This window comes from Odocoileus virginianus, chromosome 31, assembly GCF_023699985.2.
Source record: "Odocoileus virginianus isolate 20LAN1187 ecotype Illinois chromosome 31, Ovbor_1.2, whole genome shotgun sequence".
NCBI lineage: Eukaryota > Metazoa > Chordata > Mammalia > Artiodactyla > Cervidae > Odocoileus > Odocoileus virginianus.
Window position 1 is genome coordinate 40,888,411 of NC_069704.1, and position 137,964 is coordinate 41,026,374.

Here is a 137,964-nt window from a genome sequence, read left to right on the forward strand (position 1 = left end):
TTGATCACGAGCCCTCTATAAGTGTTTGTTTTAACAAGTTTTGACAAGACCCCAAGAGCAAGGTAAGAGATGCTTTTCAAAAGAGGTCTACCTCTTAGCATCATCAGGGAGACAACAAACCCCATCAAGGGACACCTCCCAGTGGAGGCTACCTTGATTTGTCTCCCAAACATTCTGATCAGAAAAATAATCAGGACTTCCCTGGTGGCCCAGTGGATAAGAATCCATCTGCCAACGCAGGGGACATGGGTTCCATCCCTGATCCGGGAAGATTCCACGTCCCGTGGAGCAACGACTGAAGCCTGCTCTCCTACAGCCTGCGCTCCTGTGCTCCCCAAGAGAAGCCACTGGAACGAGAAGCCTGTGCACCGAAACGAGAAGATCCCACCCACCACAACTGAAGAAAGTCAGAGCACAGCAACGAAGACCCAGCACAGCCAAAAATAAATAATTGTTTAAAAAAAAGAGAATCAATCAGAAAGATGTTTAGTTCAAAGGGATCGTAGGGTTATGGGGTCCCAAAGACACTAGCACCTCTCTAAATGCAGCAATCCCCCATCGGTATCATCCCTTCTGACATTTATGAGCATTCATAGAACATTCATGAAAAACACCAATGCCAGTTGGTCAGTCAGCAGCAGAAGCCACAAGGACAGTCGTTGAATTGACCCAAAGCCCTGCCCAAAAGGTTGGCCAGCTTCTGTCTTCTGCTTGGAAAAGTGAGGGCCATTCTTCCCTTGGGAGGAAGACTAGGAGACTTCAAAAGTCTTTTTTTCTAGACTTGCTCAGAAATGCAGTTGGGGTTTCCCAGGTGGCATAGTGGTAAATAATCAGCCTGCCAATGCAGGAGACACAGGAGTTGTGGGTTCGATCTCTGAGTGGGGAAGACTCCCTGGAGTAGGAAATGGCAACCCACTCCAGTATTCTTACCTGGGCAGTCTCATAGAGGAGCCTGGCAGGCTACAGTCCATGGGGTTGCAAAGAGTCGGACAAGACTGATCAACTAAACATGCACTCACACAGAAACGCAGCCATCAGTTCTTTAGCACACACAGCCTCCACACAGTAGTAGTCATTCCTTCACTCTTTCAACTAACATTTATTTGGTGTCTATTATGTGCAAAGGTCTATCTCAAGTTCTGGGGATACAATAATGAACAAAATAGTCTGTACTGTCCCATAGCTTATGTTCTACTGGGAATATCAGACTGAAAAAAAGGGAAATAGATAACAGGACAGGTGATCACTGTTACGGAGAAAAAGAGCAAGGAAAAGGGAAAAAAGGAGGGTCAGGAACGGAAGTTTCCTAACTTAGGCAGGGCGGTTAGGGAGAGGCTCAGAGACCGGGAAGGAAAGAAGAAACAAGACATGAAGTTCTCTGGGAAAACTGGGTTCTAGGCAGGAGGGAAATAATGCAAAACCCGGAGGCAGGAGTCTGCCTGCTCTGTTACACAAGAATCAGCTGGAGTGTCCAGGGGAGCCGGACCCGAGGTCACGGGGACCATAGGAGGATCCTATAAGGCCTTGCAGACTTGGCTCTTGGTCTGAATGAGACAGGAAGTGGCATAATATGGCACATTTTACCAGGGTATCTCTGACTGATGTGTTGAGAGCAGACTGGTGGTGGGGAGGCGGGGGCAGGATATGGGTATAGAAGCAGGCAGATCATTTAAGGGGTAACTGCTAAAAATCCCACAAGAGAGGATGTTATTTGGTCAAGAGGAATGATGCTGGGAGTAGTAAGAATCGATAACGTTCTCAATAGATTTTTTTAAAAAAAATTTCTTTTGGCCACACGTCTTGGCGGCTCTTAGTTCCCTGACCAGGGATCGAACCCATGCCCTCAACAGTGAAAGCTCAGACTCCTAACCACTGAACCACCAAGGAATTCCCTTAAAATTATTATTTTGAAAAATACAATCACAACACCATTATCACAGATAAAAACACTTTAACAACAATGATTTAATATTATCAAATATTTAGTCAATCATGATTGCCTCATGATTTTTAAAAAATTCTGTAAAAAATATCAAAGATAAACAAAGCCAGGTATTAGTTAAAATATTAGTGTAAACATTTTATTCAGTGACTATTGACAGTAGGCCAGAAAGCTGAGCTCCATCCTGATTCGCAAAAAGGCCCCATAAAGAGAGAAAGGGGCAAGGACTCACGTGAAAAATTACAAAGGGTCGGTCCCTGCACATGCTTTAGGTGAGCAGTGTCTGCTGGCTGCTGATTATGCACTTTAGGATTCTACCTTCCCAGAGACTGGGAGACAGAAGCCCTCTCTTTCCTGATAATTACATTTCAGGAATGGTTTTCTAGTCCTTGCGACATGACACTTCAAAGTTAGAGAAGATGTGGAAGGAGGAGCCAAGATGGCGGAGGAATAGGACGGGGAGACCGCTTTCTCTCCTACAAATTCATCGAAAGAACATTTGAACACTGAGCAAATTTCACAAAACAACTTCTGATCGCTAGCAGAGGACATCAGGGCCCAGAAAAGCAGCCCATTGTCTTCGAAGGGAGGTAGGACAAAATATAAAAGATAAAAAGGGAGTCAAAAGAGCTACGGACGGAGACCCGTCCCGGGAAGGGAGCCTTAACAGAGGAAGTTTCCAATCACCAGGAAACCCTCGCACTGGCGGGACTGGGGGAAGTTTTCGGCAATCTAACTGGGAGGAAAAATTAAACAAGGCCCACAGATTACGTGCCTAAAAGCAACTCCCAGCAGAAAAGTACCCCAGACGCCCGCACCCGCCAGCAACAAGCGGGGGCAGAACGGAGAGGAGCGGGCGGCATTGCTTAGGGTAAGGACCGGCCTGAAGACCCTGAGAGCAATCGGAGGGAGCTTTTTTTAAACGGTGGGACAAAATTAACCGGCCGGAACACACTGCCTGCGGTTCGCGAAACAAAGGGACTGAGAAAGTCCAGAAAAGAGCCGGCCCATCCCCGCTGGAGGTAGGAGGCAGGGGGGAGGGGAAAAGGGCAAACTCAGCCCCTGAGAAGCCACCCCCTCCCATACTGCAAACAGGCCCCCGGCTCCTATCTAAAGACTTCCTGAGACCCGACTGGCGGCGCGCGCTGGGGCCGCGGAGGGGAAAAGCGCGCCGTACCCGGAGAGAGGGCGCCCAAGCCTCTGGCTGCCTGAACCGCTCACGCCGGGGAAGGCACAAAACGCAGGCGCAACCGAATCCGCACTTTTGTGGAGTACCGAAAACTGGAACCGCACTCAACGCAGGGCCCGCTCCATATAGAGCAGCCGGGAGCCTGAGCAGTGTAGACGGCGAAAGCACTGACACCCGTGAGCGGGGCAAACCCAGTGTGGCTGGTGAGCGCTATCCACACAGAGCGGTATCTGTCTGCAGCGCCCCGCCCTCCCCGTAGCAGGACTGAACTGAACTAGCGAACCTAAATAAGAGATCACCTCCGCCCGCCTGTGTCAGGGCGGAAATTAGACACTGAAGAGACGGCAAACAGAAGCCAAATAAACAAAGGGAACCGCTTCAGAAAGGACCGGTGCAACAGATTAAATTCCCTGAAGGTAACACCGACGACACGGGAAGGGGCCTACAGATATCGAGAAGTGTAAGCTGGAAAGAGGAGCTATCTAAAATTGAACTGAACCTACGCTGACAGCAACAACTCCAGAGAAATTCCTAGATATATATGTGCATATATTTTTTTAATTTAAAAAAAAATTTTTTTTTCTTTCCTTTTTTTTAAAATTTTTTCTCATTTATTTTCTTTTAAAATTCCCTATTACTCCCCCATTACTCCTCAACTTTCATTTTCATATATTTTTACGATTTTTTTAATTAGGGGAAAAATTTTTTTTTCTTTTTTTTTCTTTTTCTTGTTTTTCTCTCCTATTTCCTTTTAAAGTCCTCTAATACTCCTCTACTATTCCTTAATTTTCATTTTGATTTCACTATAACCTTGCAAAAAAAAAAAAGGAGAGAGAGAAGCCCTATTTTTAAACCAAACTTCATATACAGTTCTAAACTTTTTTGTGTTTTTGTTTTTAAATATTGTATTTCAAAGAGTCTAACCTCTACACTAGATTTTCAATCTTTGTTTTTCAGTAGTATGTGATATAAATTTTGGTCATTTAAGAATCCAGTATTCAGTTCCCATTTCTATTCAGGAGTGTGGTGATACTCTCCCACTTTTGACTCTCTGTTTTCTACCTCAGAACACCTCTATTTCCTCCATTCCCCTTCTCTTCCTAATCCAACTCTGTGAATCTTTGTGGGTGTCTGGGCTACGGAGAACACTTTGGGAACAGATAACTGCGTAGATCTGTCTCTCTCCTCTTGAGTCCCCTTTTTCTCCTCCTGCTCACCTCTATCTCCTTCCTCCCTCTCCTATTCTTCATGTAACTCTGTGAACCTCTCTGTCTCTCACGGTGGAGAATCTTTTCACCATTAACCTAGAGGTTTTATTATCAGTACTGTATAGTTGGAGAAGTCTTGAGACTATTGGAAGAATAAAACTGAAATCCAGAGGCAGGAGACTTAAGCCCAAATCCTGAGAAAACCAGAAAACTCCTGACTACACGGAACATTAAGGAATAAGAGACCATCCAAAAACTTCCATACCTACACCAAAACCAACCACCACCCAAGAGCCAATAAGCTCCAGTACAAGACATACCATGCAAATTCTTTAGCAACGCAGGAACATAGACCTGAGTGTCAACATACAGGCTCTCCAAAGTCACACCTAACACAGAGACCCATCGCAAAACTCATTACTGGACACTCCATTGCACTCCAGAGAGAAGAAATCCAATTCCACGCACCAGAACGCTGACACAAGCTTCCCTAACCAGGAAACCTTGACAAACCAATCGTCCAACCCCACCCACTGGGTGAAACTTCCACAATAAAAAGGAACCTCAGACCACAAGAATACAGAAAGCCCACTCCAGACACAGCAATCTAAACAAGATGAAAAGGCAGAGAAATACCCAACAGCTAAAGGAACATGAAAAAAGCCCACCAAGTCAAACAAAAGAGGAGGAAATAGGGAATCTACCTGAAAAAGAATCTACCTGAAAAACTCTGGAGGGAACCATGAGTAGAATAACAGAGACAGAAGATAGGATAAGTGAGTTAGAAGATAAAATGGTGGAAATAAATGAAGCAGAGAGGAAAAAAGAAAAAAGAATCAAAATAAATGAGGACAACCTCAGGGACCTCTGGGACAATGTGAAACGCCCCAACATTCGAATCATAGGAGTCCCAGAAGAAGAAGACAAAAAGAAAGGCCATGAGAAGATACTCGAGGAGATAATAGCTGAAAACTTCCCTAAAATGGGGAAGGAAATAGCCACCCAAGTCCAAGAAACCCAGAGAGTCCCAAACAGGATAAACCCAAGGCGAAACACCCCAAGACACATATTAATCAAATTAACAAAGATCAAACACAAAGAACAAATATTAAAAGCAGCAAGGGAGAAACAACAAATAACACACAAAGGGATTCCCATAAGGATAACAGCTGATCTATCAATAGAAACCCTTCAGGCCAGAAGGGAATGGCAGGACATACTTAGAGTAATGGAAGAGAATAACCTACAACCTAGATTACTCTACCCAGCAAGGATCTCATTCAGATATGAAGGAGAACTCAAAAGCTTTAGAGACAAGCAAAAGCTGAGAGAATTCAGCACCACCAAACCAGCTCTTCAACAAATACTAAAGGATCTTCTCTAGACAGGAAACACAGAAAGGTGGTATAAACGTGAACCCCAAACAACAAAATAAATGGTAACGGGACCATACCTATCAATAATTACCTTAAATGTAAATGGGTTGAATGCCCCAACCAAAAGACAAAGGCTGGCTGAATGGATACAAAAGCAAGACCCCTATATATGCTGTCTACAAGAGACCCACCTCAAAGCAAGGGACACATACAGACTAAAAGTGAAGGGCTGGAAAAAAATATTCCACGCAAACGGAGACCAAAAGAAAGCAGGAGTCGCAATACTCATATCAGATAAAATAGACTTTCAAATAAAGGCTGTGAAAAGAGACAAAGATGGACACTACATAATGATCAAAGGATCAATCCAAGAAGAAGATATAACAATTATAAATATATATGCACCCAACATAGGAGCACCGCAATATGTAAAGCAAACACTAACGAGTATGAAAGAGGAAATTAATAGTAACACAATAATAGTAGGAGACTTTAATACCCCACTCACAACTATGGATAGATCAACTAAACAGAAAATGAACAAGGAAACACAAACTTTAACGGACACAATGGACCAGCTAGACCTAATTGACATCTATAGGACGTTTCACCCCAAAACAATCAACTTCACCTTTTTCTCAAGTGCACACGGAACCTTATCCAGAATAGATCACATCCTGGGCCATAAATCTAGTCTTGGTAAATTCAAAAAGATTGAAATCATTCCAGTCATCTTTTCTGACCACAGTGCATTGAGATTAGATCTCAATTACAGGAAAAAAATTATTAAAAATTCAAACATATGGAGGCTAAACAACACGCTTCTGAATAACCAACAAATCATAGAAGAAATCAAAAAAGAAAATATGCATAGAAATGAATGAAAATGAAAACACAACAACCCAAAACCTATGGGACACTGTAAAAGCAGTGCTAAGGGGAAGATTCATAGCATTACAGGCCTACCTCAAGAAACAAGAAAAAAGTCAAATAAATAACCTAACTCTACACCTAAAGCAACTAGAGAAGGAAGAAATGAAGAACCCCAGGGTTAGTAGAAGGAAAGAAATCTTAAAAATTAGGGCAGAAATAAATGCAAAAGAAACTAAAGAGATCATAGCAAAAATTAACAAAGCTAAAAGCTGGTTTTTTGAAAAAATAAACAAAATTGACAAACCATTAGCAAGACTCATTAAGAAACAAAGGGAGAAGAACCAAATTAACAAAATTAGAAATGAAAATGGAGAGATCACAACAGACAACACTGAAATACAAAGGATCATAAGAGACTACTACCAGCAGCTCTATGCCAATAAAATGGACAACTTGGAAGAAATGGACAAGTTCTTAGAGAAGTATAACTTTCCAAAACTGAACCAGGAGGAAATAGAAGATCTTAACAAAATGATCACAAGCAAGGAAATCGAAACTGTAATCAGAAATCTTCCAGCAAACAAAAGCCCAGGACCAGATGGCTTCACAGCTGAATTCTACCAAAAATTTAGAGAAGAGCTAACACCTATCTTACTCAAACTCTTCCAGAAAATTGCAGAAGAAGGTAAACTTCCAAACTCATTCTATGAGGCCACCATCACCCTAATTCCAAAACCAGACAAAGATGCCACAAAAAAAGAAAACTACAGGCCAATATCACTGATGAACATAGATGCAAAAATCCTTAACAAAATTCTAGCAAACAGAATCCAACAACATATTAAAAAAATCATACATCATGACCAAGTGGGCTTTATCCCAGGAATGCAAGGATTCTTTAATATCCGCAAATCAATCAATGTAATACACCACATTAACAAATTGAAAGATAAAAACCATATGATTATCTCAATAGATGCAGAAAAAGCCTTTGACAAAATTCAACATCCATTTATGATTAAAACTCTCCAGAAAGCAGGAATAGAAGGAACATACCTCAACATAATAAAAGCTATATATGACAAACCCACAGCAAGCATCACCCTCAATGGTGAAAAATTGAAAGCATTTCCCCTGAAATCAGGAACAAGACAAGGGTGCCCACTCTCACCACTACTATTCAACATAGTTTTGGAAGTTTTGGCCACAGCAATCAGGGCAGAAAAAGAAGTAAAAGGAATCCATATAGGAAAAGAAGAAGTGAAACTCTCGCTGTCTGCAGATGACATGATCCTCTACATAGAAAACCCTAAAGACTCTACTAGAAAATTATTAGAGCTAATCAACGAATACAGTAAAGTTGCAGGATATAAAATTAACACACAGAAATCTCTTGCATTCCTATACACTAACAATGAGAAAACAGAGAAATTAAGGAAACAATACCATTCACCATTGCAACAAAAAGAATAAAACACTTAGGAGTATATCTACCTAAAGAAACAAAAGACCTATACATAGAAAACTATAAAACACTGATGAAAGAAATCAAAGAGGACACAAACAGATGGAGAAATATACCGTGTTCATGGATTGGAAGAATCAATATTGTCAAAATGGCTATACTACCCAAAGCAATCTATAGATTCAATGCAATCCCTATCAAACTACCAACGGTATTTTTCACAGAACTAGAACAAATAATTTCACAATTTGTATGGAAATACAAAAAACCTCGAATAGCCAAAGTAATCCTGAGAAAGAAGAATGGAACTGGAGGAATCAATCTGCCTGACTTCAGACTCTACTACAAAGCCACAGTCATCAAGACAGTATGGTACTGGCACAAAGACAGAAATATAGATCAATGGAACAGAATAGAAAGCCCAGAGATAAATCCACGAACCTATGGTCACCTTATCTTTGACAAAGGAGGCAAGGATATACAATGGAAAAAAGACAACCTCTTTAACAAGTGGTGCTGGGAAAACTGGTCAACCACCTGTAAAAGAATGAAACTAGAACACTTTCTAACACCATACACAAAAATAAACTCAAAATGGATTAAAGATCTAAATGTAAGACCAGAAACTATAAAACTCCTAGAGGAGAACATAGGCAAAACACTCTCCGACATAAATCACAGCAGGATCCTCTATGACCCACATCCCAGAATTTTAGAAATAAAAGCAGAAATAAACAAATGGGACCTAATGAAACTTAAAAGCTTTTGCACAACAAAGGAAACTATAAGCAAGGTGAAAAGACAGCCCTCAGATTGGGAGAAAATAATAGCAAACGAAGCAACAGACAAAGGATTAATCTCAAAAATATACAAACAACACCTCCAGCTCAACTCCAGAAAAATAAATGACCCAATCCAAAAATGGGCCAAAGAACTAAACAGACATTTCTCCAAGGAAGACATACAGATGGCTAACAAACATATGAAAAGATGCTCAACATCACTCATTATCAGAGAAATGCAAATCAAAACCACAATGAGGTACCATTATACGCCAGTCAGGATGGCTGCTATCCAAAAGTCTACAAGCAATAAATGCTGGAGAGGGTGTGGAGAAAAGGGAACCCTCTTACACTGTTGGTGGGAATGCAAATTAGTACAGCCACTATGGAAAACAGTATGGAGATTTCTTAAAAAGCTGGAAATAGAACTGCCATATGACCCAGCAATCCCACTTCTGGGCATACACACCAAGGAAACCAGATCTGAAAGAGACACGTGCACCCCAATGTTCATCGCAGCACTGTTTATAATAGCCAGGTCATGGAAGCAACCTAGATGCCCATCAGCAGACGAATGGATGAGGAAGCTGTGGTACATATACACCATGGAATATTACTCAGCCATTAAAAAGAATTCATTTGAATCAGTTCTAATGAGATGGATGAAACTGGAGCCCATTATACAGAGCGAAGTAAGCCAGAAAGATAAAGACCATTACAGTATACTAACACATATATATGGAATTTAGAAAGATGGTAACGATAACCCTATATGCAAAACAGAAAAAGAGACTCAGATGTATAGAACAGACTTGTGGACTCTGGGAGAAGGCGAGGGTGGGATGTTTCAAGAGAACAGCATTGAAACATGTATATTATCTAGGGTGAAACACATCACCAGCCCAGGTTGGGTGCATGAGACGAGTGCTCGGGCCTGGTGCACTGGGAAGACCCAGAGGGATTGGGTGGAGAGGGAGGTGGGAGGGGGGACCGGGATGGGGAATACATGTAAGTCCATGGCTAATTCATTTCAATGTATGACAAAAACTACTGTAATGATGTAAAGTAATTAGCCTCCAACTAATAAAAATAAATGGAAAAAAAAAAAAATAAAAAATAGGCACTTATGAATTGAGTATTCCTAAAACTCAGTAATGCAGAAACTAACCAAAATGTTTTTCAAATTCACATGATCTGGAATAATCTTTGATAAATAATTCTAGTTTAAATTTGCTCTAATTAAAATAGGTATATCTTTAGAATTATCAGGATTAAATATAATTCGGATAAATAACTTTTGTCCTACCAGGGTTTACCATTCAAGCAAATTTATGTCAATGCTTACAAAATTCGTCAGCAAGAAATGTAGCTGGGTATAATGGCCATCTGTCTAATGAAAGTTCCTTAATAGTCTAAACATCATTGTTGGGAGAAAATAATTTAGATGTATGTAATTGAAATAAAAATGTAGGTCAACTTTTTAGCAATAAAAAAAAAGTTAGAGAAGATATGTATCATCTCAAAGTGATAGAGAATGGATTCATAACTATAAACCCTTTTTGAATAAATAATAAAGGGAGGTTGAGGGGGCTACGTCAGGTGTCACCTAAAACAAACAGCAATTATTTTTTGATGAACAATGGATATTTTTTGACAGCTCTAAGCTTTTCCAAACAGGAACTCAAAAGAAGCTGGGTAGTCCCAGACACATGACCTTAAGCTGATAGAAGAAGCCATGTTCAGGTTTGGTCAAGACTCTCAGTGCAAGATTTTTTTTTTTTTTTCTCAGTACAAGATTTGAATGGAGTCTTCATGCTGAGAGTTCATTGCAGTGCTCAGAATCGCTATCCAAATAAGCTTAATACAAATAATGCTATTTGCAGCAACATGATGGATCAATAAATTATCATACAAAGTGAAGTACATCAGAAAAAGACAAATACCATATGATATTGCTTATATGTAGAATCTAAAATATAACACAAATGAACACATACATGAAACAGATACAGACTCATAGACATAGAGAACAGATTTATGCTTGCCAAGTAGGAAGGGTTGAGGGGGATGGATTGAGAGTTTGGGATTAGCAGATGTAAACTATTAGATAGAGGGTGGATAAACAACAAGGTCCTACTGTATGGCACAGGGGACTATTAATATATTTGATATTCAGTAGTAAACCATAATGGGAAAGAATATGAAATAGAATATATAACTAATGTATAACTAAATCACTTTGCTATACATCAGAAACACATTGTAAATCAACTATGCTTCAATAAAATATATAAAATATATTTTATATATTTAATAGATTCATTATTATATCTATGAATAAATTTAATAAATTATTAAATAAGTATACTTAATAAAACCTATAAATAAAATAAAATTTAAAAATAATACAAAAAAGGTTTATGTATTACAACCAGTTAACATTACCTCTCCAATCTCTTTTTAATCTATAGTTTCTTCATTTTTCCCTTATAATTTGTGGAAAAATCTGAGTCATTTGTTCCATAGACTCAAGGCTTTGCTGATGGGACCCTCATGGGTTATCATACTATGCTTCTTGGTGTCTGTATTTCCCAAAATTGGTAGTCAGGGGTGAGTTGCCTACTAGACATGCATGAAGAGATGAAGGAGTGGCAGCTGAGTGTAAGGTTGGGAGGTAGGAGAGAGGTCCTGGCTGCAATAATACATTGAGAATCATAGGCATGCAGAGTTTAAGGCCATGATTCTGGGGAGATGGTGAGGGAATAAGAGCAGACAGCCAAGAGAAATGCTCGAAGGCCTAATATGGAGGGGAAAGGATATGAGGAGCAGATCAGCTGAATATAGGTCAGCATCTCTGGGGGCTTCCCCGGTGCCTTAGTGGTAAAGCATCTGCTTGCAATATGGGAGACCCAAGTTCAATCTTTGGGTCGGGAAGATTCCTTGGAGAAGGGAATGGCTACCCATTCCAGTATTCTTGCCCGGGAAATCCCAGAGAGAGGAGCCTGGTCGGCTACGGTTCCTGGGGTGGCAAAGACTCGGACACAACTGAGCGCGAGCACAGCGTCTGTCCGTTTACATAGTTCAAAAGCAGGCTCTTGGTGACACCTTTAACTTCACAGTTGCACAAGCAGCTCTTACACACTGTTGATGGGCACGTGGACAGGTGCAAGCATTCTGGAGGATGGGCTCTGCCAAAGCCTTAAAGATGTCATAGAATTTGACACTTTTAAAGTCAAAAAGCCATTTTTTTCCTACCACGCTTCGCAGCATGTGGGATCCTAGTTCCCCAACCAGGGATCAAACCTATGCCCTTTGCATTAACAGCTCAGGGTCTTAACCACTGGACCACCAGGGAAGTCCTGTTCCCCTTTCCTGCTCCTCCCCCCGCCCCCGCCACAAAGCCATTTTTAATTTAAAAAAGACCCTAAGGAAATAAGTAGGATATCAGAAACAATTCAACTATAAAATTATCACATTAAGATAGTGAAAAATTGGAGACACTAAAATTGTTCAGAAATCAGGGACTATTTGGGTGAAAAAGATGGAGTCTAATGTAGCCATTAATGTTATGTTATATAGTGGAAGAGCTGTTTCTAAAATAATTCCTGTATTATCCTGCCCTGGGGAGAGGTGTGAGTCACGCTCAGTATGGTCAGTCTTAGGTATTGTGTCTTCATCTGGAATATCCTGTTTTGAGGGAATGGATCAGAGAGAACTTTGTATTGGCAGCATGACATGGTCACAGAAAGCTTTACCTTCAAATCTTGGGTCCTTAAGTCAACTTCTGTGAGTACGGTTGATCAGCACACATCAACTACCACTTCATAAAATGTCAACCTGGATTACTGGGGTTAGAAGGGTGATGGCTACATTTCCAAGAATCTCTTGTGCTAGGATTCTGGGTATAAATTAGGTTTTACTGTTTTGGATTGAAAAGTGGAGGTACAGGCCACCTTCCTACTGCTCCGGCTGTTTGATTCTTCCCTTTCTTTCATTCGCCACATCTCCTCTATCAGCAGATCGAGATGAGTCTACCTTTGAAATAAGTGTCTATGATAGAATCCAACTCATTCCCAATACCTCCACCAGTAACCTTGGTCCAAGCCACTGCCATCAGCTGCCTGGGTCAGGGTAATACCCTCCAAGCTGGTGCCTCTGTTTCTACCCTTGCCTCAACCCCACAGCTAATGTGAGCCTTTTGAAACCCAAGAGACACTTGTGACAGCTAACCATTTCCCTTAGAGCATGTGTGCTCAATCACTTCAGCCGTGTCCGACTCTTTCACCCCATGGATGGAAGATTATCCCGGCGAGAATACTGGAGTGAGTTGCTATTTTCTCCTCCAGGGGATCTTCCCAACCCCCTCTCCTGTGGCTCCCGCACTGGCTGCTGTATCCTTTACCACTAGCGCCACACGGGAAGCCCCATTTCCCTCAGGATAAAGCCGACGTCCTTACGACGGCCTCAATGTCCTGCAGGACCTGGGCCACCCACCCCACCTCTGATAGTGTCCCCTCATGGTGTCAGCTCCAGCCCGCCTCCATGCTGATCCTGATTCTAGCTGCCCCCTACTGATCTGCTAGTTCACGTCTTCAGATACCTTTTCATCAAAGCCTACTCTATTTGTGACACTACCAGTCAAGAGACTTACAGTTAAAAAAAAAATTCCAAAGCATCCATCACCATCTAAATGCTATGTAACTTATTTACTATCTCCCTCCTTCCGGGTAGAATGTAAATTCCACCAGGACAGAGATTTCTCTGTCTTGTCACTGACCAGTCCTAAAACTGGCGCTGTACCGAGCACACAGACAGCACTCAGTACGTATGTGGGGATTTTTCTTCAGCTTTTCCAGGGTGCAACCTTTAGCTCTGTGGTTCTCCAGGCAGTTGAGACTGTGGGCGTTTCCTGATCCCTGGATTGCAGTCACACAGGGTGTTCTGGAACCCATAGCTCCATCCTGGCCCTCCGCCTTCCTGGTTTCAGCCATGGCTATAGCTCCCCTGGTGGAGCAGTTCTCCAGGGTTCTGACTCCTGGAGATTCAACCTAGGGCTCGTTCCTCCAACTTTCCAATAGGTCTAAAAATATGCATTTTCCTGTCTTAAACTTCTCTACTTAGGGTACCTAGAATGGTTTCTATTTCTCTACTGAATCCTGAAACGTATGCAAGATAAAACTATTAGGCCAATGATGATTAAAACTGCATTTTTTCCTGACCATTTGTGTCTTAAATGTGAATTAGCTAAATAGAAGGAAGTTCAACCTCTGTCTCAGCTTTCAGGGTGTTGGACCAGTGAGCGCTCCAATGACAGAGGATAGAAGTGCTTCAGAAGAACCAAGTCAGCAGTTAGTCACACAGTGGGGCTCCTAGAGTTGGTAACCTGTCTCCATGTTTTCAGATGATGTCCTCAAGACCTAACCCCACCCCAGTCTCCACCCTCCATCAGTAGAACTGTGGCAGCTGAACCACAGTCCCAGAGCAGCTGTTAACATTGCATCTGTCACCACAGCTGTAGCCCTCTTAAGAGGGGAAAGCCCCAAATGCGATGTATCCTGCATGGGGCAAGGCGATGGATGTCACTTTTTTTCACTGTGACTAAGGCTTCTCAGGTGGCGCAGCGGTAAAGAATTTGCCTGCCAGTGCAGATGCAGGGAGCACGGGTTCAATCCCGGGTCAGGAAGAGCCCCTGAAGGAAATGGCAATTTGCCCCAGCATTCTTGCCTGGAAAATTCCATGGACAGAGGAGCCTGCTGGGCTACAGTCCATGGTGTCACAGAGCCGGACATGACTGAGCATACACAGCACATACCTAAGAAATAAGCCTCTTTTCCTTTAAAGAGTAAAGTGTGAATCAATTAGACCATATGTGTAGGTCTGGGAGAATTAAAGGGCATTGTCTCTGATATTTTCAGCTAGATCAGAAGTATCTGAAGTACAAGATACTTATTAACCAGGAAGGACTGTATTTGAGATGAAATCTGTAATAAAACAGCATGTTTATATATGTAACACACGATTTTGTAGTCTGAAAGAATATGCACTGTTAAAACTGGTTTATTTAGAGTAAAAGATAACTGAACATTAAAAAAAAAAATTCTACCTAGATAGACTTTTATGATTTAACAAGAGACAGCATCTTTTGATGATGGTGTCACCTCTCATGGACCGTCTATACCTACCTTTCCTGTTTCCTCCCTCCTAACAAAACCCTACCTCACAGGCAACAAGGTTGTCAGTGCTAAGGGACAGGCGGGCCGCCCATCCTCTTTCGCCAGAGCCCAGCCCAGGAGGGGCTGGGGTCGGCTCTATCAGGGACACAGGGCCAAAGCCTCCGGGCTCTGAGGCGCATTTCTCCCCGATAGAGCAGGGCGAGGGAGTACCTGTACTGCCATGTACTTTGCATCCCGCTTTGGCTCTGAACACTCTCATCGTAAGAAACAATGCCGAGTGGTTACAGCCACTTTAGGATGTCAGAGATGGTGAACAAACGCATCCTAGAAAATCTTGATGCTTTGGCTGACCCTGGAACCATCTTATCTCCAGACTACTAGTTACATGAGATAATAAAACATCCCATCGCTTACATCCCTGTCAGTCTAGTTTTCTACTTGCGCTGATCACATACTGACAGCAGCACTCTTTTGTCTTGCATAAAAGAAAAACTGTCCACTGTAACTTAAAAGCAACTTTATTTTAAAAACTACTATTACCTCATTTTTTAGAAAATGAGTAAAACCGAGTTTAGGGAAGTTAAGTAATTTTCCTCCAAAGTTATACTGGTGGAGTTATATTCAAACTCAATCCGGACTCTGAAGCCCACATTCTGTCTACTTACGTAGTTAAGAAATGAACAAGCCTATAGTTTACTGTCCATGTCTTAACAAAACACATACACACAGATGCAGGTAGTAATAAACTTTCATCCATTTTCACTCATACATGAATCTGGCTTTGGGCTTTCTACCCGTTACTTGTATTTATTTGTCAGTACAAATGCAGGCTTTGGAGGCTTGTCCACAAAAGCAGATGTGTCCTGTCTTCTCCCCACACTCCTACTGTCCAGCCTGTATATCAGGAATGTAAAACAGGCTGTGGGGACTCTGATTCAGGGTTGTAATGTTCAATCTCCAATACACTTGAAATGGCAAAACAGTGAGCTACAAAGTGATATATGCTCTTCCTCAAGTTTTTGTGAAAGAATCAGAGAATTAAAGACTGTGAAACATCAAATGTCTACTGAGGCAGGGACTTTGAGTTAGCCCAGAAAAGCAGAAGTTTTTGAACCAAACAAACCCAGAGAGGGACCACCTCCTTGGTGGTCCCGCAGTTAACACTTCATGCTTCCACTGAAGGGGGTCTAGGTTGGATCTCTGCACAGACCTAAGAGTCCCACATGCCACAGCATGCCCCCCGCCCCCCATGAAACCAAGAAAAAGGATTACAATGGAGACTTACTGGCATTAGCTGTAGAAAAGGAGCAAACATTAAAGCTCAGAGAACAAAAAAAGCTGTTGGTTCATCAAAACTGTCTCAGACCAAATACGACTTCCATGGCACACGTCTTCAAGACCCTTTTTGCTCAGCTGCCCTCTACAGTGAGGAGAGAAACCACAAGAGCTCCATCTAGCAGAACTCAATGAGCTCTTACCTAAGAAGGGGCAATGTGGGGACTACATAGTCAATCCCGCCGCCTAGCTACTGATTATGCGGCTTGAAGGGCTTAGTGAAAAGCCCAGCGGTGATGAATTTAAAAACAGGCTCAAGGAACAACAACAAAAAAAAAACCCAACAAAAAAATAAAAACGGGCTCAAGGAACAGAAGGGCTTCCCTGGTAGCTCAGACAGAAAATGAATCTGTCTGCAATGCTGACAGACCTGGGTTCAATCCCTGGATTGAGAAGATCCCTTGGAGAAGGGAATGGCAACCCACTCCAGCATGCCTGCCAGGAGAATTCCATGGACAGAGGAGCCTGGGCTTTAGTCCATGGTGTCGCAGAGAGTCAGACACGACGGAGCAACTAACACAAGGAACAGAAGGGAGACTAAAGACAGGAGTATCCTTCCCAAACCTCTAGGGCCAGCTAAGTCAGAAGGGAGCATTTCTCACAGAGCCTGTGTGGTTCCCAACCGTTCCAGGGGCGCTTTGCTAAGCTCGAAGCAAAGGGAGCCGTGATGCCGTGTCTAATGACCACAGACACTGCCACAGGCGGCCTGCCCCAACCTCCAGGGTGTCTCCGTGGCCCTGCTCTGCAGACCAGGACTAAGGAGAGACGCTGGTCCTCAGGGACCACACACGGGATGGGTCAAGAGTGTGCGGAGCTGCTGAAAGGAACAAGACCACAATGAACTACAAGGCCAGTGCGGCCAGGGAGAGCGGGGTCCAAGCCAATGCCGGGACAGGAGACAGAGTCGGGCCTCTCAAACTTAAAGCTTCTCAAGTGAGAGTTCATCTGTCAAGTGTTGATGAGGTCACTATCCAATCATCTCCACTTTCTTTTTCACCTGGGGTTGTTTTTCAGTATTTGAGCTGGTGGGGTGATAATTAGCAACGAGCAGTCACAGGTTTCTTCTGAGAAAGTTCAAGTGGAGCTGGAAGAGGTGAGGGTGGGAGCAGTGAGTCCTAGGACCACCGTGACCCCGAAGGCACCTGTAGGACTGGGAGGAGTCAAGTCTTCACTTCCCTCTCTTCTGATGACACCTATGGCTAGGGGCTCTCAGCAATGAACAGGAAGTGCTTGCCTAAGATACCCAGGAGAAAAAAGGGCACAGAGAGGCCCAGGCCCAAACCTTCAGAGCATCAGTCCAGAGGGATGGGACATGGAGTGAGAATGTGCGGAGAAGCAGTTCCATTCACCTTTTCTGAGAGATCCTTGGAATCTCTCTTTTGTTTGAAAACACTCAGGCGAAGGAAAACTAAACTAACATTTATTGAGCTCCTACAGTGTATGTCCAGCCTTGTGCAAGGACATTTCATCGACAGTATTCCACAGCATCCTCACGCCAACCCTGTGAGGTAGGTATTGTCCTCGATTTGTCAGATGAGGACTCTGAGGCTCAGAAAGGTTAGGTAGTTTGTTCAGTCACACTATTAGTAATGGACAGAGCTGAGGGTGAGTCTCAGACTCCAGACATCTCTGATCTCTCTCAAGCGCTGCCTCTTGGGAGGAAGGAGGGAGCAACAGCGTCTCCTACCCTGAGAACCAAGACGTCCCCAGAGAAGGAGCCTGTCCTCGCCCAGACCGTCCCTTCTCTGCCTGGGGAGGGTGCAGTCCGCTGAAGAGCTAAGACATAAATATAAAAATAAATAGCAGGGACCAACCCCCCAGCAGTGAGGGTGTGCACTTTCCTCACTGTGGGAAGGTCATCATGCCGTTCACAGCCACCGTGGAAGGGAGCCACGTGTGGGCCCTGTGGGGAAAACTGGGACAATGGCTGGAGTGGGTGGGCTAAACAGGCCCCTTCTGGGTCGAACAGATTTGAGAACAAAACGTCTGGAGCAGGCAGCAGTCGTGGGCACAGTCACCACCGTCCTCCATCTGCTCACTTTACCGGTGTTTGTGATCCAGCAGGGATTCGAAGTTGGGAGAACAGACAAGTTTGTGCTTTATGTGTCCCAGGACTGTCATGTCGCCTGTCCTGCTGTCTCCAAGGCCCACGGACACCAGCTCCTGCCAATCAACAGAGATGGAGATGAAAGGCAAGACCACACATCCCACTGCTCAGTCCTGTGACTTTAATGTGATGATCCCAAGAGCCCTTCCCCCATACTCAGCACCAAGTTGTCAACATCTTGAACGGCCTCCACCCCGACCGGGCTCACTCTCACCTGCAGGAAAGAGCAAGTGGTCCCCATCGTCACGTCCAGAGTCACCTTGCCAAGGAGGAGCTGCACCTTCCCTGACTTGCGGATGAGCAGCTTGCCGACCTGTCCCTCTGTCAGGTCAGCCAGGGTACAAGTGTTCTCTGCCAGCCTGGCTTCCTGTGAAGACAAGCAGGGGATGGAAACTGGGTGAGGAACTGTCTCCTCCATCCTTCAAGAACAAACCCTTTCCCAAAGGGAGGCATCAGCAAAGGTTAGAATGAGCTCCCCAGACTTCCCTGGTGATCCAGTAGCTAAGACTCTGAACTCCCAATGCAGGGAACCGGGTTCAATTCCTGGTCAGGGAACTAGACCCCACATGCCACAACTAAGAGTTCACATGCCACAACTAACACCCCAACCCAGCGATTGAACCCGGGTCTCCTGCGTTGCAGACAGATGCTTTACCATCGGAGCCACCAAGGAAGCCCTTTAAAAAAACAACAATATTTAAAAAAAAGAAACAAAGAATGAGCTTCCCAGAGAGGGCCTTTTCCTGGGAATGCCTGCCACTGGTCAATAAACAAAACAAAAAAACCCAAACCACAGATAAATGGACAAAGTATCAGTAACTGCTGAAACTAGGTGATGGTACATGAGAACTTATATTCTCTCATTTGTATATGTTCAAACAGCTCACTGTGAAAAATAAACACACACACAATTTGGGCTGAAGCACAAAGCCCCATGCCCCTTGCAGGCAGCAAGAACGCATATTATTCTCAAATTTCACCACGGGCGACATCCCTCTGCTTCCCCCTCCAGGTGGCTATTTCCCCTCCAGGTGCCACGCATCTTCACAGCCCTCACTGGTGAGCATACCCGGTCTTTCTCTTGCTTTATAACCACCATCTGCCCATCCTCGCTCTGCACCTCCGTCTTGATGGGCTTGATGTCCTGAGTGGGTGGCTGGCCGGGGAGTGAGTCCGGCAGCTGAAGGAACAGCAGCTCTTCCTCCTGCGTGAGGCTCAGCTCCCTGAGCAGCTCCGCCACAGACACATCCTTCGGGAGGCCTGGGATCTTCCTGGCTGCTCTGAGAGGAGCCTTCATCTTGGCCTCCTCATCCTCATCTCGGGGCTCCTCTTTCACTACCCAAGACAACAGAACGTGAAGGCGATCAGAGGCCACCTCCTGCCACCTCACCACACCATCCCGTCCGCCGGGTCTGCTCCCGTCCCTCAGCCAGGAAGCTGGAGGGAAACTGTGCTTAGAAAGAGGGGCCCAATACTTCTGTGACTTATTTAAACAGGGCGGCCCAGTGATTACGAATCCACCTGCCAATGGCAGGGGACACAGGTTTGAACCCTGGTCTGGGGAGGATCCTACATGCTGCAGAACAACAAGCCCATGTGCCACAACTACTGAGCCTGTGCTCTAGAGCCCAGGAACCACAACTGCTGAAGCCCGCACGCCCTAGAGCCTGTGCTTGGCAATAAGAAAAGTCATTGCAATGAGAAGTCCGCACACCACAACAAAGAGTAGCCCCCACTTGCTGCAACCAGAGAAAGCTGGTGTGGAGCAATGAAGACCCAGCACAGCCAAAAATAAATAAACCTTAAAAAAAAGGAACTAACTCATTCTTTAAAAAAAAATTAAATAAATGAAAACAGGTAGCTGGGGCTGGGCCCACCAATTCCCATCAGGGGCTGGGAAGTGCTAAGAAAAGACTTAGCAGCAGCAGTCAGGCAGGCTCGCTCCTGCAGGAACGGCTAGAGGAAAGGAGACGAGACCGGAACTGACCGAGTACCTTTCACAGCAGGCACATCCACCTCCATATCCTCTTCCTTGGGGCCGGCCAGCCGTGGTTTAACATCTGCTTCCTCATTCTCTTCCTTAAAAAGCCAGCCCGAGTGAGCCAGCGGCAGTTGCACAGGCATATTTCGAGTGTCATTCCTAAGCCCAGGGTCATCGATGAACTGCCAAAGAAAAGTCGGGTGGTCACACAGCAGGGCCAGCATACGCACGTACCTGGAGGGCAGTCCACCTTGCCCGGTCACTCGGTCGTGTCCGACTATAGCCCTCCAGAGTCCTCTGTCCATGGGATTTTCCAGGCAACAATACTGGAGTGGGTTGCCGTTTCCTTCTCCAGGGGATCTTCATGACCCAGGGATCGAACCTGTGTCTCCTGCATCTTCTGCACTGTAGGTGGATTCTTTACACCTCTGAGCCACCTGGGAAGCCCACAGTCCACCTTAGCTCTTTTCCAATCAAAGATTCCTGCCGCTCACCAGACTTTCAGGACATTAGAGAGCTTCCCCCATCCTGGTTCCCTGGAAGTGCTTTTCATCACAAAAGCAGCCCCTTTCCCTTGTCTGCTGGTACCTACATCATCCTTCTCCAGCATGCGCAGGATCTGTTTTGTTTCTTCATCTGTTTCCCTCTTCTCCTTTTTGATGTTGATGATGTGAGAGGGCCCCACGTCTGACATATCCACGGTCTTATCCCAGTTCCCTGTGGAAAACCACCCACAGTTCACCAGGAGTGAATGAGGAGCCAACAGCAAGGAAGGCTAAACTGGGAGCAAGCGGGGGACACCACCACCCTGGTCCTTCTCTTGGGCAGTCTGGACTGAAATCCACTGATTCCTTCCTCCCAGAGTCCTGGCAGCTTTGTACCCTTTTTCTTCATCATTTCGGCGGGGCCCTGCTCGAAGATGGAGTGGGACTGGATCACTTCTGGGCGCCCCCGGCCCCGTCCATGGCCCTCTCGCTGTCGGTCTCTGTCCCTTTCACGCTTCTCTTTCTTGACAGTTACTTCTTCCTTGGGCCTGGAAAAGCAAATGGGTCAAAGGAAACTACTGACCTCACCTGCATCCGAGAACTGGTCTCACTCTCCCACACCACTCTGCTCCACCGGAGGGGAGTTTATGAGCCAACAACTATATCGTGAGAAGAACAGCACCCACCTGTGTGGGTGGTCTAGCACCTTTTTCACTTCCTTGATGAGGTTGAGTCCTTCAGTTTACTGTACTTTACCTTTTTGGAGAGTGTATACTAGAATTATAACACAAAAGGTGAATTACAGAGATTGCCCCCAAATGTGGATTTTTTTTTTTTCTGGTATTGACTGAAAGCAGGAAGGTTGCAACGCAAAAGAATATAAGGGAAAATTCCTGACCCATCGTTGCCCAAACTATTGGCTCTCAACTCTGGCTATAAAACATAATCTCTCTCTGAAGTTAGACAGAGAAGAAGAAATATTGTATGACATCCCTTATATGTGGAATCTAAAAAGGAATTATACATACGAATTTACTTCAAAACAGAAAGAGACTCACAGACTTAGAAATCGAACTTGTAGCTGCTTGTACACACTGCTATATTTAAAATGTATAACCAACAAGGACCTGCTGTATAGCACATAGAACTCTGCTCAATGTTATGTGGAGGCCTGGTTGGGAGGGGGAGAATGGATACATGTATAGGTATGGCTGAGTCCCTTCACTGTTAAACTAAAACTATCATAACATTGTTAAATGGCTATACTCTAATAAAAAAAATTAAAAGTTAAAAAAAAGATAATCACTGTTTCATTGCAAATAAGTTAAAAAAATTTTAAGGATGAATTCCCAGGCATAAGTATTTTTTTAAAGCTTGCACATTAGAATCACCTGGGAGTCAGGGTTGGCAATCACTACCAAAAAGAACTAAATCTACAAATTTAAACTTCTGAGCCACCTACTTAGTTATTTCCCCAAAGGTCCAAATTCAGAGCAAGTAAACAAAGGGGCAAGGCTTCCCAGGTGGCACTAGTGGTAAAGAATACAGGAGACACAAGAGATGCAGGTTCGATCCCTGGGCTGGGAAGATCCCCTGGAGTAGGGAATGGCGACCCACTCCAGTATTCTTGCCTGGAGAATCCCATGGACAGAGGAGCCTGGCGGGCTACAGTCCATGGGGTGGCAAAGAGTCGGACTCAAGTGAGCGACTGAGCACACACGCACAAACAAGGCGCGAGTATTCAGGAGGCCTAGCTACTTACTCTTCCTTGATCTTCCGACTGATGATATTTGGGGTGAAGGTTTTCTGAAAGTAAAATACAGGAGTCACTGATTCGGTAAATTCTGGTCCCAAAGTACAGAGGAAAAGAAAAACTTCCAAAGGGCATCTTCTATGGATGAAGACCAATATGGCTCTCTTCGGCACATTCCACACTGTTGTCAAATATCTACTGAAATGGACAGGTGCTTGAAAAGGAGGAATGTCATGCCAAGGGGATGGTGAAGCTATATATAGAAGCGGGCATCAAAAAACATTTAAATGGCAGCCTCAGTCTCTGCCTCTTGAAAGGACAGCCCTCATGACTCTAAAAGCAGAGGAATTTACCTACTCTCACACTTCATCTTCAAATTGCTATGAAGACCAGACAGTATTATAGAGACTTAGCTCTACCAGCAAGGTTCAAATGGGAAAGACAGATCTGCCAGCACTCACAAACTGATGATTGGGTTAGACTGCCACCAGAATTTACAAAGGGAAACAGGTCTTCAAAAACTGGCTGTTTTATGCTCTGTCATCCTCCCCACTCTTTACAGTCTACCCTTCATATCTACAGTCACAAACATAATAGAAGACACAGAGGCTCTAATATCACATCTAAGACTCAATACTTTGGACCAGAAGTCTGCATACTGGGATCCAGGGCAAATTCAGAACGCTCTTAAACTGCAGGCAAAGTTTATGTCTGCGTGGCTATCATGGGTTTCTGAATGGTAGCCAAGACACACCAAAAGGAAATAAACCCTGCTCAAGTTGCTTCTGAGCTAACTAGGATTCTGTTCTTCAGCCATCTCTGAGAGCCATGTCAACATCTCAGACCCAGTATCTTGACTTGAATGCAGGGCAAGCTACCCAGAAATTGCAAGCGGAAGTCTGAAGACCAGATTCTCAAGGCCCAACACCACGCCTGGCGCACGGTAGGCCCTACAGTCAAATACCCCGGTGCCTGGAATTCAGCGTAGTTGGGTTTCTGTAGAAAGGTGCCGTCGGGTACCTTCTTGACTCCCCCGAGGGTGAGGTCCCTGGAGCGGATGGAGGGAAGGCGGCCCGGGGTGAGGGGAGGTGCCGGCCTTCGCCCAATAAGCCCCCGCGCCCCAGAAAGTAGGGGTCGGGGCCCTCCCGGAGCGCTGGGCTCGCCCGCGGCGTTTCCTTCCGACATGATGCCTGGGAAAGAAGGCGAAAAGGGGTAACGAAGTCACTCGAGGAGGAAGGACTCGCGGACCCTGAGCGGAACCCCACCCACGTGGCCTCCCGCCCCCCAGTCGGCGCGTCCCTCCCGCAGCGACTCAGCTCCTCCCCCTCCCACGTGGCGGGGCTCCCCCGACCACCCCGGCCAGGGCCCTTGGCTTGCCTTCTCCCAGGCCCCCGGCCAGGCAAGAGGCAAAGACGCACTCCTCCGCACCCAGGCCGTAGTTCCACACCACGCGGGTCCCGATTTCACCTCCGACGCGACGCGCAGCGTGTTCCGAGTCTCGGCGCCGGGCGGAAGTCTGCGTGGCAGGGCCCGGGCGCCGCCATCTTGTCGCGGGGCGGAAGTGAGGTCGGTGGGCGGGGCCGGGCCACAGTATTTATCCCGCGGCGTCTCGCTCCCCTCCGCCTTCTCTTCCCGGTTCTTCCCGGAGTCGGGAAAAGCTGGGTTGAGAGGGCGAAAAAAGAAGAGGGGAAGGGTCTAGGGGAAGGGTACGTTGGCGGAGTCTTGGCCCCGGGCATAAGGTGGGGGCGCCCAGCTCAGGTCTGGGGCCGGGAGGCCGTCTGGACGCAACGTGGGACTGGGGAGCTTCGGGGTCGAGACTCGGGATGGGGCGGAGATGCGGGGCAGAGAGCGAGACCCCGACTCCGAGCCCTGGAGCTCTAGGCTGGGTCCGGCCGAGCCTCGATCGCCGGTTTGGTGATGACCTTGGAGTGGTCACTGCACCTCCGGGCTGGGTCCTCGCCCTCGTTTGGGGATCTCCATCGGACTCCTGGTGGGGTCCTGGGGTGGGACTGAGGACGTGGGGCCGTGAGCACAGCGCTGGAGCAGCTGAAGCGGTTGAAGCGGGTGCCTAATCGCACCTGCCCTAGGCTTGTGACTGGGGGTCCTTGTATACACGCTTGTTCCAGTCCTGGAACCTGAAAAACGAAGTTCGTTCTACTGGGAGGGACAGATTTAACGAACTTTCGTCGTGACTCTGATGTTTGTAATTAAACATAAAAAATGCCTTTACTGTCGTTCACTTCCAAAACCATGTAACTTTAGAGATAGCTTGAGGGAAGGGAAACATTTGTTAGAATTTCACACAGAGTAACTATTAAAACTTTTGCAATATATTCCAGCCCCATCACAGAGATTTCATATTGTACCACAATTTTGAAACCTCCCTTTTCAAATAACATTTCTTTGTGGCTACATCAAACAACTGCGTAATTCTTGGGTGGCTGTGTCATGATTTGTGTGTCGCTGTTTGGACACAAAATGGTTCCTTTATCCTGTTGAAAATACCGCTGTTTTGAGCATCTGGTGCCTTTAAAGTACTTGAGTCTTTTGGGTTCTATTCCTAGGATGAATTTCCAGGCTTATGATAACTGGTCAAAAGAAGATGGACTTTATTTTTTTTTTTTTTTTTTTTTGCTTGGAAGTAACAGTAGATACATGAGTAGTTGTAAGAAATAGTGCAGAGGGACTACCTTGGTGACTCAGTAGCTACTAAGACTTGGGGCTCCCAAGACCGGAGGTCTGGGTTTGATCCCTGGTCAGGGAATGGTGTTTTACATGCCTCAACAAAGATGGAAGATTCCAAGTGTGGCAACTAACCCTTGGCACAGCCAAATAAATAAATAGGTTAGAAAAAAGCGTGTGGAGATACCAAGTATGCTTTACTTAGTTTCCCCAATGGTACCATATTGTAAACTAGTATAGTATCACAACTGAAATATCAACATTGACCGTCACATACAAGACAGTCCTTCACCCCAAGGATTCCCTCAAATGCCCTTTTACAGCCGCACTTCCTCCTTCTCACCCCTCCCTGGTAGTTACTAATCTTTTCTCTATCTTTATACTTTTGTTATTTCCAGAGTGGAGATCCTTCAAAGATGGAAAACAGTGTGTGACTTCTTGGGATTTCCTTGTTCACTCATAATTCCCTGGAGATGATCCAAGCTGTTGCATGTATCATGCATGTATATAACTACTTCATTCCTTTATATTGCTGAATTTCCATGGTTTGTCTATCTCCATCCTTCGAAGAACATCTGGGTTGTTTTCAGTTAGGGGCCATCATGAATAAAGCTGCTATGCACATACATGTACAGGCTTTTAAATGTTTTTCTTTCTCTTGGGATAAATGCCCATGAGTGCAATTGTTAGGTTGAATGATAGTTGTATGCTTCATTTTATCGGAAACGGCCAAACTGTTTTACAGTGGCTATTCCCTTTTGAACATGCACTTTTATGGTTGTTCATACATATTGCTAAATTACTTTCAAAAAGGATTGTGCTGATATGCATCACCAATAAAAATGTATACATGAATATATGTCGTATATGAGAATATACATAATGTTTTACCGCATTGTTTTGAGTATTGGCTTTCAAAAATTTAACCTTTCTGTCAATTTAATAATATATTAATATTATAGTAAACTTTTGTTGTGTTGGTTTCTAAACCAGACTTTTTTCAACTTTTCTCCATATTGGTTTTATGGTAACTAAACCTAACCGAAGGAAAACACTTCCTGTCCCCTATAGAGTTACACACAATAGCTGTTAGCTGCTCACTGAGGCACTAGAACTGCTTTGATTTCATTCTCTGGGCTTTGAGGTCCACCAGCTTTCTCGCAGCTCCTAGGTTTTTGTTTTGTTCTGTTTTGTTTTGTTGTTTTACAGAGATACTTATTCACTATACAAAGTTTGGAACATTTTAAGAAGCACCCAAATATATATAGATATGAATATAAGTGTATGGGCTTCCCTTGTGGCTCAGTGATAAAGAATCTGCCCACATTGGAGGAGAGGCAGGAGACTCAGGTTCAGCCCGTGGGTTCAGAAGATCCCCTGGAGGAGGGCATGGCAACCCACTCCATTATTATTGCCTGGAAGATCCCATGGTCAGAGGAGCCTGGCGGGCTACAGTCCATGGGGTTGTAAAGAGTCAGGCACAACTGAAGCGACTGGGCACAGCACATGGGTATATATGCATATGTACACATAGACACGCACAATGAATACTGCTCAGCCATACAAAAGAACAAGAACTTGCCATTTGCCTACCATTTACCTGGATGGACTTGGAGGGTATTATGCTAAGTGAAGTAAGTAAGACAGAGAAAGATACTGCATGCTATCACTTATATATGTAATCTAAACAATACAAAAAACTTGTGAATGTAACAAAAAAGCAGACTCACAAAAAAAAGTGGTTACCAGTGGGAAGAGAGAAGTGAGAAGGGGCAATATAGGAGGAGGGGATTAAGAGGTACAAATTGTTATGTATAAATGTATAAAATGAGCTACAAGGATATATTATACAACATGGAGAATATAGCCAATATTTTGTAAATGTAAACGGAGTATAATAACAACTCTATATCAAAAAAACAACTTGATTTAAAAACGGGCAGAACTAAACATTTTTCGAAAGAAGAAATGCACATGATGAGTATGAAAAGATGCTCACTACTACTAATTATGAGAGAAAAACAAAACCGCGATGAGGCATCACCTCACACCTGTCAGAACGGCGATCATCCAAAGGTCTATAAATAACAAATGTTGGTGAGGATGTGGAGGAAAGGAAATCCTTGTACACTGTTGGTGGGAATGTAAATTGGTGCAGCCACTGTGGAAAATAGTATGGAGGTTTCTCAAAAAACTAAAAATAGAACTACCATATGACCCAGCAATTCCACTCCTGAGTATGTCTGAAGAGAATGAGAACACTGATTTGAAAAGATACATGCACCCCAGTGTTCACAGCAGCATTATTTATAAATGCCAAGACATAGAACCTAAATGTCGTGAGAAACAACCTAAGATGGAAGGATAAAGAAGATGTGGTACATATATATATATATATATATATATATATATACACATATACAATGGAATACTCAGTTCAGTTCAGCTTAGTAGTCGCTTAGTCATGTCCGGCTCTTTGGGACCCCATGGACTGCAGCATGCCAGGCTTCCCTGTCCATCACAAACTCCCGGAGTTTACTCAAACTCATGTCCATCGAGTTGGTGATGCCATCCAACCATCTCGTCCTCTGTCGTCCCCTTCTCCTCTTGCCTTCAATCTTTCCCAGCATCAGGGGCTTTTCAAATGAGTCAGCTCTTCACATCAGGTGGCCAAAGTATTGGAGTTTCAGCTTCAGCATCAGTCCTTCCAGTGAATATTCAGGATTGATTTCCTTTAGGATGGACTGGTTGGATCTCCTTGCAGTCCAAGGAACTCTCAAGAGTCTTCTCCATTGTCTTCCTTGGAGAAATGTCTGTTGAGTTCTTTGGCCCATTTTTTGATTGGGTCATTTATTTTTCTGGAGTTGAATCTGAGGGCTGGCTAACAAACACATGAAAAGATGCTCAACATCACTCATTATCAGAGAAATGCAAATCAAAACCACAATGAGGTACCATTATACGCCAGTCAGGATGGCTGCTATCCAAAAGTCTACAAGCAATAAATGCTGGAGAGGGTGTGGAGAAAAGGGAACCCTCTTACACTGTTGGTGGGAATGCAAATTAGTACAGCCACTATGGAAAACTGTGGAGATTTCTTAAAAAGCTGGAAATAGAACTGCCATATGACCCAGCAATCCCACTTCTGGGCATACACACCAAGGAAACCAGATCTGAAAGAGACACGTGCACCCCAATGTTCATCGCAGCACTGTTTATAATAGCCAGGACATGGAAGCAACCCAGATACCCATCAGCAGACGAATGGATGAGGAAGCTGTGATACATATACACCATGGAGTATTACTCAGCCATTAAAAAGAATTCATTTGAATCAGTTCTAATGAGATGGATGAAACTGGAGCCCATTATACAGAGCGAAGTAAGCCAGAAAGATAAAGACCATTACAGTATACTAACACATATATATGGAATTTAGAAAGATGGTAACGATAACCCTATATGCAAAACAGAAAAAGAGACTCAGATGTATAGAACAGACTTGTGGACTCTGGGAGAAGGCGAGGGTGGGATGTTTCAAGAGAACAGCATCGAAACATGTATATTATCTAGGGTGAAACAGATCACCAGCCCAGGTTGGGTGCATGAGACGAGTGCTTGGGCCTGGTGCACTGGGAAGACCCAGAGGGATCGGGTGGAGAGGGAGGTGGGAGGGGGGACTGGGATGGGGAATACATGTAAATCCATGGCTAATTCATTTCAATGTATAACAAAAACTACTGTAATGATGTAAAGTAATTAGCCTCCAACTAATAAAAAAAAAATTAAAAAAAAAAAAAAGAGTCTTCTCCAACACCACAGTTCAAAAGCATCAATTCTTCAGCACTCAACTTTCTTTATGGTCCAACTTTCACATCCATACATGACTACTGGAATAACCATAGCCTTGACTAGATGAACCTTTGTTGGCAAAGTAATGTCTCTGCTTTTTAATATGCTGTCTATTTTGGTCATAACTTTCCTTCCAAGGAGTAAGCGTCTTTTAATTTCATGGCTGCAGTCACCATCTGCAGTGATTTTGGGGCCCCCCAAAATAAAGTCTGCTACTGTTTCCACTGTTTCTCCATCTATTTGCCACGAAGTGATGGGACTGGATGCCATGATCTTTGTTTTCTGAATGTTGAGCTTTAAGCCAACCTTTTCACTCTCCTCCTTCACCCTCACCAAGAAGCTCTTTAGTTCTTCTTCCCTTTCTGCCATAAGGGTGGTGTCATCTGCATATCTGAGGTTACTGATATTTCTCCCAGCAATCTTGATTCCAGCTTGTGCTTCATCCAGCCCAGCGTTTCTCATGATGTACTCTGCATATAAGTTAAGTAAGCAGGGTGACAATATACAGCCTTGATGTACTCCTTTTCCTATTTGGAACCAGTCTGTTTTTCCATGTCCAGTTCTAACTGTTTCTTCCTGACCTGCATACAGATTTCTCAAGAGGCAGGTCAGGTGTTCTAGTATTCCCTTCTCTTTCAAAATTTTCCACAATTTATTGTGATCCACACAGTCAAAGTCTTTGGCATAGTCAAAAAACATCAGAAATAGATGTTTTTCTAGAACTCTCTTGCTTTTTCGATGATTCAGCAGATGTTGGCAATTTAATCTGTTCCTTTTCCTTTTCTAAAACCAGCTTGAACATCTGGAAGTTCACGGTTCACATATTGTTGAAGCCTGGCTTGGAGAATTTTGAGTATTACTTTACTAGCGTGTGAGATGAGTGCAATTATGCAGTAGTTTGAGCATTCTTTGGCATTGCCTTTCTTAGGGGTTGGAATGAAAACTGACCTTTTTCCAGTCCTGTGGCCACTGCTGAGTTTTTCAAATTTGCTGGCATATTGAGTGCAACACCTTCCCAGCATCATCTTTTAGGGTTTGAAATAGCTCAACTGGAATTCCATCACCTCTACTAGCTTTGTTTGTAGTGATGCTTCGTAAGGCCCACTTGACTTCGCATTCCAGGATGTCTGGCTCTATGTGAGTGATCACACCATTGTGATTATCTGAATCATGAAGATCTTTTTTATACAGTTTTTCTGTGTATTCTTGCCACCTCTTCATAATGATCTTTTGCTTCTGTTAGGTCCATATCATTTCTGTTCTTTATTGAGCCCATCTTTGCATGAAATGTTCCCTTGGTATCTCTAATTGTCTTGGAGAGCTCTAGTCTTTTCCCATTCTATTGTTTTCGTCTATTTCTTTGCACTGATCACTGAGAAAGGCTTTCTTATCTCTCCTTGCTATTCTTTGGGACTCTGCATTAAGATGGGTGTATCTTTCCTTTTATCCTTTGCTTTTGGCTGCTCTTCTTTTCACAGCTATTTGTAAGGCCTCCTCCGACAGCCATTTTGCTTTTTTGCATTTCTTTTTCTTGGGGATGGTCTTGCTCCCTGCCTCCAGTACAATGTCACGAACCTCCATCCATAGTTCATCAGGCACTCTGTCTATCAGATCTAGTCCCTTAAATCTATTTCTCACTTCCACTGTGTAATCATAAGGGATTTGATTTATGTCATACCTGAATGGTCTAGTGGTTTTCCTTACTTTCTTCAATTTCAGTCTGAATTTGGCAATAAGGAGTTCATGATCTGAGCCACAGTCAGCTCCCAGTCTTGTTTTTGCTGACTGTATAGAGCTTCTCCATCTTTGACTGCAAAGAATATAATCAATCTGATTTTGGTGTTGACCATCTGGTGATGTCCATGTGTAGAGTCTTCTCTTGTGTTGTTGGAAGAGGATGTTTGCTATGACCAGTGTGTTCTCTTGGCAAAATTCTATTAGTCTTCGCCCTGCTTCATTCTGTACTCCAAGGCCAAATTTGCTTGTTACTCCAGGTGTTTCTTGACTTCCTACTTTTGCATTCCAGTCCCCTACAATGAAAAGGACATCTTTTTTGGGTGTTAGTTCTAAAAGATCTTGTAGGTCTTCATAGAACCATTCAACTTCAGCTTCTTCAGCTTCACTGGTCACGGCATAGACTTGGTTTACTGTGACATTGAATGGTTTGCCTTGGAAACCATTCATTTTTGAGACTGCATCCAAGTACTGACTATGATGGCTACTCCATTTCTTGTAAGGGATTGTTGCCCACAGTAGTAGATATAATTGTTATCTGAATTAAATTCACCCATTCCAGTCCATTTTAGTTCGCTGATTCCTAAAACATTGACGACATTCACTTTTGCCATCTCATGTTTGATCACTTCCAATTCGCCTTGATTCATGGACCTAACATTCCAGGTTCCTATGCCATATTGCTCTTTACAGCATCGGACTTTACTTCTATCACCAGTCACATCCACAACTGGGTGTTATTTTTGCTTTGGCTCCATCTCTTCATTCTTTCTGGAGTTATTTCTCCACTAATCTCCAGTAGCATATTGAATGGAATACTGTTCAACCATAAATAAGAATGAAAAAAATGAATTTTTGCCATTTGCAGCAACATGGAGAGACTTGGAGGGCTTTATGCTAAAGTGAAGTAAGTCAGACAGAGAAAGACAAATACTGTATGATATTGCTTATTTGTGGAATCTAAAAAACACAACCAACTAGTAAATATGATAGAAAAAGAAGCAGACTCACAGATATAGACAACAAGGTAGTGATTACCAGTGGGGGTGGGGTAGGAAGTTCAAACTATCAGGTATAAGATAGGCTCAAGGATGTATTGTACAACAGAGGGAATGTAGCCAATATTTTGTAATAATTCTAAGTGGAAAGTAACCCTTAAAAACCATATAAAAATAAAAAATTGAAACATTTTATATGTGGTTCTATAATCTGCTTTTTTCTCATCATGTACTATAGACATTCTTCTGAGTTATTAAATATTCTTCTAAGCTGTTGTTTTTAACGGCTAAATAGTACTCCTCATTGTTCTTGTACACCATACTTTACTTAACCAGCTTTCTTACTGCAATGCTTGTTGGATTTACACAGCATTTTTCATGCCTAAAGGACAAGAGGAGAGAATGCTTAAATCAAGCCTTTTATTAATACCTTTTACATTTTTGGGCTTATTTCCTAACAACAATTACTATAATTCCCCATTAAGAATACGCTTCAGTTTTCCCTCTGATCTGATCAGGCTGATATACTTTTGGCCCCATTCTGCTGTCTTTCTTAATTTGCTCCACACCTCCCTCATTTTCTCTGGAGGAGGGTTCATTCTCTTATCTAGCCTCAAATGAAAGTTGTAAATTATTATTAGCCAAACTACAGGTAATCGTATCTGCGATTCTAGCAGACGGTAATTTGTTACTAATAACATTTTATTATACTTTATCTTTACATATTTCATAGTAAATAAGAAAAATTTACATATTTCATTCTCATTTTGGTCTGAAATTAATAATCACAACTCATGGACACAGTGAAGGAAGGAGAGTGTGGGTTGAATTGAGAGAGTAGCATTGAAACCTGTACATTGTGTTGTTTAGTCACTAAGTCATGTCTGACTCTTAGTGACCCCATGGACTGTAGCATGCCAGGCTCCACTGTCCATGGAATTTTCCAGGCAAGAATAATGGAGTGGGTTGCCATTTCTTTTTCCAGGGGATCTTCCCAGCCCAGGTATCAAACCTGCATCTCCTGCATTGGCAGGTGGATTCTTCACCACGGTGCTACTTGGGCTTCTGAGAAGGGCATGGCAACCCACTCCAGTATTGTTGCCTGGAGAATCCCATGGACAGAGGAGCCTGGCGGGCTACAGTCCATGGGGTCACAGAGTCGGACACGACTTAGAGAGTAAACCACCACCACTTGCGCTTCAACATACACACCACCGTGTGTGAACTAGATGCCTGGTGGGAAGCTGTTGTATAATACAAGGAGCTCAGCCTGGTGCTCTCTGACAACCTAGAGGGCTGGGATGGGGTAGCAGGTGAGAGGGAGACTCAAGAGAGAGAGAACGTCTGTGTCACTACGGCTGATTCACAGTGTTACATGCCACAAACCAAAAAACACTGTAAAGCGATTAACCTACAATCAAAAATAAAACTTCTTCAAGAAGGGTTTTTTGGAGTCTAAATACAGATTTCAGAAGGTTTAACAGATTCTGTCAATGCCCTATGAATTTCAATGGGCAATGGAAATGCTAAATGAATAAAGAACACTTTTGAATACATATCAGTAGAATAAAAGAAATATGTGGTCTGGAAATGTTATCCGAGTTCAAGTTATTACATATTTTCTATGAATAATTTATCCTAATTTGTTTCCATCATTTTGAAGCCATATATTTTCTGGTTCCTCCTCATCTCCTTGACCTCAAAACACTAGAGAGCTGTAAGATTCAGTTCTCAGAACTTCCCTTTTCTCTTACACTTTCTCCCTCGGCAATGGTCCAGTTTCTCTGCTTTGAACTGTGTGCTGTATGTGACAACTCCTCAGGGCTTATCGTCTGGACCTCTCTGCCTTCCAGCTACATCTCTCCGCCTATCCCACACCTCCACGGGGATGTCTGCCGGGCATCTCAAACCTACATCCACAGCCAAACCCTTGATATTCCTCCTCAAACTACTCTGGAGTGCTCACCATCTCAGCACCCAGCAACTCCTCCCTCATAGGAGTTCAAGTCCAAAATCTTACAGTTATTTTTGCCTCTTTTTCTCATGTGGAACATCTAACATGTCAGTTCTCCTGGATACAGCCAGAGTCCTACTGCTTCTCACCAGCTTCACTAACACCCCACCTAGGTCCAGGCCACCTCTAGGGAGGAGGCTGTGACTATTATAGGGGCCTTCTAACAGCCTTCGTGCTTCCAGCTGAGCCCCCTCCGCCAAGCCTCGGGAGAGCACGATTAACATATTGCACACCAGGTCAGTCTCTGCTCTAAGCTTCCCCATGGCTTCCCATTTCAGAGCGCAAACCAGAGGTTTGAGAACGGCCTACACACCCCTGCATCATCTGTCCCTCCACCCACCATCTCTCTGTCGCCAGCTCCTGCCACTCCCCCCTCGCCCCCTCTGCTTCTGCTGCAGTGGTCCCCTTGCTGTATCTGGAACAATTGGGTACCTGCCGCTTCAGGCCTCTATGTCCATCCGCTAATGGGAATGCTCTTCCCCCACATACTGACAATTCTGCATGCCTCCCTCCCTTTGGATTTTTTTTTTTTCCCCAAAGTCATCTTCCCCAGGCCTTCTCTTATGGCCTTGTTTAAAACTGTAACCTCCCACTCTCCCTGCCTGGGCGGCTTTCCAGGTGGCTCAGTGGTAGAGAATCCACCTGCCAATGCAGGAAATGTGCGTTGATCTCTGGTCCAGGAAGACCCCCTGGAGAAGGAAGAGGCAACTGGCTCCAGTATTGCTGCCTGGGAAATCCCATGGACAGAGGAGGAGCCTGGCGGGCTATATTCCACGGGGTTGCAAAGAGTCGGACACAGCTGAGCACGCGTGCACTCCCCCACGACATTCCCTATCCCTACATCTGACTTATCTTTCTCCATAGCCCTTTTTTGAAATACTGAATGTTTTCTTCATATTTTTAATATTTGCTTAGCTATTTTTGACTGTGTCAGGTCTTAGTTGTTGTACTTGGGATCTTTCATTGCGACGGGGCATGCTTCTCTCTAGTTGCCGAGTATGAACTCAGTAGTTGTGGTACATGGGCTTAGTCACCCCACGGCATGTGGGATCTTAGTTCCCCAACCAGGGGTCAAACCCACGTCCCTTGCGTTGGAGGGCATGTTCTTAACCACTGGACCACCAGGGAAGTCCCTCCATAACACTGAGCATCACCTAATATAGAGTTTATTTACTGTCTGTCTTCCCCTTGCCAGAAAGTAAGCTCCCAAGAGCAGGGATTCTTCTCTCTCCTCCCACAACAATATCCTCATGGCCTAAAACAATGCCTGATACATACTGAAGAATCCAATAAATTTTTCTTGAATGAATGAATGGATTTCAGTTTGTGGTGAGGCCAAGTAGCCCTAGGTGCATTAGAAAAATAAGGGTGGTTTGTTTCCAGATGCATTGTATCAATAATTTGGCTTTGACACCATTGGTGCAAAAGCCATCTTTGTGTTGCTTTTTCCTGTGTCTTCTCTGTAGGTTCTCCTCTACGCAGTTCTCTAAATAGAATTATTGTGGAGGAAAGCCTTAGAAGCATGGTAGGAGTTTGAGTATTCAATGTGCCTAAGTGTTACCCCAGTATCTTGCCATGCAGTGCCCAGAGGTATTCCATAGTTCCAACCTTATGCTGGTCCACGTAGGCATAGTTTAGTGACTATTCCAGCACCATGATTCTATCTAATTTGTTCTTCCCCTTCTCGTTTCACTTGAGATTCTTTCTTTATTGTTTTTGATCATCTTCCTTGAAATTTAACTCCTGCAACATTTCATTAATGTCTCTTCTAATAACTTTTCAGATTCCTTAAATATAATTTGGTATTTTTCCATGCCTTGAAATTGTTACATATTTAAGTTTTCAAAAAGCTTTAAAGTGTATTATATTCTTTAGTTGAGTCCATACTCAGCAATGTGTCCAGTTTTTAGAATTAATATTCTTTATAAGTTTGAAATAGGTGGGGGTTGTAGGAGGCCTAAACAATTTCAGACAGGTAAAGTAAATAAGCACTGAGAAATCCACACAGTTCTCATAAACAGCCACTGTCCACTCCTGTCATTGTCAACGCTTGTGAATGAACAAGGTGGTTTTTATGGGCTCTCTGGGTGTGTCTGCCTTCATTGGCCTCTGAAATCTCCATACTTCAACCGTGGGGAAACACACACAAACATTTTGAGTCTAAAAGGTGCATGAGGGACTTCCCTGGTGGTCCAGTGGTTAAGAATTCACCTGCCAAGGCAGGAGACACTGGTTTGATCCCTGGTCTGGGAAGACCCCACAAGCCAAGAAGCAGCTAAGCCCGTGTGCCATAAGTACTGAGGCCAGGGTCTAGAGCCTGTGCGCCACAAGAGCAGCCCCGGCATCACAGCCAGAGAGCGGCCCTGTCACTGCAGCTGGAGAATGCCGCGGGCAGCAACAAAGACCCAGCACGACCAAAAGTAAGTACATAATAAAATAACTTTTAAAAAATAAACAAAAAGTGCACAAGCAATGTTAAGGCTGTAGTTTTTTTCAGGTACAGCCTCATTCTCTGTCGCCTAAGACTTTATAATTGCTATATGCCCTTCTACCATGAAGAACCCAGTCTTTGTACTCAAACCTGAATTTGACCCTACCTTGACTTCTTACGGACCAAGTCTCATTTTTCCACCATCTACTTTTCGAAAAAAGGGTTGCTAGATCTACCCCTCACGGCTGTTATGAGAATCACCTGCCTAGCACTGTGTCTTGGTGCTTAATAAATGCTTTTGCTATGACTGTATTGAAATCATAACTGAGATATAATGTTTAACAGGGAAACTTCCAAGCATGCATAAAAGTGGAGAAAGTAGCTTATTGAATCTCAAAGTGCCCAGCTTCAACAATTATCCACCCATGATGATCTTTCATATACACATCCCACTGAGTCCCCCCTGAGATTATTCTGAAACAAATCACAGATATGTCCTTCATCCACAAATATGTATCTCTGAAGGATATTCTTTTAAAAGAATAACCTTGAAAGATGATTGGAACTAATAATTCCTTATTATTGTTTAGTTGCTAAGTTATGTCTGACTCTTGTGACCCCCATGGACTGTAGCATGCTGGGGTCCTCTGTCCATGGGATTTCGCAGATAAGAATACTGGAGTGGGTTGCCAATTCCTAAATATTATCAAAATCCAGTTAGTATTCAATTTTTCCAGTTGTTACAAAGTTTTTTTTAACAGTTTGTTTAATCAGTATCCAGTTAAGATCCTTTTATATTTATTATACCACTTAATATTTTACTGGAAAAATAATTAAGGTGTGGGAAGGGATTTTGCTGTAAGAATGTTCATCGCAGTGTTGTTTAGAATGCAGAAAAAGTAAAATAAGGTAATTATAGAAAAGATAAGCTTCAAAGAAATAGAACATATTTAAATTTAAAATAGTAATGTAGGGAATTCCCTGGCTACCCAGTGGTTAGCACTTTGCACTTTGACTGCCATGGGCCTGGGTTCCCTGGTCAGGGAACTAAGAGCAGTGCAACCAAAGGGAAAAAAAATGCTGTAGAAAGACTATGTGATAAGCAGAAAAGCTATTGGTAAGTGGAAGAAGCAGGTATAAAACAGTACTTATACTTTCTATTTTTGCTAATAAAATATGTATCTTATATACCTATTTCTGAATGGTGAGGAAACAAGCAGTTATAACACTCTCAAATTTTAGAATTAATTTTTCTTTTTCATGTATGAGTTGTGTGATAAAAAGTTATTAAAAATAAAAATGCAGCAGAAGTGCATCTTAGCGGTCGTTTTGGTTTCATCCGGAGTTAGTTATATTTGGCATGTTATGCTTTCTTCTCACCGTGCATCTCCTCGTGTGATCTGCAGAGAAGTTCTCCGAGGCGAGAAGAGGCAGGAGCTCTGAGGGATTGTGCCTTCACCTGAGGCCAGCACCAAGCCCCACAAAAGCGCATTCAGATGGCTATTGTTCTCTGTTTGGGACGCATGATCTCATGCGGTCTCGGCGTGCCATCCTGCAAAGGTGGGAGGCAGGGATGTGCTTAGACTAGTCTTCCTTTACCAAAGGGGAAACCAAGTTGCTGTCCGTAGGTTGGCACTAGAGCCAGGTTTTGGTCCAGATGTCAGCTGCTGGCCGTACTCGTGAGACAACACGTTGCATGGCATCGGAGTTTCAACATCTTTGTGTAGGTGTGTGAGGGGCAGGACCTCCTCTTGTTTGGCCAAGGGAGTGCTTAATCCTGCCTCCGTGTAACACCGCACATCGCATTGTGAGGTTCGGTATCTGACCCAACTTGCCCTGGTTCTCCACACCCCTTTAGGGTAGGATTGGCTTCTGCTTGTCTTCACTTTCAGTAAACTGTTCACTTTCTAACTGCTGTCAGCTCCTTTAGCCTTTGTGGCCGATGCCTGCAGCCTCTGGTCCCTCTCAGAGCGTGTCCCTATGCTCAGCTCAGGCCCCTGCGGCTCTCTGAGCCCCTCACCCAGGGCCTGTCTGGTCAGGCTGCTGGCCCTGCACCATGCCCTCCCCACCCCCACCACACTGCTGCTTCCAGTCTGGGCTGTGCTCCACCAGTTCTCTGGAGCTAATTGGGTCTCTAGATGTCCATCTTTTCTCACCTGCAAGACTGTGGGCTCCTTGCAGGCAGGCGCTGTCAACAATGATGCTGACGATAACAGCTCTGATGTGACCCAGCATTACTGTGACTCTGGGTGACTGGGCACATCTCCTGGACCAGCCAGAGCTTCATGATTTATGAAATTTCTCATCAGTGATGACAACAAGCTTGTGTCATTATTCCTCTTGACAGATGCAGAAACTGAAGCCTTGAGAGGGTGAGGAACTTGTCCAAGGTCACCCAGCTAGAAAGTGACAGAGCAAGAATTTTTGACCATATATATCTGTCTGATTGCAAAGTCTGTGCTTTTCCACACCATGCATACTCTTTGTCACTGTTGGTTGCTTGATTCAGGTTTCCCTGAGTGTTATTCACTGTGACATCCTTGGGGTCCTCCTTTCTCAGTGGTAGAAAACCCTCCTGTTAATCAGAGAGCAGAGGATAATCTCTCTGGCCAAGGTATTCAGGGCTGGGCTCTTCTGAGCCCAGGGAGTTGGCTGACATGGGAACACGCCAAGTTCTGTGCGTTCCTCCTACCCCTGTTTCCTCGTCTCTGCTATCCCTTCACTGCCCCACAACTTCCTTCTCTTGTTTTTTCCCTGGAGAACATTCTCTCTAGATAATCAGGGGGCCCTGGAGCTGCAGGTCTGATAGCTCTTGATAGAGTTGGTAAGAAAATGGAGCCACAGATCAGCAAGAGTCCGGACTGTAGACAGACCCCCTATGCCTGCCCCCTGCAGCTCGCACACTCCCGGTGGATTCTTCCTGTACTCTTCCTCTTCCCCATCCCCCAATCAGAATTCAGGCTCCGGAGCTCCTGAGCCCTTAGGCTAAGCCCCACCCCTCTCCCAGCATCTTGAAGTTTAGGGGCTGCTTCAAGTGAGAGATTCCCGAGCAGGGGTGTGTTGGAGAGACTTCTGGGGGCAGCCGGTCCTGGGAGCATGGGGGAAAGGTGATCACTGCCACTGTCTCCAAGGACACTGATTGAGCTTCCTAGGAGACCCTCTGCCCTTTCCCCCCTCCCAGCAGCCCAGGCGAGCAGGGACCAAGCTTGCTTATTGTCACCTGACGCTGGGCAGCCACTGATCCCATTGGTGGAGCCAGATTCGGTCTGGCTCTTTCGTTCTTTCTCGCCTTCTCTGCCTCTCTCTCCTCCACGCCGCTTTGATTTCGCTCTCGCTTCTCTCCCGGCTAGGAGCATTGCCTCTCCAGGGGCAGAAGCGTTGCGCTGCATAGTCAAGCGGGAGCTGCCAGCGGGGCATGGAAGAAGCCTCCTTGGCAGCCACGAGAGGAGCTAGGGGAGCAAGAGAGTGCTGCTGCCTGTGACCTAGACGCCCGGCTGCTGACCCTCTGCCGGAGGAGCACGTCCACACAGAGGTCCTCCGTTCCCTCCCGTCCAGATCTCCCTCTGCAGAGCCCGGTGGAGCCACGTGAGTGTTCTTCCTCCCCAGAACATCCTGCTGTCAATCCGGAGACGTGGCCAGGGGCTAGGAGCTGGGGGCACCAGGGTCCCGCCACTGCCCGCGGTGCCCACCTGGAGTGCCGGGGATGACGACCTTGTCCCCTTTTCCCTGGGCCCTCAGTAAAGGGGTTCACAGCTGGACCCAGTCCCCGGGGCAGCACTGTCACCCGTGACCATTCTGCTGCAGTCAACGATGCCACCGGGAACGGGGTGGGGGGGGACGCGTTCCCTCTGGCATGCGGTGGCTGCTCTGAACAGGCACGGGCGGCCTGGGGTCACCAGTGTGTATAGCGTGAGTGCTTGCTTGTCAGGGGACTAGAGGCTTGCTTGCGTACATAGTTCTGTCTGCCTGCACTTATGTTCATGCTTGGTGTGTCTGGAAACATACGTTTCTTTTGCATGTGAGGTCCATGTGTGGGGGACCAGTTATCTGAGTAGCTTGGGGGCTGTGTGGGCTGGGGGTGATGTGAGGCAGTATATTTCTGGGATGGACATATCACTTGTCACGTGTGTGGGAGTGCTTATTGTTGGGGGAGGGGAATGCATGCAACCAGAGGGTTTCTAGGTGGGGAGGCACAACTCCGGAGCAGGAGGAGGGATGGAGGTGGAGAGAGTGGGCAGAAACCTCTGTCCATGGGCAGGTCCACCTGCGTAGGTGCGCAAACCTGTTGGCATGAGAAGGATGGGGCTGGCAGAGCCTGGCAGAGATAAACACATTCTTCAAGTCTGTGGCTTTGAGCCCGGAGGAGCCGTGAGCGAGAAAACCAGAAGATGGGCAGAGGTTGATGTGTGTGCGAATACACACGTGTGTGCAAGCAGGCGGAGGTGGCACGCATGCATGTTAGTGCCTGTGGCCTCCTTTCTTCCCCAAATATGGCTTGTGGGAAGGCGTGTGTGTGCATACGTGTGTGTGAGAGCCTGCGGATGTGAACATGCGTGGGTTTGTGTGGAGGTGACAGCTTGTGGAGAACCAGCTGTAGGACATTCTTAGAATGCAGAAGGTGGTGGAGGGGACCCGAGTGCATAGGTGAGTGAGGAGGACAAGGATGTCTGAGGAGGTGTGTGTAGCCATGTGTGGCAGGCGTGGGTGGGCAGACCCAGTGCGTGTGCCTCCGCGTGTGGGTGTGTGTAAATGCTTGTCTTGGGGTGGATTACATGGGACCATGGGTGCTGTCTCAGCCTGTCCATCAAACCCTGCCTTTCCCCATCATCTGGGCTTAGAGACCTGGGTACACGCCCACCCTTGGTCCTCTCGGCTTTGTTGTTCTCCCACTGTCACTCACAGTCACCCCCCAAAGCTAGTACGGGCTCCCCAAAGCTAGATCTGAGCTCTCCTAGAACTGGAGAGAGGAAAGGAAGAGCCAGGTGCTGGAGACCCCACCACCAAACACGGCTGCCCCTGACTCTGGGAAGAGTATGAGAACAGGAGGAGGGGGGCAGGGGTGGGTGTCCGCCCTCGGGGTCAGTGTAGACTGCATCCCATGTGGGTGGAAGACAGCCCCTCGGGCCCTCTGGGGGATGTGTTTGTGTCTGCGTTGGTGTGTGTGGGTGCATGTGCGTGGGTGCATTTGAGGGGGCACATGTGTGTCTCCCAGGGAGCTCCTCACTGGAAGCCCGAGGGATGGCAACTTCCCCCCGCTCCACACCTGTCCCCATGAATTACCAACTGGTTTATTATCACACAGTTGTTTCTAGACACTCATCCCATTCTGTTTGATTCGGGGGTGGACCTGATATCAACACCGTGCTTATTTACTGTGGGATTCCCATACACAAGCCACTGGCATTTGGCTGTATTTCATCGCAGGCAGGCACACACTTTAGGGTAGAAAGCTAAGATGAAACAAGGACTCAGGTGACATCCTAGGGCTGGTAGGAGCCATCATCCATATTCTTCACCCTGTGCCTGCCACCCAGGCAGCCCACGGGTTAATTTAGAGGTGCCGGGCTCTGGAGCAGGCCTAATTGACAGGAGAGTGTGGGTTGGATCTTATGAGAGCTATAATTAGAAGTACCTGCTTTCGAAGGCACAAGGTACCCTCACCATTAGCGCCTGGGTGAGGGAGAGAGATGGGGAGAAAAGGAGATGACACCCCGGAAATCTGAGTGTGCTGACACTGGGCTTGAGGAAGGCAGGAGCTCCGCGGGGGACAGAGAACGCACCCTGGGGCAGAGTCTGATCACGTGCTCTTGGCCCAGAGACAGCGCCCCCAACCTCCTCCCTCTCAGTTCCCCACCCTGTTCCCCAGAGGTCCCCTGAGCCAGGCCAAAGCCAAGGCCAGAGCCAGCTCGTCCCAGTTACAGTACAGATGACAATGATGATGTGGTCCTTTCAGACCCGGAACAGCAGCCGGGGCAGAAAGACTGAGGAGGGAGGTGAGAGAGAAGGCAGTTCCTTGAAAGGGAAGGATGGAAAGAGGAAAAATAAATAGCAGTAGAACCATGAGCACCTGGGCATAACAAGCACATACCATGTGTATCACGCATCACACGCGCGCGCGCGCACACCACACACACACACACACACACGGACATAACCTTAGTTTAAAGATAAAGAGCTTAGACTCTGGAATCAGACCTGCATTCCAATCACTTTCCAGCTGAGTGGCCTTTGGTATCTTAGTACTACCCTCCACCCCTGACCTCAGCTACTTAATCAGTAAAATAGGGATAATAATAATAATAATTGTGAGGCTTGCATGAGATGATGTCTGTGAAATTATTAGCACGTAGTTGGCCTGCAAAAGATGTAAAGGTTAAAAACTAGTCATTGAAGAGTCAAGTAACCACAGGATCTGCTGCAAGAAAAAGAAAAAAAAAATGGAGTTGAAAAGTTACAGGTGCAAGAGAGCTATGGCCTGCCGCCCCTCCTACCACCAGTGGATCCATTCATCTCCATGGCGCTGTGCTCCCAGCCCCTGCGTGGTGATCCTTGCTGAGTCACCCCCAGGGTGGAGGGGGCCTGGGCTCGAGCGCCCTGGCACCCAGGCCTCTGGGCTGCCAGTGCCCCCTGCCCACTGAGCCCTCACCCCGTCTCCGATGGGTGCTTCCCACCGCTCCTACGCCTCCTTGCACTGTTCTCTCCAGCACCCCCCTTCTCTTTTCACGCCTGCTGGCTGAGGGCCCCCCTCCTCGGCTCCATCTGCTGCAAATCTGTCCCGCCCTGCGTCTGCAGCATTCCCACTGCCTCCGCCACCTGTCAGGTGCCGTCTGCTCTGCAGACCCTCTGCATAGGGCCAAGAGCCCCCCCAGGGGGCCCCCAGCCCACCTTTGGCCGCACCCCTCCAGCCCTCCCCAGGGCATCTTCCCATCAGATCCGGCAAGGCAGGTACAAGTGAAGGCTCCTCAAGGTTCCACCTGGCAAGGGATGGTGGGAGCAAGACATTCTAGAAGGTTCCGTGGGGGGGAGGGAGGTACTGAATCTTCTCTTCCCGCAGTCCTCACAGAAGCCAACCCAGTGGGGAGCATGGAGCTGCTGTCCACGCCCCACAGCATCGAGGTCAACAATATCACCTGCGACTCATTCCGCATCTCCTGGGCCATGGAGAACAGCGACCTGGAGAGGGTCACCCACTACTTCATCGATCTGAACAAGAAGGAGAATAAGAACTCGAACAAGTTTAAACACAGGGTGAGCGCAGGTTGCCCAGCGTGCCTCCTCCCAGAGTCTGCTCTCCGAGGAGGCAGGCTGACAGGACGCCCAGAGGGGAGTGTTGGGCACTGGAGAGGCCTGACCCCAGCCCGGCTCCTACTGGGTAATCTTGGGAAAGTTTAACTTCTCTCTTCCCCCGGTAAAAAGGGAATAATAATAATAATGCCAGCTTGTGAGAGGCTTCATGGAGGTAATTGTCTGTGTGCTGTTCCACTTGAGCCCAGCCCACCATGAACAGCACTACCAGCATCTGATTGGACCTTCCCATGGGGCGGGAAGACCCAGGGTGCAGCCACAGACGTCACACCTGGGGATGTCTCAGGGGTCCGACGAAGCCCCTAACTCAGGAAGCAGCCTTGTTGTTGATGGGGTGGGCCTTGGGCAGGGGTGGGCCCATTGCTTGGTCCTCAAGCCTCTGAGGGGCGGTTTTCCAGGTGGCGCTAGTGGTAAAAAACCTGCCTGCCAATGCAGGAGACATAAGAGACGCGGGTTCAATCCCTGGGTGGGGAAGATCCCCTGGAGGAGTGCATGGCAACCCACTCCCGTATTCTTGCCTGGAGAATCCCCATGGACAGAGGAGCCTGGCAGGCTGCAGTCAATGGGTCGCAAGGAGTCAGGCATGACTTAGTGACCAAGCACACACACGCACGCGGGTTCTCGTGATCCTCTCTGCCTTCACCCTCTGGCCTATCCTTCACTGGGTTTAGAAAAGAGATGGCGTGGTGAGTCCTCTGGTGGCTGGGGTGTCCTTTCCCTGGGTTAGAGCTAGTGTGGGGGCAGGCAGGAGGAAGGCTCCCATCTTCTCGAGCTGGTGAGCTGGCAGCGAGGCAGGGGGAAGAGTGAGGTGGGAAGGAGCTGGTTCCCACGACGACCGCATCGTGTGGGTTACTCACCCTCTCTTTCTTTGGAACTGGCTCTCCGATCTGGGTGTCTTTTGGCAGGCCAGTTGCCACGGTGACGTGAATGTTCAACACCACCCCCTTAACCCTCCTCCCCCCAAAGAAGAAGGCATATTTTCCCTTCCTCCCTGGCTTCTCAGCATTTGCCGTTGCCGTGGAGACGGCGCTGCAGTGTGCAGCGCTCTCGAAGTGTCCCTCGAAAATGAAGGTCTCGCCGCCCTCAACTTTGCGGGCCCCCACCCCAGTGGCCTTTCTCCTCCGTTCCCAAGAGAACGGGCATCGGGGTTAAGGGGGCGGAGGCCGGGGAGGGTCTGTACGGCCTTCCCAATGGCCACTGCTTGCTTCTGCAGGAAAATGGTGGCCAGGGCACTGAGCCATTGCGTCCTGGAGACTCCGGCTATCTTCAACAGGAAGGTGGCCATCGGGGGAGCGGGAGGCCTGGGGGAGGGCCAAGGGTGGACGTGACCTCCAGTGTGACGCTTGGCTCTCTGTCTGCACCTCACTTCTCAGGATGTCCCCACCAAGCTTGTTGCCAAGGCTGTACCACTGCCCATGACAGTGAGGGGCCACTGGTTCCTGAGTCCCCGCACCGAGTACAGTGTGGCGGTGCAGACTGCCGTGAAGCAGAGCGACGGCGAGTACCTGGTGTCTGGATGGAGCGAGACGGTCGAGTTCTGCACTGGGGGTGAGGTTCTGCCGTCCGGCTGCTTTGGCTGGCTTAGCGATGGTCAGGAGCGGGCTTCCTCTTAACCCAGCATGCACTTAGCAACTCCTGCTGGATGTAGGCACCATACTCTGGCTGACACCGTGGATGAGACCCACTCCTGCCAACCCAAAGCCTGCAGTCTGATGCAGGAGGCAGATGCAAGCAGTGCTAATTGCATTGACAATACCACTTCTGGAAAGGGATGAAGTTACTTCTCTGGCCTGGGGCAAGCATAAGTGTGGGAAATCACACATAACATAAATTTACCACCTTAACCATTTTTCAATGTACAGTCCAGCAGGATTAAGTATGTTCATGTTGGCATGCAATCCATGTCTAGAAAGTTTTCATCTTCCCAAACTGAAACATTATGCCCCCTTAAACAACAACTTCCTTTCCCCCTCATTAAATGCCCCAGAAACCACCCTCACTCTTTTTGTAAATTTGACAGCTCTCAGTATCTCATATGGGATTTCCCTGGTGGCTTAGACAGTAAAGAATCTGCCTCCCAGTGCAGGAGACTTGGGTTCAATATCTAGGTCCGGAAGATGCCCTGGAGGAGGGAATGGCAACCCACTCCAGTATTCTTGCCTGGAGAATCCCATGGACAGAGGAGCCTGGCTGGCTAGTATCTCATATGAGGGGAATCACACAGTATTTGCACTTCTGTGACTGGCTTATTCATTTGGCAAAATGTCTTCAAGGTTCATCTGTGTTGTAGCATGTGTCAGAATTTCTTTCCTTTTTAAGGCTCAATAACATCCCATTGTATGGATGGACCACATTTTGTTTATTGATCATTGGTGATGGACACTTGGTGGGACCATCACGTTTTGTTTGTCTTGAGCTTCCACTCAGCCTTGGAAAACAGTCCCGCAAACTCGCCTATTAGCTTGCAAACTCCAGCATGAACAGACACGGGGGCTTCTGCGTATTGGGTCATTGGTGACCCAGGATCTGCCCCACAATCTTCCATTCTTTTGTAGTCCACGTGAGAATTGCTCCAGATCTTCCCCCGTCACAAGGAAGGGGCAGGAACATCCTTAGCCTCAGGCCTCAGAGGCTGCTGACTCCATCCTCTGCCAAGGCTTGTGCCCCAGCTCTCCTTGACCTGCCTTTCTCTTTTGAGTGGTGTTTTTTCCCATAACTTGGCTGCAAAACCCCACTCTGGAGGTGCTCCTCCAGACCTTGCACGGAAAGTCTCTTGGTGTACCCCAGAACTCTACATGCAGTGGGAGTCCATTCAAACTGGGGAGCTGGGGATGGCTGCAGTCCAGTTCCTCCTTCTCTTGTCAATGCAGCACCCTGGCCAGGGCTGCATTAGCAAGGAGGAAAGGGCAGCTTTTGCTGCTTCATTCAAAGGTGCTGTCTAGATGAGCAGCAGCCCTGCCTGGACCCCACGGCCCTAGCCTCTGGCTCTGGCCCAGCCGTCCAGTTTTACCATCCTGTTTCCAGGCTTCCTCCTTTCTCCTGGGATGCTTAGGCAGAGTCACTGCCCCTGACCCTGGGCTAAGCCTTCCCCTCAGTTGTCTGCAGTTTACCCCTCAGTTATTCTTCAGTTGCTAAGTTGTGTCCGATTCTTTGCAACCCCAAGAACAGCAGCATGCCAGTCTTTGCTGTCCTTAATGATCTCCCTGAGTTTTCTCAAACTCATGTCCATTGAGTCGGTGATGCCATCCAATCATGTCATTCTTTGTCACCCCTTTCTCCTCCTGCCTCCGATCTTTCCCAGCATCAGGATCTTTTCCAGTGAGTTGTCTCTTCACATCAGGTGGCCAAAGTATTGGAGCTTCAGCATCAGTCCTTCCAACAAATATTCAGGGTTGATTTCCTTTAGGATTAACTGGTTTGATCTCCTTGCCATCCTGAAATTACACCTGACTTCCATATAATGGTGTGGACAGGTTCATACCTGCTGGATTTGAGGGGCTCTCCCCAAAGGACCTCAGATTCTTTCCTCTCAATCTTTTGCCTCTTGCTTCTCTTTTCACATGAGAATGGTCTGGGATTACAGACTCTGGGTCCCTTGACATGACTGTATAACTGGGCAGCCCTCTGCCCTTTTCTAATGCAGAGCCCTGAGCCCCTGGTCACAGGGCCCTGAGGCGACAGGACAGACAGCCCCAGCTACCCACGTCCCAGCCAGGCCAGGCGGTCCTTTCTGGCCCACGGCGCTGTGGACTGCCTGGTCTCCCCCGCACCCTGAGGACAGAGGTGGCTGATGTTCCCGGTGGGCAGTGAGTGATCTGAGGGGGAGGCTGTGATGCCCTGCCTGGCCCTCAGCTCACCCTCCTGGGCTCTTGCAGATTATGCCAAGGAGCACCTGGCCCAGCTACAGGAGAAGGCTGAGCAGATCGCAGGCCGCATGCTCCGCTTCTCTGTCTTCTACCGCAACCATCACAAGGAGTACTTCCAGCATGCCAGGTACGGCCAGCTCTGGACTTCCTGCCCCGGCTCTGCCCGCTACCCTGGCCCTCTGATGTCACCCCCACCCTGTTAGTTGCCAGACCCTCCTCTGGTGTCCTCACCAACCTCCCCCCACCATATCCCAGGCTGGTTCTGGGGGGATGTTGGGCTCCAGAGAAGGAAAGGGGCTTCAGAATGGGGCTGCCTGGAGGCACTGCACTGACAGGCCTGAGTGAATGAGGTCCTGGGTTTAATCCTACTTTCAGAGAGTCCCTTTTGCTGAGTTCTAAGGCTGCAGGTGGCACAGTGGTAAAGAATTCACTTGCCAATGCAGGAGACACAGGAGACGTGGGTTTGATCCCCGGGTCAGGAAGGTCCCCTGGAGGAGGAAATGGCAACCCACTCCAGTATCTCTGCCTGGGAAATCCCATGGACAGAGGAGCCTGGCAGGCTACAGTCCATGGGGTCACAAAGAGCTGGATGTGACTGAGCGCGCATGCACACAAGGCTACAGGTCAGCTGTCCCTCCAGTTCAGGCCCTGGTCTCAAGGGAGGTGGTGAGGGGAACACAGAGTGAGAGGATTCTGAGCAAGAAGGGTCATGATCTTCAAACTGTGTGCTGGGAAGCCTGGAGGCTCCGGGGAAGGATCTCGGGGCATCCTAGGGTGGTGCTGAAGGATTAGTGAGGAACTCAGAGGATGAGGCCGGGTGAGCCCTGCCCCCATCATCCAGCCAGGGCAGCTTCAGGTTTGTTGCCTCTGCCTGCCTGTGTATAATTTCCTTGGGGGATACAAGAGGGGTTCTGTTTGAATGTTTGAGGTATTTTTAAAATGTCTGAAAATTGGTGACCTGGTCCAACACCCTCAGCCTACAAATGGGGAGACTGAGGTCCAGAGGGCCAGCAGGTCCAGGGGCTGCCCACACACTCTTCGCTGCCTGATACCGCTCCAAGTCCTTGTCCTTCTAAGGCTGGGCCAGTGCAAGCTGCCACTGTTACTGTTTTTATCACTGCAGTCAGCTGGGGTGGGGCGTTCTGACCTGACCCCAGGGGGTTCTACTGTGTTTGTTCTAAAGAAGGGAGGCAGTAGGTGAGTGGGGAGGACACTGGCCCAGTTTGGGCTCATCTATCAGCAAGCAAGGGAGAGACACAGAGCATCCATGTACGCTGGGATATAAAGATGAATAGGGACTTCTCTGGTGGGCCAGTGGTTAAGACTCCATGATAGCATTGCAGGGTTCAGTCCTTGGTCAGGTAACTAAGATCCCTGCATGCTGTAGAGTGTAGCCAAAACGAAAAAAAGAATAAACGCATAGCCCCCACTCCTGCAAACCGGAGTCTATCAAGGGGACAGTACAGCCAGAGGGAATGTAGTAAGTGTGTGTGATTGCTGAGTAAAGTTCAGTGCCCTGCACATAGTAAGCAGTCAAAGTTTTGTTGAATACAAGTGTTTGCTGTTCCTGGAAGGTTTTTTTTTTTTTTTAATATTTATTTGGCTGCCTCTTAGTTGCCTCACGTGGGATATTTTCTTGCAGTGTGCAGACTCTCTAGTTGTAGTGCACAGGTTTAGTTGCCCTGAGGCCCATGGGATTTTAGTTCCCCAACTAGGGATTGAGCCCACACCCCCTGCATTGGAAGGCGGATTCTTAACCACTGGACCACCAGGAAAGTCCCTGGAAGGTTTTTTTTTTTTTTTTCCCCCCTGGAAGGTTTTAGAAGAGAAGGGAGGGGACACCTGTTTTGGACTTTGAAGGATGGTTAGATGGTTAGAAGTTTGCCGGATCAGGTGGGAGAAGGTGGAAAAGGCAATTCAGGCAGAGGGAAGAGGCAGGAGAGACCTGGGGTGGGGCTCTTGCATGGCTGGATGGTGTTACCTGTGCGTGTGGGGGTGGTGGGAGGTGGGGCCAGAAAGACCAGATCTTCCCGATCTTCCTTTTTGTGCAAGCCCCATCAAAAGGGTTTTAATCTGGGGAGTGGCAGGTTCAAATCTCTCCTTCTTGAAGGAGTGGGCTGGATCAGCCCCATCTCCAGGGCCCTCCCTTCTCTTGCCTTCTGGAATGTTCTATTTGTGACTGGTGGAGGCGGTAGCTGGTGGGAGAACTGGGAGCTGGGCTGACTTCCTTCTTGGTCACACCACAGCCGCCAAGCCTCAGTCCAGCTAACCAAAAGCGTTTTCTCTTCCTCTTGGCATTTATTTTTCCCCTGCGGTGGGCAGGACCCACTGCGGGAACATGCTGCAACCCTACCTGAAGGACAACAGCGGCAGCCACGGCTCCCCGACCAGCGGCATGCTCCACGGCGTCTTCTTCAGCTGCAACACAGAATTCAACACCGGCCAGCCCCCGCAGGACTCCCCCTACGGCCGCTGGCGCTTCCAGATCCCCGCCCAGCGCCTCTTCAACCCCAGCACCAACCTCTACTTTGCGGACTTCTACTGTATGTACACGGCCTACCACTACGCCATCCTGGTGTTGGCCCCCAAGGGTTCCCTGGGGGACCGCTTCTGCCGCGACCGTCTGCCTCTCCTGGACATTGCCTGCAACAAGTTCCTGACCTGCAGCGTGGAGGACGGGGAGCTGGTCTTCCGCCATGCCCAGGACCTCATCCTGGAGATCATCTACACCGAGCCGGTCGACCTGTCCCTGGGTACCCTGGGGGAGATCAGCGGGCACCAGCTGATGAGCCTGTCTACCGCCGACGCCAAGAAGGACCCCAGCTGCAAGACCTGCAACATCAGCGTGGGCCGCTAGGGACTCCTGGGGAGCCAGGGAGTTAGGGAGAGATGGCAGGCAGGGTGGTGATGGGTGGCATAAGCGCAGGGAGCTGGCTTTCTCTCCCTTGCCCCCTGCCCCCTCCAGGCCACCCATCTCCCTCTTCCCTTCCCTTCCCCAGGGCACTAAAAGCAACAGAGGGTGGTCCCTTGGCAGGCATGGCCTACCCATGCCTGGCCGAATTGGGAAGGCTTCTTAGTCTCAGCAGGTTGGCGGGGAGGGCGGGTGGATTTCTGGAGATTTCCCCTTTCCCTTGGTTTCCCTGCCCTATTTCTTGCCTCATCCCAGGCCTCCATCTTAGGAGACCTGCCCCCCTAGGGTTCTCCCACGGAAGCCTTCCCTCGAAAGACCCACCTGTAGCTTGCCTGCCTCCAGAGGAGCTGAGAGCTGTGGGCGTGTTCTTCCTTAGCCCCACCCACCCCATTGAGGGCCAATCATAGAATGCCCCTCCCCCACGAGCCAGGCCTTGGGGGGCGTCCTACTGCAGGCCCCACCCTCTCCCTCTATAAATAGTCTCCTGCACCGCTGTGACCCCACCCCCACCCCCACTCCACACCGTTATTCCTTGCCCCGGAGCACCCTCTTCCTGCATGGGGAGAGCCGTCCCTCTCCTTCTCCACCTGCCCTCTAGAAAAGGGCCCTCTTTCTCTTGGCTTTGGGGGCCCCTGGCTGCTGGGGGGGGGTTCCCCTTCTTCTGCCTGGAGGTGGTATAAATCCCAGCGGACTTTCTCCCTTGCTCAGAGTGCTGGGGTGTGCAGTGGCAGCCACTGGGGTCGAGGAGGGGGGCCAGAGACCCCTGAGACCCAGAGGGACCCCTCCCTCAGCTGGGAGTGGATGGCCTCATGCCGAGGGGACCCGGCGTGGACCTGGAAGCGAGGGCGTTCCCACAGGGCCCTGGTACCCCGCCTGGCTGCGCGCTTGCTCGCTCACGCTGCCGGGGCACCGCTGCTGCGCCATGCCTGTGTGTCATCTGGACTGTGGCTTCCCCGCGCCACCCCCACCTCGCGCCCCCTCCCCCTGGCACTGTTGGCTCCTCACCTTGCAGCGAAGCCAGCCTCCTGGCGGAGAGCCCCTTCCCTGGGGAGCGCTTGGTGAAGTCTTTCCTGGGCCACTCAGTGTTTTCACCTCTTTCCTACTTTTGTGCGGGTCATGGGAGTGCTGAGGGTGGACCGTGGAGGCGAGCAGACCTGGTGGGTGATGAGGAGAGGGGTCAACTAACGCAGCCAGCTGTTTGAGGGGTGGCAGAAGGATGTCAGGTGAAGGAGAGCAGCCCCCACAGTGAGAGCGGACTTCTGTGATGAAAGACAGAAGGGGGCAGCAGGCCAACAAGGCCATGTCTCAGTGAGCGGGCGAATGGGACAGCTGGTGGCCTGTTCTGTAGCCACAGGGAATGGTGTGGTCATCTGTCCTTTGGCCTGGATCAGGGCTGGGGGCCGTGGGAGGTGCATGGAGAAGAGGACGTGGGCCCCAGGCCCTTTCCCCTCTGCTGAGGGGGTGGCCCGCTGCCCTCCCCTGGCCCCGTGTCTGCCCTGGGCTGGGGGCACACCCACCTGTGCTGTGCTTGCATCAATAAACCACCATGGCCTGAGAGCCCTGCCTTTCCTTGGGCTCTGGGAAGGGAGGGGTGGACAAGCTGTAAAGTCACAGAGGAGCTCGGACAGGCCACCTGGAATCCTCTCCAAGGGTGTTCTGGACTCACTGTGGGAGGCAGGCCTCTGAAAGCAGAGCCACATCTCCAGCTTGGGAAGGACGTTGGAGGTCAATGTGGTGCTACTCTGCACTTTACAGATGGGAAAGCTGAGGCCTCTTTGGGGAGAACCTGCAGCAATCTGGAAGCGTGACCCAGGTCCACAGGCCCCCTGTTTGCAGCCCCTCCCCCTGCAGCCACCTGCACTGCATCAGCCCCACATGCTACTGAGCTCCCCTCCCCCAGAGCCCAAGTGTCCCCTCCCCAGCAGGGCTTCTTGTCTGTGGATCTGAGTCACCTCTGCGTCTGCTATTATGGACTTATTAAAATGATTCTCTGCTGGAGTGGAAAAGTTCCAGAAAAATTAGAGTCACCTCCCTGACACTGCTTAGCTCGGGGCCGAATGAACATGTGTCATCCAAAGCTTGGGGCCTGGACTCCTTGCACCAGGAAGGAAAGCTGAAGGGCAAATGCCACTTCCCAAGGGCCTACTATGTTCCCAGGCATCCGGCCAGGTGCTTTCACACACAACTCCTTTAGTCCTCCACCCTCTATGATTCCCGTTTAACAGATGAAGAAACTGAGGCACAAGGAGGTTAAAAGGCTTGCCCGTGTCTAACAGCCATTAGGTAGCAATGCCCGGGATTTGATTTAGAAGCTAGAATCTTCCTATTTCACTGCTGTCTCCCCAGTGTATGCCAGGAATCCCCTGGGACTGTAAGACACGGGTGGGGCAGATCTCCATCACAGCCACCTTCAGGAGGGTCTCCACAGAGCTTTTGGTCTATCAAGTCCATGCCTAGCTCCGGAATAACACCAGGGGGCGCTGTGGAGTCAAAAGTGCCAAGGAAACTTATTTTAAAGGCATAGTGAGAAATATTTGGAGCCCAGGATTCTAGGGTGGCTTCCCAGGTGGGACTAGTGGTAAAGAACCCTCCTGCCAATGCAGCAGACATAAGAGACATGGGTTTGATCCCTGGGTCGGGAAGATTCCCTTTAGGAGGGCATGGTAACCCACTCCAGTATTCTTGCCTGGAGAATCCCACGGACAGAGGAGCCTGGCAGGCTATAGTCCATGGGGTCACAAAGAGTCAGACACAACCGAAGTGACTTGGCATGCACAGGGTTCTAAGGATGGGGGCGGTGACCTCCAGGGTCCATCCTTCCGCCACTGGGCAGGACCTGAGGGGTTTTCAGTGTCCCCGAGAGGGAAAGGCTTCAATCTTCCTTTTGCAAATCCTTCGTGGGTTTCTTAGGAGAAGAGATTGGCTTCCAGGCCCTCTTAGCAGAAGGTGAAGAAGTCAGGTGAAGCAGGGGTGGTGGTGGGGTTGCATGTAGGTTTCCTCTGGAGAGCCTCTTCTTGCTTCTCCCCAGACGGCCACCCTCCGGCACTCCGGCGTTGCTCCAGGCGCCTGTCCAGTAGAGCTTGGTCAGGTCATCTGCTGGCGTCTGCCCTGGGGTCCCTTTTGATCAGTGTCCCCCTAATCTGACCTGGTAGAAGGAGAAAGGTCTAGATGTGCACACACACGCACACACACTGCTTCCCTGGGCTGGATATGGAAGACAGCCTTGGTGACTACAGAGAGCTGCAAGGTGAAGGGCAACCTTAGACTGCGTCAGCCACGGTCCAGCAAAGGGGCTCCAAGCTAGCCCTGCTCCAGTGCGGGCAGGGAGGGACAGTGAGGGGCTAGCCACCAAAGGGCACTTCCTGGTTACAGGTGGGGTATTTTGCTGTGCAGGTACAAACACAGACACACCCAGCACATGGACATGGGCTCACACACTCCTAACCCTCCACCACACACAAGTGCACACACACACACACAGACACACACGCAGTCTCCTCTGCCCGGACATATACCCATACTTCCCTATCTGTTCCTTTCCCCCCTGGAGTAGCATCTTTCTTTTAATCCTGGATGGATGACAGGCCCCCTCCAAGGAAGTGGGAGAGAAGGCGCCAGTTCCGAGGACCCTCACAGTTTTGTCTGGCTTTGACATGCGTCTCTTCTCCATGTTAGGAAAGGAGGTGGTAGGGGTTCCAAGGAAGAGAACGAGGAGGGACCATTCCCCGAAATGGAGGGAGGCCTTCAGGAAGCTGAGCCGAGGTGACTGGCCATAAAACAGCTTGGCCGCAGCATCTGGAGGAGATTGGAACCAGATGTTCCTGGGATGGGGGAGGGGAGGGCTGGGCGGCTGGGAGGGAGCTGGAGCAGGAGAAGCAGACTGTCAGCAGGGTCAGGGGGTCTGGGTTGGGGGCCTCCTGACTCTGGGAGAGACATCTAGCCGCTCCCCAAGTCAGGCACTACTATTTTTGCAAACTGGGACAGCAGATCTCTTCACAGATTCTAGAATCAGCCTTGTGTGTGGGGACAGTCAAGCACAGGGTGTGACTTGGGAGGTGCCCAGAAAGTCTACCAGCTTAGAAAGAAATACGTCGCCTGCCGCCCTGTGAGCCCCACCCTGGTGTGCCATAAGCATTGCCCTTTCGGGCAGACAGATGGCGGTTCTGCGCTCAACTCCTAACGCGAGACTGGAGGCTGGTGAACCCAGACGCTTCCTTTTAGCGCAGGAAGCACGTCATCTGGGAACTGGAGAACTGTTCGGCAGATGACAGGAAAAGAAGATCCATTTACAGAGTGCCTATTTGCTAGGCGCTTTGACAGGTTCCCTTCAATGTGTATCTCTTCCTTTCTCTCTGTGTTATCATCCTTTGGGTCAAGATGAAGAAATCAAAGTTCAGAGCAGTTAAATGACTCACCCAGGGACACGCAGTCACCAAATGGGAAAGCTTGTATTCAAAAGCGGCTATGTTCTTATTTTATCATATTTTATTTATTTTTAAACTTTATTGGCCATGCCTCTCAGCACGTGGGATCCTAGTTCCCTGATGAGGGACTGAACCTGCACACCCTGCATTGAAAGCGCAGAGTCTTAGCCACTGGACCCCCCAGGAAGTCCAGAAACTGGCTGTGTTACAGTCAGGCTTATAACTTCACAACCGACCGAGAAGCACGTGGCGTTAGAGCGCAGGGAAGGGAAAGAGAGGGGCAAGGAGTTAGGGGGCAGTGTGGGATAGCCAACCTTCCTACTTCTGCACTTGAGCCAACGGTTGGCCCTGGAAGCCCCCAGCTGCCTCAGGAGCCTGACTGTTGGAGACTGCACCCTGACAGGAAGGGTTGCTGGGAAAAGGTTACTGAATGGGGAGCAGAGGCCCAGAGAGGGGACAAACTGGCCAACATCACCGGGCGAAGCAAGGCAGAGCTAGGTCTCCTGACCGCCAGGCCAGGGCTGGCTGTGTCCTCCAGGGTTAGAGAAGTGCAGCCAGAGGGGAGAGTCTGGGGCTCCAGGGTTTGGGGTTATCTCCACCTGGGTTTCCAGGCTGGGAGCGTCATCTGGGTCAGGATCATTCTAATTATTTGGCTGCTGGCCACACGCTCAGGACCAGGGGACCTCAGGGGGATCTCAGGGGCTTGGGGACAGTTGGAGTTGGAAGGGTTCCGTCCTCTGACGTGGAATCACCTGAGGGGCTGGGCAGCTGCACTGAGGTTCATCTAGTCTCGAAACCTGCGAGCAGCCAGATGGTGAGGGTGGGCTGGGTCTGGAGAATCATTCATCAAGTTCTGGAATGTGTATCAGTGGCCTGCTGCCAGCTCCCAATCAGCCTTCACTACCCAGAGGTAGCCTCCGGGAAGAGGGGCCCAGGGAAGATGAAGGGCCCAATCAGCACAGGCCCCTGGCTCATTAGAGGGGCCCGAGTCTATGGCAGTGATGGAGCCTAGGGATGGGTCCCCTGGGCAGCTGCGTGGGTTGGTCCTGACCTGCATCTGGCTGTGCTGACCTGCAGGGAGGACGGGGTACTCTCTGCCCTGCAGCCTGGGCCTGGGCTAGGATACTGGCTCCCTTCACACATGTGGCTTGTGTACCAAGAGTGTGGTCCTCAGCTTCAGAGCAACCCGGGGGGCTGGCAAGGAGAGCTGGGACCACTGACAATGAACTCTGCTGCAGAACTGGGCAGGTTGGTTGGCAAAGTGTCCAGATGAGACGCCCGGGGGGGCTCCAAATGGTTTGGGGGCCTTTCTGTTCTGTTCATGGTCCTCTGGGCTGTGCTGAACATTCTGGTCAGAGGAGGTGGAGGGGTGTCAATGACATCACAGCCGGGGACCTAGCTGGCCCTCCCGCCATCACCCATTCCCTCATCTGCAGTCAGGACTAGAAGAGAGGGCTGCAGCCTGACCACGAGGTCACATCAGCCTACTTGCACATCGGACACTAGCCGTGTGTATGGTTTCCATTGTTTAAAGGACCAGTATGGGATGCAACACGCCATACTGTTCCCTGGGGGTGGGTCCCCCCACAGAGTCCAGATTTAGTATCTGGCACATCTGGCTCTGCTATAGGGAGAAGTCTAGGGCCAGGAAAAGACCCACAGTCCCACTGGAGGCCCTCAGGGAGCCCCAGGGCTTGGAGCAGACTGCTGGCTTGCTCTGGAATCTGGGAGTGGCCAGTCTAGGCAGGGAAGCTGGGTCCTCTATGGGTTTTCTTTCCCTGTGAGATCCATGGAAAGTAGGGAGAGAGGGTCCTTTGAAAGGAAGGAGCAGGGATGTGGTTTCTCTCCTGCTGGCCTCCGGGAAGACAGGTCTGAGGTCTGTACCTCGCTGTTGGCTGGGGAGGGAGAAGGCAGAGGCAGGAAGGAGAGGCCAGACATGACACCGTCATGGGTCGCCTAGGGAGAGGGGGCCAGAGCTGGAATGTTTGTTCTGTGGCTGCCTAGCGTCTGGCTCTTGTCTCCCCGAAGAGAGATGGTCCTGAGGGGCCAGCACTCGGGGGTCTGACCTTCAGGAAGGAAGGCACTGGGAGCTGACTGATGGATCTGCTCTGGCTGATGGTACTCTGGGTCCGGATGGGCTCTTCTAGCCCACCACCCAGATCCAGAGATGGAAGATTCCACTGGACACCGGCTGGACAGACACACGCCATCATCCCCGTGACATACTTCCTCCCTTCCCATTGCACAGCCACTTTACAGAATGTTCCGTTCTGCCCATTGGGTTGTGTGGGAGGCTTATGAGGCTCGGGGGCGCCTGCAGGCTCAAGTGTGCAAGGCATCCGTATCTCTGTGTCCGACTGTGAAATCACACTCTCAGGGGCCCTGGAATCGAAGGCAGGAAGGGCAGCTGGCGAGGCCAGGTGTCCCGGCTATGCGCCGGCCCCAGACTCACATCTGGAAGATGTGCGCCCAGCACCACCCACCTCCACCGCCACCCCCACATCCCAGACAGCCTCTGGCACAAGACACTGGCTGTAACACTTTCGGTTTATTGGCTGGGGTGCCCTGGTGTGGCTGACCAGCCGCTGGGCCTGAGAGAAGCCCTGTCTTGATGCCCCCACCCCCTCCCCTTCATCCTCCTGCTGCGCATGTGGCTCCTGTGGGATATGCACGGAAATTCGCGCCCCAGGAAACAGGGGGAGGTGGGGGCTTCAAACAAAACCAAATCAGGGGAGGGGGAGGGGTGGGAAACGTACATTACAATGAAGATATGCCACTGGCTATACACAATAGGGTGCATGGAGATGGGCGGGAAACTTGGGTGGGTCCTCACACACTGGGCTGGGCCCCCAGAGAGGAATGGCCACTTCAAGTGTCTCAGGGCAAGCTCTGGCTCCCTGGCCCTGGCCCCTCACTCCCAGGGTTGGGGGCGAGGGAGGAAGGGATCATGGGGCAGCAGCTCATGTGGGAGTCCAGTGCCCCACCTCCCGAGGACAGCTTCACCGGGACCATCAGCCCGCAGGTCCTGGCACCCGGGGGACAGGGACGGGGTGCCCACTTTCTGCCCGCCCCCCGCTGTCCGGCTCAGGTGACCGAGGGCAGCAGGCCTCCCATCCCTGCCGTATGAGGGCAGCGGTCACTTTCTGCTGTGTAGAGTGTCCTGGAACTTCGTGCTGGTGTACCGCAGGTGGAAGCCTTTTTTGGTGATGGTGTCATCCGAGTGGAATTTCACCAGAACAGAGTCGCCCGCCGAGTACACTTCCTCAGGAGGCTGTTGGAGGAAAGGCGTGGGCATGAGGCTGAGGACCGGGGGCCGCGGCTGCTGCTTCCCTCCCCGAATTCTCCTGCTATAAGGGAGGTGGGTGGCTCCAGACTCCCGCCAGGTCCCCCAGTGCCTTGAAGCAGGAGGACTCTTGCAAGCTGGAGTTTAACGGGGCACTTGGAGGAGGGGGAGGGCTCCCCAGGTTGCTCTGGTGGTAAAGAATCCACATGCCGACGCAGGAGACACGGGTGTGATCTCTGGGTTGGGAGGATCCCCGGAGGAGGGCATGGCAACCCACTGCAGCATTCTTGCCTGGAGACTCCCTTGGACAGAGGAGCCTGGCAGGCTACAGTCCATGGCATTACAAAGAGTCGGACACAACTGAAGCGACTTAGCCTGCGCACTGGAGTAGGCGAGGTACCGGGGGCTACCGGTTCAGAGTCACACTTCCTTTCCATACCCAGTGCCTAAATAGTTAGTTGTGACGTCTCAGGCAATGCACTGCCCCTCTCTGGGCCTCACTCCCCTCAAAAGCAAACGGGAAGGAACAAATGCTCTCTGCTTTCCAAGTCTAGAAAGGTGGGTGGAGGTGGCGGGGGCAGGGGAGACAAGAGGATGGCTGTGACAGGGTTTTGCAAAGGCAGTAATTTATCAGCTGCCTTCTTGCAATCCGGCTGTCTCTTGGAGAAGGCAGGACAGCCGGGTCCCCAGACCTGGACTCGGCCTCTCTCCTCCTGCCCATCTCAGACGCGGGCCATGGTGGGCTCCAGGTGATGCCCCTTCTGAGGCTCCTGCAAGCCCCTCCTCGCCTCTGCGCGCAGTGACCCGCCCATGGAGCATCAGCACACGGAGGCCCTGGCCCTCAAGGCCTGGAAAGGATCATTTCCGAGAACCTTGGGGATATTTCCAGCAACCATGCCAGGAAGCCTTGACGGAACTGGGTTCCCTCTCCAGTCCCCTCCCGCTGGCTCCAGCCTGATGGCAGTCTCCGCAAGAAGCCACCTGGGGACACCCGCTTTGGTGTGTGACTCACCCTAAGGTGTCAGGTCAAGGGAGATACAAAGGGCAAAGTGGGAGGGGGTGCGCCTGACGGCCCAGGGACCCGGAGCAGCTGGGCCCGGCCAGCAGGGGGGGCTGGTGCTCCGTGTCCCCATTGGTGGCCCACGGACCTGGAGCAGTTGGGCCCAGCCGGCAGGAGGCTGCATGCTCCGTATCCCCACTGGCGGCCCAGGGACCCGGAGTAGCTGAGCCCGGCTGGCAGTGGGGCTGGTGCTCTGTGTCCCCATCCCCTCAACTCTGTCCCAGTCCTGTCCAGCCTTTGCCAGTCAACAAAGGCTGAAGCTCTGCTCCTAAGGGGAGATTGCACCAGCCAATGCTGGGTCCAGCAGCTGCTGCAGCTCCTGGAAAGATTAACCCTTTCTGGGGGCACCCAAGCTGTCCTAGAGCACGGCCATGAGAGGCAGGGAAGCAGGAAGTGATGGGCAGGAGGGCATGTCTGAGTGTACATATGAGTGTGAGTACATGTGCCAAAGTGTGTGTGTGTATGTAGAATGGGGAGGGGAAAATGGCATTCTCTGAAGGAAGAGAGGATTAAAAAAGAAAAGAAAAAAAAACACCAAAGAATTCACAGGTTCTGCCTGGAGGAAAATAAATCCACCTCTGTGGTTTTCCTGTGACCTTAGTTAAAACCTCATCAAGCAAATTCTTGCCCACTGCCTCTGAAAGTGCCATTTTATGGTCCAAGAAATGATGCTCAGTGTCTGCTTGGACAGCAGCACCAATATGCTTTGGGACCAGCTGGCCTGTCACCAAGAAGAGAAACTGGCAGTGGAAGAGATGAGGGTATTGTTATGGCTCGGCCAGGATGACTGCCTAGTGCGGCTCGGCTCAGCCCTGGGCCCTGGCTCTTGCCCCAACCTCTGCCCTCATTCAGGGCCTGCTCTGGACCAGGGCAAGGGAATGAGGGGGTAGAGGGAACTCCAACCTCCTCCCCCAATGCAAACTGCCTTGGAGACCCAACTGAAGTGGTGCTGAGCAGGCTTGGGTCAGGGTGGGTGGGGTCTATCCCAGAGGCTGCAGGAACCTCAGTGTCAGCCAGAAAGGACCTTGTTTCCTGGGTGGGGATGGCCCAAGGCCAGGTGGGCCTTTGTGAGCTGGGAGACCCACCAGGCTGGACCTCCGGCTCCTGCAAAGTGCCAGGCGGGGGCTGCTGCCCACATCTGCAGAGGCACTGGGTCCCTGCACTGGGGTGAGAGGGGTGGGGAGTGTGGGGGCCTCACCCCTGAGCCACAGTAGCGTCCCAGCCTGGGGGCAGTGCTGTCATAGCCGTCGAAGAGCTCCATGTAGTCATAGCCGCAGTCGGTCTCCTCTTCCACCTCGAAGGTCTGGAACACCAGCTCCACGCCGTAGCCTTCCTCAGCTACGATGACCCACTCACAGTCCACTCCCCCTGGGTAGTTATTGTCACCAAACTGGGCATGGGAGTAAAGGTCCTTGGTCTTCACCTCTGCCCGAACCTGGCCACCACACTCTAGAGGGAGGAGGGGGACACAAGGTCGGCTGCTGCCCTGGAGCACAGTCATGGCCCAGGCACTGTCCCTCCCCACGTGCAGCCCTCCTGGCCGGATGGAGGCCCTGGGCCAGCGCCACATGGCTAGAGACAGGTGGGTTTGGACCCAGCCCAGGACTTGGCCTGGGACTAGTGCTCTGCTGCTCTCTCTCTGGAGGGATGCCCACAGAGGCCCGGGGACGCAGCGGGTGAAAGGCCGCTCTCTGTGGAAGCCCCAGGGAGGATGCACTTGCTGAAAGAGAACGTTGCTAATTTGCTCCAGCTGATAGCTGTCATGGAAGAATGCGGACTCTGTGACGCCAGAGCTTCCGTTCTTAAGTGAGAAGATGTCCATCTGGGTTTTATGTGAAAACTCCTAATTTTTAAATGTTGGCTTGGGTTTTTAAAAAACACAGTGTGGGCCAAACATAGCAGCTCTGAGAACCATATGGAGTTCCAGGCCTCCAGTGTGTGACCCTGTGCTGGGAGGGGCCAACGAGGGCAAGGCCATCCGTGTACACCTTCTCTGGATGTCCTCTGGCCTCCTGGACACCTGGGCTCACGGTGGGGGTTGGGGGGAGGGAGGGAAGTAGATGGGCATGGCCTGAGCTGAAAGGAAGGAGGGGAGGCTATGGATCCATCAGTTCTGGGACCTCCCCAACAGGTACCTTAAGACTCCAAGAAGCCTGCCAAGCCCCCAGAGGCCACAGCTGGCCTGACATCCCAGGCCTCGCAGGACCAGGCCTTGCCTTTCTCTGTAGCCACCCCATGCCCACTTCACTGCTGTCATCATGTGCCCATTGCTCTAGCCACACTACATGACCTGCATTTACTTGTGCACACCCAGAGCTGTCTGGAGCTGGGGCTGTGCTTGGGCTCCTCCCCCGCCTGCAATGACCCATCATCTCACACCCAGAGCGAGGCCCTGAGCATGTTTTGTCTTCTGTTGGAATTATCTGTCTGGGTCCCATCTCACCCCAGGCTGTGGGTTTCCAGGTGGGCAAGGTGAAGGGCTCATGGCTGATTCATTTCCCCATGCCCCTCTGAGTCCCCTGCAGGGGGCCAGGGCTCCATAAAAAGTTGTTGGATAGATGAACGTGTAGATGCAGAGTAAATCCCTCAAGGACTGAGATTTGTCTGCTTCGTTCATTTTGTGACCCACGCTCAGGATGCTGTCACACACATGCCGCATGTTAATGAATGTCTGTAGGATGAATGAACCAGTGGATTTGGGGGGTGGGATGTGGGTGGGCAGCTGCACAGTCAAGTGTCCTGCCACTAGAGACTCCGGAGATTCCCTCTCCATCTCTGGGTTCTCTACCCCTTGTTACTGGCCTGTTTTCTGACCTTCATACCCCAAATCAGGATGTCCCCTCCTTTGCTCAGAAGGCTTACTTTGCTTTCAGTAATATTTCAAAAAATATTCAGTATATATTTTCTGAGCACCTACTGGGGCCAATAACTAGTCTAGTTGCTACAAAAACAGCAGAGCCAGGACAGAAAGATCCTGCTCTGTGAAGATTTACTTCTAGGGGGGCAAGGAGAGTAGATAATAAGCAAGTAGACAAATATATAAGATAATTCCAATTGGTGAAAATAAGCACATTGGTGAAAATAAAGCTGAATGATATAAAAAAAGGAAGAGGGCATTGCTTTATATTAGATGGGCAGGGAAGGTCTCCATACTGAGGAGGAATTTGAGCTGAGTCTCAAATAATGAGATAGAGCAATGATTCTAGGGAAGATGATTTTAGGTGTTTCAAGCCAGAGAACTGCTGGTGCAAACGTCCTGAGGCAGAAATTGGCTTAGTAGCCTTCAGGACATGCTGTTTTCCCTCCTGGTCAGGGGCTGGGCCTGTCTGTGTCTTTAGGAGCTATTGGTAAACCCCCTATCCAAACCCCCAGTCTGCATTTGAGACCAAAATCAGCAGATGCCTCTAGGACAAATGATTGCATGAGGGCACCTGGCCTGCACCATGCTCACCTGTGGAGTGGGACGCCTGGAAACCCTTCCTCTGCACGGAGTTGTCAGAGTAGAAGCGCAGGAACATGCGGTTGCCCGTGGCCAGGACGGGCTCAGGCTTCTTGCTCCCGCAGAAGCGGCCCAGGACGGGGGCCTTGGAGTCACGCCCGTCATACACCTCCAGGTGATCATAGGCACACTCAGGCTGGGACTCGATGTCCATCTCCATGAAGGTCTGGAGGGTGTGAGGGAGAACAGAGAATCAGGAATATGGCTAAGGGCAGGTGATGTGGGCAACAAACCAAGACCTCTGGGCCCCAGTTCATGGACACCAGGACAGTGGCCGCTACTGGTGGATGGAGAGAGGGAGGACCTAGGGATGGGGCATTGGCAGGTATACCCCACATGATGCTGGGGAAAGGGCCTCTGTCCAGGCCAGACTTTCAGTTCCCATAGGGATGCTTGTCCTATGGGCTCAGCCAGTCACCAGCCTAAGGTGCTCTGAGTGTCGTGAGGCTTTGGAGCTGATGGCAAATAGGTGATGGGTAGATGGCATGGAGGAGCAGGCCTGGGAGTGGCACCTTACCAGCTTGACCCGGTGCCCAGGGGTGCTAGAGATGGCCCAGGTACACTCCTTCTTGCTGGGGTACTTGTCAGGCCAATTGGGACTGGTGATGGTGCCGCTGCTGGATGTCACCTTGTGGTCACAGCCCGCTGTGGGGAGGTGAGGCGGGGAAGGGGATCAGTGGGGACCCCTGGGTTCTAATGGCTCCTATGAAGAAAGGAAGGAAGCCCTTTCCTCCCTCTCACCCCCTCCCTTCTTGCTTCTCTTGTCTTCCACTTAGAAATGACCTGAAGGCTCACACAACTTGTTTTCTATTCAGCCATCCAGCCTGGGGAAATCTGGATGCTTGGTTCCAAGCTGGACCTCGCCTGGCAGCATCTACAGAAGCAGCCCTCCCAGGTACCCCGTGGACTTTTGAGGCCATCTGGCCACACCTCTTCTGCCCCCTGCGAAGCTAGCATCCTCTGATCTCCTGCCATGCTTCCATATTCACAGAAGACTTTGGCTCCTGACTCAGCTCTCTCCACTCCACTGCCACCATCCTAGGTGACATCAGCAAACACATGGACGATCCACCCGCATAGACCTTCTCAGTTCTATGAGTTCTCACTTCCTTCCCCACAAGGCTCTGCCATCACCCACAAATTCTCGGTACTGGTGGCCACCTCTCATTCTTCCAGGGCACTCAGCGCCAGCGCACCCCCTCCCCCATTTCCCCTAACACCTTGTCAACTTTAGAGAGACCTTTACTTTTACTTACCTTGCTTCTCTATCAGCTGGACCACATGGCCCATCACCCCGATTGCTCACCAATGGCCATACTTGAACTGAACCATCTTGGAAAACCCCATTCGTGGTCTCTAAGTGTGGCTGGGCCCCAACTGCTTGGTATTCTTTGGACGCACCTTCACCAGCTCTATCTCTCATCTCCTTAGCTACACCTCCAAACCTTTGGCCCTCTCCTCAACTCCCAGCCCTCCCTCCCAGCAGACCACCTCACCTCTTGCCTCCTGGGTGGAAAGGCAGAGTCTGCAAATATGAACGACTTCAACTTCCTGACCCCTACCTGCAGACTCACCTTTCCACTCACCTTCCCTCCTGCCTCATCTCAGAGAAGGTGCCCTTTCTCCTGGGCAGGAGTAGATTTTCCTTCATGAGCTGGAGCTCACTGCTGCCCACCATCTGGGGGCCTCTGCATCACACATTACCCACACTCGCTCTCTCTGCCAGCTTGTCCAGCCCACGAACCTTCCTACACTTTGCCCATCCTAAAACAACACTCCCCTCTGACTACCATCCCTCCTATCTCCCTTTTCTTCAAGAAAACGTGCATGTCACATTTTCACTACTCATGACTCCTTGATCCGTGGCAATCTGCTTTCTCCCTCGGAAAAGCACAGCCTCACAAACTCCAACTGAAATGCTGATGCTCTTTATTCGTTATCATCCAGTCTGACAGGTCCCTCTAAGGAAAAGCCAGTGCACTGCTGGGATGAGAAGGAAAAAGGGGCGGGTGGCGTGTAGGCCACACAGCTGTGCCTATCGTCAGAGGCTGCAGGATGAATGCAAGGCCACCAGGGTCCAGAGAGGAGCAGGGCCCTCACGGGCTATGTGGAGTCGCTGGTCTCCACACTTGAGCTATGAGCTGCTTCTACTCTCATCTTCAGCTTTCCCTGTCCACACTGTCTCCCCACTTTCACTGGTATTCCCCGCCCTCTAATTTATTTCCACACCTGCTTCTCTTCCCAGCTAGACAGCAGTCTCCTTGAGAGCAGAGGGGTCCCCATCTTTAATCCCCCACAGGACTTTGCACAGAGCTGCACCCTCTGCAGAGGGTCAGGAAATGCTGATTTATTACTAGCCCATCACTTGAGTAAGGGACCCTGTGTGCTTCTCAAGTGACTCAGAGCCACACACAGACCACCCTCCTGGGAATTTTACACCTGCTCCTGCTCTCTTGTTGACGCTGGTGCGGAAACTTCCTTAGCAAAAGCTTCATTTTTATAGAGAGCACAGAGATGGCATGCAGTTTAGAAACAGCATCAGAAGAAGGTCCTCCCACTAGCTTGGGGGGCTCCGTGAGTCAGTGGAGCTCCGTATGTGGGAGACTGAGGTGATGGGGTGAGAAGCCCTGGAGAGTCCACTCGGTGCTTCGACTATGTTTATTCTAGTTGGCAGTTTATTTGCTGGCACCGTGGTTGTCTACACAGCGACAGTGAGAAGAGGCATCTGCCAGGCCCTGTGCTAAGTGCTCAAAGCAAGGGCTCGAAAGCTTAGGGCCATCTCCTGGGTGAGACAGTTGAACTCAGAGGGGTGAAGGGACTGGCCCAAGGCCATACAGACACTCAAGGTCAAAGGTGAGTCTGCGTTGTATAGCCGGGGACAGTGCATCGCCAGTTGGCATGGGCCACAGTGGTATTGCCCACAGGGAGCAGACCAGGGTTGTACTGTGTACAAAGAGGAGGTATCACGTGATATGGGAGAGGACACGATAACTGTTTTTGAGGTTCTGCAGAGCCTCAATGTCGGGGAGGCAGCAGCCCTGTCCCAGGTGTCCCTGGGGGTCAGAGTATGTGACCGACAATGGTGACAACACGTGATTGTGCTTGCTACGAGTCGGGCACTTGTCGGAGCACATCACAGCGTCGCCGCCCAACCAGGCAGCACCCATCAGCAAATCCAGGTGTGGAGGGAGGGAGTCAGCGGCTCAGGGCCCACAGCTGGCTAAGAGGTGGGGCTGGGCCAGGCAGCCTGGCTCCAGAGCCCAGCTCTTCACCACTGTCCCAGCTCCCCTCCCTGACAGAGGGAGGCTGGAACAAAGAGACACACCTGAACATGGATTTGAAGGTGCGCTAGTTACCAGATCAGCTTGACAACAGGGCCTGGGGGGTAACCACAAGCCCCTCCCCTCCATAAGTGTGTGTGGCTTGGATGTTGCTGGTGGAAGGCGAAACGAGGTGACCTCAGAGGTCACTCAGCCTCTTGAGTCCAGACAGAGGCCGAGGGAGATGGCACCTCTGAGCCCTCTGCGCAGTCTCGGTTCTCAGGCTGCCAGTTGGCCTCGGGCGCTCGGGCCACTTACCTTCCTTGCAGTCATGCTTGTTGTCGTGGAGGACAAAGCCGCTGCGACACTGGCACTCGTAGCTGCCGAAGGTGTTGACGCAGTCCTGCTGGCAGCCGCCGTTGTCCTTGGAGCACTCGTCCTTGTCTGCAGGGGAGCAAGAAGGGAGGGCCTGTCTGTGCATGGGCCAAGGGCAGTGGCACCCCAAGGGAAGTGGGGGGCCTGGCCGGGCATCCTCCCCACCCTGGGGGAGGCAGGGCAGGGAGTGGAGGTCAAGGCGATGGTGGGGGTCCGGGGCACTGCCTCATGCAGAGCCAGCTGAGGGGGCCCAGCTGTGCGGAGAGAAAGTTGAAATGGACGGAGGGAGGGTTGGGGTCTGGAGCTGACCGGCATGGGCACCCTCTACCATTACCTGCTTACTGGACAGACGGACAAGTGGAAAAACAGACACACGGACAAGCAGACTGCAAGAGAAAGGAGCAGGACGCAGGGGTCCCTCTTTTACTTCACAACAGGAAATGTCACAGACACCATCAAAATGGGAGGGGGCGGGGGGCGAGGAGGGGCCCCTGTCCATGTGAGGGGGGTGGGGGCGAGGAGAGCACCAGTTCTGTCGGCCAGAGGGAGGTGGGCCGGCAAGGCCGAGCGGAGGTGGGGGTGGGCGGCCGCAAAGCCCCCAGCCCATTCCGTCCAAGGTGAGGTTCCTGAGTAACAAAGAGTCCGGGAGGCCAGGCCGGCCTCACTGGGGGGTCCGGTTTCTTTTCTGCACTCGGAATTTGAGCTGGTGGGGGCGTCCCCGGGGGGGTTGCAGAGCTGGCCTCTTTTCTGAAACGAGAGAGAGAAGGAGAAAAGGGGCCAGGGGGTGGAGGGCGGGGGCCAGGGAGGGAGAGCGGTGAAAACCAGGCCTGGCTCCGAGGGGGGCCACGGGCAGGGCGGGGCGGGGGCCAGCGGGACACGCATGCAGGACGGCCATGTCCGGCGCAGCCAGGTCACGGAGGGGCAGCGGGGCGCAGGAGGCACAGCGACAGGGGGCGGGCGGGACGAAGCCTGCGGCAGGGACAGGGCCCGGGCGTGAGGAGAGGCCGCACACTGCGGAAAGAGACTGAAGTCGGGCAGAGGGGAGCGATGCACGGGAAGGGGCCTCATCCAGAGCTTGGTTCTGTCCTCCTGGTGCTGTAGCTACAGAGTGTGTTACAGACAGACAGACACACACTCACATCACAGCAACAGACACAGGACCCCTCACGCCGCACTGTCCTCCCGACGCCCACCCACAGGGACACACACACACACGTGTGCACAGGTTTCACACCAGCCCCTCTCACACTGATACCGCATGCACACGCATCGGCCATCAGCCACCCGTGCACATGTGCACACGCAGACAGACGCTGGTGGCTCACTCCTCACATGTGAGGAAGCACACGCACGTGCAAACAGGGGCACAGCTGCCCTCAGGGCCCTGCACGTGGGTACAAACAGAGACACACTCGAATGCCGAGACCCCGGGCTGATCAGCGACCTGCAGAGGGCTTATGCATTCAGCAGCTCCGGCTCGGGTGGGTCTGCACATGCGTGCTCCCATGAACACAGAAGCCGATACACAGAGGGACACATGGTCACAGGCACGCCGTGCGTCGCACACACATGTTCTCCACTCTCTCCGCAGTCATTCTGGGCACTGGGTGCCTGGCACGGAGGCAGGCGTTCAGGGAAGGGGGTTGTGAGATGAACACAAGAATTCCACAGATGAACCCCAAGCTAGAAAGATGCCTGCTGGCACTCACGTGGCCAGGCGGGGTCTGTGACAACAGGAGCCCTGTCCTTGGTCTCCTTGGGAGAAGGGCCTGAGGGCTGCAGCATGGACTCGCAGGTGGCCCTGCTTATCCAACCCCGTCTCAGGCCAAGAAGGACCCACAAAAACCCAAGGTCAAGAGGTGGAGTTGCCAAGTCCTTCCCCACATCTCCTAAGTTAGAGAACCACGGGAGACCCTGAGCGAGGGCCCTGTGGAAGCTGCCTTTGCACAAGCCCTGTGAAAATGTGGGGGTGGTGAGCACCCTACAACCCTTCCTGGGGGTTCACTGAGGAACATGCTGGTGACCCTATGCTGGCAGCTTCAAGGGCGGCAGCTCCAAGGAGTGAGCAAAGATTTTCCTAAAATCGACCCTCAAACCTTCCTCATATTTCCCCTAAATACCAAGTATGATGCCTGGCACATGGTAGGGGTCAAAGAAATACTTGCCCAGTGAAGAACTGAGCGGGAGAGTGTGGCTGAGTGCGGCGGTGAGCGCCATGACCCCGAGGAGGGCCTCCACAGTGCCTGGGGCGGGGCTGGCACGGTGTTGGGGGGCGTCTCTCCTGGGAGCCAAGAATGCAGGCTGCAAGAAGGGCAGGCGCAGGGGTGGACACAGGCTGGGACAAGGAGATGGCACTCACCCTCCCGTGCCCAATGCCCCGGCAGGTGGCTGGGGTCACACTGAAGGTCTTCAGGCTCTCTCTTCTTCGTGCCTTATGGTCTCCTTGCTGGGTGTCCCAAAGTCCAAACAGCCCCTCTCCTGGGGGGCCAGAGTCAGGTGCCCCAGGGGGCCCTGAGGGCTGAACCTTGACGCCCAGTGGTGAGGGTCCTGTGCAGGTTTCTTGTGCAAAGGGGCACTGCATGTGTGTGTGCATGTGTGTGTGTGCGCGTGCATCTATGCAGGGCTGAGGGTGGGGTGCGCACAGTGGTGTGCCAGGGCAGGGCAGCGACCATGGGTGGAGAGCCCTGGGCCCTAGGTCTGACAGATGTGGTACTGGTTCCCCCCACAGCCCCCCAAGACTAAGCAACAGAAGAGCAGAAGAGACAAGAGTAAGCAGGTAATGGTTTCTCTGGCGCCGAGCCTACCCCTGAGTACAGATCTTACGTCCCCTCGGCCCTCTGGTGAGCACCTTGAGGAATTCTGGGCGTGTTCCCAGGGAAGAGAGGGATTTGCATTGCGGGGTGGTCTCAGCCAGCAGTGGGGCCAGGGCGGGGGGGCACTGTATGCAGAGCAGGGTGGCTGGCAGTGCCAAGCGGGGAACCAGTGCACAGGGGTGGTGCATGGCATCCAGTGGGGTAGGCGGGGGTGCAGGGCAGCCACAGGGGGCTCAAGGATGCAGGACTCCGGGCAGAGGAGGGGAGAAGGAAGGCAGCAGGGACCCGGCCGGGGGCTTCTGGCCTTTCTGCCACCATGCCCGGCCCACTAGGTGTGCTAAGGACCCCTGGGCCACTCCAGCCAGTCCACGGCCCCCAACCCCCACTCCCACCCTAAATGCTGTCGGTGCCCCAGGTCCTACTGCCTCCAGAAGACTACCAGCCTCCTCCCAGCCTAGCCCCGGCTGAAGGACGGGGGGTTACTAAAGGAGGGGAGAGGTGTCTGGGGACCCCTGGAGGTCCCAGCTCGGAGAGGCTGGGCAGGGGCTCTGACTACCATTGAGTCTGCCCGGAGATGGGGCCATCAAAGGGACGGACCCCTAGCCTTACATGCGGCAGCTCGCAACAGACAAGCGCTGACTGGATCTGAGTCCCCCCACCATGGGCCTTGGGGAAGTGGGGAGGCTTTGGGGTTGATGGGAGGGACTCCTCATCTCTTGTGAAGCCCCCATCATGACCCCACGTGGCACATGCAGGGTTTGATTAAAGATCCAACCACTGCCAGATAATCTGCCCCAGAGTCCAACACAAACACCGTCCTCCTCTGCCTGGGGCAGCGTCCACCTCACTGCGCTCCCTGTTCCCAGGGCTGGCCCTCTCTTGGGGCTCCTAAGCCCTGGAGCGCCCTCTCCCTTCCTTTCTGCAGGTCTAAGCACTGCCCAGCCTCAGGGTGGCTCCCACACCGCCCTGAGGGCTCAGAAACAGAGGCGTTCAGGCAGGAAGGGGTTGGCCTGGTGGTGGAGGGCCAGTGGGGGGAGCAGGGGACAGACCGTGCTGCCCGGCGTTGGAGGGGCTGGGGAGTGCGGGGGTGCAGCGGCAGTAAGAAGGGGAGGTGGGGCCCGAGGCGGGGCAGTCCAGGGTTACCTGAGAAGAAGTGGGCCTTGAAGCCCTTTTTGGAGACCGTGTTGTCTGACTTGAACTCCACACGCATGTTGTTGTACTGGGAGGTGATGACCTCGGGCTTCTCGGAGCCACAGAACTTGCCGTGCAGCTTGGAGTCGGCCGTGAGCCCGCTGCGCACCTCCACAAAGTCGTACTTGCACACCTGTGGGGCAGCGCAGCTCCAGGCCACCTCCTCCAGGAAGCCGCTCCTGACCACCACCCCCGGGGAGGCTCCTCATTCTGCAGGTCCTTTCGCCTTTACTGTGTGTGTGCTTAGTCATGTCTGACTCTTTGCAGCCCCACAGACTGTAGCCAGCCAGGCTCCTCTGTCCATGGGATTTCCCAGGCAAGAATACTGGAGTGGGTTGCCATACCCTCCTCCAGGGGATCTTCCCAACTCAAGGATCAAACCCATATCTCTTGTGTCTCTTGTATGGGTAGGCGAGTTCTTTACCACTAGTGCCCCCTGGGAAGCCCACATCTCTTTCGCCACATCTAATAATTAAAAAATGGTGCCACCCCCACCCCGTCAGTTCCTCCTGTGCTCCCCACACAAGCCCCCCAGCCCTGCCGCTCTCCAAAGGCGCCCAGGCTCCATATCCTTCACGCCCACCTGCACAGGCTCCCTGGCCTTCAGGGCCCTCCTCCCTGAGCCCCAGTGCTTCCCTGAGCTCTCCGCCTCTACACTCCTGGAGTGTTCCTTTCAGAGGGTAGGAAGCAGGCACTGAGCCGAGGTCCCATACCTCGGACCTCTCTGAGTCTCCTCAGCCCCTGGGGCGGGCACTTACGTCATTGCCCTCGGTCTCAAAGAAGTCGAACTGCAGGGAAATGCGGTACTGGGTGGGCGCCACCAGCTGCCAGATGCAGTTTTTGTTAGGGGGGTACTCCTTGGGCCAGCCCGGGCTGGTGATGGAGCCGTTGAGCTTGGTGAGGAACCCACCACAGGCAGCTGGAGGACAAGGAAGGCAGTGTCACCCCCCAGGAGTCTCGGCTCTAGAGAAAGGGCATGAACATGGGCTGGGGCGCGTGAAGGCGGGAGGAAGGGCTTGTGGATTCCCCCAGCCCAAGGCGGGGGCTTGTGTCTGGTCTCTCTGGGGTAGAGGGGAAGGAGGCAGGGTGAGGGGGTGTCTTCAGAGTAGAGGGCGTTGAGGGGTTGTGTGGTCATTTCTATTTTCTCTGCGAGAGAACAGGCCAGGCACTTGCTTGGGGTGGGGGTGGGCTCCAGAAAGTCAGTGCGAGCAGGCAGAAGGGGCTGGGAGGCAGAGGGGACTGGCAGTGGGCGGGGAAGACAGGGAGGAACTGGAAGGATAGCCGGGAGGGCTGGGAGGTGGGGACCAGGAGGCAAGGAGAAGGAGCTGCTCGGAGGCGAGCGGAGAGAAGCCGGCAGCAAGATCAGGCTGAGCTGGAGTCAGTTAGCCAGACAGGGTTTCACTAGCCTCCTGGGAACATGTATAATGAGAGGCTGAAACTCTGTGCCTGTCCGAGAATTGCCAAATGGTGGATCACCACCTTCTGGTGGGTGATGAAATCAATCAAGATCAGCATTTAAAAAGTAGAACAAGAATGAAAACAAAACGAAACCGAAGTACATCACACCTGGTCACAGTGTGTTCTGGGGGACTGAAATATACAGTGTATTCCTCATCCACCAGTGGTGACCACAGTGCCAGGGAATCCTAGTTTTTCCAGCAAAAGGTCTGTGTGAGGGGCATAAGAGACCCGGAAGGGGACAGGGCACAGGATCCTGGGCGGTCTGGGGCACTCACCCTCACAGCGGCGCTTGTCGGGGGCCAGCTCGTACCCAGGGTCACAGCTGCACTTGTAGCTACCCAGGGTGTTGAGACACCGCTGCTCACAGCCCCCGCGGTTGGGCCGAGAGCACTCGTCCACCTCTGCGGTCAGAAAGCAAGGGTGTCAGTGACTCCCAGTCTGGGGCCCGGGGCCCTCTTCCTCCTGCCCTCTGCTTGAGAGTCAAGCCCAGGGTCCCTCAGGCTGCTGAGACCACTCCTAGCCCCATTCCAAGGGGCAGAAGTCAGTTGTGACCTCCCTTTGTCCACTCAGCTCCGAGGACAGGGGCTTCCCTGCCCCACCCGGCCTTCCACGGCTGCTCAGAACCCCACTTGGCCCCAAGGGCATCCGGCTGAAGACAGCCCCAAAGGCAGAGCCCTGAAGGAAGGGACAGATGGTGCCCACCGAGCCTTCCTTCTGACCACCTTCATTCACTGGTGTCTCTCCTGCACCGTCCCTGGCTGAGTAATATTCTTGCATCTCTCCTTCAATCCCTATGTGAAGCTTGTGATGGAGGGGCTGTTGCTGTCCCCAGCTTAAGACAAGGAAAGGAAGTTTGGGCAGAATGCCCTCAATGCCCAGAATCACACCGATAAAAAGTCCACACTGTCTTGCCTCCTCCCTGGGCTCCTATGACACTTCCTGCCTCTGCCTCTCACCAACATCCCTTCTGCACAAACGTGTGGGCTTCAAAGCAACTCTTCAATTATGTCAACTGTTAGTCGAGCACCTACCGTGTATCAGCCAGCTACTTTAACCTAGGTGTGGCATTTACTCAACAAGGTATTATATGTACTTATTCACTGGGACCCTTACTGCTCGGTTAGGACATAACTTCAAGGACAGGGCACCAGGGTCTACACATCTCTAGGAGTGTGTTGAGTGAATCAATGAGGTGGGAATGAGGTCACAGCAGCACAATGCACAATAGCCACTGATGGATCAGGCTTAGGAAATCTGATCTGGACACACAGTGAAATACTATTCAGCCTCAAAAAAGAGGGAAATTCTGCCCTACGCGACAACACAGGTGGACCGTTGGGACATTATGTTACAGTAAAATAAGCCAGTCACAGAAAGTGAAAATGTGCATGATTCCATTCACATAAGGTATCAAAAAAAAGTCACATTCATAAAATTAAAGAGTGGAATGGTGGGTGCCGGGGCTGGGGGGTGGGGAGTCACAACTCAGAGGGCATAAAGTTTCAGTCAAGGGGCTTCCCTGGTGGTCCAGTGGCGCAGATGGTAAAGAATCCACCTGGAGTTTAGGAGATTCGGGTTCCATCCCTGGGTCGGGAAGATCCCCCGGGGAAGGGCATGGCAACCCACTCGAGTAGTCTTGCCTGAAGAATTCCATGGACAGAGGAGCCTGGCGGGCTACAGTCCATGGGGTCACAGAGTCAGACACGACTGAGTGATAACATTTATCCAGTGGTTAAGACTCCGAGTTTCCACTGGAGGGGGCATGGGTTGGGTTCAATCCCTGGATGGGGAACTTAAGATCTGCCATGCCATGCGGTGCAGCCCAAAAAATAAATTTAAAATCATTTTTTAAAAAAGTTTCAGTCAAGCTGACAGAGCGCACAGCACCATACCTGTGCTGAATTGTACACTCAGTTGTGTTCCGAGTGTAGCTCTCACGCTAAGTGTTCTTACCACAAGCAAATAAAATTAAGAAAAAGAAGGACCAAAGAGGATGGGGTGGCCACAGGGGTGGGCCTGGTGGGGCAGCGGGGAAGGAGGCACCTTTGAAAAAGTTGACAGCAAAGCCAGCCTTGTTAATGGACCCGTCGGAGACGAACTTGAGCCAGAGGCGGCTGGACGTGCTCTTGATGTCGTCGGGCTTCTCGTAGCCACAGTAGCGCCCGATGAGGGTGCTGCTCTCACTGTGCCCGTCCCGCACCTCCAGGTAGTCGTAGGCGCAGCTGTCGTGGCGCTCGATCTGGGGGAGGAGGTGGGGCGCTCATCAGCAAGAGGAGCCCTGGTGGCCCAGGCCCAAGCCCTGGAAGCCCTCAGGAGGTGGGCCCCATCCTGGGGGGTCCCTGACCCACCTCAAAGGACTGGAAGGTGAGGCCCACGTGGAAGCCCTCGGACACCTGGATCCGCCAGACGCAGACTTTGCTAGGCCGGTAGTCATCTGGGTAGTTGGGTGATTGGATGTGGCCATTGTCCTTTTTCACATCTCCCCCGCAGATGGCTTTGGGGACAGGGAACAAGGTGGGGAAGAGTGGAGTGTTGGTCAGAATGCTCTGAGCTCCTCTTTCCTTTTTCCAGTCCCGCCCACATCCCCCAGCCTCTCAGGGTCCCAGGCCCCAGCCAATCCCACTGGGATCTCCGTTTCCTTCCTTGAGGGGCTTTGGCCTCACCCCTGGGGTGCCAGGAGGGAGTGGCTCTAGGGTGTCCAGGGACCCCACCTCTCCCCTTGCCTTGGTACCTTCATAGACCGCGAAGAAGCCCTTCCCGACCCAGTTGCTGCTGCTGCGGAATTCAACCCAGAGGCGGCTGTCGGTGGAGACGATGGGCTCGGGGAGTTTGCCCCCGCAGAAGCGGCCTGCACAGATGAGATGGGCAGAGGGCAGTGAGACTCGAGCGAGGCCTCCTCCTTTCTCGCCCCAGAGCTGCAACTCCAGGGAGCCCGGCCCATCTCTGCGGGGGGTGCTGGACTCTGGTCTGCCCTTGATGTACAATCCCAAGGCCGCACACACTCCAGTTGGCCTGCATCTGATCCAAGGTCCAGTATGGCCCTGAAGAGCCAGAGGCTACTCTAGATTTCATGCACTTGAGGGAAAGGATAGGAAGGAGTCTGCGTCTAGGAGGAAAGAGGATTCCTCACCAAAACCAACGGTGTTGTTGTTTAGTCATTAAGTCATGCCCGACTCTTTGCGATCCCACGGACTGTAGCCCGCCAGGCTCCTCTGTCCATGGGATTCTCTAGGCAAGAATACTAGAGTGGGGTGCCATTCGCTTCTCCAGGGGATCTTCCCAACCCAGGGATTGAACCCACATCTCCAGCACTATAGGCGGATTCTTTACTGCTGAGTCACCAGGGAAGCCCATGGCCAAGGATACCTGTGCTTTACTGACATTTTTTAAAAAGAGCATTATCATCATTACCTATCTTTTCTTACTTGCTATCCATGCTAACAAGCAATAACCAAAAGCAAACACAGCTTTCTTTGGCTCTGACAAAATGTTTTCATTTGCTCAAATGTAGGGGGTATCATAGGAGCCCAAATAAATCCCCGAATCCAGGGACTGAGGCAGAAAATGCCTTCTTTGACATAAAATCTGATAAGAATCCACGTAAGCGGGTGAGGTTGGCCATCTGTGAAATCCTTTGTAGTTAAGAATCAACTTGGGATGATTTGTGTGTTCCTAGTAAGATGGGTGTTTTCCCAACTTTTGGCAGGGGATGGAGGGTGCTGCCCTAGGAATGCAAGTTGTGAAAAAGAAACTGCAATCTTGGAAACATTCACACTTTCGTAGCAGGAAGTATCATAAAGACAGCTGCTTTGGGTGACTAATAAGAAATAGGCCAACATCAGAAACAAACTGGAGGGGGAAAGGAGATGGTTAGTGAGGACTTGATGGCCTGCTTCAGGCATAAGCTATGGGGCAGAGGTTCTAAGGCTAATGAGCGGTCCTGAGCCACTTAGGATCAGGTCCAGATGGGAGAAGGAAAATTCAGGTAGCCGCTCAGGCTCTATGTCCATTACAGCATCTTCTGTCCTGTGGTTCTGACCCACCCATCCCCCACTTACCCACTCCCCAACCCCCACCGCCCCACCCCAAGACAAAGCATCCTGTGCAAACAAGTTTGGGCCATTGTGCCAGGAATGCAGCCTCTGTGATGCACCAGGCTGCATCGTGGGCACCCTCAGGCCACATCTCACAAAAAAGAAACAGAGCCTCTGACATTGCCCAGATGAGCAAGAGAGCCTGGAGCTGAGAAGATGGGCCTGTCCATCTCCCTTTGTTACCTGGTATGACTCCCCACCATGTACACTGATAAGCCATCATCTATGAGAAGCCCAGAAGCCCATACCAAGGTCTCCATGAGGTCCAGACTAGGGAAGGGACTTGCCCAAAGTCACACACTTCGCAATGGAGCTGGCAGCACTGACTACACCATGACTCCTGGCTTCCATGCCATGGTGCTGCCCTTGGCCAGGTGTTGGCGTCGGGGAGGATGCAGGCCGTGATGTGAGTAATTATACCAAGGGTTCGGCTGTGGAGGGGGCAAAGCGAGGCTGGGGCCCATACCTCGGAGGGGCGCCTTCCTCCAGAAGCCGTCTCGGACCTCCACGTAGTCGTACCAGCACAGGCGGCTACGGTACAAGTCCATAGACGTGAAGTTCAGAATGATCTGGGAAAACGGGGGAGGGAGAAGGTTATGCTGCTGCCCACGCTTCGCTGGCCTCACCCATCAGTCCCAGGACCGCTGCCTGCCTTATATGGCCATCTGTCATGGGTTATAAATAGTTAAAAGTTCTAGAACTTCCCTGATGGTCCAGTGATTAAAGAATCTGCCTGCCAATGCAGGGGACATGGGTTCAATCCCTGGTCCGGGAAGATCCCACACACCACAGAGCAACAAAAGCTCCTGCATCACAGTTACTGAGTCTGCACGCCGCAACCACTGAAGCCTTCACACCCTAAAGCCTGTGCTCTGCAACAAGAGAAGCCACTGCCGTGAGAAGCTGGGCACCGCCACAGAATAGCCCCCGCTTGCCACGACTAGAGAAAGCCAGTGCTCAGCAACAAAGACCCCAGCGAAGCCAAAAATAAATTTTAAAAAAATAGTTAAGAGTTCCAAAAAGGAGCTCCTGGCACAGAAATGTCCCTCCTCCCCAGCCATCTGCCAGATCCAGTCAGCATTCTTCTCAGACATCCCAGGCCAGGCCTCACTTAAAATGCACGAATCTCGCTGAATATATGTTTGAAACCCAGGGTCTCATTTTACTGATCTCCTTAGTTAAGGAGCCGTTGCTTAGGGTTACACAAACCCAGCTCTTCTCGTGGTCAACTTAAATAATATAAATTACAACATCTTTAGAGGGAAGAGGTCTCCTTGGTGATAGGAAGGGCCCAGGACAGCATTTGGGTACTGGGGAATCTGAATGGGAATGCAGGGTCCAGAGAGGACGAGCAGAGGTCACCTATCATCACATATTTATTAAATGCTGGTCCTGAGCAGGGCTCATGCTGACCGCTGAGGACAGCATCCGGTCTGTATGTCTCCCGTGAATGGGTTTAAGATACTCAACTATACAGTATAGTTGAGTATCTACACACACACACACACACACACACACACACACACACACATCTCTATCAAGAAAATTAGGACTTAGAAGAATAAGACATGCATGAAAAGATCACCTAATGAGGGACTTCCCTGGGGTCCAGTGGTTAAAAATCCTCCCTGCAATGAAGTGGGTGCAGGTTCGATCCCTGGCAGGGGAACTAAGATCCCACATGCCTCAGAGGAACTGACACCCTGTGCTACAAGTATTGAGCCCACAGGCCACAACTAGAGAGTCTGTGTGCTACAGTGAAAGATCCCACCTGCTGGAACTGAGACCTCAGGCAGCCAAATAAATCATTAAAAAAAAAAGAGAGAGAGAGAGAAAGCAAAATGTTAAAAAGGTCACTGAGTGAAAAACTCAGGCCCCAGTCATTTGAGCCTGGGTTTGAATCTCATCTCTGCCTTTCCTGCTGTGAGTCCTTGGGTAAATCACTTGACCTCTCTGAACCTCAATTATTTAGTACGTAAAATGAGGAAAGACATCTCACCCTGACACAGCCCTTCATGGGTACAGGCACTGCCCTAAGCACCTTCTGCACATAAACTAATTTCAGCCTTTGAACTCATCAAATGTTCACCTAACACTGGAGGGACCTCGAACACCTTGGTAAGTACCGAGTCTCCCCAGTAGGTGTGCTCATGAACAGGTAGAGGAGCACACTTTCTTGCCTAGTGGTTTCTGGAGAGAGCCCTGAAGCTTGCTGTACTTTCTGAGTCCAACAAGCAGGGACTCCAGAGAATGAGCCCCTGCCCATCTGCAAGCCGAGTGCAGTGAGCATGCGAAGCTCCGAGGGGCCCACCTGTCAGGTGCGAACCAGGTTCCCTGCTGGAGGAGAAAGGGACAAGGGAGTCCGTCTCCCCTCTGGCTCCCTGCAATGTTACAGGCAGACAGAGTGGAGGCTTGAATGAAAAAGATCCCACAGCTTCCAGGATGGCTGAGATGATCTGCCTGCAATACAGGAGACCCAGTTTCGATCCCTGGGTCAGGAAGGTCAGGAAGATCCCCTGGAGAAGGAAATGGCAACCCACTCCAGTATTCTTGCCTGGGAAATTCCATGGACAGAGGAGCCTGGCGGCTACAGTCCATGAGGTTGCAAAGAGTCAGACATGACTGAGTGACTAACGCACAGAGTGGAGGCTGGAATGAAAAGGATCCCACAGCAGAGGCTGGCAGCTGCTGTCTGCAGCCAAGGTCAGTGCTACCACTGGTCAAGGAGGAGCTCCTGACTCATGGTTACTTTAGCACCAACCCCATCAGAAGTCCTCATGATTTCACCATCCACTTGCATGATCCTTGCCATTTCCTGACCTCTGCATTCCCTGCTCTCCTTTCCCACCCTCTCTCTGCCCCTTCCCAGCCAACACATCATGCCTTGAATCTTGTTAACATCCACAATCTCAAATCCCATTCTCTGTCCATGTGGCCCAATCTTTCCTCACTCACTCCCTCTGTGCATAGAGCCCAATCCTTCTAATTCACTACAACCTTCAATCTACTGAGTCCATCATATTTTCACTGCCTTTCACTCCCATTTATTCACATGTCATCCTGACCTAGCTTGGAATCCATGGTCCACCTTTCATCTTTTCTTTTGATTCATACATGAGTTTAAATATGTTTGTGTTGGGGAGGCTTTCATTAATTTTGCTGCTTTGACGTAATCAAGTGAGATCATGTTTTGAAAAGTACACTATATTATTCTTTTTTTGTTGTTTTTTTTTTTTGGACACACTGCACAGGCTTCCCAGGTGGCGCTAGTAGTAAAGAACCTGCCTGCCAGTGCAGAGGATATAAGAGACACGGGTTCAATCCCTGGGTTGGGAAGATCCACTGGAGGAGGGCATGGCAATCCACTCCAGTATTCTTGCCTGGAAAATTCCATGGACAGAGGAGCCTGGTGGGCTGTAGTCCATGGGGTCACGAAGAATCAGACACGATTGAGTTCACACATACAGCCTGTAGGATCTCAGTTCTCTGACCAGAAACTGAACCTGGGCCATGGCAGTGAAAGCCTGGAACCCTAACCACTATGCTACCAGGGAGCCCTTCAAAAGCATACTCTATTACTCTTGATGACGACGATTAATCATCATCGGGAGTATCATTACGATAAAAAGACAAGGCCTGGCATTCTGAAAAACTGAAATTGAAAATCTGTTCCAGCTCTTGCTCGAGAGCCAGCGTCTTATTACCCAATATTTTATCTTTTCAGAAAATGACCAAATGTGACCACAGAGAAAGTTTAATTCATTATGGAATCCTCGGTGCGTGGCACATAGTCGTTGCTTAGTAAATGCTTCTTGACCAGAATTTTGCTTTCTAGAATTTGTTCTACAGAGACACTTGCCTAAGTGTATAAAGATATTTACTTTGGTAGTAATGAAAGGTTGGAAAAACCCAGATCAGCATCCACCAAGAAATCTGCACAGTGGGCTTCCCTGGTGGCTCAGTCATAAGGAATCCTCCTGCCAATGCAGGAAACATGGGTTCAATCCCTGGTCTGGGAGGATCCCACCAGCCGAGGAACAACCTAGCCCAATCACCACAGCTACTCAGCCTGTGCTCTAGAGCCGGGAAACCACAGCTACGGGGTCCACGTGCCACAAGACTGAAGCCTGCACACCTCGAGCCCATGCCCTGCAACGAGAGAAATCACTGCAATGAGAAGCCTATGCACTGCAACTAGGGAGCAGCCCCCACTCGCTGCAGCTAGAGAAAAGCCCGTGCGCAGCAATGAAGACCCAGCACAGTAAAAAAAAAAAAAAATTATATATAAAAAAAGAGATCTGCAGGGGGTGATTAAATAATTAAATTAAGATGATGGGATGCCAAGCAGCCTCAAAAGTGATTGAGGTAGATAATATATGTGCTGACATAGACCGATGATCATTATTTATTGTTGAGTGAAAGGCAAGTTACAGAAGACCACACACACACACACACACACACACACACACACACTAGAAGGGTCTTGGGAGGACATCCCAAGTGTTACCAATGCTTAGTTGTCTCTGAGGAATGGCATTCAGAGGATAATCAAGGGGAGAAAGTTCACTTTTTACCTTAGGCATGTCTATATTGCTCAAAATCTTAATAACATGCGTATGTTATCTTTATATCTAGCACACAACAAAAATATCTTTTAAAGAGTTGCTGGATGGGGCTTTCCTGGTGGTCTAGTGGTTAAGAATCCGCCTGCCAATGCAGGGGACATGGGTTCGATTCCTGGTCTGGGAAGATTCCACATGTAATGGACCAACTAAGCCCAAGAGCCACATTTACTGAAGCCCACACTCCGCAGTAAGAGAAGCCACTGCAATGAAAAGCCCATGCTCTGCAATGAAGACCCACCATGGCCAAAAAAGAAAATAAATAAATCTTTAAAAAAAAAAAAAAAGAGTGGCTGGATGGAAGAAGGAATGCAGAGGGCCAAGTGAGGGCTTCTTGGCTCTTAAACTTACTCTCTTAACCACTGCTCCACGTGGCTTCTCTGAGCCTGCCAATCAAGCTCAGCAGCTGCACAGAGAACAGCAGCCACTTTCCCTTCTGCCCCAGAAACAACCATGACCCTGTCCAGGGTGGATGCATTCAGGCCCCCAAAAAAGAAACCACACCTGCCTGGCAGACGCCTACAGGGTCCACCTGAGACCTTCCACAGGCAAGAGGAAAGCAGAGGTCAGCACAGGGAGGAGGAGGAGGCCTGGGCTGGCGGTCAGGCGCATCTCACACGGAGGCACAGCTGTGGCTATATTGAGACCGGAGGTGTCTAATTAAGAGTTGTGACAACTTCTGTCGTGTGGAAACAGCTGTGCTCCGGTGGCAGGGGCACTGCCCTTTGCCAAGGAAGACCTGGCCAGCTCTGCCACTTCCTAGCTGGTGACTCTGGCCTGGAGCCTGACTGTGGGCCTCGCTGTCTTTGTCTGAAAAATGGAGGTGATCTTAAGGATTCCACTGGGGAGTTGTGGGGAAAACGCGATAGGGGTGCAGAGTCCCCAGGGGAACCCGGCGTGTGGGAAGTACTCCTCATGCATGTTGGGCGGTCTCAGGGAGGAGCCGGGAGAACACATCAATCCTCAGAGACCAGCTGGCTGGCCTCAGGCAGATCTCAGGCCCATCACTGAACTCCTGTTTTCTTATTTGTAAGATGGTAATGGCAATAGCGAGCTTCCCTGGTGGCCCAGCAGTAAAGAATCCACCTGCCAATGCAGAAGACGTGGGTTCGATCCCCGGGTCAGGAAGATTCCCCTGGAGGAGGAAATGGCAACCCACCCCAGTATTCTTGCCTAGGAAATCCCATGGATGGAGGAGCCTGGTGGGCTACAGTCCATGGGGTCACAAAAGGATGACAGGACTTAGTGACTAAACAACAATGACAACAACAAATGGTAATAGTATCTGCCTCACAGAATTTAGGGGAACTAAACTATTACGTGTCAAATTTAAGACCTTGTCTGACACTGGGATCAAACACACGTGTCACACATCCATATGGCAGTGTATGCCACTCAATATATGTGGATTTCACTCCTAGAGTTGAGTTTAGATAGTCTGATATTTGGGTCACAGGATGGTCCACCCCAGAATCCAGGAAAATAGAGGGAGGCAACTGAGGCACCCAGGGAAGTTGACTAGGGCTTGTTCATTAACAGATCAGGACTATAGAATGATACTTCCTTCCCAGGTGGCGCAGTGGTAAAAAATCCACCTGCCAATGCAGGAGGGATGGGTTTGATCCCTGGGTCAGGAAGATCTCCTGGAGTAGGAAATGGCAACCCACTCCAGTATTCTTGCCTGGAAAATTTCAGGGACAAAGGAGCCTGGCAGGCTAGTCCATGGGGTCACAAAAGTCAGACATGACTGAGCACACACACACACACACACACACACAGAATGATACTAGCAGCTAACACTGAATTCCTACTGTTTTTAGGCAGTGCCCTAAGCACTTTATGTACATTAACTTGTTTAACCCTTGTATCAACCCCATGAGGGAGGTACTATCACCAGACCCATTTCACAGATGGGGAAACAAAGTCTCAGAGAGCATAAGCAACTTCCCCAACATCATACATCCAGTAATGAGCACAGCTGAGGGACATTCCTGATGGCCCAGTGACTAAGACACTGTGTTTCCAAAGCAGGGTGCCTGGGTTCGATTTCTGGTTGGGGAACTAGATCCCACATGCTGCAACTAAGACCAGGCACAGCCAATAAATAAAAATAAACATATATATTAATTTTAGAATTGCGGTGCTGGAGAAGATGCTTGAGAGTCCCTTGGACAGAAAGATCAAACCAGTCATCTTAAAGGAAATCAACCTTGAACATTAATTGGAAGGACTGATGGTGAAGCAGAAGCTCCAATACTTTGGCCCCCTGATGTGAAGAGCCAATTCACTGGAAAAGACCCTGATGCTGGGAAAGACTGGGGGCAGGAAGAGAAGGGGTGACAAAGGATGAGCTGGCAGGATGGCATCACTGGCTCAACGGACATCAGTTTGAGCAAACTCCAGGAGATAGTGAGGGACAGGGAAGCCTGGCATGCTGCGGTTCACGGGGTTGCAAAGAGATGGACATGACTTAGGGACTGAACAACAACAAATATATACACTCAAAAAAGAACACAGCTGAGAGTCAAACCTAGGCTTAAACTCTGGCTTTTAAACTTATGCCCTTAACCTCTATTCCCTGTGGCCTCCCCAGGCCTACCCATCAATTCTACCCAACAGCTGTACAAAGAAAGAGCATCAACTTTCCCTCCATCCTCGGAGCCCCACGCCGTTCAGTGCCCAAGAAGAGGGATTCAGGGGTGGACTCAGCCCAGGCCTTGCAGAGGAGGGAGGAGATGGGTCATCTCTGCCCAGTTGGGGAATGGGAAGTAGGGGTCAGGGAAGGCCTTACAGAGGAGGCAGAATTTGGGTTGGACCTTGAGGAAGAGTCAGGAAGTCAGAAAGCAGGGACGGGAAGGAGGGCGGATACGCCAAACCCAAAAAACACTGTATACTCTTATCTTCTTGGCTACTCTGCAACAGTTGACTCTGGTGTCCTGAAAGCACTCTCCTGCTCCTAAAGGAGTTCCCTTTGTTGCCTGGGAAACACTGTAAATACTCTTCAGGGCAGCTGCTAATCACTTGCAGCATAAAGACTTAGGGATCCTCAGAGAAGTCCTCCAAAGTGATTCTTTCATCTGTTTGACATCACCGAGACTTTCGTGATTGTACAAGATAAGATTACATATCACGTGCATTGCTGGCAATAAGCTGAGAACTGGGAGGCGTGTGAAAAACAACCTTTCAGGAGCCAAACAGATGTCAAAGTCCATTCGCTAAAGCAGTTGGATTTATTTAAGGTGTTCTGTTGAAAGAGTAGACTTTGGAGTCAGATAGTCCTAGAATTGAGTGCTGGTTCTACCACTGCTACCGGAGCAAACTTGGCCAGGTCTACTTCTGCCCTTTAAGCCTCGAGACCCTCCTCTCTCCAGTAGGGATAACAGTACCCGCATCATGACACCGCTATGAGGAATAATGAGATCATGCATATAGGATGCCAGTGCTTTGCACATAATTGGCCACAAGGAGTGGCTGTGACAATTTTATGATGCCATCTTCTTCTATTCTCCCCAGCCTTTAAATGTTTCTGTCCCGACACTTCCATCTTTCATCCAGTTATAATTCTACGGCTTCAACTAGGGCCATGGGTATGTTTTGTGTGTGTGTGTGTGTTAGTAGCTTAGTCGTGTCTGACTCTTTGTGACCCCATGGAGTGTAGCTTGCCAGGCTCCTCTGTTCATGGAATTCTCCAATCATGCCTTGGTTAATCTGAATTTTTTTTTTATCTCTAGCCTACTCCCGGGAGCTCTGGGCACACCGCTAAAAAAGGATGGTGAGTCTTGTGGGAGTTATGGAGGGAGCAGGCTCAAGGCATACAGAGGTTTCTAAGGCAAGGCCACATGGCCACTAGAGCAGGGGTCCCCACCCTAATTGCCAGTCCATGTTAGCAACTGGGCTATATTGTAGGAGGTGAACAGCAGACAAGTGAGTGAAGTTTCATCTGTATTTATAGCCACTCCCCATTGCTCACATTACTCCTTGAGCTTTATCTCCTGTCAGTTCAGCCATGGCATTAAATTCTCATAGGAGAACAAACCCTACTGTGAACTATGCATGTGAGGGATAGAGGTTGCATGCTTCGTATGAGAATCTAATGCCTGATGATCTGAGACTGTGATGCTAGCGCCGGGGAGTGGCTGCAAATACTATCATTAGCACAATAAATGCAATGCACTTGAATCATCCTGAAACCATCCCTCCCACCCCGGTCTGTGCAAACACTGTCTTCCATGAAACCAGTCCCTGGTGCCAAAAAGGTTGAGAACCACTGCTCTAGAGACTAGGGCCAGCCCATGTCAGCCCAGAGCAGGAAGGGAAGAAGTGGGTCCTGACAAAGTTGCCTTCTGACAAAGCAAACCTCCTAACAGGAGAGAAAGGATGCTCTACCCTCCTCGGTGCTCCCCAGGGCCAGGGACTACATCGGGCACCTGTGCATCCCCAGTGCTGGGCCCAGAGCCAGGCACAAAGTGGCCAGGCAGCACTGTTGCTGAAGGGCACTTAAGTAGTTGTTGGAAGAACAGGATAGGCTTTGGAGTACACAGTACTGCAATCGCAGACTCTGATATCATAATCCAGGTTCTACAAGATCCTGGGCAAGTTAGTTTTTCTAAGTTTGCCTTCTCATATACAAAATGAAGCCAACAGGAATTCCCTGGCAGTCAGGTGGTTAGGTCTCTGTGCTTTTACTGCCAAGGGCTCAAGTTCGATCCCTGGTCAGGGAACTAAGATCCCACAGGCTGCATGGTGCAGCCAAAATAATAATAATAATAAGGCTAACATTAGCACCCAGCCTTTAACGTTGTGGGGCTAATTAAAAGACATAACACAGAATTTAACACGTGCCTGGCCAATCACTATGCTCAGTACTCATTACATGTTGTTATTATCTGTGGTGAAATTTCCAAATTCCTCAGTAGAGGAATGAAAGAATCCAGGGCAAGGTCAGTACAAGACAGCAAAAAAGACTGCAATTTTTAAGTTAGATTCAGAACAAGAAGAACAAGGAAGGGGTGGGTTCACTGTTGAGGGACAATGGTAGAAAGCTAAGCAAGAGAGATAGGGAATTACTCAACTCTCAATGAAAGTTTGTCGTAAAAAGGGATGATCTTCAAATTACAAAAAGTAAACATCATTTGAAAAGAGAAGCTCAATAATATAGGAGGAGAGTCAGCAAGCGCCTATTTAAATTGGCTTTTGTCTCTAGACTCAAAAATGACATCAGAGGACATTCAAATAACTTGCAGATGTGATCCGTGTCTGTAATCTTGAGAAGTCAGAACAGAATCTTTCCAATTTTCAAAAGGGGTGTGTGCGAGAATGTGCGCATGAGTGTTCTGGGAGGAGAGTTTGGAGTTTAACTCTGGGAATCACAAACCATGGAGTTCAGTGCTAATCCCCAACTCAACAGATGGTCTGTGACCATTTAAAATAGACGGCCTGTGACCACTTAGAAAAGAAACACTTGATTGCTAGGAGCCAGTTTGGGTTCACTGGAAACAAGACACATTAGACAAATCTTACTTCCTTTTTAAAAGGGTTTTTACCAACTGGTGAAATAGTGCTTATGTTTGCTAAGGCAATCCACCCACCTATTTGGCATTTATTAATCACTTCCTGTGCCAAAGACATAGAGATGACACAGGCCTGGTCTCAGAAGTGGCTCCTACTGTGGTTGGTCAACCCAGTGGTGGCCCGTGGTTGACTGGTAATGACTCTTAAAGTAGTCATTGCTAGTGGAATGGCTCTGCCTGCAGCCTGCAGATTACTGGGTCAATGTCAATTCAGAGGGAGACCTTGGGATCTGCTTTGATTCATGTCCTGTTCAATATTTCGATCAAAGGTTGAGTTCGGAAGACCCAGAAGACAAGCATATCCAATGAGTTCATGACAGAGTGAGAATGGCTACTTGGTGGATGGTGGAATTCTGATTCAAAATGATCTTGAGACCTGTTGGAACAAGCAATGTGACTGATAATAAAATCTAACCCAGCTCATGGCTGCACTAGAACATTAAGTACCAAGTTCCAATCAAGAGAAATAAAGCCTGAAAAGCTGTGGGTGCAATAAAAATATGAAGGACACAGAAGGCCCAAGGGTGGGTGAGAGGTCCAGACTCCATGAGAAAAGTCTGTGAATGGATCTGAGAAGCAAGCAAAAAAAATGCCTGGCACATAGTAAATGCTCTTCATGAGTTAGCGTTTGTGTACAACTATCAGTAGAAGCCTCCCATCCTCCTGGGCTTCCCTAGTAGCTCAGATGGTAAAAAATCTGCCTGCAATGTGGGAGACATGGCTTCAATCCCTGGGTTGGAAAGATCCCCTGGAGCAGGGAATGGCCACCCACTCCATTATTCTGGCCTGGAGAATTCCATGGACAGAGGAGCCTGGCAGGCCACAGCCCATGGGATCACAAAGAATCGGACATGACTGAGCGACTTTCACACTTTCCCATCCTCCTGTGGGGTGAGTGAGTACATCCCCCAGGCAGGTCATTCACAGCCACAAGGACTCAGCTCTCCTACTCGGGGGTCCTGGCAGAGGAAGTAGTGCTCAGTTACCTTCTCCCCAGGTGTGACCGAGATGCGCCATACACAGTGCATGTGGGCAGAGTAGCCGTTGGGGTACTCAGGGGAGGAGAAGTTGCCTGTGCTGTCCTGCAGAGTCTCTCCACAGGCTGTCAAGGAGAGGAAATGATCAGATTGCTTGCTGTAGCCCCAACCTTCTGGCTTCTCGTTCTGAGCCCTGGTGCCCTTTGGGGGCCAAGAGAATCGTTGAGCAGAGGAAAGAGTCTGGGATGGTTCTGTCCCTTTAAGTTCCACCTCCTTCTCCTCTTTTCCTACCTAGTGCCAGGGATGCCCTGTTGTCAAGGCAACAAGGCTTCCAGAGTTAAGGTCAAGCTCCTTGGGAGGGCCTCACTCTGTCTCACTTCCTGGGAATTGCTCCACATGACCCCCCTCCCCCGGCTTTTTCTGTGCCCACTGCCCGTCACTCTCAGAGACCCTCAGAAGGTGGGTGGCTCGGCACCTCCCCACCAGATCTGAGCTTCAGTTTGGGTCTGTAACTTGAACACTGCCCCTACCTGGGTGCCCGCTCCCCAGAAACCAGGCTGCCTCCGACTTTTGTAAGTCTCACAGCTTCCACCTTCTCGGCCCCAGGGCCCGCCCTGCACGCCACCCTGCCCCTGCCCTGACCTGGGCACTTGTACAGCTTGCGGGCCTGGGCAATGTCTCCCTTGCTGAGTCGTGTCCTCTGGCCGATGGGGGGCTTCACCCCATTCACCTCATACTTGGGAACGATGGTGTCCAGAAAGATGCCCCTGGAGAGGAGGAGAAGAATTCCAGCCGGGGTGAGAATCCAACGGAAGTAGGGCAGCTCGCCTGCATGCACCCAAGGTCACGACCCTGCCAGAGCCCAGACATTCCTCAGCAGGGTCGGGGACGGGTGGAGACATCTCACCCTGTCATTACACTGCCCACTGACCAGCTGCCACCCTGCTCCGTGGCAGCCACGCCACAGGGCCTGGGGGAGCCCCGGAAGACTTGGGAGGTCGAGAACACAGACCAAGGAGGCCCTTGGGGACCCACCCGTGCCCCGGCTCCGTCTGGTCCACCTCCCAACCCTGGGAGACCTCAGACCCCCTTGTCAGCCGTGTCTCAGCCCTGCTTCTGAGGCTCCTAGTGCTGTCTCAGCCCTGCCGACACCTCTCCCAGGACTACACAGGGCCAGCCCTTCACCCTTCCTGATGGCACCCGGGACAAGGCCAAAGGACAGGCTCCACTGTGGCCAGACCAGACCCCGAGACAGCCCCTCCAGCTCCTGATCCATCGTGTCTCCTGTCCACCCAGGTCCTGCCTGCTGGGTCACGGGTGTTTCCATCTGGGAAGATCAGAATGCAGGGAGAGCAGGCAGCCCTACCCTCCCCAGGGCCCCTGACTCACACCCAGCTGGGTGGACCTCAGCAGGAACTGGGGTGGGACTGGTGGGAAACGGGTGGTCTGTGGGTGGGGGCTGGGGTGACCTCACCACCCTTCCTTGGTCTATTCCCTCAGGTCCGGAGGCAGGAAGAGAGGGTCTAGAAGGAGCGACTGAGGAGAGGGGAAGGGCCAGTGCCTGGGAGGGCAGAGATGGAGGAAGAGGCAGAGCCAGGCGTGGGAAAGGCCAGGCGTGGCAGGGAAGGGAGAGCCTGAGGGGGGAGGGGCTGATTCCCAGCCTCTGCTGCGGAGCTGGGATGGCGAGGCTGCGCCAAGACCACTGGGGGTTCTGCCTGTGGTTTCTGGGAACCTGTGCTTACTCACTCAGTCCTGTCTGACTCTTTGCAATATTCCCTGAACTGACTCCATCAGGCTCCTCTGTCCGTGGGATCCTCCAGGCAAGAATACTGGAGTTGGTTACCGTTCCCTTCTCCAAGGGATCTTCCCAGGCCAGGAATCAAACCCAGGTCTTCCCCACTGCAGGCGGATTCTTCCTGTCTGAGCTACTGGGAAGCCTGGGCTCAGGACAAAGAGTAGGTGTCTATGTGCTCACCAGCTAGGGATCGGGGCTGACCCAGGGAGGAGCCAGCCTTTGTATAGATCAGCCAATTGCAAAAAGGCAGACCCACCAGAGAAATGCGCCCCCTTTGCCAGATGGTTGAGGGAAAAACTCAGCTCCTTCAGGCTGATACAGCTCCCGGGCCAGGGCATCCCATGTGCTTGGGCAGCAGCTGGGTTTCAGCCTCCTGGGCCCACTGTGCCCAGTACTAGGTGAGGAACCTAGGCCCTGGGAGTCCCAGTCCTGCCACAGACCCACCGTGGAAGAGAACAGCAGGGCAGGCAGCACCCATGGGTCCTCTGCTCCAGGGCCTCAGCCCCCCAGGGGCCCACTCTTGTCCTCACTGACGACCCCAGTGGGGCAGGCTAGTACAAACTGGGAGGTCTACAGAGGGCAAGGCTGGGCTGCCCCAGAAGAGGGGGGCCCCCATCTCTCACCTGGAGAATGTGTTCCGGGCATAGTGCATGATACTGTCAAAATCATAGGTCTCCCCCAGGGACTCCACCTCCTGGACCTCCATCTTCAGGAAGTTATACTCCTGCCCTGTGAAGACCAGGAGAAGGGAGTGTGGGAGGGGGAGGGCGGGGGCGGGAGGGGGCAGGTCTGTGTGGGTTGCAGTGCTACCTCTTTAGGGTGGGGGATGGGGTCCTCCCTGCTCTTGAGAGGTGACGCCCTACCTGGGGGTCCGGCAGCGGCCCAGGGAAGCCTGGGGGAGAGGCGGGTCTCTAGAAGAGTCTGTCCAGCAGGGTGTAGGTGGGGTGAGGATGTGCTGGAGAAATGACTCAAGGGACTGATAGGAAGGAGGCGCCCATTTCTAGAACCACTGGGGAGATGAGAGCAGTGAAGAGGGGAGGAGAGGGAGGAAGCAGGAAGGGAGGGAAGAGAGAGCATAGGAGGGAGAAAGGAGAGAGAAAAAACCCTTTAGAGGACAGAATAGGCAGAGAGCTGAAGACTGGGTAAAAGTGAAGAGAAAGGCTGGGGCAGCATGGAGAAGGGGCCGACCCCTCCCCAAACCCCACCCTGAAGGCCAGGTGGGTTCTGGCTGCTCCAGGCAGCCCTGAGTGCAGGACCTAGACCTGTCCGGGCCCCCATCTGACAACGGATTTGTGGTCCCTGAGCTGCTATTGACCCAGAGAAGATGCTTCGGGGGAAGGGTCTGGACCTCAGGCAGGGCTGGGACTGTAATACCACGTTGAGCAAAGATGATGGCTTGAGGGGGCAGCTCCCACCCTGATCAGGGACCCTGGAGGGGCAGGCAGAGGTCTGTACCTGGCTGGATGTTCTCGCGCACGATGGAGACGTGGCGGTCTCGGTCGGGTCGCGTGTGCTCGTGCCAGAAGCCGATGACGTGACCCAGCTCGTGGACCACGATGCCAAACTTGTCACAGTTCTTGCCGATGGAGATGGCCTGGGGGCCCCCGCCACGGCGGCCCACGTAGGAGCAGCACCTGGAGGGCGGGGCCAGCTCAGGGGGGCGGTCCCGAGCTGGGGGAGTGCATCCACTCAACCTGGAGGGCGGGGCCAGCTCAGGGGGGCGGTCCCGAGCTGGGGGAGTGCATCCACTCAACCTGGAGGGCGGGGCCAGCTCAGGGGGGCGGTCCCGAGCTGGGGGAGTGCATCCACTCAACCTGGAGGGCGGGGCCAGCTCAGGGGGGCGGTCCCGAGCTGGGGGAGTGCATCCACTCAACCTGGAGGGCGGGGCCAGCTCAGGGGGGCGGTCCCGAGCTGGGAGGCCGAGGAGCAGAGGGGCGGAGGGGGGCCCCCGAGCGCGGGATGCCCGGGCTGTGTGCTGGGGTCTGAGCCACGACTGGGGCAGCTCCTGGGGAGACGCCCCCACGGTGGGAGGGGACAGATGACCCAGGGCCGTGCCCGGGCCGACGGCTGCAGTGCCCAGGACCGAACACGGGCTGGGGCGATGGCCGAGGGTACCACGCCCAGGGGCCCCTGCTCACCCGCACGGGCGGTAGGTGAACACGATGTAGCTGTCCTCGTCCGTGCGCTCCAGGAAAGTGACGCAGGTGTGCTTCTCCCAGTGCCTCATGGCCTGCCGGAAGACTGCCCTCTGGCTGCCTGCGGGACAAGGGAGGCCAGGCTGTCAGTGTCCAGGTGGGCTCACCTCCACCCTCTGCTAAAAAGTCAGCCATTCATCAAACAGGCAGAAGGCACAACTCACCACCACGCAGGAGGGGGCCGCCCCGAGGCCGGGGTGGGGTGCAGGCTGCTCGAGGGCCCCACCCCCAACTGCCCCCACCATCATGCTCACCAGTGAAGTTGCCCCCAATGACAAAGGGGATGACTCCATCAGGCCACACCCGCTCTGGTCTGGACGTGGCTGCCCGCCGGCTCCGGGACCGGCTTCTCCATCTCCCATGGCTTCTCCTCTGAGGCTTCGTGCTGGTGTTCTGGCTGTTGAGGGCAGAGGAGTTTCCTGAAACTGAAAAAGGAAGCCATTGGTAGCAAGGGCATGAAGGGCAGGGGGAAGCAAATGACAACCGATCCTCATTGTCCAGGGGTTCTGTGCTTGCCCACTCACTACCATTTGTAAACCCCCCCAAATCAAGACCATCAGCTCTTTCCTAGTCACTGGCTGGGATGCACAGAGCAGTGGAAAATGAGTCACACAATGTATATGATCTGGGCTGAGCCTGAACAAGGGGACAGGCTGCCTTCCGGTTTCGGCTCATTCTGTAGGTATCTTTTTCATCATTTAGTTAGCGCCACTTTTTTTTTTTTTTTTTTATGCCTTTTCTTAGTGATTTCACTGTCTAAAATGACTCTCCCCCTAACTTCCAAGTGCAAGAGGGCTGGGATGTATATAAAGAAAATACCTGTGTTAGATAATCTTCATTCAGGCTTGACTTACAGTGCTGTTGACCATGAGTTCAGTGTTAATAAATCAATGATATAGCAAATAAGATGTCTTTAGATAGAAACACATATATGACTTGGTTGTGTGTTAACCAGTTGATGAAAATGTGACCAGAGGCTTGTAGGAAATTAATCTTGAATTTCTCCTAGGAGTAATGGCTCAGAATTCACTAATTCAGTGTTTGCAGTGACTTTATGGAATAACTCTAAGGTTATAGTTATAACCTTATAACTATAAACTGTAACTACCATGAAAAGTAAGAATAGACTACAAGTAATAAGACAAGAGTGGTGTACTCGTTTCCCTGGACCTACAGGGAACCTGAGACTAGGAAGCATTCCTGCTCAGCTAATGAAAGTGTTAGTCACTCAATCACGTCTGACTCTATGTGACCCGATGGACTGCAGCCCACCAGGCTCCTCTGTCCATGGGATTCTCCAGGCAAGAATACTGGAGTGGGTTGCTGTGCCCTCCCCCAGGGGATCTTCCCAACCCAGGGATCAAACCTGAGTCTCATGCAGTGCAGGCAGACTCTATACTGAGTGAGCTACCAAGGAACCTTCATAATTGTGGCGCATACAGAACTTGATGTCTTCTTAAGTATTCCCAAGTACAGATCCTCATTTGACACAGAAGCTCTCAGGCTGGACTGGGCAAGTGTCACTACCTACATTTGATAGATAAGGAAACTAAAGCCTAAGACTTGTCCAAAGTCAGATGGTAAGTGGCAGGTACAGGTGATCCCAATCTCCATTCAGCTTTCCCCTGTTTTTCCTCTTATCCCATGTCTCCTAGTCCCCCCACTAAGGTCAAATAAGCCTTGCCAGTTATCAGGCTACCAGGTCACCCTCCAATGCCAGCTGCTCACTGGCATAGTTTGACCTTTACTCCATGGACTGCCCCAGCGAAGATCCTCCCTCATGCAGACTGGACAACTACCCAGCACCACCAGAGTGTGCCCAGAACAGGTCCCACGTGAGAATCCCCCACTTTGGCAAGGGGAGGGTTATCTGTGAGCAGGACCACGTTGCAGAGCAGTGAGAAGGCTGGACAGAACTAAAAGACCCCAGGGCCTCTATCCCACCCTCCCCTCCCCCATTTACAAGTGCCAGGCTGGCTGGGAGGTGCTTGGACCCACCCCTGACCTTGAAGAGCTTCAAGTCCAGCTGGGGAGAGAGAAGTATAAACAAGTCATCGCAGTGTGGTTCGACTTGTGAGATGCTAATAGTATGAGCCCAGGGCAGAGAGAGCACAGCAAAGGTGGCCTGGTCATGCCTGGGAGACGATCAGGGAAGATTCCCAAGAGAAGCTCTTGAGATGGGCCATGAAGGATGCGTGCTGCTACTGCTAAGTCACTTCAGTCGTGTCCGACTCTGTGCGACCCCATACATGGCAGCCCACCAGGCTCCCCCGTCCCTGGGATTCTCCAGGCAAGAACACTGGAGTGGGCTGCCATTTCCTTCTCCAGCGCATGAAAGTGAAAAGTGAAAGTGAAAGTGAAGTCGTGTCCGACTCTTAGCGACCCCATGGACTGCAGCCCACCAGGCTCCTCCGTCCATGGGATTTTCCAGGCAAGAATACTGGAGCGGGGTGCCATTGTCTTCTCCGGAAGGATGCGTAGAGGCTTGCAAAATGGGAGCAGGAGGAGAGGCCAGGAGGAACTGTGGTGTTGAGCAAAGAACTTCAGATTTAGAGTGTGAAGGCTTGGGTTCCTGTCCCAGTTCCGCCACTGACTAGCTCTGGGATCTTGAGCAAGCCACCTTACCTCTGTGACTCTTGGTTTCTGTACAGACAGTCTCTGATTTATGATGGTTTGACTTACAGTGTTTTGACTTTATGATGGGACGAAAGTGATCCACACTCAGGAGAAACTGTACTTCAAAGTTTGTATTTTAAGTTTCCTAATAGTGATAGGCAGTATCCTCTCCTAAGATGCTGGGCAGTGGCAGCAAGCTGCAGCTCCCCACCAGCCACACCATCATGCCGGGAAACAACCCACATACTTGCAACCATTCTGTACCCAGACCATCATTCTATTTTTTACTTTCAAGACAGTATTCAATAATTATATGAGGGATTCATCATTTTATTATAAAATAGGCTTTGTGTTAAGATGATTTTGCCCAATAATAGGTGGCTGTAAGTGTCCTGAGCACCTTTAAGGTAGGCTAGGCTGAGCTATGATGTTCAGCAGATTAGGTGTATTAAAAGCATTTTCAACTTAAGCTATTTTCAATTTATGATGGGTTTATCAGGATGCACCCCATCTTGGCTCAGACAATAAAGAATCTGCCAGCAATGCAGGAGACTTGGGTTCGACCCCTGGGTCGGGAAGGTCCCCCAGAGGAGGGAATATCTACCCACTCCAGTATTCTTGCCTGGAGAATTCCATGACAGAAGAGCCTGGCGGGGCTGCAGTCCATGGGGTTGCAAAGAGTTGGACACTACTGAGCAACTAACACTCTGACTTTTTCACACTTTCAGCCCAATCATAAGGTGAGGAAGATCCGTGTCTGTAAAGTGGGAGTTGTCAAGTTAGATAAGGCTTTTGAAAATACTTCATAAGCTGTAAGCAAAAACAACACGGGTGCTTCACATCTGGGTATGTCTACAGTTGCCACGGCACTGGGGAAGGGATAAAGATACACCAGGAGAAGACAAGCCCTTACGCTGGATTCAAGTTCACCACCTCTGTCCTGGGACGGCCTGGCTGAGAGCAGAGGGGTTCCCTGTTTCTCCACTTCTGGAACCCGTTTCTGGGACAGAGGAGGGCTGGCCCGTACCGAGTGTACCTGCAGCTTTGATGGAAGATCTGCGGGTTGCATGCTGTCTGAGATCCGCAGCCTGCTGCACTTGGAAGGCCCTCAAGTCCTCCTCGTCCAGGGCGATGTCTCCAAGGAAGGCAGCTGGAGAGAGAAGAGGCCGGAGAGTCAGTCCCCTTGTGCAGCACTGACAGCCTGACGCCGTGGCCACCGCCCCTGGCCCTCAGTGCAACTGTAATCCTCAAATGCCTTCTAAGGAAGAGGAGTAGTGGGGGGCCAGCTTTGAGGATCTTTTGGGAAGCTCAAGCTCATTTTTCAGTTGAAATCTCATCAAAGCTGATGCTCAGGCCCCACCAGACTCCTCAAAGACAGGGTCATTTCATGTATTCCATCATTCTTTAGCAAAAGCCTAGTAATGTCTCAACAGTAAAGAATCCACCTGCACAGCAGGAGATGTAGATGGGGGTTGGATCCCGGGTCAGGAAAATCCCCTGGAGGAGGAAATGGCAACCCACTCCAATATTCTCGCCTGGAGACTCCCACCAGCAGAGGAGCCTGGTGGGCTACAGTCCATGGGGACACTAAGAGTCTGAGCACACAGTAAGAACCTACTGTGGGCCTGGTGCTACTCTAGCGATTAGCAAGACAGAAGTGGTCCCCACTAGCCTGTAGGAAACTGACTTTCAAAGATATACAAGTAAACAAAAACAGAGGTGGAGAATTCCAGGAAGGGATGGGTATTACCAACAAAATCAAAGGCGTTAAGAGGACAGAGTATCTACTTTGGGGGTCCATAACCTTGGCATTGTGCTGGGGATATGGACTTCACTGGACGATTGCCATTTCAATTACACTGAGGGGGACCCTGTGAATAAAAATGGGAGCAGATAAGTGTGGTAGGGAAGTCAGGACACCTGATGGGCTTGGAGGAAAAGGTTTAACAGTGATTCCAGTTCTGAGTCTCAGAGTCCCCTCTTGGGAGGGAGAAAGATCTGGGGGGAAAAGTGTCCCCCACCCCAAGGCGTTTTGATTTCTGGTGCTGTGGGGAGAGGTTTCCTGAAGGGTGTATGCCCAGCAGTGGGATTGCTGGGTCATATGGCAGTTCTATTCCCAACTTATTTTAAGGAATCTCCACACTGTTCTCCATAGTGGCAGTACCAGTAGGCATTCCCACCAGCAGTGTAGGAGGGGTCCCTGTTTTCACACCCTCTCCAGCATTTATTGTTTGTAGACTTTCTGACAATGACCATGCTGACTGGAGTGAGATGACACCTCATTGTGGTTTTGATTTGCGTTTCTGTAATAATGAGTGTTGCTGAACATCTTTTCACGAGGTTTCCAGAGGGATGGACTAAACGGTCCACTTTCTGAGAAATACAGGGGGAGCTGAGCCCTTTGGAAAGTTCTTTGGAAGGTGCTCAGATGCAAGCTTCACGCTGGGCTGCCGTGGGTGGGGGGCAGGAGGGGCGCTGGAGGTGGCGCAGAGAGCAGCCTCCCGCAGATCCACCCACAGCAACATCTGTTTCTCATCCCAGTGCTACAGAGGCCTGGCCGGCAGCGTTACACAAGCTGTTCTAACCTTGAGGCCCTGCACACAGGTTTTTCCTCACCAGCTGGCCCGCTGGGTGGACACACACACACACACACCCCCCCTAGTCATCACCACAGCATCACACACAGGAGTCAGTGCTCCGCCAGACTCATGGTGACATCCACACCTGTGCCATCCAAAACAGAGCTAGAAAAGTCACAGAGACATTCCTGCACACACGAGCAGCACCCACAGCACCCACACCACCCCTTCTGGCAGTGGGAGGCACTCGATATACATTTGTTCAAGTGAAGTGTCATGCTGACATACTTCAGGCTTGCAAACATGTGCCAACAGACACTCACTCTTCGACAGGTGTGACCTGGAGCTGCCTGGCAGAATGTGGAATGACTTTAGCAGTTGTCCAGGCCAGTGTCCCATTTTACAGATGCGGAAACCGAGGCCCAGAAGGGCGATGATTTAATGGAGATCATGCTGTTAGTCACTACCAAGGCTGAATTTATACCTCAGGCCTCCCAATTCCCAGTCCAGTGCTCCCTGCACTCGAGTTTGTCAGCTTGTAGAACCCACATTCCAAATTGTTTGTTTAGTTGCTAAATCATGTCTGACTCATTTGCGACCCCGTGGACTGCAGCCTGCCAGGCTCCTCTGTCCATGGGATTTCCCAGGAATACTGATGTGGGTTGCCATTTCCTTCTCCAGGGGATCTTCCACCTTCCACCTCCTGCATTGGCAGGCAGATTCTTTCCCAATGAGCCACCAGGAAAGCCCCATATTCTAAATACATATACACAAAAATACTCATTCTGAAACACACATCCACCAAAAAATATACACATCACAGACAGTCCTAAAACACACATGCAGAAGTTCCAACACATACAAACCAACTGCAAGTTCCAAACCCGTTAAGCCAGTAATAGTAGCAATAATGACACCTTATGTAAATATCTGCTGAAATTTGCCTTGTGCTTTCCTGTTGACGAAGTGCTCTCACATTAATGAATTCATTAATCCTGGCCCACCAGGGGTATGCCCAATAAGCCAAACTCCAGCCATATACTTGCCAAGGAGCATCCCATTGCAAACTCTTAGAGAAATAACCTAGTGGTTAGATTTGAGCCCTCCTCCCTGACTTGAGCAGGCCTTCCTCGGTGGCTCAGTGATAAAGAATCTGCCTACAATGCAAGAGCCACAGGAGACGCAGGTTCAACTCCTGGGCTGGGAAGATCCCATGAAGGAGGGCATGGCAACCCACTTCAGTATTCTTGCCTGGAGATTCCCTTGGATAGAGGAGCTTGGCGGGCTACAGTCCATGGGGTTGCAAAGAGTCGGACATGGCTAAAGTGACTTAGCATGCATGCTCACACCAGCCCTGACTTGAGAGATCAGAACACTTGAATGTGAGACGGGAAACGACTTGGCCAAAGTCACCAACTGGTAAGTGGCCCAGAATTTCTTCTTCCACATGGGGAAGATTTTCTTACTGAAAACATCACCCTTGGTGGCCTTGGCTCAGCAACTGGTGGGATAGCAATACAAGGTGCTTCTCAGCTGACATACAAGGGCGGTCTGAGCAAGGACATGGGATGGGAGATAGACCCCATGGAGCTGGTGGTGAGTCCTGTGTGCTAAAGTTTACACACACCCACTGCCACGTGAATGCCCCTACACCTTGGCTCTCTTTGCACCTCTGCACAGACACTGTACCCCCTGTGCTCACACCTGTAGGCATCACCCCCTGTGCTCACATCTGTAGGCATCACAAGGATTCAATGTGACTGGATATTTAAACTCATCTTCGGACACGGCAGCAAAGAACAAGGTCTTTGGAGTCAGACAGGTCTGCTTTGAATCTGTGTGATTACTTCTCACTGACAAGTCACAAAAATTCTTCTAAATCTCAATTTTCCCCTACATAAAAAAGGAGCTAATAAAAGAATCTGTCTCCCAGGATAACTGCACAAAATAAAGCATGTAAAGAAAGCATCCAGCCCAAAACCTGGAGCATAGTAAGCACCCACTAAATGGTCACTGTTAATATCACCCCAATAATAGCCCCATGGTCTCAAGGTCAGCTCTCTACTTTCAAGGCCATACAGTTTTCATACACACAGGCCTCTGGGCTCAGTGAAGCCCCTGAAAAGCAGAACCTTTAATTCCAAGTACAGAGGCCACAGAACTGTGCTGGCCTGCGGGAGCAAGGCAGTGTGGAGGGCTAGGTGAGCAGAAGGCAGGACCAGTCCTGGGCTAGGCTAGAGGCCCCGGGCTAGTCTAGCAGCCCTGGGCTAGTCTAGAAGTGGAGCACTCACTGTCAGCAGCGCCCAGTGGTGTGAATGTCATGACTGAAGAATGCGTGGGAACTGAGGGGGGAGGGTTGATGGGATGGGCAGGAGAGCCTTATGGCCACGGGTTGAAGGCCCTGACCATGTGCAATGCCCTCCAGGGCAGTGAGGGAAACTGGATTCTGGAGAGTCCAGGAAGCCCCTCCTCACCCAGAAGGAAGGGTCAAGGTCAGAATAGTAGTTGTTTTCAACATGGAATCAAACGTTTTGTTGTTTTCAGGTTTTAACTCAGCCAGGAGCATTTATGAATGCTCCAGAGCCAGTGCCTCCACCTCAAGCAGGAGATGAAAGACATCAAGCTGCATCCTTTGCACACATCCTTCAGTTGGCCTTGGGACTCCACAGAGTCGCCTGCCCTTTTGGAAGGACGGAGAGGAGCCTGGCTGGTGTGTACCAGGCATCCTATACAGGTCCCACCCATCACATAAATGCAGGCTTCTAGCAAGCTTCTAGCTGGGGGAGGACATGCTTATGTTCCTGCAAGTGTTTGTGTGTGTTTAGTCGCTCAGTCTCATGTCTGACTCTTTCTGGCACCATGGATAGTAGCCCACCAGGCTCCTCTGTCAATGGAATTTTCCCAGGCAAGAATACTGAAGTGGGTTGCTATTTCCTCCTCCAGGGGATCTTCCCTACCCAGGGATCAAACCCAGGTCTCCTGCATTGCAGACAGATTCTTTACCACTAGTGTCACTTGCGAAGCCCCCCTGCAAGTGTTCGCATGTACTTACTCACAGGCATACATTTACACACAGGGGCATATTTGCACATACACATGTACTCAGGAGTATCCACATGCACAGCTGAACAGACTTGCCCATAAAGCAGGGACACACCCACAGACGTGTAAAAACACACTCACTGCTTCCCTGTGCAAGCCCCAGTTTTTCAGATACACAAAGAACTGTATGCGCACACCCCATTTCACAGGCCACACCCCCTCACTGAAGGAGAGGGGTGCCTTCAGAAATGGAGAGAGAAGAGAAAGGGAGAGTAGCTGAATCCCTCGGCTATTCTTAGGAGGTCTTTAGTGATACACTCTACTACGTCCCCTCCTCCCCCAATATCTTCTCCCCAAATCCCTGGAGAAACTAGAATTTCTGAGAGCTGCTTCTTCCAGGAGAGTCCCATTGTTTCCCCGTTCATCCCGAGTCCAGGGAGATTATAAGACTTTTCCTCCTCCCTTGGGGCACCAAAAGAGAAGGTGACTCATGGAGCAGGGGTATAGGTGGGTGGGTGACTCATGCAGCATGTCTGGAGGGGGGAAAGTGGTCTGGCAGGAGAAGGAATTGCTTCTCAACCTCCAGAGCCTATAATCTAGCCCTCTGAGGCCCTGTGAAGTCCAAATCTGGGTTACAAAGCCCCTGGGATGAGGATGGTGAGCTACTAGACCACCTGGCCTCCCCACAGCATCTCTGAGCTGCCAACTGAGGCAAAATTAAGGTCCTTGCTGGCTCAGGAGCATCCCTGTGGGCTTCTCCGCTGAATGGAGCAGCTGCGTCCCAATTCTTGCCTCTATGGTCTCTCCCAGAGCCCTGAGTCATCTGGAGCAGCCAGAAGGAACTGGGAATCTTGGGAAACGGTTTCCTTGATGGTTTGGCATCCTAGCGTACAAAAAATGAGGGCTGAGTCGCAATCTCCCCGGGAGAGAAAAAGAGGGCTTGGTGGAAACAGCTCTGAGCACACACAGGCTACTTTGGCTTCCTGCCCTTTGCTCTGGTCTAGCCAGAACCTCTCCAGGGTCTCAAGGGTCTTAATTCTGTCCTTACTGCCAACAGTAACCATAACTCTTGACAGTCAGAAGAAGGAGAGGGAAGAGAAAAGAGCTGGAGAGCATCAAGCAGGTACAGCCAGGTGCATTCAAAGGAAGTCAAGACAGACACCATCTGCCACCAGCATCTGGAGGTCAGGGCTCAGCTGGGGCAAGAGGTGACGGCAGGCAGGAGAAGTTAACACCAACAGAGGAAAGAATCTGGGGACCTGAGGCCCAAGGGTGCTGATATGGGGTCTTAGGAGTCAGGCAGGAGGGAGGAGGGGCTGTACCAGTCACACTGAGGAGGGAAGCCTGCCCTGACCCCAAGACTTGGCCTTGTCAGGCTCTCCTGGCCACCCCTCGGCCTGGCCCAGCTCCCCACGAGCCTCACTTCACCCTAGTGGAGAACTTGCTCCAAAGCCCTCGTTTGAAGTTCCAACTCAGCTAGCCCCACCCAGCCAGCATGAAATCTGAGACTGGGATGGAGCCCTGAACCTCCGCTGCTCCAAAAAATTGCTCCAATTTCCAACTGGTAGTGAAATACATCAGCCTGGCTTCCTTCCTATTCTTTAAGGCCTTGTCCAGCTCTATTTCTCCATGAAGATCTCCCAAACCTTCCCGGTGTGCCGTGATCACTGTTTCTCCGCCAGCACCACTACTATGGAGCAAGAGGCTCTTTGAGCCTTTAAGGGCTTTCCCTCCAAGGTGGCAGGTAAGACATCTTGTTTTGTGCAGTTGGTTCATCCACAGGTGTCTTGTGCCCCCTTTGGACTGTACGCTCTTTGAGGGCAGGGAGTCTGGCTTATAATTCTATCTCTCACAACATCAAGCCTGATGGCCTGGTACCTTTCCGTAATGGTATTCTCCAGGCAAGAATACTGGAAGGGTAGCCATTCCCATCTCCAGGGGATCTTCCTCACCCAGGGATCAAAGCCAGGTCTCCTGCATTGCAGGCGGATCGTTTACTGTCTGAGACACCAGGGAAGCCCAGATGCAGGCCAGGTGAATGAATAAATGACACAGGACGGGATTAGGAAGACATTCTCTTTTCCTGAAAACCAAGCCTATTTTCTCAGAAAAAAAAAAAAAAAAAAAAAAAAAAAATGAAGTGTGTGAGGCACAGAAAACAGGGGGTAAGCCACCAACATTTATTTAGTGCTTCCTGAGTGTTAAGCTCTAAGATGCCTTTTATATGTGTTCTCACATTTAATCTTTACCACCAACTCTACGGCGAAACGTATTATCAGTTTCATTTTACAGGTGAGAAAAGCAAAGTCCAGAGATGATAATTACTGTTCCCAAGATATTACAGCTAATGAGTTGTGGGTCCAGGATTGAGAGCTATGTCTGCCTGCCTGCAAAGCCCACACTCTGGCCACTTAGCCTTATGTCCACCCCAAGCCCAGTGAGAAAGATGGAGGCTAACGTCTGGTTTGCTCACAGCCCAGCAAGCGTGGAGGAGGAAGGGCTGAGTGAGGGTTTGGCTTCTCCTCCTCCCACTGGAAGGTCCCTTATGCCTGCAGTTCACTCTGCTCCATCACCCAAAGAGGGGTCCCCTGGGTCAGAACCAGAGCAACCTGACCCCCAGTCCCTCGTGCCACACACAGGTATGTCTAGAATTCCAAGCACCCCGAGTCATTCCCCTGGCCCTGACTATTTGGAGACAGTCTGAAATCAGAGGCTGGAAGTCGAGGAAAGGTTCTGCTATCTTATGCCCTGTGTCTTATCTTGTCCATGGTAGCCTGTTCAGGGTCATCCAATCATGCAAACGGCTGGAGTGCAAGACCATCTGGTCACTCTGGTTGGAGGGGGGGGGGGGGGGCAGGGGGGAATCCCTCTGGGCCCAGCAGGAGTGAAGGGGTTACACCAGGTCTTCATGGACAAAGAACACACACACACACAACCCCTCCGGGGCCCTGACCTGGGCTCATTAACCTCCAGTGTCTGCAGGATGGAGAGAGCTGATACACAGTATCTGAGTTCCGTTTTTCCCCCTTTCCACCACCACTTGGCCTTGGCAGGGGCCTCTGGCACACAGGGACAGAAGTCAGTCCCAGTCCTGAGCTGGCTTCTCTGACTTTTGACAGCTGTCTCTAAGGTCTCACTAAACTGCTGCTGCTGGTGGGGAAATGGGATCCCCAGGGGGCATGATCTCAGAGGATCCCTTGAAAAAAAACTTCCTTCCACTTGGGCTGGGTGTGTGGGGGGGAGCTCTCAGGAGACCTGCTTCCTGGGGATGGAGGCCTCCCGGAACCCAGCCGGACAGATGTGCAGCCGCTAGGGCAGCCCAGACAGACAGGATGGAAAACACCAGTATGCTGGAGCCCCGGATCTGGCAGAAGGGAAAACTGCGTGTACACACACACACACACACACACACACACACACACACAGAGGAGTTTGGCCGGAAAAGTTTCCAGTAGAAGGAAAAGCCTCCTTGGCCACAGGTTTCCTCCCGGTATCCCGGGAGGAACCCTTCTGGGGTCACACCAGAGGTAGCCACTGGGCAGCTCATGCCAATCGCTGCAAAACTTCAGTCCCTAAAATTCCCCCAGCCACCCCCCCACTCTCTCCCTCTTTCTTTTGTTCCCTACTGCATTGCCAACCAGGCAGCTCCCGGCTTCCCACACCGGACTGTCCTCCCCCGAACCCTCAAGCAGCCGGCGCCTCCCTCCGGGCCCCGGGCCGCCCGCGTCCGGCCCTGGCGCCCCGGGGCCCGACCGGCGGGGTGGGGGCACCTACCCGCCTTGCAGGGGTCTTTGTAGTTGAGGGGCTCTGCGTCGTCCTCCTCCCCCAGGTCATAGGTGTAGTCGGCCAGGTCGAGCGGCCGGCCGGGGCGCGCTAGCAGCAGCAACCAGAGCAGCAGCGGCAGCGGCTGGCGGGCCACGCCGGGCATGCTGGCGGGCGCGGCGGCGGCGGCGGCGGCGGCGGCGGCGGGGCGCGCCCGGACGCGGGAGCGGGCGAAGGGGGACGCGGAGGACTGGCGGCGAGGGGAGGGCGCTCCCGGCCGCCCGCTCTCCCCCCGCGCTCTCCCTACCTCTTCCCCTTCCCTCTGCTCGCCCCCCCTCCTTCCTGTCTCCCGCCCCCTCTCCGGCCCGGCTTCTCCGCTCTCCCTTCCCTTCTTTCCGTCTCTTTCCTTCTCTCCCTCCCTCCCTCTCCCCCTCTTTAGGGAAATGAGCTCGCTGGAGGGCGGGTTTTCGCCTGGAGCTCGGCCCCCCTCGGGGCCGGGACGGAGATCGGCCGGGCCGGGACACACGCCAGCCGGAGGCGGGGAGGGCACGGAGCCGGCCGGCCCGGAGGGGGCTCCGGCGGCGCGGGGCGCGAGGCGGCGGGGCCGGGGAAGGGGCGCCGGTGCCCGGGGTGTCCGGCCCGAGCCCCCTCCTGGGCCTCCGGACACGCCGTCGGGTCGACCGTGCAGCCTCCGCCCCGCTCTGGCCCCCCTCGTCTCGGGCTGCGTCTCCCCGCCTGCGGCTGTCGCTCTCTCGGGTTCTTGGACCCTCGCTCTCGCCCATCTCGGTCCCTGTCCCTCTAGTTCGGTCCTTCGGTCTCTCGCCGTCTCCGTCTCGCTCCCTCCCTCGGGAGACGCCACTGGAGGGCGCCTGGAGCCCGCGGATTACTCCCCAGTCTCCTCACCCTGGGATGGGGGAGAACGGGAAAGCCGGCTTGGCGCCCCCAAGGCTCTAGCCTTCCCCTGGCCGGCCCCCACCAAAGCGGGGCTGTGAGAGGACAGACGAGGTACACCCTTCGTTTTGCAATCAGGATGCTTTAATCTTTGGTGGTAGGAGCCCCCTTGGGCCCTAGGGGCTGCTTCTCCTCTGCCCACCTCTCCCCACAGCTCCCATTTCTCCAGGGCCAGTCCCAGTGGAGTCGACAGGATCTGCTTTCTGCCAGTCCGCACAAGATTCCTTTGCTCCTGGATCTTCGCTGTCCCTTTGGGGCTTCCTGAGGCCCTGGGAAGCAAAGAAACACTGTTTATTATGTGAGGGGGAAGGAACGGAGCGGGTGTTTGTGAACCTTCCTTCCCAGGAGCTCCGTAGGTGACCCCGTCGTGTTGGGTCCCCCAGTGCCTGGTCAGCTGACATGAAGAGGTGGCCCAAACCCTCCAGGGCTGCGTCTGTTCCCGGGCCCTGGAGGTCACAGCTGCTCACCTGACCAGTCCTAGATGTAGTATATGGGCACCTCGCCACACAGGGTGCTCACGGTCCTGCCCAGGAAGGCCAGGTCCCCAGGGAATGCTGAGCCAGCATCACGGCCCTGCTCCGGGCCCAGCTTCGAGGAAGGCGCTGGAGGCTTGGCCTGGAAAGAGCATCTGGTTGGGAGCTGGGAACTGAGTTTCTGTCTCACCTGTGGTCCTTCACGCGGGACCTCAGGTGTGCCAGGCCGTCTCTCTGTGTGAAGAAGGTGTTGTGCTGGAGTCAGAGCCCCCAGCGGGTATGTGGGCTCAGCTAACGCCAGCAGCTTGGCTGCGGGGCGGGGATGGGGAACTTGGCTAGGAAAGGCTCGGTGCAGGAGGATCCAGGGAGGACATTCTCCTGGCAGTCCCTGGGGAGCAGCGTTTTATAGGTGACAAGGTCATCGTCTAAAACGCTCCTGCCAGCAGCCCTGGGAAAAGCCAACCCCCTCCCTCTTACCCATACGCCCACCTGGAGATTCTGCAATTTTTTAGTGAGAGCCTCGAGACTCGGGATGCTCTGCGGAGCCACCTTCATGATGTAGCAGCAGGTTCCGGGGGCTGGCTTGTAGGCAATCAGGAGCTGGGCATGGGAACATCCGAGGGTCAGTTAGTAAGGCGCTGCCTGGCTCACTCCTAACTCTGGTCCTAGGCCATCCCCTCTAGGTTGGTCACTGGAAGGGGTCATACTGGAAACTGGGGCTTAGCAAAAGTGCTGGGGGTGGGGAGAAATGGACCTGTGGGAAGGCCACAGCTGAAGACGTCTAGCACAGAATTACCACTGGTTCCCTAGTCTTGGGATCGAGAGGTCGCGCATACCCACCCGCTGGTAGTCATACACCACCGTGCCGGCGGAGCCAATGGAGAAAGTGGCGGAGGTTCCCAAACGCTCACTCAGGGCCAGGCGCTGCTGTGCCTCCGGGCCTGCGATGCTCATCTCTAGAACCTGGAGGAGGGCGTTGTGCTGCCTGGCGGTCCTCCTTCCCCGCTCAGTCCTGCAGCTCACGCCCACCCGCAGTTCCCTCTGTGCCGTGCTGTGCTCGGTCACTGCAGTCGTGTCCAACTCTCTGAGACCCTATGGACTGTAACCCTCCAGGCTCCTCTGTCCATGGGATTCTCCAGGCAAGATGACTGGAGTGGTTTGCCATGCCCTCCTCCAGGGGATCTTCCTGACCCGTAAGAGATGGAACCTGCATCTCTTATGTCTCCGGCATTGGCAGGTGGGTTCTTTACCACTAGCATCACCTGGGGAGCCCCAGTCCTTTTTACTCAAATGCTATTCTTTCTTCCCTGGGAGCTCAGAGAGGCCCAGGGGAACCAGGCGCTGGAGGGAACAGACTGTCCAACTGTGGGGTGGGGGCTGGTGAAAAAGCCCAGGCCAAGTTTGCCACCATGTTTCCACCTCTGTCTTTCCCTGAGGTGTCACTTGCCTCCTCCCCTCATTCCCCGTGGGCAATTTTATCTCTGCCCACCCCATCCCAGGGCCTCTCTCTGACCTGCCCTGTATCCACTGCCCACCCCATCCCAAACCTACTCACCATCTCTGTATGTTTCTGGCTCATGTGAAGACCCATGAGCAGGGCCCCTACGACCACCACGACGACAAGGACCACAACCACAACCACGATGAGAAGGCGTTTGATGTTCACGGGACAGCAGGGGATGCGGAGCCGGCCCCCGGGGACTGCTGAGTAGTCCTGACATGTGGGGCAGGTGGGGTGACAGGTGTGAGGTCATGAAGATGCCCCTTCTCCCTGCACAACCGGGACACCATCCCACTCTCTCCCGGGACTGAACAACCAACACCATGGACGTGCAGAAGAGGGCTGAGCAGGTTAGAAGCTTCCTGGAGGAGGGGGCCTGGATTCCAACAAGCTCATAGATGCTTAGAAGTGAGGTCTAGATTGAAGAGACTCAAGAGAGCCTGTTTCACCAGTCTTACCTCCTGCTGTTTCCTCCAAACCTCTGACATCCCAGCCACACCCAGCCCCTCTCAGTTCCCTTCCAAATCCATACTTTTAGGCATATGATCCCTTCTTCCAGCAATGCCTTCCTCCTTCTCCACCTGGTGAGCTCTGGCTTGTTCGTCTGGAGCCTGCTCAAATGTTAGTTTGCAAAGCTCCTCCCCCACTGCTCTCTACAGTCTTTTCCACGGACCCCTTTGATGGCTCGCAGCCCCTTGTATGGGAATTAGTGGCTGCTGAGTCTGCCATTTCAAGAGTCTCTGTCTTAGTGGTTGGTGTCCCTGTCTTAATTTAGCACAGTCCTAGGTTAGTTGAGTGAATGAATTTGGGTGAGGAAACAGGCCCAGAGAGGTTGGAGGAGGCAGAGCCCATCATACACAGATATACTCTTGCACACGTACACACACACACATACATGTACACATGATCAGACTCACCGGCGGGCTCTCAATCAAGACCTCTTTGCTGCCCACATCCATCTTGCTGTAGACACCTTCCCTCCTCATCTCTGAGTACGACTAGGGTCTTATATGTGCCAGCATGGACACAGGACAGAGGTAGAAGACCCAGCCCCTGTCTGCCAGCCAAGCCCTCAGCTTTGAAGCCTGTTTGTTCCTGGCCCTCCAGGGCCAAGGGCCCGATAAGCCAGCTGCAAGAGCACCTGAGGGCCCTTGGCCCTGGCGCGTGAGTCCTCTTGGCCCCAGGGAAAGCAAAGCTGGGTGAGCTGAGCAACCTTGCCCTTGAGAAATATACACCTCTCACCGTGGGTGTCTTCCTGGCATGCCTGCCATTCTTGCTGGCACCTGCCCCTGCCGTCTTATAGCTTTTCCTGTTCTTCTGCCAGGCTGAACCTCTTCGGCAGCCAAGAGCCAGTCCCAATGGGTCCACCATACTTCCCAACAGATTTGCCCCCAGAATTGCCTCCACATTGCCTCTGGAGCCTAAGCTCCAGGAAGGTGAAATCTTGTGGACCCACAGGAACAGTACCAAAGGCATGAGGTGCTTTGGCATCAGTGCAGGGTTTCACAAATGGTTCATAAATTCCCTGGGAGTGTCAGATTTTCAACTCAAGTATACATGCCTTGCCTCCTCCCATCTTGTACCTAACCTCAGACATGCCCCTGGTCATTCTTTCCCAGATTCTGAAAACTGTCCCTTCTAGTTATAAATTCTTACTAACGTGCAGTTTTTCTTTCTTTGTATGGGCTTGTTTGTAAGCTGAAGGCTTTTTCTCTTTCACCTGATGTTACCTTTTTTGCATTTATTTTTAAGTTGTATTTATTTATTTGTTTATCTTTGCTGTGCTGGGTCTTCATTTCTGCTTGCAGGCTTTCTCTAGTTGAGCCAGCAGGGGCTACTCTCTAGTTGCAGTGCGTAGGCTTCTCTTGTAGTTAATTCTTTTGTTGCCTAGCACAGCCTCTAGAGTGAGTTCTCAGTAGTTGTGGCACACCAGCTTAGTTGTCCCAGGTCAGGTGGGATCATCTCAGACCAGGGATTGAATCTGTGTCCCCTGCATTGGCAGGCGGATTCTTAACCCCTGGGCCACCAGGGAAGTCCCTGCAATTGTTTTATGCTTAATTTATTTTCCAGAGCATACATTTTTGCTTCTCCAGTTTCTTCTGGGACAGCTTTCTCTTCTGCACAAGTTCCTGTGCAAGTTTAGGGATAATTGGCTCTTTTCCTGGTCAGGATCATCTCTGTGTGGCAGGGGGAGTCCACAGGGGTTAATCAACTGTGAGCTCTGTGAAGTTCTGTGCGGCATCTTGGGGGCTTGTTGACCAGAGAATCCACATCGAAACCCTTCAGTTCAGCATTACTGTCTGCATTTTTAAGCACATGAAGCAAAACTCAGCATTCTTTTTGGGTCGCCAGCCCTATGTTTAGCCCTGCTGTTTGGCTTGGGCACGTCAACCAGCTCCACAATTGGAACAAGGGAACAGCACATATTGCTTCTCTAAAGTGACATCCTTCAAATACTTGGTGGCTTTAGGGATATACATACCCTTGATAGCCTGTGCCATTTCACGAATATTCCTAAAGTGAACACAAAGATTTGAACTTCTGGATTTGCATGTTTCTGTGGGTTTTCTGCATCAAAGAAGGAGCAAACCATTTTCAGAGATCAAACTGGAGGTTTTTGTGTGTTTTTTTTTTTTTTTTTGGCTGCACTGGGCACTTGAGATCTTCTGTCATAATTGTGGCAGCAGGATCTATCTCCTTGATCAGGGATTGGACCTGGGCCCCCTGTATTGGGAGTGTGGAGTCTTAGCCAATGGACCACCAGGGAAGTCCCAAGCTGGAGGCTTCTGATAGCAGTTCCTCAGCTGACAGTTATGCCCAGACAGCCCTGCACAGGGCTGGTGGTGGTGTCTGATGGGGGTCCCCATCTCCTTGTCCTTGAATCAGCCCACTTGCTTAATGCTGCCTCGCGCCCTACCCTCTCAACATTCTTCTTTTTATATCCTCTGTTCCTGCATTTGCCCTGAGGATGCTCTTACCCAGATCTAAACTGCTTCTGGATCTTCTCCTCTCCACCCCTTTCCTGTCTCTTTCCCCAAAGTCATCTCTGTTGCTTTGTAGTACAAAACCACGTCAATTAATGACAGCCTCCTTTCTCTCCAGCTCCCTCCGCTTGCTGGGCCAAGTGGTCTCTACATTGCCTTCACCTCTGAACTTTAACTCGAGTGTCAGTCAGAGCCCCACACCTCACTCCTCTCTTGGCCTCACCCCATTCTCCTTGTACTTGAACTCCAACACTTCACCCCAATTCCTGTCCTTTGCTGGGTGCCCCCTCCCACCGTGACCCTGCCCTTCAGTCACGAGCTGGCCCCCAACTCTCCAGCCCTGGCAGATTCCGTTGTCTCCACGAGGACCCCCTCTCCAGCTAGAGAGCCTTTAGCCTCCAGGTTGCACAATGGCATGGTATCCAAGTTGAGAGTCCCAGAAGAGAAGCTCCGGAAAGGAGAGAGAGACAGAAGTGTTTGTTCCCATCACTCTCCTCACCCCCAACTGCCACTTTAAATATTTGCCTAAGCCTCTAGCAGCAAGTGTCCTAGGAGGAGGGAGAGAGAGGGATGGGAGTCCAGGAAGAAGGAGGGAGGAGAAGCATCCTTCTGGGACTGTATGCAGCCTCAGCTGCTGCAGGTGCCAGATGCGGGAGACAGCCCGCCTGCCGTGCCTACCCCTGCTGGCCCCAGGGCCCCCACTCCCACCCCGGTTGTCCTGGCAACACTGGGATTGATTGGCTGACTCACGCGCACTGGACCTGAGCCAGGTGGGCAGTGGGCCAGCGGGAGAACCAAGGAGAATGGCAAGCATCTCAGGGGTCCCTGTGGGCATCCTGGGGGTGGGTGGGGCATGATCCAGGTGTGGGGCTTGTTCTGAGCAGGCGCTGTGCCTGGAGCGTGCCAGCATCTCTGGCTGCTGGGGAAAGCCTCCCCTGCCAGCTGCCCTTAGGCTGTGGTTCTTACAACTTTGTTTTTATCCCTTTCTTTATTAACTCATTTTTGCCTTTTTGGAAGTCGGGGAAGGAAGGGTGCTGTCAAGTTTCATAGGGGAAATCCACATGCTGGCACTGACATGGAAGGTCTTGGGATTCTTGTCTTCCTTCCAGAAAGGGGCAGCAGGGTTGTCAGCTCACCTCCCCCCCACACTATCCCAGCCCTCTGCTGTAGGCTTTTCACTTTTTGGCCTTTACTTAGGCCATTTCTCCTTGCTGGAAGGCACACCTTCAATGCCTCTACACCTCTCTGAATACCACCCACCCTAGAAGGCCAGGCAAGAGCCAGCCTAGCCCACAGAGCCCCTTCCCTCCTGCACGTCCACCTGCCACTCAGCAGGCACTGCTGTCCCCTTCGGCTCTTCCCAGCCAGGCTGCCAGCCCCTGGGACCAGCCCTGAGACCATGCCTTCCTGAGGCTTCACACGGGCCAGGCACGTGCACGCAGCCAACCTGAAACTCTGTTCAGTGACACTGAGACTGTCACCAAACATGACAGGGCTGCTAACAAGGGGTCAGTAGCTGATTCCCTCATTATGTAGAAGACTCAGTGCTTCACTGATCAGCTCAGCTCTGGGACCATGAATAAGTCATTCTGCCTTTCTTGGCTTTAGTGTGTTCATCTGTGGGCTTCCCAGGTGGTAAACAACCCACCTGCCAATGCCAGAGACATAAGAGATGCAGGTCCGATCCCTGGGTCACGAAGATCCTCTGGAGGAGGGCGTGGTAATCCACTCCAGTATTCTTGCCTGGAGAATCCCATGGACAGAGAAGCCTGGCAGGCTACAGTCGATGGGGTCGCAAAGAGTCGGAGATGACTGAAGTAACTTCACATGCACCCACATGTTCGTCTGTGAAAGGGGGCTAATAACAGCCTGTCTTGCTCCTCTCTCCAGGTTGCTATAAGGATCCAATGACATCACGATGTGCAAGTTCAATCGTCATGATTATCATCATGGACTTCACCCCCAGGGCATCTCTTCCCACTGGCTAAGAACAGGACCCAGACTCCCCCATTCTGTCTGTATCTGAGTGAAAGCTCTCCGAGAACCATGGGTGATGGAGAAGCCCATGGTAGCCACCCTTGTGTGTGCCTTCTCTTTTCCTTCTTCCAGCCCCTCAGCTGCAGGGGAGGGACAAGATTCACTCTGCCCTTTGTGTGCTGGGCACAGCCGTGCCAGGGACGGGCGGGGATGGTTGTCCAGCTGCCTAGGCCACCCTCCCCACCCCCACTGCTTGTCGTCCCACGAACTGGCATGGGGAGGGCAGCACGGGCAGCTGGACGGGCAGTAGCAAGTGAGCATCCAAGCGCAGGGGCATCCCTGGCTGGAGAACATGGACTTATGCTCACACCAGAGAGTCCCTGTCTGGCAGAGGCTAGGGACAGCTGGGGAAGCATCTTCTACCCAGTGATCTTGGCTTTCTGGACTGATGGAAAGAGCACTGAACTGGGAGCCCATCCACCTGACTGTACCTGTGAGCTCTCGGGACAATCATCTTCCCCTCACACACATATCCTTCGGAAATAAGGTAGTAGAGAGTAGCAGTTCTCAAACTTCTTGGCTTCAGGAACCCTTAACACTTAAAAAGTAGTGAGGCCCCCCAAAGTGCTTTTGTTTATGTGACTTACAGCTATCAATATTTACCATATTGATATTTACTAAGAAATTTTAAAAGATGTATTAATTTAGTTAAAATAACCTGAATATTCATTGGACGGATTGATGCTAAAGTTGAACTTCCAATACTTTGGCCACCTGTTGCAAAGAGCTGACTTATTGGAAAAGACCTGGGATGCTGGGAAAATTTGGGGGCAGGAGAAGGGGACGAGAGAGGATGAGATGGTTGGATGGCATTATTAACTCAGTGGACATGAGTTTGAGCAAACTCAGGCAGATAGTGAACAAGAGGGAAGCCTGGCCGGCTGCATTTCATGGGGTTGCAGAGAGTCAGACACGACTTAGCGACTGAATAACAATGCTTTGTAGCACACATAACGTAAATTATGTAATGAAATTAACTACTTTACAAAACAAAAAATTATGGAGCAGAGCGTCATTGTTTCACATTTTTGCAAATTTCTTTAATTTCATAGAAGATATGTCTTGTAACCTCTGGAAAATTCCAGGGTACTTCTGGAAGAGCGTGAAAATGAAAGGGCAAATAATGCCTTCACATGATTAGGAAAATTGTTTTGACCTCAAAGACTCCCTGGAAGGTCAGACCCCTGGGCTCCCTGGACCAGACTTTGAAAACCCCTCGTGTGGAACAGTTGTTGACTCTGGAGTCAGGCGTGTGTGCTCTGTCACCATCGTGTCCGACTCTGTGTGACCCCATGGACTGCAGCCCGCCAGGCGCCTCTGTCCTTGGGATTCTCCGGACAAAAATACTGGAGTGGGTAGTCTATCGCTTCTCCAGGGGATTTTCCCGGCCCAGGAATCAAACTAGAGTCTCCTACATTACTTGCGGATTCTTTCCCAGCTGAGCTACCAGGGAAGCCCAAGGAGTCAGGCAGAGTGCGTTTTAAATCCCTGCGCTCTCACTTTCTTTTTTGGGTACTATAGGCCTCACTTTCCTTATCTGCAAAAGGCGATTAATAACAAAGACCTCAAAAGGTTGAGGCGATTAACTACACAGAGTACACAGCATGCTACTAGATGTGATAACAATGTTGGCTGCTTTCCTCCGTTTGGGCTTCAGTCTCCTCCTTTGTTAAACCAAGGACTGGACTGGAAATGCCTAATGCTGTTCCCAGTACCCACGACCACAGACTGTGCCTCATGAGGAATGTTCTGGATTTCCACACATTCCCATTCCAACTCCAGTGATATTTCCCCTTTAGGTTCGCACAGACACAAAGGCACATTGTGTTGACTAGCCTTCGGAGACGTGAACAGATACACGCACATCACTGATGACACATGGCGTGCCCACGAACTCTGCTTATAGGCCGCTGAGGGCCAAGATAGAAGCACAGAGGCACATAAATCCAAAGCGTAAAAATGCCTGACCCGGGGAAATATATGCCCGTGCAGAGACAAGTGTGCATGCGTGCAGGTTGCACAAGGAAACCTTGCGCGCGCGCGCACACACACACACACACACACACACAAACACACACACGCGCGCCCTCGCGCCCAGCCGCTTTGGGTGCCAGGCCGCTGAGCAGATGGCCCCGGAGACGGCCTGCAGGGCGCGCAGCGGCCGACCGGGGCCGCAACCACTCCTTTCTGTGGCTACTCCCCTCCCCACACCGGGGACTCCCCCGCTCCGCACTGCGCGCCCCCGCCGCCCGCCGCAGTCCGCGTCCTCCCAACCGGTCAACCTTCGGCTCGGCCCCGGGCTCCGCGCATTTCTGCATCTCTCCGAGTGCTCGGCTCGCGGGAGCGAGCAGGGGCGGGGACGGCCGCCGGCGCCCGAGGACCGGAGGAGTAGCTCTGCAGAGGACAGCCGGGGGGGCCTAGCTGTCACCGCGGCTGCCCGGGAGCGCCCGCTCGGGGTGGCCGGGAGCGGTGGGGCGGGGGCCGCGAGCTCGCGGGCAGCATGGCGGGGCTGCAGGCCAGGAGGGGCTCGGGGCTCAGGCTGCTGGCGCTGTCCACCCTGGGCCTCTGCCTAATGCTGGAAGTCGGCGCCAAGAGGCCCCCCAAGACGCCTCCCTGCCCCCCGAGTTGCTCCTGCACTAGGGACACCGCCTTCTGCGTGGACTCCAAGGCAGTGCCCAGGAACCTGCCCTCCGAGGTCATCTCTCTGTGAGTGCTCTGGACTGGGGCGCGGCCGGGTGGGGGAACTGGAAAGAAGAAGGCAGAAACCCTGCTCTGGGGAGAACCCCTGCTCCCTCTCTACAGAGTTTAAGGACCAGGAGGGCTCCAGGGGGCCTGAGGAACTGAATTCCAGGCAGCAGCCTGGCTGGGAGTTCTGCAGTCATGCTGGGGAAAGCAGCCATGGCTGGAAAAGAGTGTTTATGGCCAAGAATGAATCATCACCACCATCAGCATTAATGAGACCTACTGTGTGCGGGCGCTGAACTTGGAGGGAGGGGGTTGTTTACATGAGTATGGGGGCCGCTGCCTGTGATGTCATACCAAGGACAGAAGGCCTCTTGGAGGGGGAAGGGTGGGAGGGAGATACACCCCTACCGTGCCCTGGCACGGGTGGACGCCTGCCACTGGTCTCGCCAGCCACTCTGCACGGGGCCAGGCAGCCTGTCCCTTGCAGCAAGCAGCCTCAGGGACTAGATAGGCTGTGTGGTTGGTCCCTGAGGGCAAGATGCTAATCCACCGCCCCCATCTCAGTGCTCCATCCCTCCACAGCACCCAGCACACTGGGTGTTTGGATGATGAAGCAGGTATGGGTAATGGAACCTTCTTTTGGCCGAGGTCCTTGGTGCTCAGGGAGTCAGTACTGGAGGATGATAATGAGCTTGTGAGAAGGGAAAGAGCCTCAGGTTGAAGCGGGGGGTGGAGCCAGGTGACACGGGGAGTTTCCAAAGCGAGCGTATACAGAAGACATTGCCCTGTCCACTTCATGCCGTCCCAGCACAGCCCTGTATTCTCCCCTTGGTTACTGACCCTCAGATGTCCCCTGCAGGACGCTGGTGAATGCTGCCTTCTCAGAGATCCAGGATGGAGCGTTTTCCCACCTGCCACTGCTGCAGTTCCTGTATGGACAGGGCCTCGCTGAAGGGCAGGGCCGGGCAGGGGAAGGGAAGGAGCTCAGACTGGGGGGAGGGGAGAGGAGACTGGTCCTGAGTTGCCCGTGGAGGTCAAGCTGCAGGTGTCCCTTGCTCGCTCCAACGGGAGAGCCACAGTGAAGCAGCGGAGAGTCCAGAGGGCCCCGGGACAGCAGTTTGGGGAAGGAAGGTCCGGGTTGCACGCAAAAGCGAAGAACGGGGATGTTTGGGGCCCAGTTAGGAATGGACTTGTGTCCTCTGGAGACCCCAAAGAATTGGGTGCAGTAGTTTGGGCTGGAGCCAGAGGGTGGACAGTGCAGATGAGAGGGGTCACCTTAGAGACAAGTGATCCCAAGGATCAGGGTTTGAAGAGAGAGCCTGGAGCTGAAAGGGAGGGAAGACAGGAGGGTCTGGAATTCTAAAGGGAGCTATTTATGTTTGAAGCCCCAGTCACAAGAAAAGATAAGCGTGGTTATCCTCAAACTTACATCCCTCTGAGAGGAACTGGAGTGAGCTGGGTGAGGGTGGGAGGCAGGGTGGTGGGGAAGGACCCAACTTGACAGGAGAGGTATGCCCTAGGAGTAAATGGGGGCCCTGGGAGCTTCTGGGACCAGAGCAGATTCCCGCCTGGACTTGCCACCCAGGCTGCTCCGGGACTCTCCGCTAGGGTCCCCAGGGTGGGAGGCATGGCTTGGGGGTGAGGCAACTGACTGGGAGCTGGCACGGCAGGCGTGCCCTTGGAAACGCTAATCTGCCTTTGTCTCTTCAGGTTACTCAATTCCAACAAGTTTACACTGATTGGAGACAATGCTTTCACAGGACTCTCACACCTGCAGTACCTGTGCGTGGGAAGGAAAGGGGAGTTGGGAGGAGGGCTGAGAACAGAGATGAAGTGAGGAGGGCTAGGGGGAGGTGGGAGGAGTGCCCTTGAATCCTCTGACTGCAGGGCCCGAGAAGAAGGTCATTTCACCCATCCCTCTGCCTAAACCATCCCGCCTGGCTGCCTGTCACCACAGGCTTCATGTCCAGACTCAGAATGAAAGCCTGCCATGGGCTGGAATCCAGGAGGGCCACAGGGATGCAGCTGGGGTCGGGGAAGTGGTCTGGGTGCAGAATGGTGGCTGAAATAAGTTCTGTTTTCTCCAGCTTCATTGAGAACAACGACATCTGGGCATTATCCAAGTTTACCTTCCGAGGACTCAAGTCTTTGACGCACCTGTGAGTACATCACGCACATACACTGGCCCAAAGCCCTGTCTCCTGTGGCCTTTGGCCTTGGGCATGACCTTCAGGTGGGTGACCTAGAGGTCTCTCTTTCAGGTCACTGGCCAACAATAACCTGCAGACACTGCCTAGAGACATCTTTCGGCCCCTGGACATCCTGAGTGACTTGTAAGGCCTGAGTCCTACCTTTTGTTGACAGTGGCACAGAGGGGCGTGGCCCTGGAGGGAGCAGTGTGGGAGCCAGAATTGGAAGATCATAAGGTCTTGATAGGCTGGGAGGGTTTAGGTTTGGGTGGGGGAGAAGGCTAGGTTGATTTATATAGAGACTGGTAGCCTTTCAAGTTGAGGTTCTTCAAGGCATTTGTGGACCCTCTTAAAATGCATGCAAGACATTATGTGTATATTTTTTCCAATTTAGGAAGTATTTTATTTTTTAATTTATTTTTAAATGGAGGATAATTTCTTTAAAACGTTGTGTTGGCTTCTGCTAACGTTGGTTCAACGTGAACCAGCTCTGTGCATGCCAAGTCTCTCAGTCATGTCGGACTCTTTGCCACCCTATGAACTGTAGCCTGCCAGGCTCCTCTGTCCATAGGATTCTCCGGGCAAGAATGCTGGAGTGGGTTGCCATGCCCTCCTCCAGTGTATCTTCCCCGCCCAGGGATCGAACCCTCATCTCTTAGGTCTTCTACATCGGCAGACAGGTTCCTTACCACTAGCGCCCCCTGGGAAACCAGTCAGTACGCGTGTGTCTTCTCCCTCCTGAATCTCCTTCCTACGGTGTACTTTTTGAACATGTGCTTTTTAAACATATGGTTCTTTTTTCCATTTATTTTTATTAGTTGGAGGCTAATTACTTTACAATATTGTAGTGGTTTTTGCCATACATTGATATGAATCAGCCATGGATTTACATGTATTCCCCATCCCGATCCCCCCTCCCACCTCCCTCTCCACCCGATCCCTCTGGGTCTTCCCAGTCTCATGCATCCAATCTGGGCTGGTGATCTGTTTCACCCTAGATAATATACATGTTTCGATGCTGTTCTCTCGAAACATCCCACCCTCGCCTTCTCCCACAGAGTCCAAAAGTCTGTTCTGTACATCTGTGTCTCTTTTTCTGTTTTGCATATAGGGTTATCGTTATCATCTTTCTAAATTCCATATATATGCGTTGGTATACTGTATTGGTCTTTCTGGCTTACTTCACTCTGTATAATGGGCTCCAGTTTCATCCATCTCATTAGAACTGATTCAAATGAATTCTTTTTAATGGCTGAGTAATAGTCCATGGTGTATATGTACCACAGCTTCCTTATCCATTCGTCTGCTGATGGGCATCTAGGTTGCTTCCATGTCCTGGCTATTATAAACAGTGCTGCGATGAACACTGGGGTGCACGTGTCTCTTTCAGATCTGGTTTCCTCGGTGTGTATGCCCAGAAGTGGGATTGCTGGGTCATATGGCAGTTCTATAAACATATGTTTGATTTGAATCTGTGTTAAAGTCCAGTAGCATAGCCATAGTCATTGACCAGTATTTCTACAAGAAAACAAAAGCCCCAGAATGAGGAAGGTTTGGAGGAACGGGGATGAAACAGACAGATGTGGAGGTCATACACGGGAAAAGGCCCCTGGCCAAGGAGGCAAGTAGGGACTGAAACTCAGCCTGTACTCTCCTGGTCAAGCACGTGTCCGCGGGGCTGAGCCCACCCCGTGGGGGACCTTTCTCTAACCGGCACAAAGATGCCACATGAACAGCCAGCAGCAGCCTTGCCAGTATCTACTGAAAACCCAGAGGGCCCGGGTGGGCAGAGCAGCTGAAAGCCTGCCCCCTCTGTGCCTCCTCCATCACCCTCATGATGCAGGGACCTGCGGGGCAACTCGCTCAACTGTGACTGCAAGGTGAAGTGGCTGGTGGAGTGGCTGGCGCACACCAACACCACGGTGGCGCCCATCTACTGCGCCAGCCCGCCCCGCTTCCAGGAGCACAAGGTGCAGGATCTCCCACTGCGAGAGTTCGACTGCATCACCACGGGTAGGAGGTGCCCCACCTTGGGCATCAGGCTGGGCCTCCCCTGGGATGCTCCCGCTGCCCTGCCTTGCCAGTCGAGTAGCCCTAACCCTTCTCCCTAACATAACCCTAACCCCTAACCCCGCATCCCTGCAGATTTCGTGTTGTACCAGACACTGTCCTTCCCAGCAGTGTCAGCCGAGCCCTTCCTCTACTCCAGCGACCTCTACTTGGCTCTGGCCCAGCCGGGAGCCAGCGCCTGCACCATCCTCAAGTGGGACTACGTTGAAAGGCAGCTTCGAGACTATGATAGAATCCCAGGTATCTAGGCCTGACCTGGCTGTGGTGGCCCTGAGGGTGGGGTGGGCTCTGTTGTTCCTCTTCCTTGGGTTCCTACAGGTAGAAGGATAGATGAGACATGGTCTCTGCCCACAGGAAGAACTTTTCTAGTCTTTGGGGGGAGATTGATACATACACAGATAACATCCACATAATACACAGGTCCTAGGAGGAAGATATGACCACAGTGCTCTGGGGGCCAAAGGAGAGGCCTACCCTGGGCAATCAGGGAAGGTTTCCTGGTGGAGGGGATGCCTAAGCTGAATCATGTATATATATTTTTCCTTGTTTATTTATTTAATTGTGGCCGTGCTGCGTCTGTTGCTGCATGGGCTTCTCACTGCAGCGGCTTCTCTTACCGTGGAGCTCAGGCTCTAGAGCATGCAGACTCCAGCAGGTGTGGCACGGGTGGGCTCAGCGCAGGCAGGCTCAGTAGGTGCAGCTCCCAGGCTCTGGAACACAGGCTTAGTAGCTGTGGTGCACTGGGTTAGTTGCTCCGAAGCCTGTGGGATCTTCCTGGATTAGGGATAGAACCTGTGTCTCCTGCATTGGCAGGCGATTCTTTATCACTGAGCCTTTGTACACAGTAAGCTGACGTGACGGTTATTCAGCTGGTCAATATCTAGCAACACGTATTTTGTGCTCAGTGTCAGCTTATATTGGAACTTGGGGTCAAAGGCAAAGGGAGGGTGAGGGTGAGATGGTTCTTAGCTATGAGACAATTAGAAAGCATGGAGCACACGATGGATGTTCAGCAGGGAGAGAATACTGTAGCAGACAGCCTTAGTCGGAGGGGCCCGGCCCTCTTTTCTGAGGGTGTGGCGGGGGCCCCCTAACACCACTCCCCTCCACCCTGCAGCCCCTTCTGCAGTGCACTGCAAGCCGATGGTGGTGGACAGCCAGCTGTACGTGGTGGTGGCCCAGCTGTTTGGGGGCTCTTACATTTACCACTGGGACCCCAACACCACGCGCTTCACCAAGCTGCAAGACATTGACCCTCAGCGTGTGCGCAAGCCCAACGACCTGGAGGCCTTCCGCATCGACGGCGACTGGTACTTCGCTGTGGCTGACAGCTCCAAGGCGGGAGCCACCAGCCTCTACCGCTGGCATCAGAACGGCTTCTACTCCCACCAGGCCCTGCACCCCTGGCACCGGGATACCGACCTGGAATTCGTGGATGGTGAGGGAAAGCCACGCCTGATCGTGTCCAGCAGTTCGCAGGCTCCCGTCATCTATCAGTGGAGCCGCACCCAGAAGCAGTTTGTGGCTCAGGGCGAGGTGACCCAGGTGCCTGACGCCCAGGCAGTGAAACACTTCCGTGCGGGCCGCGATAGCTACCTATGCCTCAGCCGTTACATCGGTGACTCCAAGATCCTGCGCTGGGAGGGCGCCCGCTTCTCCGAGGTGCAGGCCCTGCCCTCCCGGGGCTCGCTGGCCCTGCAGCCCTTCCTGGTGGGTGGCCGCCGCTACCTGGCGCTGGGCAGCGACTTCTCCTTCACACAGATCTACCAGTGGGATGACGGGCGGCAGAAGTTCATGCGGTTCCAAGAGCTGGCCGTGCAGGCCCCCCGGGCTTTCTGCTACATGCCGGCTGGGGATGCCCAGCTGCTCCTGGCGCCCAGCTTCAAGGGACAGACGCTGGTGTACCGACACGTGGTGGTGGACCTCAGTGCCTAGGGGGGTGCGGGGGCCTCGGGGTTCCTCGGGCCACGCCGGAGGCTGGGTGGGAGCTTCCAGGTGAGCCACATATGTGCTTGTGGGAAGACACACATAGCCCATCCACACACGCGCTCTCACGTGTACACACCCCAGTGAGCATGGGCCGCACCATGGACTGTAGCCCAGGGAGGCCCCTTGGTCTTCACTGGAATCAGCACGAAGACTTGTGTACGCACCTGGCAACCCAGCGCCCAATGCCCTCCCGCGTGGACGCCTATGCACCCCGCCCGCAGCCACCCTTGCTCTGCTGCCTGCCACGTGCTCTGGCCTGGCCTGGGGAGGGGTCCTGGGAGGGAGGGAGAGCGGCCAAACTGCTCCCTCCTGTTCTTCGGCGTATCCTTCTAACCCTCTGGTCTTTTCCTGTTGGTGCTCGGGGTGTCTGTTTACCTGCTCGTGCTCCGCATTGCAGCCTGTGGCCACATCCTCCTTACTGCCGGCTGCACTCTCCCACGCCACGCGCCCTCCGCGGGCACATGTGTGCGTGGACACACTCCTTCAGTGACACGCACGCACACCTGCCCACACGCCCGTCTCCGTGTGCACAGGCACAGCTTCAGTGCAGCCTGAAGGGCGTCTCCTCCGTGACCTTGCCTCTCTTCCTGCAGGGGCACACGGTACCCGGCCTCCTCCACTCACCCCCTGGTGTGCCCACCCCATGGCTGATAATGATGGGAATGGTGGTACCAGCCTCTGGGTACCAGCCGGACTTCCTGGGGGGCAAAGCCTCTCTGCCCGAAGCAATAACGACAGCCGACCCTGACTTCTTCCCGGCGCTCTCTGTTCCCACTGGACTTTCCTTGCCTCACCCTGAGTCTGCTTCCCTGGGGGACAGGAGACCACCCAGGTAAAGGCCTTCTGCTTTTCCTTCCTGTAGCTGCGCCTGCCTCTGACCGCCCTCTGGTTCAGTCCTACCTCGGGGACATGGGCCTTGTGTTGTGTGAGCTCTTCTGGGTGTGGCCACAGGCCGGCCAAGCACCTGAGGTATCTGGGCAGGTGCCAGGAGTGGAGAGCACCCTGGGGCCCTGGCACCCCTCTGAACCACAGAGACCCTCCCCGGAGTGGAGAGTGAGGAAGCGGCCCCTGACAACCAAGCTTCTGCCGCCCTCTGCTGTGCATGGGAATAGAAGGCTCTGAGACGGAATAGAAGGCTTTGAGACGCAGAGCTGGCGGGGGAGGCGCTTCCCAGTGCCCAGATGGCGTGAGGGCCCCCGGGTAGCAAGATGCCCAGAGGCACTTGGAGGCAATGATCTGATTCACTTGCTTCAAATAAAAATCCCACCCCCTGACAGCTCTCAGGTATCCAATGGCGATGATCTGCAGCTCCTATTTCCTTAAGAACAAAGCTGTGTTTTCTGTCCCTGATGCTTGGAAGGGGCCAGCATCAAATGTCAGACCCCCTTCCTCCCTGCTCCCCTCCCTCTAAGGAAGGAGTAAGCATCCCAAGGTCAGCTGGTGCTGGGGTCAGGAGTTCACGCTGATGACACTCAGGTGCTGGGCCAGTGTGACTAGTCTCCATCACCTGGGGCTGACTCATGGCCAGGTCTTCCTTCCTGGAGATCACAGTCTTGGGGCCCACTGAGATCAGAGTCTGTCCCTCGGTCAGGTCAAGTCCAACCAACAGGGCTAAGGACAAGCTCAGTGGTTGGTCTCTCCATCCCCCTCTGCTGGACAAGCATGCATCACGGCTGTCATTCTCAGACCCGGTGTGAGATTTCAAGCAAGTGGACTGATTTCCGTGAGCTGAGCGTCTCTTTCTGTAAAGTAGATAATAAAACCTACTTTGCCCGATCCTGATTGTGCCACTTACTAGCTGGGAGGTCTCAAGCGTGTTCCTTCACTTATCTGAATCTCAGTTTTCTTATCTGAAAAATGTGGCTAACGATGCTACCTACCTGACAGGGTTAGTGTGAGATTTGAATGCATTACATTTATAATATGTTGATGTATGAATATAAACAGTGACAGATTTTATTTTCTTGGGCTACAAAATCACTGTGGATGGTGACTACAGTCATGAAATTAAAAGATGCTTGTTCCTTGGAAGGAAAGCTATGACAAACCTAGACAGCATATTAAAAAGCAGAGCTATCACTTTGCCGACAAAGGTCCATATAGCGAAAATGATGGTTTCTCCAGTAGTCTTGTACCGATGTGAGAGTTGGACCATAAAAAAAGTTAAGCGACGAAGAATTGATGCTTTTGAATTATGGTGCTGGAGAAGACTCTTGAGAGTCCCTTGGACAGCAAGGAGATCAAACCAGTCCATCCTAAAGGAAATCAACCCTGAATATTCATTGAAAGGACTGATGCTGAAGCTGAAGCTCCAATACTTTGGCCACCTGATGTGAAGAGCCAACTCATTGGAAAAGACCCTGATGCTGGGAAAGATTGGGGGCAGGAGGAGAAGGGGATGACAGAAGATGAGATGGTTGGATGGCATCAGTGACTTAACGGACACGAGTTTGAGCAAACTCTGGGAGATGGTGAAAGACAGAGAAGCCTGGCGTGCTGCAGTCCATGGGGTCGCAAAGAGTCGGACACAACTGAGCGGCTGAACAACAATATATGTGTGACCCTTAGAATTGTGTGTCTGGCACAAAGCTCAGGCTTTTTCGGTTGTAGGACTCTATGAGGTACCCAAGTGTCTCACAGAAGACTTTAATGGCAGGGAGAAGGCTGATCTCTGAGGAGACCTGCTTTCTATGGATGAGGGTTCCTGCCCATCTTCAGTCTCAGAGGCCCTGTTGTTGTTCAGTCACTAGGTCGTGTCCGACTCGTTGTGACCCCATGGACTGCAGCATGCCAGGCCTCCCTGTCCTTCACTATCTTCACAGAGTCCCTGTACCCTACATCTTACCTTTAGCCTCAGATGCCCACTTCTCACAACAGGGAACCTCACAGGTTCCCACCTTCTGAAACCGCATTCACCCGCTCTTGGCTTAGCAGGTACCTCTTGGGTCCCCCAGCCACAATGTCCTGGGAATGCCTGTCCTACTTTTTCAAATGGGGTCTCATCCTGTGCCAGGGGAGAGGTTGCCAGGGAAAGTGGGTTGAGTCTTCTAGACATGTTGGCATTTTGTCACCCAGTAGAAAGATAAACATCATTGTCACTCCCCACCCCCCAGCCCCCACCAGGGAACCTTCTGAGGGCGGGAGACACCCCCCTTCCTGAATGCCCAGCTTTCCGCACAGGGCGGGGATGGGACCCACCGTGTGTCTGCATGGTCACCTGCCAGGGGCAGGTATCTGTATGTCCAGAGAGCTGCTTAGCAACCCAGTGTAACCAGGTGACTGTGTCAACAGCTCAGGACCAAAGGGCGTGAGAGGCAGAGTCTACTCACTCTGCCAAAGCCCAGGAGGGTGACCCCCTCAGCTGTCAGCCTCAAACCCCTCCCTGCTGAGCTCTGCTTTCAGCCACAGACCTCTGACATATTGTCTCTTACATTTCCCAAGCTCAGTCATTGTGACCAAGAGTCTCCCTTTGAGAGATGGTCCCAGTTGGCTTGGCTTAGAGTGGGCACAGGGGAGCTCCTCTCCAGTGAATGCGGGTAAAGCGAGGCCTGTGATGCTGAGGTCAGGTGACTCTGGAAGGCGTCGAGGGTAGCGGAGGAGAGGCAGATCTGCAGCAAGTACCGAAGGCTGCTGGAGGTTCACATGCACACAGTCAGCCCAGGCAGCCTTACTTCCAAAAGAATCGATGTCCCTTCCCTTTTCTGCACTTCACCCCACTCCTCCTGAGCTGTCCAGATGATCAATCACATCCTTCTATCCCAAGAAGACAAGGGTATTTTTCACCTTTGTTACAATGTTGCATGGTGGTCAGGACCTTCCTGCCAGCCCCTCAGCCCTGGATGGTTCTTGTTCCTCCAGTCTAGGTAGGAGCTCCAACCAGTGTGAGCAGGTGGGGGCAGAGAGAAGGAGGCGTCAGGGCCTCGGGGGAGTTTCTTCTGTGGGCCAGTTTCACTGCAAGCCCTCCCACTCAGCAGTACCAATAAAGCTGATGATCATAATTATGACTGTATAATCACTGAGTGTTTTATTCCCAAGAAGCCTCCTTTCCCTGGCCTCCATCACTAGTTACTCCATCCTTTTGATAGATGGTGAGGGTTAACTATGGCTGTAATAAAAAGTAATAACTGCCCAAGTTTCCTGCCCCCGCAGCTCTGGGCAGCTCTGCTGCCTCCCTTTAGCTCTGTGAGGCAGTGAAGAGGCTGTGCTGGGTCGGGGGTGGGTGATGTGCTCCCCATGTCCAGAAGGAGGCATGGGGCACCTAGCAGAAGAGATACAAAGAATGGAACCCCACCTGCAAAGCTGTAGAAGCAGCAAAGATTGCCTTCTTTTGTTTTTTCAAAAATAATTTTTATTGAAATAGATATATGGCTTCCCTGGTGGCTCAGATCGTAAAGAGTCTGCTGGCAATGAGGGAGACCCGGGTTCAATCCCTGGATCAGAAACAGCCCCTGGAGAAGGGCATGGCTACCCACTCCAGGACTCTTGCCTGGAGAATTCCGTGGACAGAGGAGCCTTGTGGCTACATTCCATGGGGTCACAAAGAATTGGACATGACTGAGTCACTACCACTTTCATATATATACATGTGTGTGATATATATATATATATATATATATATATATATATATCACTGAGTGGAGTGACATATATACTAATATATATGTTACAATGTGCAAGTCTTCTCTTTTAGCCTCTCACCGTCTTACACATACATACCTTCCTCCTAGAGGAGCTTTCCCATTACCCTTCCCTTCTTAGAGCTGCCCTGAAAAGAAGACTGAGCCAAACGTTTGTTTATCATGCACCATCAAACACTATCAGTTGCCCTTGGACAAGTTACTTTCCACCACTGAGGCCACTTCCTAAATGGTAAAAAGGGGTCTTGTAAAGTTCAAGCCTTGCACTCAAAAATGCACCACAAAGTGGCGATTCTTGATACTAAAGCTCTCAGGGATATCTGTGCTCTTGACTCACAAAAATATGTGGAATTTCAAACTTTGGGGGAAGATGGATTGAGGACTTCACCCAGAATCTCTCAAATCTGCCTGCCCAGGGACGCGGGAGAAGTCAACTCCTGCAGCCCACCCTTCAGGGTGACTTGGGATGGGGGTGATGAGTCCCTCGGATCCCCTCTCCTCCAAGTCCTCTCCGCTTTCCGTCTATGTCACCTCAGCATCTTTGAAGCGCTTATCCATCTCCTGACCTAGTGCTTGTAAGAGCCAGATTTGATGGCGCTCAGCCAAACCTTTAGTTCTCAACTGAGCCTCTAACCCGGGACCTCCACCCATCTCACGCCCATTCCCATCTTACAGAGGGCGGAAAAACGAGGTAAAAGAGGGGAACCAGTAAAGAGCTCCATAAAGTCAAGACTCCGAATTCCCTTCGTTTCTTCCCGCCCAGACCCACCTTTTTGTTTCCGCTTCCCACCTCCAGATTTCCTATTCCGTGGGCTCCTCCAACCTGTGGGCCCCAGCCGCGAGACGGCTGAGCATCGCCACTTTAACGGGCAGGCCTCTCGCCTCCCTGACCTCGCCCCGCCCCCTCCGGGGCCTCTCTGCGCCTGCGCCCCGCGCCGGAGACCTGGGGTTGGGCAGCGCCCAGTTCCGTGCAACTTTCAAGTGAGTTGCAAACTCCGCCCCGAAGCCGGTGCCGGTGGCCGGGCGCACTGAGGTCCCGGGGACCCGCAGGAGCGCAGGCTGCGACCAGCCACCCCTGGCCCGGGACCCACAGCGGCCCTGGCAAGGGCCGAACGCTTCGTTCTCCGGAGCAGGAAGTGCGGCTCAGAGCTGTAACTGCCAAAGCGGCGCGGTGGGGCGGAAGAGCGCCCTGGCGGGTACCGGCTCCCGAGTCGGTCCTGCCTGCCCCGGCCCGCTCATCTCCCCTTTCTTCAGGCTTTCCGCACCGCGGAGTTAGTGCGGGCTCCGCCTCCACAAAGGGGCAGTCCTAGCGCCCCTGTGGTTCCTACACCTCCGCCGTGGCGTGAGCGTCTCTCTGGTCGTCTTCTTGGAGGGATCTCCCTTCGCTCCCAAGGCTGCAGAATGGTGTCGTGGATGATCTGTCGCCTGGTGGTGTAAGTATGGCCGTTCTAATACTCCCTCTGTTCCTGGGTTTCAACCTGCCCCTGGGGTGGAAACTGGGGATGTCAGGTGGAAAGGGGAGCTTTCTGAGCTCCCTCACCTTTCCCCTCCGTCCAACATTCACTGCAAGGGTTAACGGATCTGTGGACCTGCACAAGACATGGGGGGGGGGGGCGCGTGCTGGTACCCCCCACCCTCAAGCCTACTTGGCTGCCGGCCAGACGAAACCCCTTGCACTCAGACACTCACTGCAGGCAGGGGCGTGGGAGAGAGCACCACAGGCCGGCCAGCAGCCCCTTGGCAGACACAAGATGTGGCACGTTGTGGGCGCTTCCCAACTGAGCAGGCATTCACGTGACTCACCATCCTGGCCTCAGCCTCCCCACTCAGTCCTACTCGTCACCTTTCGGCACTCCAGCACCTGGTTGAAATATCTATGTCTGCAACCTGGCACTGCCGGATCTGGTGGCCCTGCGCCTGATGGCACGTCCAGGGGAAGAATCAGCCCGGTGCCCTCACGGCTCCGAAGCCTGCTTCCCACCCACCTTGTGCTCTCCCTGCATCATGCACCCAAGGGCCACTTTTGCAGGCCTGAGCAGGCTTGGGGTGTTTGTAAACAGCAGGGTGGGGAGGTGGCCTCCAGGGCTCTGACTCAGGCGCAGGTTGTGCAAGCCAGGCAGGAAGAACAGGGCAGGCACCTGCCACCTTGGACCTGGGTGGGAGGCGGCGGCCACCTGGCTGGGGGTGGGGAACGGTGCCCCTCTCACTTCTCTGCTTTGGGGGCTGCTCTTCAGGCTGCTGTTTGGGATGCTGTACCCAGCTTATGCTTCCTACAAGGCTGTGAAGACCAAGAACATTCGTGAATATGTGAGTGTGGGGGTGGGCAGGAGGACTCAGCTCAGGCGGGGGGTGTGGTAGGATTTGGTGAGGTGTGTGGGGTCCAAGCTGGCCTCCCTCTTTTTCAGGGGTATGATCTGGTGATATATCCTGAAGCAGCATGGGCCTGGATGGAGGGTGGGCTGTTGGGGTTCTTTGTAAGATCTTGTGGGTGAAGCTGATTGAGGGTGGGTACAGGAATGAGTGGCAGTTTCTCAGAGGCAATTCTGTAAGGCCAGCCAAGTGCCAGGGGAATGCAGTGGGAAGGGCTTTCTGGAATCTCTGGACTGGGTCAGCCCGGGACAGGGGAGTTGGTACTGCTGGTTCAGCTTCTGGCTTCTGACCTCTCCCCCCGCCCCACGCTATCCAGGTCCGATGGATGATGTATTGGATCGTCTTTGCACTCTTCATGGCGGTGGAGACCTTCACGGACGTCTTTATTTCCTGGTACGGGCACCGGGGCTCTGTGGGCTGCGGGGAGGGGCTGGCTGTCCCTGGCCTGGCTCCCCGGTGGACCTTGCCCCTCTGCCCACACAGGTTCCCTTTCTACTACGAGATCAAGATGGCGTTTGTGCTGTGGCTGCTTTCGCCCTACACCAGGGGGGCCAGCATGCTTTACCGAAAGTTTGTCCACCCATCCTTGTCTCGCCATGAGAAGGTACCCCAGGGGGAGGCAGGGTGGGCAGCGTAGGGGTGGGTGCGAGGGAAGGAGCCCTGGATTTGGGGCTTGAGACACTGGGGGACATCTGGGCTCTAATCCCAGTCCTGCTGCTGTTGAACTGTGGGACCTTGACAGAGCCTTGTCTTCTTCCTCGTCTGGACTAATCAGATGGGTGCACAGGTGAATGATCTTTGGAGGGTGTAAAACACCGGCTGGAAGCTGGTTTGGGGATGGTGTGGGGAGACTGGAGCGTGGTGGATCATTGAGGTGGAGGCGTGGGTGAGTGGGTGGGCAGCCCTTTGCTCTGTGGATGGGGTGGACCAGGAGGCATGACTCCCAGTGGTTTCTCTGGGTCCCTACAGGAGTGACCCGGGCTGTCTGCCTGAGCTTTCCTCCCTGATGTCGTCTGCAGGAAATCGACACCTACATTGTGCAAGCCAAGGAGCGCAGCTACGAGACGGTGCTCAGCTTTGGGAAGCGGGGCCTCAACATTGCTGCCTCCGCTGCTGTGCAGGCTGCCGCTAAGGTGCCCTGGGCCTCAGCCTTCCAACAGCCCACCCCACCCCCGGGGCCCTTTGGGCAGGTCCAGCTCTCAGTCAGGGAGCCAAGGGATAGCAGCTGTCCATCCCGGGGGAGCCGGGGTAAGAGGTGACAGGTGGGGGAGTTGGAGGGAGCATGGAGCTGAAGTTCAGACTTGCCTGGCTCTGACATTGACCATGAGCCGCTGCTCCTTGTCTCTGGGCCCAAGCTTGCTGTTGGCGCCCCAGGGTGCAGGGCTAGAAGGGTTGCCGTGTTGCCTTTGGACCTGTGCCCCAGGCATTGCTCGCAGGTCAGCCTTGATCTCCCTGGGCCGCTCCCCTGCCTGAGGCCCCTTCTGCCCAAAGCCCTGCCCCCTCCGTCAGGTGGTGCAGCGGCTCCTGCTCCCTTGCAGAGTCAGGGTGCACTGGCTGGGAGGCTGCGGAGCTTCTCCATGCAGGACCTGCGCACCATCCCCGATGGCCCCGCCCCCACGTACCAGGATCCCCTCTACCTGGAGGACCAGGTACCCCGCCGCAGGCCACCCATCGGTGAGTGGGCAGAGGGACCCGGAACCGTGCCCCCCAGAGAGAGGGATGGCGTCTTCCCCCAGGGCCAGAGGAAAGCTGGGTCAGCCGGCCCTCAGACTGTGTCAATGCCTAGCTTTGCCTCCTGGCTCCTTCTCCTCCACACAGGGTACAGGGCAGGGGGCCTGCGAGACAGTGACACCGATAATGAGTGTTGGTCCGACACAGAAGTGGTCCCCCAGCCACCAGCCCGGCCCCGAGAGAAGCCGCTGGGCCGTAGCCAGAGCCTGCGTGTGGTCAAGAGGAAGCCTCTGGCCCGGGAGGTCAGGAGTGAGGCAGGCACGAGGGAGGGGGGCTGTCCTTCCTGCCGCCGCAGCCCCGACCTTTCACAACGTGCCTGCCTTCTCTCCCCCAACAGGGCACCTCACGCTCCCTGAAGGTTCGGACAAGGAAAAAGACCGCACCCTCAGACATGGACAGCTAGGGTCTGCGGAGCCAGGCCGGGTCTTACCTCCTGCTCTGCGGGGCGCTGGGGCCCTTCCGAGGGACTTCTGGCTGTGCCCACAGCCCTCCTGGCCCTCCTGGCTCTTGCTGACGGTTCCCGGCCACGTGCAGGGCTGCGCCCACGATGTACCAAAGCAGGCTGGGCTTACGGTTCTATTTATTGCCTTCCTCACCCCCTACCTTCCCAGGTGTGGGACCAGAGCCCTCCCCAGGCCCCTGGAAAACCCAAAGGTCACCCAGCTGCATTCCTTCCTTCCTGTCCTTCAAAGTACTTGACAGCCTTCTCCAAGGCCTGTGTGTGTGTGTGGGGCTGGGGGGCGGTGCTGATTGTACGGTTTGTGTTGGTGAATGAGGCTGGGTTTGTGGAAGTTTTGATAAATAAATTCACAAAAGTGCTCCATCTCTTCTGGTTTGTAGTCCTTGTCTTCACAGCACACGTTATTAAGCAGCCCGCTACAGGCTAGTCAGGGTCTAGGACCAGTGCTGAAAGGCCTGAGACTACAGGAGGGCCAGATAGCCACTGACAGGTAGTTGTGATGTGGCAAGTACTGTCATGGAAAGCTCCTGAGGACCTCAGAGATGGAAGAGCTGGGGGACAGCCCTGGGAAGGGACAGAGTCTAAGAAAGCAGTCAGGAGGAGATGGAAGCGCGCCTTCACGGGAAGTAGAAGCCAGTGGCAGTGAAGGTGTGGGGGGACCTCAGGCAGCACGCTAATCTCACAGGGGATTAGCTTGAGCTGTGCGCAGATTAGGCCTGGGGAGGCCAATTTCCTGCAAGGGCCTGCCAGGCCTCTGGGCACCTCCAGGGGTGGCGAGGTCTGCAAACCCTCAGGTTGACGGTCGGAGCATTGCACCGCCACGGAGTGGCCACGAGAGGGCAGCAGCTGCCAGAGTCTGGTTTGCCCTCAGCTTCCAGGTCAAGGAGGGCGGGGCTTGGAGGCCGAGCAGAGCCTTGCCCCTGCAGGGGCCTGGCCGCTGGCAGGCTGGAGGGATGATACAAGAACCCTGGCCCGGCCTCCAGAGGCCCTCCCTGCTGCTTGTGGTCATTGGTCCTCAGCCTGCCCCATCCTCGAATCTCTCCTGAGACCCAGGCTGCCTGCTGGCCCCACTTCATCCCTTAATCCCCGGGCAGCCAGTGCCCAGCCCTGCCCGCTCCTGCCCTGGTCTTACCGTCCTGTCCCAGGGCTGCTCCCCTCTCCCACCCACAGGCCTGCTGTCCTTTCCCACCTCTGATTAAGGCGAGAGATGGGGCAGAGTGTCAGGTGGGAACAGGGGATATGGGGTAGTCACCCAGAGTGACCTGAGGAGTGTGGATTAACTCTTGGTGTGGGGATTATCCGGGTTTATTCGGGAGAGGTACTTAATCTGCTGGGTGGCTTAGCTCCTCACAGATTGGTGTTCAGTGATTTCCTATCTTGGTGTTCCCTTGCCTCATGGGGTTGCCCTATCTCTTCATTTATTCATTCAAAATATCTTTATTGAGCATCTACCAGGTACCAGGCATGTTTTAAGAAATTTGGGGTGCAAAGTCTGTGATAGCATCTAGACTGTGGCTGCCCCAGCAGGGGCTGCTCTGAGCCCTCAACGTGTTTTAATTTATTCCTCACAACAATCTTTACAAAGCACTTACTATTATTATAATCTCCATTTCACAAAAGGGAAAACAGGGACCTAGAGGGCAAGTTATTTGCCTGAGGTCACACAGCTAGTAAGTGGCAGAGTTGGGCTTGGAAACCAGGTAGTCTGACTCCAGAGTCAGAATACTTAACCACTGTGCAGAACTAGAGTAAATGAGAAAGTTTCTTGCCAGGGAGAAAAGGAGAAGGAAACGAGCAGAGATGAAACATTGATTGTGTCCTTGACCTTGTGCATTTTAAAGAGGTGATTTCCTTAAATCCTCCTGACAAGACTGTCAGGTGGGAGTTATGGCCATTTTACAGATGGAAAGACTGAGACTTGGAGAAATGAAGCAATTTTCCACAATTGTGCTGCCCCTGGGTCAGAGCACTGTCTCCTGAGGCAAGTCTGCCCAGAGGTTGCTTCGGTAGGGGTGGAAAGGCACGATCTACACCCTGTACTGAGAGAACAGAACAGAGGAGCATGTGATAAATGGCAAAATGAAATAAAAACTCGAGGCAGGGAGCAGCTTCAGGAGGCTGACAGTGTGCGCCGGTAAGGGAGCTTTCCTGGGAGCATTCCTCCGATGGTACCTTACAGTGAGTGGCAGGGTCACTAGGGCCCCGGGGCTGAGTTAGAGATGGTCCCGATGGCCACCTTAGCCCCAGCCTTCCCATTAGCCTGGCTGCCCCCGCTGCTCCTATTTCTGTCTCCGGAAGCATCTCTTTCATTCCAGCATCAGCCTCCAGGCCTTTGCTCCGCTGTATGAATCTCCTGTTCTTCCTTCCAGGCTGTCGCAGCATTTCTTCATGATCAGATGTCACCTAAAAGCCTTCCTTGACTCTAGCCCCTCGTGAAGCTCCTGATCTCTGGCCAGCTCACCCTGTTCTGGGCTGTGCTTGCAGGCTCATCACCCCCTCTGCTTCCTGCCCATATAGATGCCGATAGCTTCCTCTTCCCCACCTTATCAATCTAGACTCGTGACTCCAGGCTCTTTTCCTGTCCCCCTCTCTTACCCCTCCCCCATGCTCTGTCCTATTCGTATCTGCCCTTTGAACTTTACTCAAACATCACCTCCTCCAGGAAGCCCTCTGAAAGCCTTCCCCATGCCCCCTTGGGGTTGATTGCTCATCCAGACCACCTCCCACACTGCACTGTGGCTTCATAATGAACAGATCTGCATCTTACTTTTGTATCCTGGCCTGGAGCAAATAGTGGTTAGAGCAGGTGACATATCGTGGTTCATGGTGAAGTACTTGTTCTCTCATTTCTGAGCTCAGCATCACCCCCTCTGTGACATTCCCCTGACTTTCCCAGCCTGGGACCAGAAGCACCTTATTAGTCTGTTAACATGCCTGACCCCAGTCTTCACCCACAGCACCCAGCATAGGGCCTGACACCTAAGAGGCTTCAGCAAATGTTTGCTGGTAAAAGAACACGCATCAAGGGAGCAGAAGCTCCTTGAGGCTGGGAATGACCTTGTATGTTCATTTTTGTATCGTGAATCTCCGGGTGCCCATCAAAGAGCCTTGAAAATGCCTGAGTCTCTGTAAAACATGTTTGGTGAGTATCTGCTGCAGTTGTACGGGTTCCAAGACCTCCTAGGGCCAGAGGGGAAGGGGCAAGGGGAAATCCAAGTTCTGGATCAACACACGTGATGCTGAGACTGCAGCACTGGATGCAGACTGGGCTTCCCTCTGGGAATCACTGAGACACCTGCCTGGCACCCTCTCCCTCTGCATGGGGTTCCTGGCCCAACCCGCCACCTCTCTGGCCTGGCCCCTAGGGGCAGGTTGGGCTGTGCCCTGGCCTGCCCACACCCCCATCCCCATTACCCACCAGCGTGCCCACTGCCTCCCCCGGCAGAATCAGAGCTGGCCAGAGTTCCAACTGGCCTGGAGCACAGATGGGCCAGGTTCCGCTGCCGTGGGCATCGGTGGGGAGGTGAAGAGCCTAGGCCAGTCCCCTTGGAAGCACACACCTCTGCTTGGCCCGGGTACCAGTCCCGCTTGGTTTATGCCCACTGCGGCCTCCCCATCCACCTTGCCTGCTTCTGAGGGATGCCCCCCAATGCTTCCGAGTTCCCGGGTGCGGCGGATCTTCATTCTCAGGTCTCCCTGCTGCCTCCTCCATACCACACCCCCTCCCCCGCAGTCCCTTGGACCTTCAGGCAGCTCCTCTCTCTCCCTGCCTCTTTGGCCCCTCTGGATCCTGGTCCCCCTTCCCCACCTCTGGCCTCCAGGTGCACTGGCCTCACTATTGCATTTTTCAGTGCTTCTATGGGCAGCGGGGTTAGTCTCTTGTTCCAACACAGCCCGGGCCCAGGCTGAGTTGGGGAGTCCTGGCTGACAAGACCCCACCCTTGAGAGGGTTGAGCAGACAACTCTCAGGCACTCATCCCTTGTCCCCCGCCCCCCGCCCAGTATCAGGGATGCCCCATAGCTGGGTAGGGGCAGAAGCCTGGGCAAGAGGATGATGCCCTGCTGGGGAAATCCCAGGGTGGGGGACCAGAGCTGGGTTGCTAGACAGAAGGTCCTGAGTGAGTCTGGGGCAGCATGAGGTGGCTGGACTGCAGGGGAGGGAAGGTTGGGGGGAGGGGGAGGGGCACTGGGGAGATAGAAGAGGAAATAGGTAGAGATGTGGGTGGGTGGGTGGGTGGGTCAGAGGGGAGGGGGCATCGGCCGCAGAGCTTCCTCCTGGCTCCCAAAGCATCTCCACACTTCCCTTCCTCCGCCCCTCCCCCAACGTCCTGGGAGAAATCTCCCCGGTATTCCCCCTCCCCCCTGCCCCCGCCCCAGGCGCTGCCACAAGGGTTGGGGGGTTGCGGGGGGAGGCCGGCCTCAGCTGTCTGAAGGATGGAGGGGCTGGGGAAGCAGGGCTAGGTGCCCAGACGGCCGCGTGTGTGGGAGGGGATGTCCTGAGATGCCCTCCACCCGGCAGTCCCCGCTCTGACGTGGGTGCCCCCCCTCTCCCCGCCCGGATTAGTGGCAGCTTGGCCTGACTCTCCGGGGCTCCTTCCCCCGCCCCCGCCCGCTGCCCGCCCCTGGGCAGGGGGCTGCTCCGCCCGAGGGGCACTCGTGCTTGCCCAGGTAAGGGGCTCTGGGGACAGCGTGAGGTCAGCCGGCTGTGAGTGCTGCCGCGCGTGTCAGCGGGAACGTGTGTGTGTGTGTGTGAGTGTGTGAGTGAGTGTGGGTGCTCTCCAGGGGTCGGCGGGCCGCGGGGCCTGCGTGCGTGGGGGGCGTTGGTCAGCGCGCTTTGTCCCCGGAGCGCAGCTGCTGTTGTGTCCCCGCGGTGCGTGGCTCTCCTCTGTTTGTGTCTTTATGTGTCTCCTCAGACCTGCTCTGTCCTCGGGCCCAGAACAGCCGGCTACAAGGGCTCTGGGTTGTGGAGCAGGATGGAAAATGGGTGAGGGTGGAAAGGGGCTCCCTCTCCCCACCCCACCACCCCACCCCACGACCCCCTGGGCATTTGTAGGAGCCTGTCCTGAGAGTCCTGGTCTAGTCCAGTGACCTGAGAGACTGGCAAATGGGGTGGGATGGGTGTCCGTTCCACTCCCCTGGGACTGTCCCCATCCCCTTGGGGCAGGACAGTGACCGGCCCTCGGGGCCCCGACAGCCCAGACCCCCACCCTGGCCTGCCCAGCCTCTTCTAGGCCTCGAGCCGCAGGGATCTCCCCCTGGACTCTCCCACAAGCTTCGGCTGCCAGAGGACACAGATGGGGGGCCACGGGCACACCCTGGCCCCTCTCCGCATCCCGGAACCAGCCTAGGAACAGGAGGATGGGGCTTGGGGCCTCGGGACTGCACTCTGGGTTAGACCCTCCGTGATCAATTCCCCGGGCACACGCAGGTCCAGGCCACCCCTCAGGGAAGCCAGGGGAGGAAGGGAGTGTTAATAACTCAGTCATGTAAACAACCCCTACCAGCCTGCCCTGCCACAGAGCCAGCCTCTGGGGGGAGGCAAAAGGCCGGAGAACCTATGCCAACATGACCCAAGCCGTGCCCGGTGCTGACCCCTTCAAGCCTCCTCTCCTCGGGACCCCTCTTCTCCTCCCAGCCAGCCCAGGGATCCCTGCCTCCCCTCTGGCCTCGAGAGGAAGGCTCCCTCCAGCCCTTTCAGGGCGCCCTTCTCCAGGAATGGTGCAGTGACCCAGGACAAGGCTGGCCACATCTGTGAGCTCATCCCTTCGATGGAACGGGGGTGGGTGGGGTGGCACTGCCCATGTCCCAGGCTGGGTAAGGGCAGGCCGAGGATGGCTTCCACAAGGAGGCAGGGGAGTTGTGCCGGGTGGGTGGTGGGTGCCCCAGGGGAAGGGAAGCGCCCATTGGGCGTGTGGGTTTCTGTGTGTGTCTGAATCTGTCTGTGTGTGTTTGAATCTGTCTGTTTGTGTCTGTGCTCTGGAACCACCCCCGCAGAGGAGCTGGGATGCTTCCTCGGGTGGAGGGTGCCTTGCGTTCCCATTTCCTCTCCTCCTCTCTGCTCCCTCCCAGGAGCCACTCCCATGGGCTCCTCTCCAGTGCTGGGCCTGGAGACACTGGGATCCCAGGCCAGGGGCTGACCCCCAGGACACGGGGTGGGAGGGCATCAGTCCCACTTCTTCTCTGGGCAGTTGGTGAACCCGGGACCCTTAGACCAAGAACAGAATAGAGTCTAGACCCTTCTAGCACGGCTAGTGCAAGACACCGCGCCGCGCCTTGGAAGGGGTCTTGGGTCTGGAATGGTGGACAGCAGCTTGGCCAGATGAGGACCAGGCTGGGCAGAGTGGGGCCAGTGAGTGTGCCTGTGTGCCAGACCTGGAGACGACCAGGAGCCAGTGGTCCAGCAGGCACGGGGTGGCTGGCATGGGTCAGAGTGCCCATCACTGACCCGTGAGAACTCGACTGCCCCTGCCAGCTCTGGCACTGATCCCTCCCAGCCGCCCTGCCCTGGCACCCCTGGGGGCACCCCGCCCCATCGGTGGCCTGGTCCGGCCCCTCCCGCCCTTTGCTCCAGTTCCCGGGCTTGGCACCTATAGTGGGGGTGCTGCCCGCCTGCCAGGCTCCGGGGCCGGGCCCACGGGAGGGTGGGGCGGCTGGGAAGCTGGCACGCTGCCCCGGGGGAGCCTCTCTCGGCAGGCGCCCGGGTGCCGCGGGGGGGAGGGGGGAACAAAGGGCTCATTCTCCCCGTGCGCAGCCGGTGGCATCGCCGGGGCGTTGGCGGAAGCCCCCGGGGCCCGGGAGGGGGCAGGCCCAGGCGGGGCCGCCGAATCACGGGCTCCTGTTTCCCGCAGGGTGCTGGAGGAGGAAACCGGCGGAGCAGCTTCCCCACTCTCAGTTGCGCGTCTGGCGATGGCGATCAGAGGTCCTGCTGCCCTCTCCGCTGGGCTCTCCCTCCATTAGCCGCGCCGCTCCGCGCTGCGCCCTTGCTGGTGCCTCTCTCCCGGGTCGCGGGATCGGCCCCCCTTCCAGGCACGACCCCCTCCCCCCGGCCCCCCGGCCTTTTCCCCCAGCTCCGCCATCTCCGACCCGGGGCGCGCGTTCCCCCCGGCCCGGCTCCCTCTCTCCCTCCGGGGGCACCCGCTCCCTAGCCCCGGCCCGGCCCTCCCCGCGGCGCAGCACGGAGTCTCGGCGTCCCATGGCGCAACCCACGGCCTCGGCCCAGAAGCTGGTGCGGCCGATCCGCGCCGTGTGCCGCATCCTGCAGATCCCGGAGTCCGACCCCTCCAACCTGCGGCCCTAGAGCGCCCCCGCCGCCCCGGGGGAAAGAGAGCGCGAGCGCGCTGAGCAGAGAGCGGGAGAAAGAGTCCTCGCCCGTCGGCCAGGAGGCCCCGGAGCCGGCCCATGGGGAGAGGACGCCCGGCGTCGGCCACCACGACCGCCGCCGCCCGCGCCGCGCCGGGCCCGTGAAGCCCAGGTAAGCGCAGAGACGGGCGCCAGACCCGCGCCTTCTGGGGACGCTCGTAGCCGGGCATCTCCGAACCGAGCCTGGGCCACAAGCAGGGAGGGAGCTCTGCTTGCTCCTCTAGGCGGGCCACACACCTCTGAAAGTTAGGATGCCCGACAGGGCTGGACCGTGTCGGAGCAGTGGCCCCAGAAAACCCAAGCGCCCTATGTCACAGCTCGCCTGGGTTCCCTCGCCTCCTTCCTGGGGCTTACCCCAGTGGGCCATGCCGCCTTGCTGGGAGAGTGCAGCGGCTCCGGTGCCACCTGTCATCCTGGTCCTTTGCACGCACGTTCAATTTTCCCTCCTTTGCTTCTCTCTGGGGCCCAGCCTGCTTTCCCCGCCTCCTTCCCTCCCCCCGGCCAGGCTGCAGTTACCAGCGTCCACAGCGGCCCTCGCACTGCGGGCTAGACTGGGGTATCTAGACCCACCTGGCCTCAGGCCTCTAATCCCCCTCTTCCAGACTGACTCACTCATTCCCTTGTGGGAGCAGCGGGGACCCCAGCCCCTAGCAGTTGTCCTGGGCTCTACCTCAGGAGCCAAGAAACTGTAAAGCACCGCTAAAGGGCTGCTCCTCTGTAGAGACAGATTCGGGCCAGCAGCCCTGTTCTTCCCCGTGCCTCCAGCCTGCCCTGCCTGCACCACCCCAAACAAGCCCAGGTCGGGCTGGGGGTGGCCTGGCAGCAGCCCAGGAACCGCAGATGCAGCGCAGGAAGAGGCTTCCAAAACTGTGCGTCTCCCAACCATGTTTGACACAAGGGCACACCGGGGCCCAGAGGAGTGACCCGACTTGCCCGAGGTCACACAGCAGGCGACCAGACCAGGACCAGGATCCAACCTTCTTGTCTCCCAGGGCAGCGCCTGGTGCAGAGCTCATCTTTTGGGTTCTCATCCTCGGTCCTTCCCCATGTCTCATGACCGGTTCCAGGCTCAACGAGGCCAGGACCTGTCATTCTAGAAATGGCAGTCTCTGACGAGGGGCTCTGGCCCAGGTGGGCTGTCAGGTTCCAGGCCCTTGGGGGAAAGGGTAACCTCCCCCTTACTGGGCATCCCACCCAGGCAGGTCCTTCGAGTCTCATGTGGGCAGGTAGCATGGAACCTAGCTGTAGGTTGGCACTTGCCTTACTGGTTTGGGGTGCCTTGGTGCTGCCAGGGCGGTGCCAGGAACTAGGGTGCTTGAAGCATATTTCTAATCAGCTCATGCCTTCATGGTTCTGCTCCAGGGACCCCCTCTGGGAGAGCCCCATGAGGGCAGGAGAGTGATGGAGGGTACGCCCAGCTTCCTGAAGGACAGCCCAGCCTGGGAGAA

General features: G+C 52.4%; 8 protein-coding genes and 1 long non-coding RNA gene across 17 annotated transcripts in view; 6 read left to right on the forward strand and 3 right to left on the reverse strand.

Moving 5' to 3' along the window:
- Nucleotides 1–17,746: 17,746 nt before the first annotated feature.
- POLR3D (RNA polymerase III subunit D) lies at nt 17,747–24,168 on the reverse strand. The gene is made up of 9 exons (XM_020899926.2): nt 24,047–24,168; nt 23,690–23,859; nt 22,679–22,722; nt 21,313–21,464; nt 21,024–21,148; nt 20,445–20,613; nt 19,520–19,785; nt 18,665–18,817; nt 17,747–18,506 (listed from the first exon to the last, which is right to left on the reverse strand). Exons 2-9 carry the CDS (start codon nt 23,852–23,854, stop codon nt 18,384–18,386), a joined length of 1,197 nt encoding a protein of 398 aa, XP_020755585.2. The 5' UTR covers nt 23,855–23,859; nt 24,047–24,168; the 3' UTR covers nt 17,747–18,383.
- LOC110141175 (uncharacterized) lies at nt 24,154–25,979 on the forward strand. Of its 2 annotated transcripts, none has more exons than XR_011485030.1 (2): nt 24,154–24,235; nt 25,750–25,979. It is a non-coding gene; the product is annotated as an uncharacterized lncRNA (long non-coding RNA). The 2 variants fall into 2 exon arrangements; XR_002314995.2 differs by lacking the exon at nt 24,154–24,235 and adding an exon at nt 24,256–24,375.
- Nucleotides 25,980–39,420: 13,441 nt separating this feature from the next.
- On the forward strand, nt 39,421–52,019 carry PHYHIP (phytanoyl-CoA 2-hydroxylase interacting protein). Of its 2 annotated transcripts, XM_070459692.1 has the most exons (6): nt 39,421–39,487; nt 39,731–39,965; nt 43,435–43,628; nt 45,059–45,233; nt 47,561–47,678; nt 49,874–52,019. In XM_070459692.1, exons 3-6 carry the CDS (start codon nt 43,464–43,466, stop codon nt 50,406–50,408), a joined length of 993 nt encoding a protein of 330 aa, XP_070315793.1. In that variant the 5' UTR covers nt 39,421–39,487; nt 39,731–39,965; nt 43,435–43,463; the 3' UTR covers nt 50,409–52,019. The 2 variants fall into 2 exon arrangements, with proteins under 2 accessions (XP_070315793.1, XP_020755584.1); XM_020899925.2 differs by lacking the exons at nt 39,421–39,487; nt 39,731–39,965 and adding an exon at nt 40,945–41,024.
- Nucleotides 52,020–57,415: 5,396 nt separating this feature from the next.
- On the reverse strand, nt 57,416–103,929 carry BMP1 (bone morphogenetic protein 1). 5 transcript variants are annotated; one of them, XM_070459696.1, is made up of 20 exons: nt 103,093–103,467; nt 94,734–94,847; nt 91,336–91,500; nt 91,025–91,142; nt 90,342–90,520; nt 89,510–89,615; nt 87,734–87,858; nt 87,101–87,216; nt 76,389–76,491; nt 74,560–74,676; nt 74,177–74,322; nt 73,872–74,067; nt 72,104–72,229; nt 71,126–71,286; nt 70,320–70,500; nt 66,307–66,432; nt 63,246–63,373; nt 62,681–62,894; nt 60,428–60,678; nt 57,416–58,157 (listed from the first exon to the last, which is right to left on the reverse strand). In XM_070459696.1, exons 1-20 carry the CDS (start codon nt 103,244–103,246, stop codon nt 58,023–58,025), a joined length of 2,961 nt encoding a protein of 986 aa, XP_070315797.1. In that variant the 5' UTR covers nt 103,247–103,467; the 3' UTR covers nt 57,416–58,022. The 5 variants fall into 5 exon arrangements, with proteins under 5 accessions (XP_070315797.1, XP_070315795.1, XP_070315794.1 ...); XM_070459694.1 differs by having other exon boundaries at nt 94,725–94,847; XM_070459693.1 differs by having other exon boundaries at nt 91,336–91,506; nt 94,725–94,847; nt 103,093–103,466.
- Nucleotides 103,930–104,093: 164 nt separating this feature from the next.
- SFTPC (surfactant protein C) lies at nt 104,094–107,031 on the reverse strand. The gene is made up of 6 exons (XM_020899923.2): nt 106,923–107,031; nt 106,060–106,218; nt 105,345–105,467; nt 104,994–105,104; nt 104,499–104,646; nt 104,094–104,300 (listed from the first exon to the last, which is right to left on the reverse strand). The coding sequence occupies exons 1-5, from the start codon at nt 106,989–106,991 to the stop codon at nt 104,509–104,511; spliced, it is 600 nt and encodes a 199-aa protein (XP_020755582.1). The 5' UTR covers nt 106,992–107,031; the 3' UTR covers nt 104,094–104,300; nt 104,499–104,508.
- A 6,062-nt stretch (nt 107,032–113,093) lies between these two features.
- On the forward strand, nt 113,094–121,735 carry LGI3 (leucine rich repeat LGI family member 3). 2 transcript variants are annotated; one of them, XM_020899922.2, is made up of 8 exons: nt 113,095–113,732; nt 114,571–114,642; nt 115,422–115,493; nt 115,799–115,870; nt 115,973–116,044; nt 117,744–117,913; nt 118,046–118,210; nt 119,088–121,735. In XM_020899922.2, the coding sequence occupies exons 1-8, from the start codon at nt 113,527–113,529 to the stop codon at nt 119,903–119,905; spliced, it is 1,647 nt and encodes a 548-aa protein (XP_020755581.2). In that variant the 5' UTR covers nt 113,095–113,526; the 3' UTR covers nt 119,906–121,735. The 2 variants fall into 2 exon arrangements, with proteins under 2 accessions (XP_070315799.1, XP_020755581.2); XM_070459698.1 differs by lacking the exon at nt 114,571–114,642 and having other exon boundaries at nt 113,094–113,732.
- A 3,784-nt stretch (nt 121,736–125,519) lies between these two features.
- Nucleotides 125,520–129,192, forward strand: REEP4 (receptor accessory protein 4). Its single transcript, XM_070459699.1, has 8 exons — nt 125,520–126,029; nt 126,831–126,903; nt 127,283–127,359; nt 127,450–127,570; nt 127,986–128,099; nt 128,505–128,640; nt 128,785–128,939; nt 129,035–129,192. Exons 1-8 carry the CDS (start codon nt 125,998–126,000, stop codon nt 129,098–129,100), a joined length of 774 nt encoding a protein of 257 aa, XP_070315800.1. The 5' UTR covers nt 125,520–125,997; the 3' UTR covers nt 129,101–129,192.
- A 6,665-nt stretch (nt 129,193–135,857) lies between these two features.
- On the forward strand, nt 135,858–136,457 carry HRURF (HR upstream open reading frame). Its single transcript, XM_070459704.1, has one exon. It carries the CDS (start codon nt 136,350–136,352, stop codon nt 136,452–136,454), a length of 105 nt encoding a protein of 34 aa, XP_070315805.1. The 5' UTR covers nt 135,858–136,349; the 3' UTR covers nt 136,455–136,457.
- Nucleotides 136,458–136,545: 88 nt separating this feature from the next.
- HR (HR lysine demethylase and nuclear receptor corepressor) overlaps nt 136,546–137,964 on the forward strand; it is a 16,431-nt gene continuing 15,012 nt past the window's right edge. For both annotated transcript variants that reach the window (XM_020899920.2, XM_020899921.2), the window contains exons 1-2: nt 136,546–136,628; nt 137,879–137,964. The exon at nt 137,879–137,964 is cut by the window's right edge and continues 565 nt beyond it. In XM_020899920.2, the coding sequence (XP_020755579.2) occupies nt 137,918–137,964 (47 nt within the window). In that variant the 5' untranslated portion in view covers nt 136,546–136,628; nt 137,879–137,917. The remainder of the gene's footprint in view (nt 136,629–137,878) is intronic.

Excerpts from the sequence above, each read along its gene's own strand:
- LGI3 (XM_020899922.2), top strand. The coding sequence starts at position 113,527 with ATGGCGGGGCTGCAGGCCAGGAGGGGCTCGGGGCTCAGGCTGCTGGCG. Across the intron at positions 113,733-114,570 it reads CCCTCCGAGGTCATCTCTCT|GACGCTGGTGAATGCTGCCT; the intron begins GTGAGTGCTCTG and ends TGTCCCCTGCAG. Across the intron at positions 118,211-119,087 it reads AGACTATGATAGAATCCCAG|CCCCTTCTGCAGTGCACTGC; the intron begins GTATCTAGGCCT and ends TCCACCCTGCAG.
- PHYHIP (XM_070459692.1), top strand. The coding sequence starts at position 43,464 with ATGGAGCTGCTGTCCACGCCCCACAGCATCGAGGTCAACAATATCACC. Across the intron at positions 43,629-45,058 it reads CGAACAAGTTTAAACACAGG|GATGTCCCCACCAAGCTTGT; the intron begins GTGAGCGCAGGT and ends CTCACTTCTCAG. Across the intron at positions 45,234-47,560 it reads GGTCGAGTTCTGCACTGGGG|ATTATGCCAAGGAGCACCTG; the intron begins GTGAGGTTCTGC and ends GGGCTCTTGCAG.
- POLR3D (XM_020899926.2), bottom strand. The coding sequence starts at position 23,854 with ATGTCGGAAGGAAACGCCGCGGGCGAGCCCAGCGCTCCGGGAGGGCCC. Across the intron at positions 20,614-21,023 it reads GCATGCTGGAGAAGGATGAT|TTCATCGATGACCCTGGGCT; the intron begins GTAGGTACCAGC and ends TTTCTTTGGCAG. Across the intron at positions 18,818-19,519 it reads TAAAGCAAGAGAAAGACCGG|GAAGCCAGGCTGGCAGAGAA; the intron begins GTATGCTCACCA and ends TTGTCTTCACAG.
- REEP4 (XM_070459699.1), top strand. The coding sequence starts at position 125,998 with ATGGTGTCGTGGATGATCTGTCGCCTGGTGGT. Across the intron at positions 126,030-126,830 it reads ATGATCTGTCGCCTGGTGGT|GCTGCTGTTTGGGATGCTGT; the intron begins GTAAGTATGGCC and ends GCTGCTCTTCAG. Across the intron at positions 128,940-129,034 it reads GGAAGCCTCTGGCCCGGGAG|GGCACCTCACGCTCCCTGAA; the intron begins GTCAGGAGTGAG and ends CTCCCCCAACAG.
- SFTPC (XM_020899923.2), bottom strand. The coding sequence starts at position 106,991 with ATGAGGAGGGAAGGTGTCTACAGCAAGATGGATGTGGGCAGCAAAGAG. Across the intron at positions 105,468-106,059 it reads GCCAGAAACATACAGAGATG|GTTCTAGAGATGAGCATCGC; the intron begins GTGAGTAGGTTT and ends GCCCTCCTCCAG. Across the intron at positions 105,105-105,344 it reads TGGTGTATGACTACCAGCGG|CTCCTGATTGCCTACAAGCC; the intron begins GTGGGTATGCGC and ends TCCCATGCCCAG.
- BMP1 (XM_070459693.1), bottom strand. The coding sequence starts at position 103,246 with ATGCCCGGCGTGGCCCGCCAGCCGCTGCCGCTGCTGCTCTGGTTGCTG. Across the intron at positions 91,507-94,724 it reads CAAAGCTGCAGGTACACTCG|TTTCAGGAAACTCCTCTGCC; the intron begins GTACGGGCCAGC and ends TTCCTTTTTCAG. Across the intron at positions 76,492-87,100 it reads CGGTCACACCTGGGGAGAAG|ATCATTCTGAACTTCACGTC; the intron begins GTAACTGAGCAC and ends CCGTTTTCCCAG.
- HRURF (XM_070459704.1), top strand. The coding sequence starts at position 136,350 with ATGGCGCAACCCACGGCCTCGGCCCAGAAGCTGGTGCGGCCGATCCGC.